General features: G+C 34.0%; 10 protein-coding genes, 1 long non-coding RNA gene and 1 pseudogene across 13 annotated transcripts in view; 5 read left to right on the forward strand and 7 right to left on the reverse strand.

Annotated features, from left to right (window-relative positions):
- The window catches only part of LOC125809132 (E3 ubiquitin-protein ligase BRE1-like 1), a 139,115-nt gene extending 128,615 nt beyond the window's left edge, over window positions 1–10,500 (reverse strand). Inside the window, exon 1 of the mRNA XM_049488773.1 lies at window positions 10,494–10,500. The gene's annotated coding sequence lies outside the window, so the exon portion shown is untranslated. The remainder of the gene's footprint in view (window positions 1–10,493) is intronic.
- LOC125809189 (dephospho-CoA kinase-like) lies at window positions 74–7,065 on the forward strand. 2 transcript variants are annotated; one of them, XM_049488847.1, is made up of 5 exons: window positions 74–195; window positions 1,012–1,227; window positions 1,412–1,557; window positions 6,356–6,793; window positions 6,958–7,065. In XM_049488847.1, the coding sequence occupies exons 2-4, from the start codon at window positions 1,120–1,122 to the stop codon at window positions 6,789–6,791; spliced, it is 690 nt and encodes a 229-aa protein (XP_049344804.1). In that variant the 5' UTR covers window positions 74–195; window positions 1,012–1,119; the 3' UTR covers window positions 6,792–6,793; window positions 6,958–7,065. The 2 variants fall into 2 exon arrangements, with proteins under 2 accessions (XP_049344804.1, XP_049344803.1); XM_049488846.1 differs by lacking the exon at window positions 74–195 and having other exon boundaries at window positions 878–1,227.
- Window positions 10,501–11,102: 602 nt separating the features above from the next.
- Window positions 11,103–12,934, reverse strand: LOC125809149 (disease resistance protein RPV1-like). The gene is made up of 3 exons (XM_049488802.1): window positions 12,794–12,934; window positions 11,804–12,709; window positions 11,103–11,714 (listed from the first exon to the last, which is right to left on the reverse strand). The coding sequence occupies exons 1-3, from the start codon at window positions 12,923–12,925 to the stop codon at window positions 11,274–11,276; spliced, it is 1,479 nt and encodes a 492-aa protein (XP_049344759.1). The 5' UTR covers window positions 12,926–12,934; the 3' UTR covers window positions 11,103–11,273.
- A 583-nt stretch (window positions 12,935–13,517) lies between these two features.
- Window positions 13,518–18,186, reverse strand: LOC125809445 (uncharacterized). The gene is given in 4 exon segments (XM_049489081.1): window positions 13,518–13,562; window positions 13,745–15,363; window positions 15,810–16,960; window positions 17,681–18,186. Coding segments are annotated over 4 exon segments (3,285 nt in total). The 5' UTR covers window positions 18,151–18,186.
- A 5,011-nt stretch (window positions 18,187–23,197) lies between these two features.
- LOC125809446 (uncharacterized) lies at window positions 23,198–29,141 on the forward strand. The gene is made up of 4 exons (XM_049489082.1): window positions 23,198–24,076; window positions 25,201–25,419; window positions 26,510–26,645; window positions 27,949–29,141. Exons 1-4 carry the CDS (start codon window positions 23,198–23,200, stop codon window positions 29,139–29,141), a joined length of 2,427 nt encoding a protein of 808 aa, XP_049345039.1.
- Window positions 29,142–43,346: 14,205 nt separating this feature from the next.
- LOC125809447 (dephospho-CoA kinase-like) lies at window positions 43,347–46,520 on the forward strand (annotated as a pseudogene).
- Window positions 46,521–51,111: 4,591 nt separating this feature from the next.
- Window positions 51,112–56,678, forward strand: LOC125809190 (dephospho-CoA kinase-like). The gene is made up of 3 exons (XM_049488848.1): window positions 51,112–51,349; window positions 51,527–51,672; window positions 56,139–56,678. The coding sequence occupies exons 1-3, from the start codon at window positions 51,242–51,244 to the stop codon at window positions 56,572–56,574; spliced, it is 690 nt and encodes a 229-aa protein (XP_049344805.1). The 5' UTR covers window positions 51,112–51,241; the 3' UTR covers window positions 56,575–56,678.
- A 5,465-nt stretch (window positions 56,679–62,143) lies between these two features.
- On the reverse strand, window positions 62,144–63,384 carry LOC125809214 (uncharacterized). The gene is made up of 2 exons (XR_007441782.1): window positions 63,315–63,384; window positions 62,144–62,404 (listed from the first exon to the last, which is right to left on the reverse strand). It is a non-coding gene; the product is annotated as an uncharacterized LOC125809214 (long non-coding RNA).
- Window positions 63,385–63,388: 4 nt separating this feature from the next.
- Window positions 63,389–83,659, reverse strand: LOC125809449 (auxin response factor 17). Its single transcript, XM_049489083.1, is given in 2 exon segments — window positions 63,389–64,072; window positions 82,625–83,659. Coding segments are annotated over 2 exon segments (1,704 nt in total). The 5' UTR covers window positions 83,645–83,659.
- A 25,881-nt stretch (window positions 83,660–109,540) lies between these two features.
- Window positions 109,541–116,714, forward strand: LOC125809162 (beta-1,3-galactosyltransferase 7). Of its 2 annotated transcripts, none has more exons than XM_049488818.1 (11): window positions 109,541–109,954; window positions 110,053–110,152; window positions 111,019–111,077; window positions 111,189–111,397; window positions 111,513–111,576; window positions 114,745–114,817; window positions 114,905–115,025; window positions 115,115–115,202; window positions 115,315–115,440; window positions 115,746–115,855; window positions 116,253–116,714. In XM_049488818.1, exons 1-11 carry the CDS (start codon window positions 109,863–109,865, stop codon window positions 116,399–116,401), a joined length of 1,191 nt encoding a protein of 396 aa, XP_049344775.1. In that variant the 5' UTR covers window positions 109,541–109,862; the 3' UTR covers window positions 116,402–116,714. The 2 variants fall into 2 exon arrangements, with proteins under 2 accessions (XP_049344775.1, XP_049344776.1); XM_049488819.1 differs by having other exon boundaries at window positions 109,840–109,954; window positions 111,179–111,397.
- Window positions 116,715–131,719: 15,005 nt separating this feature from the next.
- Window positions 131,720–132,360, reverse strand: LOC125809197 (uncharacterized). The gene has a single exon (XM_049488855.1). It carries the CDS (start codon window positions 132,299–132,301, stop codon window positions 131,720–131,722), a length of 582 nt encoding a protein of 193 aa, XP_049344812.1. The 5' UTR covers window positions 132,302–132,360.
- A 5,277-nt stretch (window positions 132,361–137,637) lies between these two features.
- The window catches only part of LOC125809153 (histone acetyltransferase of the MYST family 1-like), a 10,142-nt gene continuing 3,600 nt past the window's right edge, over window positions 137,638–144,179 (reverse strand). Inside the window, exons 4-9 of the mRNA XM_049488806.1 lie at window positions 142,325–142,534; window positions 141,050–141,118; window positions 140,774–140,935; window positions 139,155–139,248; window positions 138,247–138,389; window positions 137,638–138,066 (exon numbers count right to left, since the gene is read on the reverse strand). Of these exons, the coding sequence (XP_049344763.1) occupies window positions 137,863–138,066; window positions 138,247–138,389; window positions 139,155–139,248; window positions 140,774–140,935; window positions 141,050–141,118; window positions 142,325–142,534 (882 nt within the window). The 3' untranslated portion in view covers window positions 137,638–137,862. The remainder of the gene's footprint in view (window positions 138,067–138,246; window positions 138,390–139,154; window positions 139,249–140,773; window positions 140,936–141,049; window positions 141,119–142,324; window positions 142,535–144,179) is intronic.

Here is a 144,179-nt window from a genome sequence, read left to right on the forward strand (position 1 = left end):
AAATTGTACTATTAAAAGTGGACGGAGGTAGTAATATTTTGATTTCTAAAAAAAAAACATGGTTGCATTTGCATTGTCCCAAAATTCTGTATTTCCTAATCTCCACTCTGCCGGCGACTGAGTACCGACTGAGCCTCCGGCTATTCCGACCTCGAATCCGACCAGCGTCAAGGTACTATTCTCTCTTGCCATTTGGTTAGCTACTTCTAGTTTACTACTTGAATGTTGATTTTCTTTTACAGTTGAAGGTTGAATTCATAAAAATGGAGTAGTTGTTATTGTTCGAGAGGGTCTTACCTGTTCTTCACTTTCCCATTTAATTTCCTGGCTTTGATAGAGGCGAATAGGTGTAACAGAGTTGAACCAAAAAAAAAAGAAATCGGTTCAGAAATACCTAATTGAACCAAACCGAATTTGAAAAAAATGAACAAATTTTCTATACCTTTGGTGGTACACCCATTCAATACTCCGATAATGCATTCTGTTATGTAATATTTATTTGTGATCTGCTCAAGTAAACTTGTTCATCATAATTTATGATGGTGGTTGTGGAACCTCTATTGAGATATTTGAGGTACAAAATTTATGTGTCGGCTTCATATTCTCCAGTAAACTGCAATGGTAGAAATGTTTTGGTTGAATATGTTTTCTTGAGCAATGAGAACCATGTAAAGATTTTATCACCACTTCTATACTGAGCATGTATGTGTGGTGGATTGATAACTGTGTGAATTGAAATTAATCTTCTTAGATGATTGAGTTCTCTCTCTGTGCTTTGATGTGTGTGTGTGTGTGTATTTTTTAATGATAATGTGTCTATCCTTTGATGCTTTCCACCAACTTAAATCACAGGTCCATATTTAATGCTTTTATGCGTAAAATGTTTCTACCTTCACTAAAGAAGTTTGTAGTTTATGGTGCAATAGAAGTTCTGTATTCAATTCTTTTTGGTAATGAACCTCCAGCTACTTGTTCAATTCCAAATTGATTTGAAGATTTCCTCAAATCCAGAAGCTAGTTGGTTGATGGAATTGTGAGAGAAGCAGAGGAAGAAACTGAGTTTGAGCAGCTGGAGTACTGGAGTTGTTCCTCATCACTTGTTTTGTTCCCAAAATAAGAATGAGGATAGTCGGACTGACCGGAGGGATTGCTTCAGGGAAGAGCACTGTCTCCAACCTTTTCAAGGCTCATGGTATTCCCGTTGTCGATGCTGACATCGTAGCTCGGGTAACTACGTTTTCCTTTTCCTTTTGCTATTCCGTTACCAGGCTTATTTAGTGCATCAAATATAAAGAGTCTTAATATATTATGCTTGATTAACTGTCAATTTGGGCATATTATCTCCATCCGCTAAAATTTGTGCAAGTTTTTGGCAAGCTCTATATACTGACAAAAAAATATAATTATGTAGAACGTTTTGAAGAAAGGAACAGGTGGTTGGAAAAAGGTTGTTGCCGCATTTGGTGAGGATATCTTACTGGAAAATGGAGAAGTTGATCGTGCAAAGCTAGGTCAAATAGTATTCTCTGATCCGGGAAGACGTCAGCTTCTTAATAGGTAAAGTTTGGTATGAAAATATGAACTAGTTGCTGAGTGAAGTTCTACTTTTTTAGTCTTCCTGGTTTATTGTTATATAATTTACACGTTCAACTTGTCTGATATAATGTTATGATAAAGGAAAAAATGGATCAGCAGATAATTAGTCCTGTAATCAGTCTTTCAATTAGATCAGCAGATAATTAATCCTGTATTCAGTCTTTCTGGGTCGAGCTCGTCGCACCGGGCTTGCATAGTGTGGGTTACCTCTCCTATGTGGTTTGCGAGCTATTGCATAGGAGCTGGGGCTTTACCCTGTGCGCACCCAAGGATAGCGGCTGCAGGTTTCCTTGTCATTAAAAACAAAAAATTGGATACTTTTTGTCTAATCCAAAGAAACAAAACTAGTACTTCCTCTTATTTTCTTATGTTCGCCGAGTAACACTAATAAAAAAGGTTCAGGATAGTTCCTGTTAAAGAATGACAAAAGTCCCACATCGGTGGTTAATGAGATGGGTGGACTCCTTATAAGGCTTGGGCAATCCTCCTCCCTTTGAGCTAGCTTTTGGGGTGTGAATTAGGCCTAAGACCTAATTTAACATGGTATCAGAGCAGGGCCCGTCTCACCCGATGTTGGGACCCCCAAAATAAAAATTGCCCACGCACCAGATGCTAAGCACTGGGCGTGAGGTGGGGTGTTAAAGAATGACAAAAGTCCCACATCGGTGGTTAATGAGATGGGTGGACTCCTTATAAGGCTTGGACAATCCTCCTCCCTTTGAGCTAGCTTTTGGGGTGTGAGTTAGGCTTAAGACCTAATTTAACATGTTAAAGAATGACAAAAGTCCCACATCGGTGGTTAATGAGATGGGTGGACTCCTTATAAGGCTTGGGCAATCCTCCTCCCTTTGAGCTAGCTTTTGGGGTGTGAGTTAGGCCTAAGACCTAATGTAACATGGTATCAGAGCAGGGCCCGTCTCACCCGATGTTGGGGCCCCCAAAAATCAAAAATTGCCCACGCACCAGATGCTAAGCACTGGGCGTGAGGTGGGGTGTTAAAGAATGACAAAAGTCTCACATCGGTGGTTAATGAGATGGGTGGACTCCTTATAAGGCATGGGCAATCCTCCTCCCTTTGAGCTAGCTTTTGGGGTGTGAGTTAGGCCTAAGACCTAATTTAACATTAAATTAGGTCTTAGGCCTAACTCACACCCCAAAAGCTAGCTCAAAGGGAGGAGGATTGCCCATGCCTTATAAGGAGTCCACCCATCTCATTAACCACCGATGTGAGACTTTTGTCATTCTTTAACACCCCACCTCACGCCCAGTGCATCTTAGCATCTGGTGCGTGGGCAATTTTTGATTTTTGGGGGCCCCAACATCGGGTGAGACGGGCCCTGCTCTGATACCATGTTAAATTAGGCCTAAGACCTAATTTAACATTCTACAATCAAAATATATGAAGAAAAACTTTATATCTGGAAAACTTCATCCTATAGCTGATTCTGGTTTGATTTGGTGTGGTGATTTTGGAGCTTCCTTGAGAACTTAGTTTCTCTTTCCACACAAATGAGACAACTTGTTTCCATGCCTGGAACTTGAACTCGGAGAAGTAAACATGAGGGGTGAACGCAGAGAAATAAAAACCATAAGTAAACTGCTATCAAACTGTTATATTTCAGAATATTAATACTAAATGCTTAAAACATCTCTTATCTTTTTTTTTTTTTTATGTAGGTTTAAAACATCTCTTATCAATGACATTTATTTTACTTTGGTCAGTAAAGAGTATAATCTCTTTGGGATTGGCAGTTTAGTAGCTCTTTGAAAATTGAAGGATTAAGGCATAGTTGTTTTTGTTACATTTACTTTAATCTTGTGTTTACTACAGTCTTTTCTTTTTAGTTAGAGATTTGTGTGTTAGTTTAGAGAGACATGTGAAATGTAGAAACCTCCAGTTTTATAGATGATATCATTTTTAGGATAAAGGCATGGTTGTTTTTATTACATTTATGCCAAGTCTTGTGTTTATCATAGTCTTTTCCATGTAGTTAGAGATTTTGATGTCGGTTTAGAGAGACATGTGAGATTCAGTCATTTAGAGAAGCTCCAGTTTTATAGAACTCTTATTAGGCTTAAGAAAGTCAAGCTATTGAGTGATGAAATGAAGTAGCCTGAATAGAGTGGGAACCGATACAGAGCATATAGCCAACCTCAAATTATTATGGGCTTGAGGCTTTGATTGATTAATTGAGAGTACAATTCGACAACAAATATAGAAATTAGTCAACTTTGTGGGATGTTATGCTTGAAGTTTAACAGCAAATATAGAAATAAGTCAACTTTGTTGGATGTTATACTTGAAGTTTAACAGCGAATATAGAAATAAGTCAATTTTGTTGGATGTTATGCTTCAAGGCACATGACCATGTTAATTGGACCTTCCTTCTTAAATTTCTAAAAGGCATGGCCTTTGGTGTGAAGTGGATTAATTGGATCTCTTCGACATAAAGATTGTGAAATTTTCTATCTTGGTGAATGGGTGCACAGAAGGACCTTTCCCTTCCGTGAGAGGTTTGAGGCAAGGTGATCCTCTATCACCATTCCTGTTTCTTATTGCAGTGGAAGGACTGAACCAGTTGTTTAAGGTGGTGAAGGACAATGGTCTTTTCTGAAGGGGTTTAAAGCTGCAATCAGGGAGGACAATAGTGCTGCGATTACAACAGATGACTCTTCAATCTTCTGTGATGCTGATATTGACCAAGTAAAACATCTGAGAGTTATTCTGGTGATCTTTGAAGTAGTATTAGGGCTACATGTTAATTGGAGTAAGAGCATGCTATTCCCAGTTAAGGAAGTTGCCAACATCCAGGTGCTAGCAGCTATCTTCAGATGTGAGCGGGGTCATTACCAACTATTCATCTAGGGCTCTTCCCAGGGGAAACAAGTAAAGCTTGAGAACTCTGGATTGGGGTATTGAAAGGTGTGAGAAGAGGCTAGCAATCTAAAAGTGTCAATATCTCTCTTTGGGAGAATATAGTTCTGGTAAACTGTGTTCTGGAATCTGGATGCACTATCTACATATGTCATATCTCTGGTTCCTTTTTTTTTTAAACATTAAAAGTTGTCTCTGGTTCCTTCACCTTGTAAGGTAAGGAACAAAATTGACACATTAAGGAGGAATTTCATATGTCAAGGCAACAAAGACAAGAAAGTACATTTGGTTAATTGGAAAAGTCTCATTACTAACAAAAGGAAAAGAGGCTTAGGCACAAGGAATCTAAATGCTCATAATCAAAGCTTGCTTGTGAAGTAGTTTTGAAGGTATTACTTGGAGACTAATGCTCTATGGAGAAGGGTTATTCATGACAAGTATGGCCAAGATGGACAGTGGTGTACAAGAATTGTCAACAACCTCTATGGGGTGAGCCATTAGATCTTCCTGGAACTTTATGATTGATAACACCGGTATAAGAGTGGGTAAAGGAAGAAGAACTCTATACTGGAATGATGACTGGCTTGGACATGGCTCTGTGAAAGAACTGTTCCCTGGTTTCTATAGCATTGCAACACTACCTGAAGCAAATCTAGAAACAGTGAAGGGAGTGCAGAGGTGGAACATTACTTTCAAAAGACTACTACATGACTTGGTACTGGAAAGAGTTGTTGAATTGTTCAAGATATTAAATTCCTTCCATGGTCTCAAAGATTCTGACGACACTTGATCTGGAAGCCTGGCAAAGAAGGGGTCTTCACTGTCAAATCTTCCTATACCTTATTGTCTAGGTCAAACCACCAAATTGATCACTGGCCATGTAAGTTTATATGGAAAGTAAGGGATTCTTTTAAGTTTCTATGTTTTCCTGTCTAGTAGCAAGAGAAACCTACCTTACTCAGGAAAATCTAAGAAAAAGGGGATTCCAGCTATGCTCTAGGTACCATATGTGTGGTGCTACTTGGGAAACTAGCAGTCATTAATTTTTACATTGTTCCATTGCTGGGCAACTGTGGCAACTATTTCTCAACATGGTAGGTCTCAGGTGGTCTATGCCAGCAACAATTTGTGAGTTATTGATGTGTTGGAACTACGATGGTGGAGCAGTGAGGCAGAAGAGGTGGTGGAAACTTGTCCCAGCATGCATGGACAATCTGGAAGGAAAGGAACTCTAGATTTTTTGAAGACAAATACAATTTTGTGCAGAAAGTCAAGATGAATTGTATTCTTTTGTTTCATTTTTGGTGTAAAGAAAACTATGTAGAGGAGGATGGATCACTAGTTGATATGATAGGATCCTTGTGAAGCAGTACTCCTAAGCATGGTTGGGTTTTTGTAATGATTGTTTCCACTATTTACTGCTGTTTTGACTCATATGTTCATATGTACATGTTACCATTTTTAAATGTGGCCATATTGTTGTCTTATGACAACAATGATCAAAAACATTGGCCACTTGAAAGTGTACCTTTAACATTGGCAAACTGCTGCTGCTTCTGGAGATGGGTATTCCGTTTTCGGTATTTTATTGAGTATATTAGTAGCCTTTGAAGTTAATCCAATGGAAATATAGCATTAGCTTTCTATTCTGCTGAAGTTGACACTCAAAAGGATCTTGGCTTCTTGAGAAACAAGATAAGGAGCAGCAAAAATATCTTGAATAACAAAATGTGGGAGGCTACTAATTTATTTCTTGCTTTACTCCAAATAATATTATATTTTGGCCTAGTTTTATCAGATTGTCTAAGATTTGAATTGCTGCAGGATCACATAATGGTTTTTGTTGCAATGTAAGGTTTTGAACATGGGATTGTGTCTATGTAGGTTGCTAGCACCATTTATCTCACGTGGTATTTTAATGGAAGTTTTGAAGCTGTGGATAAAGGGTTGCTCCATAATTGTTCTTGATGTTCCTCTTTTGTTTGAGGCCAGGATGGATAAGTGGACTAAACCCATTGTTGTCGTTTGGGTTGATCCTAAGACACAGCTGCAGCGGCTCATGATTAGAGATGGATCAATGGAGGAGGATGCCAAAAGCAGAATAAATGCACAGATGTCCCTGGATCTTAAGAGGTCACAGGCAGATATTGTGATTGATAACACCGGTTCACTGGAGGCTTTGCATGAACAGTTCCAGAAAGTGTTAACTCAGATTACAAGGCCCTTGACGTGGACTGAGTTTATGCTCTCAAGAAAGGGAACTTTTCTGGCGTTGTTCTCCATTTTTGTCGGTGTTGCTATTTGCAAGAGAAGTCCATGAAGGTAATAACTCACCTAATTTGATTTAGCACGATGTATGCATTTCTGTATGGGAGAAGAGTTACTCCTTAATCGAGCTCTACTGTGTATGTACTAATTATTATTATTATTATCATTTTAAATAAACTGTGTGTGTACTTCCAACATGAACTTTTATGCTTCATTAGATACTTGTTTGAGACGTTAAAGTTGAAGTACGATAATTTGATTGTAAATTTGGACTGATTCAATGAACGGAGGGATTCTGCTGCTTTTTGGAATTTCTTTGGAGCATCTGGAACTAACTTGATCTAAGATTTCTTTTTTTTTTCTGTTGAAAATGAGTTCTCCTTCCACCACCACCCCTGATAAAATGATTTCCCTAATAGGATATTGTCATGTGCTGTACAAAATAAATAAGGCCCCCAGTTGATGGTTGGTTTACAATGGCATCACAATGTGCTATTCCAGTGTTGTCTTGCTTCCTGTTTCCTAGTGACTCTTTAAATTTTGTTAGAGGCATGTAATGTTTCCAAGGTTGGAAAGAAAAATGTGTGCTGTGTGGTTAAAGAAATCTTGCTTAAATTATTGCTGGTTGCTAAACCTGTTGTTTATACTCTTTATTGTTTCAAAATACCTGATTCTTTTTATAAGGAGATCTGTAGTTTGCAAAATTTTTGTAGGAAGAAAATAAGGTGTAGTGTCCATAGTTTTATATCTAGGTATTGTACTAGTGATCTAGTATAATGGATTTTGGTCTTAAATCTGATTGTTCTTGTGGTAGTAGTAGAGCCAGAGTTTGCCCTGCTAAAGATAAAAACTGGAACTTAGCAGAATTCCTTGTGTTATCTAACCTTTTAAGTTAACGACTATTTTGGGAAGCTAGGAGCAAATGTTTCTGTGCTAATGGTAGGTTGATTGATCTGAGAATTAATGCAGCAAAAACCCAGTCAGAATGGAATGAGGTTTATATTGTCAATTCTGTTCTATTCCTATCATTGTCATTGGTCCTGCCTCCTTTGATGATATAAAATTTTCCATTTGATGGCATCACTACCTGTACTTATTCTGGCTTTAATGATACCTATTCTAGATTATATTTTTCCACAATGGGTTGCTCGTTTCATGGCTGAACTATTGGTTGGATTAGCTCACTTTTCTGTAGGTTATATATTCACTTATGCAGCTTTCTTGATTGCCTCTACGTCAGGCAAATATGGTCAATCTTTTAATGTCTGTATCCACGACAAGTTGTGACAGGTCATCTCTTACTGCTAAAGCTGTTGCCATTTGTGATGGATGCTGTATTAAGGGCTGAACGTGATGTTTAACGAGTTTATCAATATGCCGACTCTCAAGCTGGACATGTAATGATTGGTTTCAGCAATTCTGGACGGTATTACAGTCCTTGTTCAGTCGATAAGCTTACTTTTTTTCTTTACTGGAAAGGATAGAACCAAGTCAGTATTTAGCTGAACTTCCTACACATGCATAGTTTCAAAGGACATGTTATTTTATGTGGTTTCAATGGAGTATTTCAGATGGGGTGTCAGTTAGGTAAGATGATATGATTTAGTTCATTCAGGAACCAAATTATTCTTATAGTGGTACTCTATAATCGATCATAATCAATAAACATACAATATTCAGTGATGACAAGTGCATGCTTTTGCACAAGAATTTGATATTAAGTTTATTCCTTTTTAACTCGATGTGCACTAGAAAGTGGACACCTGAGCTACCACCGAAATCATCAATGTCTTGATCAAGAAGGTCTGGAGGAAAATCCCAAGAAGTTGTCATTTACCTTGATCACATCATCTGGGCATATATACTAGAAGTCCTGGTGCATGTTAACTGGATTGACCCTGTTTCAACTAAGCTTTTGACAAAGATGCAATCTTCCATGATGAAGTCACAGTCAAGACTCTAAGATGGAGGGAGGGAGCATCCCATCCATTACATGAGTAAATAAGGAGAAACACAGTTTAGGTTGAGGTTAATGACTAGTTATGTATATAGATCTTGGTTGACAAACATGGTTATAGGAGATTCTGATTGAATTATAGAGCATAATTATGATTATGATACCTGTAACTTATCTTTATTTTACGTCAGACTACAGGAGGGACTTTGTTTATATCTTGGCAACTTTTAATAATTAACTGAAGTGTATCACATGGATCATACGACTATATTACAGATGCATTCAAAAAGCAAATGGAAAAGGAACACAAGCCCGTATTTCATGGAATAAAAGTTGCCCAAAGCGTACGCCGATCTGTAAGTGCATTTTGAAAGTAAAAGAGGCATGTATCACTAGTGAGATTGGAAGTTGTACGATGTATTTAAACTAGGAATTTTTTTTTACCAAAACAAGAAAGATTACTTGACATTTAATGTCTTAAACTAAAGCTTAGATTTAGTTCTGAATACCAAAGAGAAAGCAAACATCCACAATGGAACCACAAGTTACTGCAAGCAGAGCATGCAATATGAAGAATCAGCAACATCCATCTCCATAATCATTATTGAACAGTAATTGAAAGCTATAACGAAGCGTTAGGAAGACAAAAGATATGTCCCAAAAAGTTCCAAAACATCCAACTGAGTGTTTTTCATTAGTCGAGTAACAATTAAAACAAACGCAAGTGCGAGATGACACTTTTAGATGGAAACATGATGAGGATGGCAAGTTCTCTGTAGGCAGAATTTATAGAAAAGAGGTATCCTGGATGCCTGAGAACAAAATAGGTCCTTGGAAGAATGTATGGGAAAGTATGGCTCCTACTAAAGTCAAGTGCTTTGCTTGGTTAGTAATCACGAAAGCTTGCCTCACTCATGAGATCCTGCAGAAAAAGGGATTGCCAATTGTGTCCAGATGCATGTTATGTATTGAGGCTAGAGAGACAAATAATCATCTGTTTCTCCATTGTAAAGTCACATCTCTTCTTTGGACTATGTTCCTCAGTTTAACAGAGACAAAATGGTCAATGCCAGAGCACGCAAACTTGTTAAGTTGCTGGATTAGGAGAGGGGGAAGCAAGACACAGAAGACGTGGTGGAGAATAATCCCACACTGCATCTGGTGGACTATCCGGAGGGAGAAGAATGGAAGAAACTTTGAAGATAGATTCAACAACATTCAGAAAATCAAAGGGAGCTGCATTGCAACTTTCTACTTTTGGTGTAAAGAACATTGTATAGAAAATGCTGAACAATTAGTAGATCTTTTAGGATTACCGTAATTAGTCTCTTGTTTTAGCTTGTTACTACCTTTTGGAGGTCTCCAGCATACCTTAATGCTGAGGAATACAACTATACCAGTTTCAAAAATAAAAATAAAAAACACACTAGGTCAACACACAACACAGATCAAATATAACCTTTTGTTGTAATAGAACACAAACCAAGGAACCACACAGAGCATTTCAAACTCCACTATCTCAATTTCATGAAGTTACTTGCAATCCTTTGAACAGTAACCAGAATATCCCAAACTGCTGATCATGCCGACTCTTCAAGATTGAAAATTGCAAGTTTTCTTTAATTCTAGTTATCAACACAAGAATGATAGTAAGTGTAGCAACCAGTAATCCACTTCCACCAGCCTAGCATGTCATCTCAGTTTTAAAAAATTTAACTCTCTAAGATTAGTACTTAAAAATCTCACTTCTTCAGACTTAAAACAAAATGAACTGGAAATAACATGCATTAAATTTATAACAGAAAACGGTCTCAATTTCATGGGTTTCTACTGTCCTCTTAGCAATAAGCAGAATGTCCCAATCATCGGATCATGCTTACTTACACACTCCAGAGGTGAAAAATGGGAGTTCTCTTTAGTTCTTATTATACAAGAATAATAGTGTTTGTAGAAGCCGCTGTTCCATTTATTACGGCCTAGCAAGCAGTCTAAATTAGAAAACAAGTTTTGAGGGACAACTCCTAATATGTGTACTTGATCAAATTTTTGGATAAAAATAAAATGAACCAGAAAAACCATTTGATATATAGCATAAAGAGTGAAGGTATAAATCTGCAGGTTCTAATAGCTACATTTGTTCTGACAAAGCATAGTCCAGATAAGTAGTGATTTACCTGTACAACTTTGGCTTAAAGAACATTATAAGCTCAGAAGTAACATAACACCTTATAGTTTTAAGTATTTTACTTGCAAAACGTGAATAATTTAGGAGAACTTTTAGGTATTAACTCTTTTTGTATTGCATAGATTATATTTCTTAGAAAACCAGATCATTTTGAACATCTAATTCTAAAAGTACATAACATTCAACTGCTACCACAATATCAACCATAAAATTTTTTTAGAAACTACCATATATAGTCAGAATGAAAGTAGGAAGGTCTTACAAAATGCATACACACAATACTTGTTCTCAGGTTGGATGTTTATCAAAACCCCAGCAGCCCAAGAAAAGTTGGAAAAATATTAAACTTGAATCAAAAGCAAGACCTCAAAAGTCCATCATCTCTGTCTCAATCAGCTCGAAAGGAATGACTTTCCTTTTGGGCTGGTTGCAAACAAAAGATGAACCCCAAACTTCTTTCCTAAACCTTCCTTTGATGAATGATGCTCTTTGATAGAAACCATCATTTTCTCACCGCCTTTAATTGGGCGTTTGAAATGTCGTCTTGGCATATAGCTCACCCATGCATAACTCTCATACCGTACTGGAATGTCTGCACCAAAAAGCGGATACTCAATCCTATTTTTCTGGTCAGTGATGATGGCAATGGGGGTTCCAACACAATGTTCTCCTTGAGGTCCACAAATAGCCCAAACAATCATGCCAAGGAATTCTTGTTCCATGTATTGTGGAACAATCAAAGATATTGAAGATCCCACAACCCGATAGCTTAACCAGCTAGGAATCTCATCACAGTGAAGAAAAACATTTACGCCATTGAGTGCAGAATTTGCCTAAACATGAATCAGAGAAAAGGTATTACATAGAGAAATGTATAAGGGAACAACAATGTTTGAATTATACAAGTGACAGAGCAACCAACCTTGAAGAAGCCTTCAGCTAGGGGATTTTTTCTGAGCATACAACCTATTGCATTCATATACTTCAAGTATTTAAGGCTCTCAACGCCCCGAATCTCAACCAATTTACTGCAATCACAGAAATCCAACAGTTGCAATCTGTTTGCACTTGACAAATCTGGAAGCATTTCTAGTGACCTGCAATTCCTTGTGCATAGTTCTTCTAGGTTACAAGGAAGATTTGGGAGCATAAGGAGATTCGGGCATCCATAGAGGCTAAGGGTTTTTAGCCTGGATAGGTGACTAAGAGTGAGGGGTGGGCTGTGAAAGTTATTTCCACTTAAATCTAAGACTTCCAGCGAGAATAATCGGCCAAGACAATTGGGAATATCTCTTTGGCACAGATTGAAGAAAGGAACTTTTAGAACTTCCAAGGACGGTAAATTTATAATAGAAGATGGAAGAATATCATGATCTTTTGATGCTAAAAAGGATGAAATGAAGGAAAGATGAGATTTAGGTTGTAAAATTTTGCAGCCATTTCCCACTTCCAAGAGTTGAAGATTCTTCAAAAGTCTACAAGACACTGGTAGTTGTTTAATAGATGTTCCCATTGCATAAAGTGCCGTCAAACGCCTAAGATTCCCCATGTCAGCAGGCAATTGTTGTAGATTTGTACAATCATTCAGATATAGCTTCTTGAGCGATTTCAGCTTACAGATGCTTTCAGGTAGTCCCTTAAGTTTCTTACACCCAGTGAAATCTAAATACACAAGAACCTCCAAATATTCAATTGATGAATGCACCTCAGTCAAACTAGAACAACCTCTGAAAAGTAGTTTCTCAAGCATTGGTGAACCAGTGAAGTCTGAAGTTCTCACTAGGCTCTCACAATAGCTCAGATCCAAAATCTTCAAACACCTTAAGTGCTGGACAAATGAAGCAATGTATTAACTCTAGAATAGCAGATTTAATTGTTCAAATTCAAGGAGTAAAGTTGTAGAACATCAGACCTTTGTACTAGGGGACTCTTTGAAGCTGCTGTGTTTCACATCCAAAATAACAAGTTTGTCCAGATGCAAATCCGATGGGAAGTGTTCCAAATGGCGATGATGCCATTTTAACACTCTAAGCTCTGTAAACATGTCCTTGAAGCTTCCTTCAAGAGGAAGATGATCAATTTGGAGTAGTCTTAGGTTCTTCATTTTTGAAAATCCTTTTGTACTCACACGCATGTCCTTAAATACTGGTTCTTCTAGCTTCAATGCCTCAACTTTTTCCCCTCCCTGGATTCATGATGAGAAATGATCAGTTCCATCAAGACATACAGGATGTGTTCGAAATTTATTGATCAAGATTTAGAATAGAGAGCTCAGGTGAATAAAGTCAGTAGTGTAGGGGGGTCAAACTATTAATTCTTTTACATAATCAAAGAAAAGTGAAGCACCTCATTAGCTAATGGCTCAATTCAATGCTTAATATTGCATTGGGTATGGTTGTGTGTTTCTCATGCCAACAACAACAACATACCCAGTGAAATCCCACTAAGTGGGGTCTGGGGAGGGTAGAGTGTACGCAGACCTTACCACTACCTCGTGGAGGTAGAGAGGCTATTTCCGGAGGACCCTCAACTCAAGTACAACAACACCAAGTAAAAGAAGAGGAAACATTATATAGGACATAGCATCCAATAAGGAAAAAAAAAAAAGGGCATAATCAACAAAGGAGACAATAACATCAAGAAAATACTGTGAGAGGTGAAACGCAGTAAACGACATATGGCTATAGGATCACAGACAAGAACTACAAGAGCAAGGCTAGGACTACTACAAACGCTACCCACCCATACCCTCGCAAGGAAAGACAACACGCTAGCCCTACTAACCTTCAACCTTAATACGCGACCTCCACTCCTTCCTATCTATCCTATCTAGAGTCATGTCCTCGGTAATGCGAAGCTGAGCCAAGTCATGTCTAATCACCTCTCCCCAATACTTCTTAGGCCTACCTCTACCCCTCCGCGTACCCTCTACAACCAGCCCCTCGCACCTCCTCACTGGGGCGTCTATGCACCGTCTCTTCACATGCCCAAACCATCTCAGTCTCGCTTCCCTCAGCTTGTCCACCACAGAGGCCACTCCCACCTTCTCTCGGATAGCCTCATTCCTAATCTTATCGCTCCTAGTGTGCCTACACATCCATCTCAACATCCTCATCTCCGCAACATGCAGTTTTTGAACATGTGAGTTCTTGGCTGGCCAACACTCCGCTCCATACAACAAGGCCGGTCTAACTACCACTCTGTAGAACTTACCTTTAAGTTTCGGTGGAACTTTCTTATCACACAAGACTCCAGAGGCAAGCCTCCATTTCATCCAAGCCGCCCCAATGCGATGTGTGACATCATCATCTATGTCACCACTTCCTTGGATTACAGCCCCAAGATACTTAAAACTTTCTTTCTTAGGAATAATCTGTGTGTCAAGTCTCACTTCCCCATCTGCCTCATCCACCGCATCACTGAATTTGCATCCCAAATATTCAGTTTTGGTCCTACTCAACCTGAACCCTTTGGACTCCAGCGTTTGTCTCCACACCTCCAGCCTCGCATTAACTCTGTCCCGCATCTCATCAATCAGTACTATGTCATCCGCAAATAACATACACCATGGGACCTTCTCCTGAATAGACCGCGTCAACTCATCCATCACCACAACAAATAGAAAAGGGCTAAGGACTGATCCCTGATGCAGCCCCATCTCAACTGGGAAATGTTCCGAGTCTCCTCCAACCGTTCTAACCCGAGTCTTGGCTCCACCGTACATGTCCTTTATCGCCCTAATATAAATCATTGGGACACCTTTAGCCTCCAAGCACCTCCAGAGGACATTCCTCGGTACTTTGTCATAGGCCTTTTCAAGGTCAATGAATACCATATGTAGGTCTCTCTTCCTTTCTCTATATTTTTCTACCAGTCTTCACATAAGATGAATGGCTTCGGTAGTCGATCGTCCCGGCATGAATCCAAACTGATTCTCAGAGATGGACACCCCTCTTCTCACCCTCATCTCCACCACTCTTTCCCAAATCTTCATAGTATGGCTTAGCAGTTTGATACCCCTGTAGTTGTTATAGTTTTGGATATCACCCTTGTTTTTATACAACGGAACCATTGTACTCCACCTCCATTCATCAGGCATCTTTGCCGTCTTAAAAATAACATTAAACAGCCCAGTTAACCACTCTATACCTGCCTTGTCCGTGCTCTTCCAAAATTCCACCGGAATCTCATCGGGTCCGGTCGCTCTTCCCCTGCTCATCCTACTAATAGCACTTATAACCTCCTCGATCCTAAAACACCTACAGTACCCAAAGTTCCGAAGTCTTTCAGAGTGCGCCAACTCACCCAACACAAAATCTCCATCCCCTCCTTCAGTCAAAAGTTTGTGAAAGTATCTTTGCCATCTTTGCTTGATGGAGGTCTCTTCCACCAATACTTTGCCTTCCTCATCCTTGATATAATTCCTTGAGGAAGAGACTAAAAAAGAAGCAAAAATTACTCTATATGGATTGGGACCCGCATCTGGTATAAGGTCAATAATGAAATTACCAACACATGCAGAGCTTCTAAAATTACTATGTTTGTGAATTTAATGTTATACGCATATGACAAGTATTTTTCTATATAAATGATGAACCAAAAGGTAGCTCATGCTGCTCTTACAATAGATACTTCCTTGTGTTAAATGCAGAGAGGGGATATCTTATAGTGATTAGGTTAAAATTTTCAATATTGTAGGACAACGGGAGTATCATAAAACACTTCTCTCTGGCTTTCAACTGTTTTTCAGATACTTGTAATCCATAGAAGAAGAAATTTTAGTATAAATATAAGGACTTTAGAAGATGCATGAGAGTAAGTTATGTATGACATATTGACTAGCTTAAAAGTAAAGCAAGTTTCCATTGGTAAACAGCTTAGTAAGGTAGTGCTTAAGAATTTTTTTCTAAAACAAATTTTGAGGAGACCTTGTTTTCTAATCTTGGGAAAATATAGGTCAGGCTTCAAAGTAGAATGAACCATTACCTTATGTCCAGTAAGCAAATCACGAATATCATCAGGATCCCACAATCTGCTACGTTCACCTGGATATTTGGATTCTCTACGAACAATTTCTCTTCCCATATCTCTAATCAGATTATGCAAACTCAGTTGATTGGATTCATTTATTGTTACTAAACTCTTCTCGATCAAGACATTAATTCCAATTTCAGGGAAGAAACCGCAACTGCTGAGGATTTTAGAAACATCTTCCTTGTCGCATCCTTCAAAGAAACATGCGATATCAAGGAATATTTCCTTAGTTGTATGATCAGGGAGACCATCATAGCTTATTCTCTCTACAATTGAATTGTGAGGGATTTGCTTTAATCTCTCAATGGAACTTTTCCACTCTACCATGCTCCTTGTATATAAAGAGGATCCCAAAACTTCAAGTGCTAATGGAAGCCCTTGTGCATATGTTACCAGACTTTCAGAGATCTCCACAAAGTCTTCTGGAGGGAGGGGATTCTTGAAAGCATGCCAACAGAAAAGCTGTAGACTTTCACTTTCGGTCATACACTTGACCTCATATTTTACATCACATGTGGAACATTTCAGCAAGTGTTGGTCCCTCGTGGTAATGATAATTCTACTGCCAGGACCAAACCAATGCTTCCCTCCCACTAATGAGTATATTTCTTCAACATCAGCAACGTCATCAAGGATGATGAGAACTCTTTTTGATTGAAGCCTTTGTTTAATCAATTCAATTCCATGGTCGACACAACTGACTTCAATTCTTTTCCTGAGAGTATCCTTGAGAAGCTTTTCTTGCAAAGCAACCAAACCGCTACCCCCCCTTGAAACTTGCGATCCAACATGAAGAAAGGAGCTACCATCAAAATTTGGAGAAATTTGGTTGAAGATGGCTTTTGCTAAGGTAGTTTTACCAACCCCTCCCATGCCCCAGATTCCAACATACATGACATCACTTGACACCGTCCATGACAACTTATTTATTAGTTCACTAACACGAGAATTAATTCCTACTGGATGCCTTGCAATGTCCATATATTTTTTGTTTAATTTACCCTCTACCTCCTGGATAATCATCTCAATGAACTTGACTTCACTACTGCACAAAAGGAAAAATGGTAGTAGTAAATAAATAGTAGTAGTATTTTGTAAGGGAGAAAAGGTATTCTAATTACAAGATCAAGTCATAAAGTAATAGAATTTTGAAAGGAAAATAATTTTATTCTCTTGCTTTTCAAAAAGGACATCAAAATTAGTAACTAAAAGATGGATGGGAATAATCCAGAAAAACGTCACGAAGTACTAAACCAATACACAGATGGCCCCTCCATACAACTTCACCTCAGTTAATACCTACCTCACCAGCACATGTATTAATTATTTATGCCTATTAGGCATGTGAGAAGAAATCATATTTGGGGTCTGTAATGCATTTCCTGCATCTTGATCAACAGATTTACTGCTATCACTTACCCAACACTGCTGAGCAACCATCTATATATCGATAAATAATGGTAATAAAACATTGACTAGAGGTTGAATAGTACTGTCATGTAAAAATAATGAAAAAATAAAATAAAATTGATTGCAGAAACGAGCTAATTATTTGCAGCAATTAATTAATGAGATCTATAGCAGAAAAGATGGAATTAATTAGCAGAACTGTATCTTTGCATTCCCATGTTCTAAACACTGCCGGGCTAGCAAATGTGTATTCAGAAGAGAAAACAGAAAATGAAAAGGAAATATCAAACTCTCATGAAAATTGGGAACATATATTTTTCTTACAAAAATAAATACAGATGGCAAGAACTATTACCCGTTAAAATGATTTTGAAGATGGAATCCGCCTAAACTTGCAACTGCAGTAAGAGCAGCTCTCCACTTCCTCAACTGTTCTGGACTTGAATTGGATTCATGTTTGGCAAGGGAATCTCCAATTAAACCAGTTTGACGGCGTACTTCAGAAGGATCAACATCATAAAAAATAGGAATAATGAGCTGTCCAAGTTTTTCTTTACATTCAAGAATTTTGACCAGCTCATTAAGACACCATTTAGATGATGCATAATTTTTGGAGAAAACAACAAGAGAAATATTTGACTCTTCAATTGCTTCAAGTAAACTCCCTGAAATGTCCTCGCCTCTTGGAAGTTCATCATCATCTCTAAACACATTAATTCCAACATCACATAATGCTTTATAGAGATGATCTAAAAAAGTTCTGCGTACATCTTTTCCCCTAAAATTCAAGAAAACATCATAACATGGTGAATACAAATTTGCCATGGGTGAAGGGTCTCATATACAGGGGAAGTATTTTCAGGTTACTCTTTATAAATCCTTAAGGTTAGAAACCATAAAGATCAAATGACTGCTTATATAGGATAGATAAATATGCTTTCTTTCTTCCTTGGAAAATATGGTACACATTTGTATTATAAGAATTTGCAAAATATTAATTAAAAAGGAAGAAGAACTTGCAAGGCAATTAATCAGGGCGGCTCTTCCCTATAAAATTTTTATAAATAAAAAATTATGTTTCTCAACCCCATTCAAATAGAAGAAATTAAGGACACATTGTTTTGAATTCTTATATTTTCTTCGTTAACACTCACATTATTTATCCTTTGTAACTCTTTTTGCACTCTATTTCTTCAAATCTTTGATAGTTAGAGTAATACACTCTCAAAAATATGAATCAATAGTCGAAAAGTGTTGAACAAAGTGTATTATAAATTCTTTTTTTTAAATTTATTTGTTAATTTTCATATTAAAGTAGGTATACCAAGTTATCAACTTTTTGAATCAAATTCTATGATTCTAACTCTTATCTTTAAAGTTTATCAACTTTTTTTTCTATTTTGGTAGGGATTTTTCATTTTTCTTTGGGTTTTTCATCTGGTGTAAGGAGCCTTCATTGGAGCTCCAGCTAAATTCAGATCGTGCACTACAGTGCCCATTTTGGGATAGTGCTCCCAATGGAATTTTCTCCATACTCGGGGCTCAAATCTGAGACGTTTGATTAAGGCCGATAATAAGCACCCAATTTTCTTGCCAACAACTCATTATAACCCATGAACCAAACCTGAACCGAACCTCTCTAAACCACAGCACAACCATCGAGATGAATCCTTTTCCCAAATAATTACGAGAAAATCTGAACTAATACTTGCTAAATCAGGAGTGAAGCCAGAACCAACCACCGAACACTCATAATGCACAAAAACCTCACTGATCTTAGTAAAATTTTGTCCTCTTAACATAATCCTCCATGAGCTTTAAGTCACAAAAACTGATCTTTAGACAACACATACTCATCAAGGGAGGTCCCAACTAATCTTATCCAAAGAAGGAGATGACCAAGTAGCCACCCAAATCTGAATCGATAACGATAAAAAAATTTACAAAATTATTAAAAATCTGTTAACCCAATAACCTAATAGCAATAAATCAATATCAATTTTTTTCGGTTCAATTTTTGCATACCCTTATTTATATAAGATAAATATGTTTTGTTTCTTTAGAAAATATAACAACTTGTAAGAGAACTATCAACTATACTCCTTCATCTTAAATTAAGAGGTTCGAGTTTGAATTCCTTGGCTAGAAATCGCATTTGATAATTCAATATGAACTTTACGAAGTGAATTCAAATGAGTATGGGAACCAGATGAGAAAAAAAAACCTGTAAGAGAACTAGCAAAAGGTAAAATAAAAGTAAAAAACGAACTTGCAAGGCAATTTCCGGTTTCACTTTAAGCTTTCATTGAGTGAAATGTCAACTCATTAATTTACTCTTTCTACTTTTTTGTTTACTTTCAGTCGCATTCCATAATTAACGTGAAAACCCTTTTATCAGTCCTCTGCCAAAGCAAACTCTCCGTTGAATATATAAGTACTTTTTTATTATTTATTTATTTAAAAAAATGAATGATATATAAGCACTTCATTTTAAATTAAAATATTAAAAAATAAGAATAATTTAAGAGACTTTCCTTTAGGTTTAGTTCATTCACACTAATCTTTCTTCTAATTTACGAAATTATGCTTACCTCCCTTAATTTAATTTTATTGTAACAAATTTTCATATCTATTTATTACTTACTAATATAAAAAACTATGATGTGACAAATTTACCCCTACTAGTGCTAAACTCTATGATTAGTCAAATAGTGCTGATCTTTTAATTACTTTAAAGTTAATTGTATGAATGTTTTTATTTAAGAAATTTCTTAAAGAATAAAATAAAAACATAAATCTAGGCGAGCTATTTTTCTAATTCCAAGTTCTTTCAATAAGAGATCATTTCTATAATAAAATAAGATATGATGCCTCTATATGCTTTGTTTAAGGTTTTAATGGAAGTGTTATAATAGATTAAGTGATTGAGATATCGGCAATTACCGACAAATTATTACATTAGACAATGTTGAGATTAGGAAATTTCAAGAAGATATTTTTAACAATATTTGATAAAATCATCATGGGGATCACCGATAGTAATTAGGGCTGTTTCGGTCAGTTAGGTCCAATTTTAAAGTTTATTAGTTATTGACTTGTGGACATGCTAAATCGTCATAGAACACTTAACTTATCGATTATCAATTTATCTGTTATTGATCGTTATCGGTTTGGTTATTGATTTAATTGTTAAGATTCGACACAAAAATAAATTATTGAAAATCACTTAGAAACAAGGTGACAAATCAAATCAACCTTGCACATGAATTGATACATTGTATCTTATAATCGAAAGTTTGAGACTGTTAGAAATAAAAATAGGAAACTAAATTCTAAGTCAAAGACTTTATATACCAAATGATATAAATATAGTTTATCAATTTACTATTGGATTATCGATTAACCTGTTAAGAAAAAACTTTAAACTGTTATGAATTGATAGCCCGATAATAAAGAAAATCAAAATTGTTATCAAAATCGTTAAACTAATAACCTATTATCGATAACTAATAACTTTTTTTCGATTCAAATTATCAATTTCGATTCGATTTTGAACAATCCTAGCTATATAATTAAATGAGTATGAGAAGGGAATTTTGTTTATAATAGATTTTGGGATTGTTGGCGGTGGTGAAAAAAGGCCTCCAGTGGAGAGAAATCAACAAATGTGTCCAATGTCAGATTCAGAATTAAAGTCGATGTTTCTCTTAAGTACCAGTCACAAAATAGAATAAACAAAGTTATGACTCATAAAAAAAGAACAAGCATATCTAAACACAATATCGAAAAAATTAATATGAAGAACTATAATAAAATTATTTTGGATAAAAAAAACGTTTTCGATTTTAATAAAAGCTTATCTAGAAAAAATCACCAAAAGAGCAGCTTGGAATGTTTTGTTGCCAACCTTTAGCACCCATGTATGACGACCGGTGCCAATTCACATTTTCTTATACGGATGCTCATTTTTTAATTTAATGCCATTACTTGAAATTTCTATATAAATATAGTCTATTCGAACGAAATTCATGGATGCTCAAACATTCAAAAAGCTCAACGTATATCCGTTCCTGATGAAAGAGGAGAAGATGGTAGAGAGATTTTGGCATGTTGGATTGGTTTGTGACTCCACCTCTATTTTATGGTTGTACCGATTTTTTTATTAGTAAGGCTAAATTGTCATATTTGTTGTAAAACAAGAGGAAAATACAAAAATACTTAAACAATATAGGGAGACAAATTGTGATGGAAAGTATAAAGTTGAGACTCTTATTTAATCTCTTCAAGTGTGTCATTCTTAAGGGTAAAGAATACCTTTTTATAGGATGTAGAATTCACCCGTTTACAATCTTAAACCAAATACGTTAGTACATCTTTAAGGCTTACATTAAATTAATACATTACGTTAGGTTATTGATGAAAATAAATATCCACAATTAAATGAATTTGTAACGCTCCCTCTTGGATGTTTATAGATAATGTGCCTCGTTAAAACCTTATTAGGAAAATCCCAGCGGGAAAAAGCCTAGTGAAGGAAAAAGAGTACACACATCTTGTAATACGCCTTGAGTGCTGCCTCATTAAAAACCTTACTAGGAAAACCCAATGGGACAAAACCTTGGTTAAGGGAAAAAGAGTACATCGTGTATTTTACTCCCCCTGATGAAAACTTTACTTGATATCTCGGAGACAACGCATTCCAATCTTATATCTTAGCTTCTCAAATGTTGATGTTGGCAATGCCTTAGTGAATAAATCTGGAAGATTAAATATCACTCGAACGAATCTGTTGAACATTTATCTCACCATTTTGTTGAAGATCATGTGTGAAAAAAAATGCTTTGTTCGGTCTCCTTTGATATATCCTCCCTTTAATTGAGCTATGCAAGAAACATTATCTTCATACAATATTGTTGGAGTCTTTGTTTGCACAAAAAGACCGCATAATTGCAAAATATGTTGAGTCATTGATCTCAACCATATACACTCTCGACTGGCTTCATGAATGACCAGAGGCGTATGTACATGAAGGGGAGGGGGTTCACATGCACCCATCCTCCCCTTCCTAACCCCTATATAATACTATTATTTTTCTAATTATCTTTTTAAATTTGTATTGGTGAACCCAAGGTTAAAAAGAATACTCTAGTATATTGATAAGTAAGTACAAATAGGGGGTGCATAACTTATAGATTTGTGGTTCAAATTTTTCTATCCACATTAACATTTTTAATTTTTAATTAATATAACAAAATGTGCCACTTTTCATAGATCTTTTTAATAATTTATAAATAAAAAGAGGTTCAATTACCTATATTTTTAGGTTGCATTAGCTATGTTTAGACCTTAAGCTAGAAGTGCCAATAAAGTCAAATTATATTTTTTACTTTCTTTTTCTCCTTTCCTTCTTTATTTAGACATTTTTCTTATTTATTTTTTAAAACTTTTTCTTTTGACTTTTCAAAGCCCTAAACTAAAGGGTAAAAAGGAGTAAAGACATCATATTGTTATTCTTTTGGCTTCATTCCACATTTCCACTTTGTTATTCATGGTGAAGTAGAAGTGAGATTTGAGAACAAGTAACAAGGTATGTTATCTAAAAAAAAAATATTTATTAATGTACTTCATTTGTTTTATATGTTTTTCTTGATTTATGAAGTGGTTCCATTATTTGATTGCTTGAATATTTAAATTTATAAGAATTTCTTGATTTCTAAATAGTTATCTAATAATTGTGATTCTTTTATTAGTAAACTTGTTATTTGTGCTAATATTTTTTAAAAATTATTTTGTTTTTATAAGATTGAATAGAAGTGTGAATATTTAATTTTGTAGGTAAAATAATTCTTACAATCAATTCATCAAATCACAAATGGATAAGTTTCTCATCAAGTTACCAAAGCCAAAAGATGGCCAACCAAGTTCTAGCTCTAATCAACCATTTGTGAGTTCACAAGTTGCTCCGGAAGTTCAAAGACATACAAATTCTTTTCCACTTTCAAATATGGATAATATGCTTGATTTTAAATCTCTTGAAGCAGATCCCAAAGATCGAATGCCTATTTCATCTTATGGTCCTAATATTCGAGATGCGGTAAGGAGGTATTACATTCAAAAAAAGTCATGTCAGCCTGTTGATCATATCTTCCCCAAAATTAAGTTTGGAGAAAAAATGTGTCAATTTCGACCAACTTGGTTTAAGAGAAGATCTCAATGGTTGGAATATAGCATTAAAGCAGACGCGGCATTTTGTTTGTGTTGTTATTTGTTCAAGAATAAACTTGAAAGTCGTGGAAATGCTGGAGATTCATTTACAAGAGATGGTTTTAGGTGTTGGAACAAAGCTTTAGAAAGATTCAAAAAACATGTTGGTAAGGTAAATAGTATCCATCATAAATGTTTCAATAGGATGCAAGATTTGAAAAACCAACGACAATCGATCCAATCCTCTTTTGACAAGCAAAGTGAAAAGGCGAGAAGTGATTATCGGATACGTTTAAATGCCTCAATTGATGTAGCAAGATTTCTCTTGACATCGGAATTTCCATTTCGTGGACATGATGAAAGTGAAGGTTCCGAATATAAGGGTGCTTTTCTTGAACTTTTGAAATGGTATGGGGATAGAAGTTTTGATGTGGGAAGAGTAATATTAGGTAATGCTCCACAAAATGATATGATGATTTGTCCGACAATTCAAAAAGATATTGTGGAGGCTTGTACTAAAGAAACAACTAAGGCTATCTGTTGTGTCGTAATTTTACTATCTCTAGAAAAATCACTTTTTTTGAAATATTCTAAGTATAAAACAATTTGAGAAAAATACTTAGAAAAAGAGTCGCCACTTAATTTTTTAAAGAAATTAAGAAAAAACTTATAATTTTCAAAGATTTAAACAGAAAAAATCATTTGAAAATACCAAAGAGGGTTCGTGGTTCAATTTACACTTCGAGAAGGGTTTAAGCATTCGAAGTGCCCGCTAACATGCGGTTGACCTGCGACTTGACTAAAATATATTTGACTATTTTTAGGAAAATAATGATTTAACATAAAAATAAGAAATTTACAATATTTGATTAACTTTGAGAAAATAATTAAATAAATGACGCATTTTTTAATTTTTAAGAAAATTGGAACTTAATTGTGACAACTTGGTCAATTAAGATTTTAACAAAATTAGAGTAATTAAGATTTAATTGAATCATTTTAGAAAATAATAATTTGCACTTAAACCATTTAAATCGGTTGGAGAGTAAATTGAGTTAAATTATTATTATTATTATTATTTCGACAAAATGACTAAGGAAAGGAAAACACTTTAATTATTTTTAAGTTTATTCAAGAAAATTGTCTATCTTAAATAATTTTTAAAAATGCATAAAATATGTTTTAAGTGAGAAGCACCGAAGAACATTTTTCCTTTTTTGAACAAAAGATTCAACTTACTTAAAGTGATAAAATTTGACCGACTACTTGCTTAATTAATAAATCGCCACAAAAGAAAGAAATTTATTGAAAATGGATCAACACAAAGAAAATAACTCCTCTTTTGGGGAATCTAATTAAGTTAATTAAAATAAATTAAGGTTAGAGATAAATGAAGTTAGTCAAAATAATTAGGAGAGTAAAAGAGAATGAAATTGGGCCCCTTTTGGGCCAATTTTGCTACAAGTTTTTGGGTTTTAACCCAATCCCGTTTTTGTATATACCGACTGTATATCAGTGTATATGAGCGCATATATTAGCTCTTTTCAGGTATTTCTTGCTTCCAAACACTTGTATTTCACTCCAGCCCTGTTTTTTATTGCGTTTTTGACCTGTATATAAGTATATACAGCTGCATATAGCGTATATTGAATGTATACAACGTGTATACAGCCTGCTTTTGGACTTCCGGGGCCTGTTTCAGCTCTCAATCTTGATCCATTTAGAAACAGACTTAAGGAGATAATTAGGCCACCATGGCCCCACAATCAGAAATGCAGTGGGATGAGAGTCCAATGGACTCGGGATGACATTCGCAACAAAACACAAAAAAGAAGACAAATTAGCAAAGAGAAAAGCACATTCAACTTTAAGCTTCTGTACCTAATTAATGTATGTGAAAACAATAAACTTAAATATACATACAATATTAGTAAGTGAAGGCAGTAACCAGACGTGTTTTGAAGTGCTTAACACACCATCTAAGACAATTCAAGCATAAATAAGGAAGAGTTCCAATCACCCATGTTAAAATTAAACTTATACAAACCAAAGGAGGGAATTAATCACAAATCAGTTAATTTGAACTTAGTTAAATCATATTTCCAACCAACTAACTATAGAATTTAGACATACACATAAGCATAGTTAGATGTTTGCACGAGGATCTCATCGAGGAAACAAACACATGAGGATGAGGAATTTAAGCACTAGCATTTGGTGACTTTATTAATGCACAACTTAGTTCCATATTACCGTAATATAAAAATCGGACAGTGACCAATTCTAACCATCAATTTTGCCGATTTTGAACAACAATGCACAGTATAACAAGTTTTGGGAAGAATAACAGAGGTTTAACAAACCTTAGAGCATGATTAAGCTATATCAAACCTAATGAATTAGCGACTAACATCTAAACCAAAGCACGACTCAAACATGACATGGTAAACAATAAGACGAAACACGAAATAAAAAAAAATGGATAAAACGAGATACTACATCAACAAACAGTAAATAATACCAATAACTATTTCATTAGCAAGAAGAGTAACACTTAGTCATATTCAAATGTTAAAACCATAACTTTATATCTTTGTTAAGGAAATCCGAAAATAAACAGCAGCAACATGAACACAAAAATTGGAAATTTCGACACAACAATAACACGAGATGAAAAAGAACTTAGCAAAGGGAAAGGGATATTACCTTCGTCGGGGCAACGAGACTAGGACAACGAGCTTGATCGTGAAGCAATACACCACCACAAATAAATCTCCGATGAGTTTCGAAAAATTCCAGTTAGGGGCAACGAGAGGGAAAATATAAACCTATTCTTGAATATCTAATGAGAAATTATTGTGCTTCCCTCTTCTCTCACCAGTGATCAAAAGAGAGCAATATATAGCTGGAAAATCAGGGGAAATCGGGTGAAATTTCGAATTTGAAATCCAAACTTGTATGCATTTTTTCGAGGCAACAGTGGGAGGGATGGGGAGTTCTGAAAAAGGAAAAAAAAATGGCCATGGTGATGGTAATTGCTGACGCCTGCTGCTTTCCGGATTTGCTGGGATTTGGACGTTGCTTGCTAGTCGTTTTGGAAGGAAGAAGACGCAGGGGTTAGGTCTATGTCGGCTACTGTTTGTTGTATTAGTACTGATGTATGTATTGAAATTAAAAGGGAAAAGGGGTTGGGTCGGGTCAGGAAGTTAATGGGCTGGGATGGTGGGCTGTGTCTTGCATCTAAGGGCTGCTGGTTGATGTTTGGATCACTGGGAATTGGGCTGAAAAAATGGGATTGGAAATTTTGAGAAAGGGAAAGAGTTGGGCCTTTAGGAAGTGGCCCAAAATTATTTTTAAAGATGGGATAAATTGTTATTAAATAATGGATTTCCATTATAGCCTAATAGAATTTAATTGTGAATTCGGCTAAAATTTAAACAAGAGGAGTTAATATAAATTAATTAATGAGCTTCTTAATCTTAACGAAATAAAATAAAAAAAATAATAATAAACTTAATTATATACTAACTAATTCAATTACAAAGCTAATTAACTCGAAATTATAACTATAACTTAAAGTAAATTAATAAAGTATTTAACTAAAATGTAAAATCTTTTGTGATGATATTTTCAAATATTTATAAAATAACGTGATTGCAAAAATATACATGTTTATTATTAAGAAAAGGTAAAATTACTTTAAAAACTGACTTGAAAGCATCTTGAATTTCATAAAACTCGTTAATTCAAAATTATAACCATCCCTAACATTTAAAATATAAAATCTTTTTTGAGACGATTTTCAAATAATCATAAAATATACTAATTATATACATAATTATGTAAAACATATATATTATCTAAAAATTATGAAAAGTGACAAAACTATTTAAAAATCTTGCAAACTATATTATTATTACTATTTATTTATTTTTTACTATTATTAATATTTTATTTTATTTTTAGAAATTTTATAAAACTAATAATTTTAAATCGTTTGAAATTGGAGAAGCTCGAAATGATTAATTTATATTGTGGAGGGTCAAAATTGGGTGTCAACACTATCATTGAAGACTTGGACGGTGATTATTTTGGAATATTAGCTGATGAATCAAAGGATGTTTCTCATAAGGAGCAAATGGCTCTAATTTTGAGATATGTCAACAAAAGGGAATGGTGATAGAGCGATTCTTGGGTATTGTCCACGTAAATGATACATCTTCTCAATCATTAAAAAAACAATTTATTCTTTGCTTTTGGATCACTCATTATGTACATCCAAAATACGTGGTCAAGGTTATGATGAGGCTAGTAATATGCAAGGGGAAATAAATGGTCTCAAGTCTTTGATTTTACAAGATATGTCATATGCATATTATATTCACTGTTTTGCTCACCAATTGCAATTGGCACTTGTAGGTCTTTCCAAAAAGAATTCGGATGTGGATAATTTTTTTTATGTTCTCACTAATATTTTGAATACTATTGGAGCTTCATTTAAACGCAGAGATTCACTTCGACAACATCAAGAAGATAAGTTGGAAGAGTTGCTTAAATTTGGAGAAGTTCATACAGGGCAAGGTTTGAATCAAGAACATGGCCTCCAACGACCGGGTGATACTCGTTGGGGGTCTCATTTTAAAACCTTGGACAATTTCCTGATTCTTTTTTCTTCAATTGTTAATGTGCTTAAGGATATGAAACATGATTGTCCATATCATCTTGATAGATTTGCAGCGAAAAATCTTTTGAGCAAGATTCATGAATTTGAATTTGTCTTTATGTTGCACTTGATGTTTAAGGTGTTGCTATTGACGAATGAGTTGAATAAAGTTTTACAAAAGAAAGATCAAGATATCGTTAATGCTATGGGATTGCTTGACCTTTCAAAGAAACAATTGCAAATGATGAGAGAGGATGAATGGGACTCTATGATGGATGAGGTTAGCTTATTTTATGGTAAACATGGAATTTCAATTCCCAAAATGAATGAAAACTACTCTAATGGGAAGTCGAAGCGTAAGAGGTCCAATATTTCATATTTGCATCACTTTCGTGTGGAAGTATTTTATGCCGTCATTGATTTGGCACTTCAAGAACTCAATAATCGTTTTGATGTGGTGACTAGTGACTTGCTCCTCGGTATGGCTAGTTTGAGTCCGGTTGATTCATTTGCTAATTTTTACAAGGATAGGATAATGAAACTAGCCGAGTACTACCCAAGTGAGTTTGGTGATAAAGAGCTTCGGAAACTCAATTTTCAACTTGATGATTTTATTGTCTATGCTCAAAAGTGTGATAGCAAGTTTCTCAACTTGAAGGGAATCAAGGATCTTGCAAAAGTGATGATAGAGACAAAACTACATCAAACTTGGTCACTTGTGTATCTACTTGTGAAGTTAACTTTGATTATTCCTGTTGCTACCGCAAGCGTGGAAAAAGCATTCTCATCAATGAAGTACATAAAGAATGATTTGCGTAATAGGATGGATAAAGATCTTTTGAATGGTTGTTTAGTTTGCTATATAGAGCGTAGTATATTTAAAAATGTAAGTAATGATGCTATTATTGACCATTTTCAAAATATGAAAACTCGTCGAGGACAATTGTAAGTGAATGATGTTTTTTGCTAATATATTACTATATAAAGATTGCTACTACCTACTTGCTCGTCAACTTGTTCTCACCGTAAAATTTATATAATTGAATTAATTGTCTATTTTGAAGATAATGGTTCCCCCATGTTCTTGAGATCCTGGATACGCCTCTGTGAATGACTATTATCTCTGCATGATATGAAGAAGTAGCAACTATTATTTGCTTCATTGAACGTCATGATATAACTTTGCCTCCGTATGTGAATAAATAGTCTATCTGAGATCGGATTTTATGTGGGTAAGACAAATAGCAGATTTTATGTGGGTCAGAGAAATAGCAGTTTGATTAGTTAGGAAAGAATTAGTAATGCAAAGGTTATTTCTTATCAGTTGTTTGATTCATTGCCTCCCACTTAATCTTCTGTTTGGTTTAAGATTCTCCTAAAAACTTTCTTCCAATTATACTCTTGAATTATAATGAGATTTTCTATTTCATGTAATTCTCGGACAATATTATTTTTTTTAGCTTTCTAACTAGCTAGGAGAAGAACATTTTTTTCATGTTTATTATTTTCTCACTTGAACTATTTGAGGGTAAACAATTGTCAACTTAATAAATTGATCACTCACAAAACGTTAATTTTATAAAGAGTAGATTTTAGGTTTAGCAAACATAAAAATCATATTGGTATGCTATAGCTATAGTTTGCATAATTGTGCTCCATAGCAAATTTTATGTTTGCTATGGAGCATCAGATTTGTCTAAATCAGTTTGCATATATGTATCAATAATTGTGTTTGTATATTTGCATAAAATTTGAATTTGTATACAGTTGAAACGAAATAAAACATTTGTATATCAAATCTCTCTCTCTCTCTCTCTTTATACAACACAAATTACAATGTGTAATTTGTATAAGTAGTGTTTGTATAAAGCAAGATAGAGAGAAAGGCAAAAGAGAACTGGTAGGTGAAGATCTATATTTATATAATTATAAGTGTATAGGACGAAAACAGATGTATTTGTAGTTGTATATACAGTTTTCTCTCACTTTATACAAACACAAACACAATTTATACATTTGTGTTTGTAGAAAGTGAGAGATGTGTTACTCCCCAGTATACACGCAAGCGTACGTGGTCGCATAAGTAGTACAAATTATTTAAGAAACGAGTTATCGTTCCCAAGGGACTTATGATCAACTTATATTCACTAAACTCTACAACTAAAAGTAACCAAATAACCTTTTCAAGATTTGATGATTTAGTTAAGTATCTACTAATAAATATGCACTAAATCAAAGTAACTGATAGTGAACGACTTTGTTAATATGTTTCAAGCAAGTTTAAAAATAATTCCAAGGCTGCAACATACATTGAATATCATGCATCATATTATTGGCTTAGAATTCACTTCATTTGTCAAATTACATGTTTATAGGGTTGATAGTATGGTTCGGGTGGTTCACCTCTCATTGCCTACCCCAGTTAGCCATCTAACTACATCGTTGAGCGGGGATAGATAAACTAACTGGCGAGCATTTATATTTCATCTTATTTCGTAACCAAGCAAGGTGTTCGTCTAGGTGTCACTCCTGAACACTAATCACCTAAATATAATGGGTGGACCGAGCTCTCTATATTCTCTGGTCTATCTAATCCCTCCTCGTTTGATTTTAAGATTAGACACTAGATTTATTTTATGTTGCGCAAGCATAAAATAGTAAAACAAGAATATAGAAGTAATTTGGATTGACAACCGGAAATCAATTCATAAAGCCTCAAACATTCAACACATAATTCATAGCTACAGCCCCATAACTAGGGCGGTTAGCTACTTATGCTATTAGAAATCAATAGTAGATAAACGTTCATACAAAATTCGGAAAAATAGAAAAGTTAAAGGATTACAAACTTGAATTCTTGCCCTTGCACACTAAACAAAAACGTTCCCCTAATTATGGAGCCCTAATGATCTATTTATAATAGTAGAAAAAGTTGGGAACAAATCCTACTCAAATTAGGACTCATATTTAATGTTTAAAACTTGGAAAAGTCGGCATCAGGGTGAGGCGTCGTGCCTAGCATTGCGCCTGAAGAGGCACTCTGAACTTCTCACCTTGACGTGCCGCGCCTAGCAGAGCACCAGGCAAGCACTTCAGATCTTCACAGGTTGGCGCGTCGCGCCTGTCAGCGCGCCTGAGAGGCGCCTCTGAATGTTGGCCCTTGGCGCCTCGCACCTAGCAGTGCGCCTAGCCCTGGGGCCTTCATCCTTGGCCGTTTTTCATGCTCTTTTTCATCTCTTTTCTTCAAGTTGAATCCACTTCCCTTGAGAGTTCCTGAAACAACTAATCATGTATTTAAGTGCACAATCATCCCAAGTTAAACAAAAAATTAAGCTAATGACTAGAGATCATTCTTCAATCTAATAGATTCATGGGCAAATATTGACAACTTAGGCATATATATATGCCTAAGATCACCACGCCACACTTTATAATTTTGTTTGTCCTCAAACAATCTCTAGACTATCAACTCTTTTTTCACAACCCTTGGACTTATTAACCCACCTTAAAATTAACCAAACATTTTTAATCATGATCTTGTAGTTCACATTGGATGCAACAATTCACACATTTATACCAAGTACCACACATGCTCAACGAATGACTCTTTTGTTATTTTTCCGGGCTAATGCAAACTCATACCACACATCAATTAGATAATCTTACACATGCCATGAATGCCCTCACTTGTTCTTGTTTAGTAAAGCCTTTTACTCAAGCAATTTGCAATATCAACAAGGCCTATTTTTCAAACAATCAACTCACCCTCACAAAAGAAGTTCTTACTTTTCTCAACATACCATAAGCTTGCCAATAGTGTATTATTACTTTCGCATAATATTTCTCAAAGAATCAAGAGGACTTTCATTTGGTTGTAATGTTGGCTTAAGGTAAGGGAGGGAACATTTGGGAACCATTTTAGTGATTACACCTCCCTAATGCACATGTTATTACTTAGCCAACAATCTCCATCATAACTTTTCTTTCCTCCTTGTACACACTTCATGAATATATACCCCCTTTGTTGCTCCATATTTGCCCTTTATTTCTTTTTCATCATATTTTTTTTTCATGCCTTTGCACTAGCCATCCAAACTTTAAATGTTAACATCCGAGTAAGGTACACATTATCCTTTGATAGAATCAGGGCCAATGTTTCAAGCATAATTCTAAATTATCCACCCTTAATTTTAGTTGAGGTGCACATTGTCACTAAGGACCAGGGCCAAAATAAAATTTTATTTTCCACACAATGTAGCATTTCATCCGTAGCTATATCAACCAACAATTTTCAACCCTTATTCTTTAACATAGTGCACTAAGGATTTTCATAGGATAAAAAAGGCTTGGTATCAACAAACGGGTTTCGGCTTATTATGTGGTTTATCAATAAACAAGGCTAAAGGCTCAATGGGGCTTCACTAGGGATGATTTCAATGGTAGGCATACAAGTAGAGTTAAGAATTGGCTATTTCAAAGAAACGCCTCAATCACATTCCCTAAGTCATACAAGCTACTAATTCAACAAACACAAGGCAAGTTCTAGATATCAAGTTAAGCAAGAACCAATCAACACTCACCACACATGGCATCATGACACATATAAAGATATATCAACTAACATGCTTATTCAACTTGCATTACGGTATCACTACACAATTAAGCCCATTTTCATCTTATTTTGAGTCTACACTTAAGAGCACACACTAGTCACAAGGTCAACAATCTATTGCATTTTTTTAAATATGACTACCCATGACGTTTGGCTAACTTATTCGGACATAGCTTCAAAAGACCAAGGTTGGTTTCTCAATCTTACACTTCTATGTGACTAATTTTCCCTTAAGACGGTCGTCATCCCTCCATCATCGGGAACTGTCACTCTTATGACGACTCTAAGACTCAATAAAACAATAAACTAGTCCTAGTCGGTTCAAAGGGACAATCCTCAGTAAAAGTACCGAAAACAAACGCTGAGGAATCCAAAAAAAAATTTACAAATTTACTAAAAACTAACATTAGACTCGATAAAGCAGTAAACAACTATATACAACAGAGACATATTACCCCACCCCACACTTTAAAAATAAGCATTGTCCTCGGTGCACAATTAAAGCAAAGTATAGAGTTAGGAATACTCCCTCAGGCCTCTAGGCCTCGTCGTCACCGCCATAAAAAACCATTAAGGCATTCGTCTCCTCAGCCACAACAGCATCCTCATCATCATTCATAGCCTCATCAGCAGTAGCCTCATCATCATCCAAAGGCTCTAAGAATACAGGACCAGTCCTGCATAAGAATGTTGCACTCTCGGTCAATGGGTAGTGTTCCGCTATGGTCGCCATCTCTGCATCTGTAACTGGACGGCCACCTATTCGCAGCTGCAATTCCGCCATCCCAAACATTCTCGCCATGACAGTATCATCACGAGATTGCCTCTCTTGGGCAGACAAGACATGTCCATGGGACGTGTCTAGTGCCTTAGTGTGGGTCACATCAACCACTTTACTCGTCAGATCCGGGTGAAAAGCAATAGTCAAGTCACATGCCTCCTCCTCTATACCCTGGGTCCTCAAGAAACAGGTTATCAACCCCCCATAACAAAACCGCCAACGCAAATTGTTCCTAAACTTCATCATATTTTGCCTCAGGATAGCCCCAACATTAATTGGCATTCCCTTCATCAGCATATAGACCAACACCACTCTATCCCGCGTCACCTCAGTTAAATGTTTCGCGGGAAGCAAGACACTACACACTATTTTCAGCCACACCCTAGCAATTAGATTGAAATTAGCAAAGTGGATGGTGGAATGCCTCCAAGTATCCTTACTACGCTTCCATCTAGCTGTCGACTCTACCCCACACAATGTGTATCGAATATCTCTATACGGGGGTTTCTCTTTCAACCTATTAAAGTCATCGGCATCACAGTTAGGGGTGCCCAGCAGCTCATTCAATATCCTAGCCAAAAACTTCACATCCCTGCCTCTTATAGGCACATTTTTGTACTTAGTTTCCGTGAGCCAATTTTCATAAAACTCACGAACTAACGACAAATTACCGTCACCCGAATGGTAAAAAATAAATCGTAGTCCCAACTCAACCACAGTCCTATATATATCTTGAAATTGAGACTGCAACCCTACCGAATCGACGTATTCGTCCCCCATATATTTTTCTTCCCACTGGCAGTCAAACCAAGTCAACCTATACCGTTGCACCGCCTTTTTACTGAATTTGCGGCCAGGTTCTCTATTTTCGGACCCAGATGCTTCACCCTTTCTACTCCGCTTAGACCCCGCCACATTCTTCGCCTTAGGTGCCATTGAACCCTGTTAAGAAGAGAAAACTAGAAAGAAAGGAAAAAGTTAGAGAAATTGGAGGGGGGTCGGGTTTGTTAGAGGGGGGGAAGTGAGAAAAAATAATATGGAGAATGGGTGAAGTTGAAGTGAAGAGAGATGACTATTTATGAGAGATATGGAAGAGTAGGAGTTGTTTTGGGGAAGTGAAAGACTTCCCAAAGAATGAGAAATCGTCCATGAACACTTCTACAAAGTCTTCCACCATATCATGAAAAATGAAAAATGGCCATCATTCACCTTTAAAAAGTTGCCGGTGCATTGCAAAGTCCAAATGGCATGCGTTTGAAAGCATATGTACCATACGGACAAATGAATGTGGTTTTTTCTTGATCCTCGAGTGCAATGAAGATCTGGTTGTAACCTGAATAGCCATCTAGGAAACAATAGTACTCCTGCCCTGCTAACTTGTCAAGCATTTGGTCAATAAAGGGAACAGGGTAGTGATCTTTCCGGGTAGCATCATTAAGTTTCCGGTAATCCATACAAATTCGCCACCCAGTCACTGTTCTAGTAGGAATTAACTCATTCTTTTCGTTCCTTACCACAGTCATACCCCCCTTCTTGGGAACACATTGCACCGAACTTACGCACTTACTATCAAAGATTGGGTAAACAATCCCAGCATCTAACCACTTTATCACTTTCTTTCTTACCACTTCTTTCATCAAAGGATTTAGACGACGTTGATGTTGTGCACTTGGTTTGTGATCATTTTCCATGTAAATTCTATGCATACTTAACGCCGGACTAATCCCATGAATATCAGTCATCTGCCATCCAATTGCTTTCTTCCTCCGCTTTAAGATTCTCAGTGCCGCATCAACCTTTAAATCAGACAATTCTGCAGAAAGTATAACATGCAAGGTTTCATTAGTACCCAAATAAGCATACCTTAGGTGATCCGGCAAGGCTTTTAGCTCCAACTTAGGAGCCTCTTCAATTGATGGTTTTGGCGGAGGACCTAACTCGCGATCTAAGGACTCCACTTGAGTCCTACGAGTTTCTACTACTGCTAGATTTAAGCATGATTCAGTCTGTTAAGCTTCAGTATCTCCCTTTAACTCTTGACCCACTAACACTCTTTCTAACGGGTCTTCAGATACAATTCCTATGTAATCAACCACAGTAATAGCAGACAATTCTTCATAAATAGAAGACAATTTTAAAGCACGGTAAACATCAAATACCTCAACCTTATCATGTGCCCTCATAGTTAGTTGACCAGTTGCTACATCAATCAATGCCCTACCCGTAGCCAAGAAAGGTCGTCCCAAGATGAATGGAACTTCAGAATTGGGTTCAAAGTCTAATACCACAAAATATACCAGAAAAATTAATGAACCTACTTGTACTAACACATCTTCTACCACCCCCTCTGTCCTAGCAATAGATCTATCAGCGAGTTGGAGAATAACTGTGGTTCTTTTTGGACTACCCCACCCAAGTTTTAGATACAATGACAAAGGCATCAGATTTATACTTGCCCCTAAATCACACAATCCGTGGGCATGGACACTTTGCCCAATTGTAATTTGCACAGTGAAACTCTCCGGATCTTTCAACTTCTTGGGCAGTTTGTTTTGAATCTTGGAGTTGCACTCCTCAGTAAGTGCTACAGTTTCATACTCTGTGAGCCGCTTTTTGTTTGCCACAATATCCTTCACATACTTAGCATACTTTGGGATTCCCTGCAAAATGCCAACCAGAGGTAGATTAATGTGAACCTATTTCAGGAGAGAAAAAAACTTACCGAATCATTCATCTTCATTCTGCTTTTTAAACCTTTGTGGAAACGGAGGTGGTAACTTCTTTTGAGGAACATGTGCCTCAACATTGGAGCTTTTTACTACCTCTTCCCTTTTCTTATCTTTGGTGCTAACCTTAGTGTCTCTCTTATTTGAAGCTAGTTCCTCTAAATGCATCCCGCTTCTAGTACTTACCGCATGTAGTTGCTTTGGGTTGGGCTCAGTATCACCGGGCATCCCACCTTGGGGGCGCAAGTTCAAAGAATTAGCTACTTGCGCAACTTGTTTCTCCAAACTCATTTGGGACATTTGGATGTTTCTGATGTTCTCATCCTGCTTGTCTATTTTAGCATTTAATTTGGTCCCTAATTTAGTCATGAGCTTTTGTAGTAGCTCTTCATTGGTCATCCCCCCTTTTGGTGCACTAGGATCTAAGACTTGGTTAGGATTGTAGTATTGTTGCCCAGCCCCTTGAGAACGGTATTGGTTTGCCCTCTGCGCCTGATTTTGGTTTTGGTTACCACCCCATGAGAAGTTAAGATGGTTCTTCCAACTAGGGTTGTAAGTATTATCATAATTTTGTTGCACTCCACCCCTTTGCACATTACCTATATAGTTTACGGAATCAGGGTTTGCCTCACATTGCGCGGTTTCATAAGTTCCACTACCACATACCTCACACCAATTTGCTGCCTGTTGTACCACATTTACCGGTGCCTGATTTAGAGCCATTTGTTTAAAATATAAGGTCATGCTATGTTGCATTGCATCTAATTTGGCATTTATGGTAGTAGCTTGGTCTATATCTAAGATCCCTACAGCCTTTTGGGTTGGGGGTCTAGACATTTCCCTCTCATACCCTTGATTCCCTTCAGAAAGTTTATCGAGTACAGCGAAGAACTCTTCACTCGTTATGGATAGGGCTTGTCCACCTGTTGCACTGTTAAGAAGAGAACGAGCATTATAGTCTAAACATTCAAAGAAAGTGTGAGCAAGTACCTTATTGGTTTGTGTGTGGTGTGAAACGTGCCCATGCTTGGTTTATGTCCTCCCCTTGATTTTGAACAAAGTTTATTATCTCACCCCTCAGCTTCGCGGTTTTCTTGGATGGGAAAAATTGACTCAGGAACTTCTTAGCTAAATCATCCCAAGTAGTGATGGAGTTTGGTGGCTCAGAGTCTAACCAACGTCTTCCAGCTCCTAACAATGAGTATGGGAACAAAGTCAACCTTACATAGTCTGATGAGACTCCAATTGGGATGTATGTATTAGTAACTTCTATGAAAGTCCTAAGATGGATTTGAGGATCCTCATGTGGGAGACCAGTGAATTGCCCATTAGTATGGAGGATCTGTACCATGCTCTGTTTTAGTTCAAATCTACCCCCGGTGGAGGTTTCCTAATACTAGATGCTAAATTGGTTGTGAGTGGGACTGCCACATCACGTACATGTCTTGCAGTATAATAGGTGGAACCCCTTGGTTAATCAGAATTCCTTGGTTATTCGGGTTTTCCAGGTTATTCACATTTTCAGGGTTATTCAAGTTGTCTTGATTATCATCATCAATGTTTCCCGGAAGACCTAACCCCAATTCTCCTCGTCTTCCTTGATTCACCATTTTCCTACGTTGGCGTAAAGCTATTTCGGGTTCGACAAGATATCATTTCCGAGCCAGACCTAAATCAAGTGCCTACAATAAACAAGCTAAGATCAAGTAATTAATATCTAAATAATCTAATTGTAGACTTAAAAAGATTGAATATAAATTAATTTCTAAGTCCCCGGCAACGGTGCCAAAAACTTGTTGCTCCCCAGTATACACGCAAGTGTACGTGGTCGCACAAGTATTACAAATTATTTAAGAAACGAGTTATCGTTCCCAAGGGACTTATGATCAACTTATATTCACCAAACTCTACAACTAAAAGTAACCAAATAACCTTTTTAAGATTTGATGATTTAGTTAAGTAACTACTAATAAATATGCACTAAATCAAAGTAATCGATAGTGAACGACTTTGTTAATATGTTTCAAGCAAGTTTAAAAACAATTCCAGGGCTGCAACATACATTGAATATCATGCATCATATTATTGGCTTAGAATTCACTTCAGTTGTCAAATTATTGGTTTATAGGGTTGATAGTATGGTCCGGGTGGTTCGCCTCTCGTCGCCTACCCCAGTTAGCCATCTAACTACATCGTTGAGCGGGGATAAATAAACTAACTGGCGAGCATTTATATTTCATCCTATTTCGTAACCAAGCAAGGTGTTCGTCTGGGTGTCACTCCTGAACACTAATCACTTCAATCTAATGGGTGGACTGAGCTCTCTATACTCTCTGGTCTATCTAATCCCTCCTCGTTCGATTTTAAGATTAGACACTAGATTTATTTTATGGTGCGCAAGCATAAAATAGTAAAACAAGAATATATAAGTAATTTGGATTGACAACCGAAAATCAATTCATAAAGCCTCAAACATTCAACACATAATTCATAGCTACAGCCCCAGAACTAAGGCGGTTAGCTACTCATGCTATTAGAAATCAATAATAGATAAACGTTCAACCAAAATTCAAAAAAATAGAAGAGTTAAAGGATTACAAACTTGAATTCTTGCCCTTGCACACTAAACAAAAACGTTCCCCTAATTATGGAGCCCTAAGGATCTATTTATAATAGTAGAAAAAGTTGGGAACAAATCCTACTCAAATTAGGACTCATATTTAATGTTTAAAACTTGGAAAAGTCGGCATCAGGGTGAGGTGTCGCGCCTGGAGAGGCGCTCTGAACTTCTCACCTTGGCGCGCCGCGCCTAGCAGAGCGCCAGGCAAGCACTTCAGATCTTCACAGGTTGGCGCGTCGCGCCTCGCAGCGCGCCTGAGAGGCGCCTCTAAATGTTGGCCCTTGGCACCTCGCGCCTAACAGTGCGCCTGGCCCTGGGGCCTTCATCCTTGACCGTTTTTCATGCTCTTTTTCATCTCTTTTCTTCAAGTTGAATCCACTTCCCTTGAGAGTTCCTGAAACAACTAATTATGTGTTTAAGTGCACAATCATCCCAAGTTAAACCAAAAATTAAGCTAATGACTAGAGATCATTCTTCAATCTAATAGATTCATGGGCAAATATTGACAACTTAGGCATATAAATATGCCTAAGATCAAGAGATGAGGGAGAGTGGCGAGCGAGATTCTCTAGGTAGAGAGACGAATGTCAAGTGTTTGCTACGGATTCCAACTAAATGAAATTGTGGTTATAACATTTAATTTGAATTAATAGTTTGCGATTTTATAGAATATTTCCTTTTATAAACAATACTAAAATCGAATAAACCGTCTACATTTGGACATAAAAATTGCATGGTGTAATTTTAGTATATATGCAATTTTATAAATTATTCAAAGCACAAATAATTAGAAAACCACACACACATCATGTGATCAATTAGTAAATGTTAAACAACTCACATTTCAAATATTGTATTGGATTTATTTAGCAACAAACAACTCTCTCTAAATAATAAAATTTGTAAGCTAATTAATTTAAATAAATCTACCAGTACAAATATAAAACATAAAATCAAAAAATAAACAAAATGGTAAAATGATTTGAGGATATTTATGTCTTTAAATATATTAATCACATGGTGTTAAATTATATGTGTAACTAATACCACTAAATGGAGGATATTTATACCCATTATTTCTATTAAATATAGTACTAAATAATTCTCCCTCTATTCAACAATAGTTGTCCACTATACTATTTTAGGAGTCCAACAATACTTGTTCACTTTATGAAATCAATGAATAATTTTACACTTAGTTCCTAATTTACCCTTATTAATTATAGTTATATCTTTATTATATTTTTCAAGACATTGTATTTATTATATTCAAAGGGTGATATAGTAAAATTACCCTTCTATTTATAGTTTCTGAAGTGGAGTATCAAGTCAATAGTGGACAATTATTGTTGGACATAGGGAGTATCATACTCTCTCCATTCCATATTAATTGAATTTTTGAGGTGTTTCACACCCTTTAAGAAAAGTAGATTAAGACATAAATTAAACATAGTTTTGCATTTTTACCCTTATTAATTATTGTCAAATTTATGATTAAAATAACTAAATTAATTAATCACTAATTCCAATACTAACTAATGAAGGGTAAAATTGGAATAACACTCTAAAAGTAGTCTTAAAAACTGAACAATTAAGTTAATTTGAAAAATGAAAAATGCCTCAAAAATTAAATTAATATGGAATGAAGGAAATATATATTAGATGAACTATTTATCCTAATACACCCTACCAAACGACCAGTATTGGGCTTGGACATATATTTTTAAGAAATTAGTTCATGTGAAATAAGTAGATTTATATCAAACTAGTGATTAAAAGGTATAAAAAAATTATAATTATTTATGAAAAAGTAATAGTATATGTAGATATATAAAAAAAAAATTGTATATATAATTTATCAGTTTAATCAGGTATTTTTTTTTAAAAAAAAAATAGTATAAAAGCAAATCAACTATTGTAGATTTTAAAATTTTAAAATCAAATCAAATTAGAGTTCAATTTTTAAAATTAGTTGGTTCAATTTTTCAGCCAAAGGTAAACACCCCCCCCCCCCCCCCCGCCCCCTCTCCCTGCTTCTATTATATTAATAATAATTACTCCCAACAACTCATTTACGCCATTTAAGAATCCATAGCTTACAAATACCATACTTGATTCCCTTCTCTTAACAGGTTCGCTCACTTACACGATCACACAACTTCACCACTAGTGGAGGTTTTCAGTGGCGCTCAGGTAAGGTCTCTTCTCCTCTACATTTTTCTCTCCTTACTTTCTTTCTATTACATAATTTTTCTTTTTTTCTTTTCTGTCCATGTGAATCTTTTGTTGTGCAGTTAGAGAGCACAAATTGTTCAATTCTATTGTGATGTATTTGTTCTGCATTGAACTATAGTTTCCAGTAAATGAGAGGGTAAGTCAATCACCAACCTAGTACAAAACAGTTTGGTTAACGTTCTGCCTGCAATGTGTTCAACAAATTGTCTGAGAGACTATTTCATTTGCCGGTGAAGTCTGAGTAACCGAACCACATTTGGAGAGGTGTATAAGTGCGCCTGGGGTAGTTTTAAAGTGTTTTGTTCAGATTTGACCAATTTGTTTGGAAGTGGAGATTGGGGAGAGGGAAACTGTTACATGGAGCAGTATGCTAATCTATAGCCATGAATTTTGAACTGTTGAAATGGGTTCTTTTATTAGTTTGCTTGACTTGAGTTTTTGGTTAAACCTGATCTCCATTTTATTATATGCTCAATTTATACCCGATCGCTTTTAGGAGTTGGTTTTGAGTGAAATTTGGGGTAGATAGGTAGGTTGACTGCTTGGTCGAATCGCTTAGTTGAAAATTGTCCACGCCTAAATGATCCTTCGAAGTGCAATCTGTGACATTCTCTGTTCCTGTGCGTTTAGAGTCAAGGATTTTCTTTTTAGGCTGAATTTTTCTGTTACAAGCTGTTGGTTTACACTGCTAAATGGAGGAATTGTTGCTTGCTTATTGTGATGTTAAAACCCTGTCTTATGAACTTATGCAACCAATTCTCGTTCATGAGCAGACTAAAGGAAGCTCTCTCAGACTTTTCCTTAATGCAGACATCTTGTGAAAGTAACAATGAATTTCTTCAGCTGAACTACACTATTAATCTAATCAAATTAGTTGTCCATCCATTATATATACCTAAAGAGCTGCACTTGAGCTGAGAGTCTTTCGGAAACAACCTCTCTACCAGTCTACCTCCACCAGATGGTAAGGTCTGCGTACACTGTATCCTCACCAGACCTTACTTGTGGTATATCACTGGGTATGTTGTTGTATAACCACACTTGAGTGTAGGATGAAGATCTTACCTTTTGGTATCCAAATCTTGAATTTTGGATTTTAGGGTTTCTTGGTCAAGATGAAGACTTAAGCAAGAATCTATCAATTCCCATGGTTTAATCTTGTTAATAAGAGTACAAGGGACTAATGATCAACTCAAAAACACAATTAAAACTCACTTTGGAGTGTGTTCTTGAAGCCTTGGTAGAGCTCCCTCTCTCTAGAACAATTTCCAGACTTGGAGGAAATGAAGAAATGAATCCCGTCCAGCCTTTGTAAGGAAAATTCTCAGTTTCGTGGACCATTTCGTCTAGGCGTTTCAGTTTCGTGGACCTAGACAGAACCTTAGAAAAAAATCAGGTTCATCTCTCCTCAAAAACATCTCCACGAAAGTGAAACGTGGGCACGATTTTGACTCCTTAGCCTTTTCTAAAACGTGCATAACTTTTTGCTCCTAACTCGAATTGACGAACAGTGTGATTTTCTGGAAACTAGACCCAAGGAGCTTTAATTTGGTAGGTAGCACATCCTCTAATTCTTCTTAATTTGGGAGATACACTCGTGAACTCAACATACAGTTCGTACCTTCCACCTACGACCAAGGTACGGCTCATACTCTCCATGTACGGTATGTACATGGCTCCTCCCTTGCTAAATCATAGCTTCACCACAATGCAAGGTACAGCCTGTACATGCAATGTACGATTGTACTTCACACCATACATAGCTCAACACCTTCAAACTTGATCTTTTCAATCTTTAATTGACTCTGAACTTACATAACACTTCACCAATCATAAATAAGTCCTATAAACACCAAAGAACCACCAAAATTTTCCGGGTCAGGTCAAATCATATACGTCGAATGATTCAAACCTTAGCACAACAGTGCGGGACGTTGCATTTTGTTTGGTGCTCTCCACCAATTTAAATTTCATTTTCAATATTTGTCTCTTTTATCTTGAAATGTTTCTACCTCACTAGGGATCTGTAATTTTATACTACTTGATAAATTTAGGGTGCCAACAGAAGTTATGTGTTTAATTTTTTTGTTGGTAATGGACCTGCAACTTATTGTTCAGTTTGAAATTGATATTGAAGATATCCCCGAATCAAGAAGGTCGTTTACCAATGGAAAAGTAAGGCAGAGGAAGCAACTGACTTTGAGCAGCCTTAGTTGTTCCTCATTACTTGATTTGTTCCCGAAATTAGAATGAGGATAGTTGGACTGACCGGAGGAATTGCTTCGGGGAAGAGCACTGTCTCCAACCTTTTCAAGGCTCATGGTATTCCCGTTGTTGATGCTGACATTGTAGCTCATGTAACTACTTTTCCTCTTGCTTTTCTCATTCTATTACTAGGTCTATTTAGTTTATTAGTAAATCTAAAGAGTCTTAAAATGTTGTACTTGAGTTGTTGTATCTCCATCTGTTAAATTTTGTAAATCCTCGGTAAAGCTCTCTACTGACAAAAATATGAAATTATGTAGAACGTTTTGAAGAAAGGAACTGGTGGTTGGAAAAAGGTTGTGGCCGCATTTGGTGAGGACATCTTATTGGATATGGAGAAGTTGATCGTGCAAAGCTAGGTCAAATAGTATTCTCTGATCTTGAAAAACGTCAGCTTCTTAATAGGTAAAATAGTTATGAAACTACGACATAGTTACTGAGTGAAATTCTACTGCTCAAGTACTCCTGGTTTATTGCTATTTAATTTTTCATGCTCAACTGTTACTCTGATATAAAGTGATGTCAAAAGGTTAAAAAAAGGCATAGATTGGCAGCTCATTAATCCTGTATTTTTTATTTCAATTGGATACTTCTTGTCAAATCAAGAGAAGCAGAAATATTGTACTTCCTCTTAGTTTTTCTCATTTTCGCCAGAATAACGTCAATAAGAAAGAGACATCTGGCAAATAACTCTGTATCTGGAAACTTCATCCTATAGCTGATTCTGGTTTGCTTTCATCGTGAAGATTTTGGAGCTTCCTTTTGAACTTGGTTTTTCTTCCCAAAAAAAAAAAAAGAGACATCTTGTTTAATCCTCATCAACCAACTTTTGTAGTGATTTTAGGGATGAACTCAGAGAAATACAAACTACAAGTAAACTCTAGATATATCAAACTCTTACAAGTTGATATTTGGTATATCTCTTATATATGGCCAAGTTGGCCTTGTTATTATCAATGAAAACCTTACTTGATCAAAACAAAATCAAACCTTTACATATAAAAAATATTGGAATTAAATGATTAAAGAAGCTTTTATAAATGGCATTTGTTTGACTTTGGTCAATAAAAAGTAATCATCTCTTAGGTATTGGTATTGGCTGATTAGTAACTCTGAGAGAAATAAAGGCGCCTACAAACGACTTGTAGTTGAAGCTATTTCCACTCATTAAGGCATGTGAAGATAATTGCAGGATTGCTGTTTATTGCCGAACTATATTTTGTTTAAGTTAAAGTGCTCTAGTAATTGCCTTAAAAGGAATGTGCGAAAAGAACTACATCTGCATAAGAAAGGATAGTTCTATTATCTGCATTGAATCTTTTGCAGAAAGCACACTGGATAAAATGTCATTAAAAACCAAATGTCACCTCCAAATATTAGGGATTACCTCTAATGAGAAACTGAGAAGGAGCAAAGGCTTAGAAAAGAATATTTTTCTTATGGAAATGATTTTCAAATTCTTCTTGTCCATAATGAACCATCAAATTATTTTGAAGCTATATATTCTTCTGATGTTGAATATTGGAACGAGACAATAAAATAGAAATTGGTTTTATCAAGAGAAGTAAAACATGGGTTTTGACTGATCTACCTCCTGGTACAAAACATATTAGTTGCAAATGAATTTCCATTGAGTATGTGAAGTCAGAAGTGAATATGGCCAATCCCTAACTAAACCTGTGGGAAGAAAATTAACTCTTCAAACATCAAAAGAGATTGGGGTAAGGCTGATATGATTCTCAATAAATATGATAACCCAACCTATGTGTTTGGAGATCCCATGAAGTAGGTTCATATAGGCAATAACAAATCAATATTGACATTGCACACTAAAAGTGAGTTTTTGAACTGCTACTAATTGTGAGGATGAGTTATTAACTCTTAGGGGTCGTTTGGTACAGTGTATAAGAGTAATGCTAAATAGAGTGTATTAGTAATGATTTCATTAGTAATGCGTGTATTAGTTATGCTTGCATTAATTATACATAGATTATTATCATGCATTATTTGGTTTGGTGCATTAAAAATAGCATGCATTGCATAAAAAAATTTATTTACAAAGATACCCCTACAATTATGGTAGAAAAGATGGAAAAAAAGGTTTTGAGGGGCAATTGGATCTTCAACCATGCTAATTCATGCATTAAAATCATTGCATTACTAATACCTAGAAATTCATGATATTAGTAATGCACACCTTAATACACAATAGAGTATATAACTAATGCAAGTGTTAGTTATACATAGGTTGGAAAAGAGTACCAAACAAGGTACTAGTAATTCACAATGTTAATGCATACATGATTTTACCTAACACACTCTACCAAACGACCCCTTAATGATTTTATAGTCCTTAGGGATGGTGTATTTAAAGTAGTATACACTTGATGGAATTCACCTATATGAGAAGTGGAGTGGGCCGCTCCTATAAGATTTTGGCAAAGTTTCTTCATGAATAACCAAGCCTGCGTGTGGTCTATTGGCGCAAAATTGCGTTGAACAACTAAATATGAAGGTCAAATGTGATTGGTAAAATCTGTCTTACTATAAGATTTATTGGTTCATAGAAATTTTATATTTCTTGCTTTACTCTAAATAATATTTTGTCCTAGTTTTATTAGATTGCCTAAGAGTTGAATTGGTGCAGTCTATGTAGGTTGCTAGCACCATTTATTTCACATGGTATGTATGGAAGTTTTGAAGCTGTGGATAAAGGGTTGCTCCATAATTGTTCTTGATGTTCCTCTTTTGTTTGAGGCCAAGATAGATAAATGGACTAAACCCATTGTTGTCATTTGGGTTGACCCTGAGACAGAGCTGCAGCGGCTCATGACTAGAGATGGATCTATGGAGGAGGAGGCCAAAAGCAGGATAAATGCGCAGATGTCCTTGGATCTCAAGAGGTCAAAGGCAGATATTGTGATTGATAACACCAGCTCATTGGAAGCTCTGCATGGGCAATTTCAGTAAGTGTTAACTCAGATACCAAGCCCTTGACCTGGACTGAGTTTATGCTCTCAAGAAATGGAGCTTTTCTAGCATTGTTTTCCACTTTTGTCAGTGTTGCTATTTTCGAGAAAAGTTCATGAAGGTATTAACTCATATATTTTGATCTAACACAATTCTGCATGGCAGAAGACACCCTAATCGAGCACTACTTGTGTGTACTGTTTATTAGAAAAAGAGCTGTGTATGTAATAACACAGCTATAACAGAGGGTTAGGAAGACAAAAGACATGTCCCAAGTTCCAAAAGTTATATCATTAGTCAAGAAGCAATTAAAACAAACTGAAGTACGAGCCTAACACAAAATCACAATTAATTAAAAAACACACTAGGTCATGACACACAACACAAATCAAATATAACCTTTTGTATGTAATAGAACACAAACCAAGGAACCACACAGAGCCTTTCAAACTCCACTATTTCAATTTTATTTATGAAGTTACTTGCAATCCTTTGAACAGTAACCAGATTATCCCAAATTGCTGATCATGTAGACTCTTCAAGATTGAATATTAGAAGTTTTCTTTAATTCTAATTACTAACACAAAAATGATAGCAAGTGTAGCAATCAGTGATCCACTTCCACCAGCCTTGCATTTCATCTCAATTTAAAAAATTTAACTCTCTAAGATTAGTACATGAAAATCTCACTGCTTCAGACTTAAAAATAAAATGAACTAGACATAACATGCATTAAATGTCCCAATCATCAGATCATGCTTACTCTTCAGAAGTGAAAAATGGGAGTTCTCTTTAGTTCTTATTATAAAAGAATAATAGTATTTGTAGCAGCCACTGTTTCATTTCCACCAGCCTAGCAAGCAGTCCAAACTATAAAACAAATTTTGAGGGACAACTCCTAATATCTGTACTTGAAAATCTCATATAAATAAAATGAACCACAAAAAAACATTTGATATATAGCATAAAAAGTGAAGATATACATCTGCAGTAGGTTCTACTAGGCTCCATCTGAATAGTCAAGACATAGTCCAGATAATAAGTGTTTTACCTGTACAGCTTTGCAATTGATTGCAATTACGGATTATAGCTATCTCATGATGAACATGCTTCAACAACTGAGGCTCATTCATGTTGGACATCAGGATTGTCAAAAGGTTTATTTGGTGAGATGTTTGAGTTGGATGGATCATCTATCTCTTTAAACACTTCAATGTTATCACTTTCAGAGAAACCAAAACCACCTAAACTTTCCTCAACACGTTCAACATGGATGACCTTACCAAATAACTGGAAAGTACTGAAACGATCATTTGTCAAAGAGCTGGAACCCGATTTTGTAATCAGCTCATTGTCCCCAAAATGCACAGTACTGCTCTGACTATCCAGTGATAAATTGTCTGAATATGAACTGCCAATATTCAGTTTGGTGGATACACTGTCAAGCTTTGCCTTGATTTTTTCATCTAAGCTATTGTTAGTGCACAACCCAAGGTTGTTGCTTTTAACATTGGATAAACTTGATACACAAACTTAATCATGCTCGGCTCCCTGCAATTTTTTTTTACTTTTTTACTGTCTTTGTATCTGTGATACAATGTACTCACGTGTCTAATACACTATATTACACGTCACTTTTTTTTTTTTTAAAAAAAATAGTACTACAATTTATAAATATGAAAAATATCGCTATATATATGATAAATAAAAATTTCATGAATAATTTTCTTCTCTTAGTCGTTTTGTGCAAGTTTTCTTCTCATTTTTGTGGCTTTAATTTACATCATATGTTAAAACTAGTATACATGCCTATGCTAGGCGATGCATGATTAACATTTAAATATTATTTTCAACCATTTCAAATTATGATATCTTGTTCGAACATGTTAAATTTATATTATGTTCCCTCTCCTCCACAATTAATTCTATATGAATAAAAGAAATGATATTACCAAATAACTTTTATATTTTATATTTTCTTTACTGTATTATTCATTATTAGATTATTAACATTAATTTTTATTAGTTAATCACTCGTCTTAATATAATTATCAAATACTCTTCTTATTAATATAAAATAAATATATTATTTTGTTTACTTGTGAATTTATAATTCTTTTATCTAATTATTCACATTTCTTCAATTTAAAATTTATAGATAATCATATGTATATTTATTATCTAATCTCAAAATTTAGATCATATTATTTTTTTAAACACAAGCGGCTTGACAAGCACCTCTCGGGTGTCTTGCCAGCTTGCCGACCAACGGGCATTTTGGTCATTTCACGTTAACAATTGCTATTAGAGGTGTTCATGAGTTGGTTTGGGTCGGTTATTGGTAAAAATCAAAACCAAACCAACTTAATCGATTTTAAAATTATCAAAACCAAACCAAACCAAATATAATATATATTTATCGGTTTGGTTGTTTTCGGTTTCGATTTGATTTGGTTCAGTTATTCGGTTATTAACCATACATAAAAATAAAAGAAACAATTCATTCAAAACGTGAAAAAAGTGACAACAATCCATTCAAACGAAAAAATAGTTAGAATGATTGGCATTACAGAACTTTGGATCATTGAATTTACTGGATGAAACTTCAAAATTCACTATTTTGGCATAGAAGGAAGAGACAATGACATTTTCAGTCCCACAATGAATTTCCATAGACGCTTATATACATGAAACCAATAAGAAAATTGTTCTCACCTTGGACATTTTTTCTTTCATAAGTAAATTATAAATAAATTTTGATGAAACATATATAAAATCTTTAAAATTGTTTATGAATATAATATGTTATGTATGTATAATGATAAAATTTATGTATATAACTTGTTGGTTCGGTTCGGTTCGGTTATTTCTTCGATTTTTTTCGAACAAAACCATAACCAAACCAAATACTATCGGTTCTTAATAATCTAAAACCAAACCAAACCAAAACCCAAATTAAATCGGTTCATTTAATCAGTTTGGTTTGGTTTTTCGGTTTGAATCGGTTTTTATCCAAACCATGAACACCCCTAATTGCTATACAATAGCTGTTGCTCCTCTAACTCTGAACACAGAGAGTTTTAGGATGAGAACAGAAAATTCCAATTTCAATCTATTCCGTTGTTCTCAAAATTTAGATCATATGTTAATATAATATAATTTGGATCTATCCTTGCCATATTTTTAGGCTTTTATTTTTTTTAGATAAAAAATAAAATATACAATAATATTTTTTTTAAAAAAAATTGCATTTCCATTGTCCCAAAATTCTTCACTTCAAGCGAGTAACCTAACCTCTGTCTCTGAACTTGACTGAGAGTGTGATCGATCGCGACTTCAACCAGATTCCGGCCGGCGACTTCGACTGTGATTCCGACCAGCGTCAAGGTACTATTTCTCTCTCGGCCTCAATTTTGATGCCTTTAATTAATTATTTAGCTTTTTTCTAATCTTCTCTCTCTTCATAATAATTGCTCGTTGTAAATACTCAGAGTTAGAGTAACTTTACCTGTTCATCCTCGTTTTTCTTCATCATGCATCTACTCCAGTTGAAGAAAAAATCACAGCTTGCGATCTGTAGCTACTTCTAATTTACTATACCTGAATGTTGGATTTCTTTTTACAGTTGAAGGTTGAATTCATAAAAATAGAGTAGTTCTTATTGTTCGATAGGCCTTGCCTATTCTTCACTTTTGCCATATAGTTTCCTGGCTTTGATAGAGGGGAGTAAGTGTAACTCAGTTGAACCAAAATATATCATTTTAGAAAATCGAATTTGAGTAAAACAAACTAAGTGCTTGCTTTCACACTGCGAATTAGTTCAAAACTTAGTCAAACAGAACTGTTGATTGACTGCCGTATGAATCTATGGGTTTATTACATTAGGGTTCTTAATTGAAAAAAAATGAACAAATTTTCTATACCTTTGATGGTACACTCATTCAATCTCTGCCAAAAAAGAAATATCTCTATACTGTACTCTGTTAAGTAATATATTATTTGTCATCTGCTCAAGTAAAATTGTTCGTCCATAGTTTATGATGTTGGTTGTAGAACCTCTATTGAGATATATTTGAGGTACAAAATTTATGTCTTTTCAATTTCTCAGCTTCATTTTCTCCAGTACTGCAATGATATAAATGTTCTGGTTAAATATGTTTTCTTGAGAACCATGTAAAGATTTTATCACCACTTCTGTACAGAGCATTTATGTGTGATACGACCAAGGTATGGCCCGTACATTCCATGTACGGTATGTACATGGCTCCTCCCTTGCTAAATTGTTGCTTCTCCACACCATGGGCAAACCACGATGCAAGGTACGGCCTGTACACGATCGTACTTCACACCCTACATAGTTTAACACCTTCAAACCTGATCTTTTCAATCTTTAATCAACTCTGGACTTACATAGCACTTCACCAATCAGAAATAGGTCCTATAAACACCTAAGAATCATTAAAAATTTCCGGGTCGGGTAAAATCACATATGTCGAATGGTTCAAACCTTAGCACGAAAGTGCAGCCGTTACATTATGTTTGGTGCTCTCCACCAATTTAAATTTCATGTTCATAATTGTCTCTTTTATCTTGAATATGTTTCTACCTCACTATAGGATCTGTAATTTATAGTACTTGATAAATTTAAGGTGCCAACAGAAGTTGTGTGTTCAATTTTTTGTTGGAATGAACCTGCAACTTATTGTTCAGTTCATAATTGATATTGGAGATATCCTTGAATCAAGAAGCTAGTTTGCCAATAGAATAGTAAGGCAGAGGAAGCAACTGATTTGAGCAGCCTTAGTTGTTCCTCATTACTCGATTTGTGCTCGATATAGGAATGAGGATAGTTGGACTGACGGGAGGAATTGCTTCAGGGAAGAGCACTGTCTCCAATCTTTTCAAGGCTCATGGTATTCCAGTTGTTGATGCTGACATTGTAGCTCGTGTAACTACTTCTTCTTCTTGCTTTTCTCATTCTATTACTAGGTCTATTTCGTTTATTCTCAAATGTGAAGAGTCTTAAAATGCTGTACTTGAGTTATTGGATCCTCCATCTGCTTAATTTTGTAAATCCTCAGATAAAGCTCAAGCTCTTTACTGACAAAAATATGAAATTCTGTAGAACGTTTTGAAGAAAGGAACTGGTGGTTGGAAAAAGGTTGTGGCCACATTTGGTGAGGACATCTTACTGGATAATGGAGAAGTTGATCGTGCAAAGCTAGGTCAAATAGTATTCTCTGATCCTGAAAAACGTCAGCTTCTTAATAGGTAAAATAATTATGAAACTATGACATAGTTGCTGAGTAAAATTCTACTGCTTAAGTATTCCTGGTTTATTGCTATTTAATTTTGCATACTTAACTGTTACTCTGATATAAAGTGATGTCAAAAGGTTAAAACAGCAAGGAATAGATCGGCAGCTGATTATTCCTGTATTTTCTATTTCAATTGGATACTTGTTATACCATATCAAGAGAAGCAGAAATATAGTACTTCCTCTTACTTTTTCTCATTTTCGCCAAGCAACATCAACAAGGAAGAGACATCTGGGAAAAAACTGTGTATCTGGAGAATTTCATCCTAGAGTTTATTCTGGTTTGCTTTCATCGTGGTGATTTTGGAGATTCCTAGTGAACTTAGTTTTTTCTCCCAAAAAAACGAGACATCTTGCTTCCATGCCTTGAACTTGAGAATCCCCATCAACCAACTTTTGGCGTGATATTAGGGATGAACTTAGAGAAATAGAAACTACAAGTAAACACTACAGATATCAAACTTTTACAAGTTGATACTTGGTATATCTCTTGTGTACGGCCAAGTTGGCCTTGTTATTATCAATGAAAACCATACTTGATTTTAAAAAAATTGAACTTTTACATATCAAACATATTGTAACTAAATGATTAAAAAGACTTTTATTAATGTCATTGTTTGAGTTTGGTCAATAAAAAGTAATCATCGCTTTGGTATTGGCGGATTAGTATCTCTTTGAGAAATGAAGGTCTACAGACGCCTTGTGGTCAAAGCTATTCCATTCATTAAGGCATGTGAAGATAATTGCAGGATTGCTGTTTCTTGCTGGACTATATTCTGTGTAAGTTAAAGTGCTTTAGTAATTGCCTTAAAAGTAATGTGCTAAAAGAACTACATATGCATAAGAAAGGATAGTTCTATTATCTGCATTGAATCTTTTGGAGAATGCATTCTGGATAAAATGTTATTATAAACCAAAATGTCACCTCCAAAACCAAGGGATTACCAGCCGGGTCAGTCTTAATGGTTCTTGCTTAACACAGGATAATCTTATGATAGTTGTGATAGCTTTTTTTTTGGCCTTCCTGGGAGCTGATAATCTCTTTGTAATGCTTGCATCTTCTTGATGCCTTTTGCTAATGATATCCTTCTTATTTCATCAAAAAAACAAAAAACCCTCTCCCCTGCATTGTCATGGAGTTTAGAAGCACATTAGAGCTCTACGGAACAAGTTGCACCCTCTCAGTAGCTTTCAAGTCGGGGATGGAATAAAAGCTTCTCGGAAGATTCATGGTTAGGTTATTCTCTCCAAGAAAGCAAATACTTAACTCTTAAATATCTCCTCCAAAATCACTAGCTATAGCTGGTTCATGCCTGAGCAAACAGCAGACCTTCTTAGCTGCTGGATTAGAAGAGGGGTAAGTAAGAGCCAAAAAAGATGGTGGACATGGATTCCCTCATGTATATGGTGGTCAGTAATCAGTATGGAGGGAGAGAAATGCCAGATTTTTTGAAGATAGGTCCAATTCCATTCATTAAGTCAAATGGAATTGCATTGTATCGTTACTTTTTTTTGTGTAAACGGCTATGTATAGAAGATACTGAACAAATTATAAATCTGATAGGGGTTTGTAATGTAACTTCTTGGTGGTGACCAGCGTATCCTTAATGCTGAAGAATACAAACTTACCAGTTCAAAAGAGATAAAATATTCCTCCAATGCCAAGGCAGTAATTGAAGACATTAGATCTGACTATGGCTGGGACATAACCATTAGGAAAAGTTGTAGTGATTGGGAACTTTGATGGGGTGATCTATCTTTTCGTTTTGAAATGGTAAAAATGATGGGGTGATTCTTCACTGTAAAACAGCTGCAAATCTGTGGAACATGTTCTTGTGTATACTTGGAGTAAGTTGGGGTTGTTCCAAAGACCACTAAAGGAATGTTAAAATGCTGGAAAGGTATTGGAAGAAGAGAAACAGGGGAAGACTGGTGGGAACTGATTCCTGCAAGCATCTAGTGGTCACTGTGGAAGGAAAGTAATGCAAGATGCTTTGAAAATAAAAGCAACAAAATTCAGAAAATCAGAATGAATTGCTTTAGTCTGCTATATTTTTGGTGTAAACAGGATATGGTTTTCTTGCTTTTTGCCCTATGGGATGGAAGTGTTCACTTTGGATGATGAGAGTTTTTGTGAATATATAGTTACCCTTTCCTCGAAAAAACAGATTACTGCTGTGGAGAATATTTGTTAATTTTAGAGGAATTGCTTGGGTAATGCCAAGCAAGATTACTCATTTTCTTTATAGCTGGGAGGATGCTGGAATAGGAGTTGTTGGCAGCGATGGATGGAGGATTGTCCCAGCCTGCATCTGGTGGACAATATGGAAAGAAAGAAACTCTAGGTGTTTTGAAGACAAAGCAATGAAACTCATAAGATTATACTGATTTGTGTGAGACTCTTCTGCTTCTGGTGCACACAGATATACTAAGAAGACACTCTATCATAGAAATCCTAGGCTCTTGTTAGGATTTTGAAGACAACAGCAATGAAACACATAAGAGTAAACTGAATTGTGTGAGACTTCTGCTTCTGGTGCGCACAGATATATTTAGAAGACACTGATTCTATCATAGATATCCTAGGCTCTTGTTAGGATTTTGGATTTAGTTTTCTTGTTTTTTGCTATGATTGTAAATATGATTTTCGGTACAACCTATGTACTGTTTTAGTCAATACATACAGATGTTATCTTCTCAAAAAAAAAAGAAAAAAAAGGAGCAAGAAGAAGCTCTGTGTGCACGGAGCTTTGGCTAATGTCAGAAATAGAGAAGAAAAAGGAAGCAGAAGAAACCCTAAAACAGAGAACGAAGAAAGAAGAAATAAGAACTAAAGGAGAAGAAAGACTGCCGAAACAGAGAAGAAAGAAGAAGACAAAGAAAGGAAAACATAGAAGACATACCTTTTTGGATTTTGCAGCTGAAGAAAACAGAGGTGAAAAAGGCGACATGCTCAGTCGACTATTGAGGTAAGCATAAGTCGATAGAAAGTTAGAAACCCAAAAAATTTCTTGTTTTAATCTAAAAACAGCCGCCAGTTTTTTTCATTCAAAAGGCAACGCCTTAGTCGCCTCTCGGTGCCTCACACCTTTTATCTCCTTTTTAGAGTTGTCTGGCCTCGCCAACCAGAGGCAACCCTGCCTTGCCTCACGCCTAAGGCGATGAGATGCTCTCCTTTAATAACACTGTGTAGACTCTATCACTTTTTAGGATTAACGCATAGTTTTTGCTACATGTATATCAGGTCTTGTGTTTTCCATAGTCTTTTTGTCTAGTTAGAGATTTGATGTCAGTTAAGTGACACATCTGAGATTTAGAGAAACTCCAGTTTGTAGAAAGGTAGTAGTCTTAAAAGACGACTTATTGGGTGGTGGAATAAAATATGCCTGAACAGAGACAGGATCCATATAGCCAAGCTCAAATTACAATGGGAATGAGGCTTATTTGATTGATCAAAATTACAATTCCGACAACAAACATATGAGTTAGTCAACTTTGTGGGATATTATGTTTCAAGATTAAATATGGTCTATATCATAGTTTTATGGCAATAATGATCTAAAAGTTGTCCTGTTGAAGTTATTTGCTTTATCATTGGCATACTGCCTCTGGAGAAGATAAGGAGCAGCAAACTGTACTTAAATAACAAAATATGAGGCTACTATTTTTGTTTTTTTGTTGAGAAAAGGTAACTATTCATAAAGATAGCACCAAGAAGGTTCTGTCAAAAGTATTTACAAACTGCTAAAAATGCATTTCTTTCTATTCTTAAAGAGACTAAGTTTTTTCACTGCTTCAGCATCATTAATGTAAGAGAGAAGTATTGAAAACACTCCTGAACTTGGCGCAAATTATTAGTTTCCTCCCCGAACTATTGGCAGCCTTAAAAACATCCCTCTACTTGTCTAACTAAACTTAGATACACCCCTGATCTGCTATATGACATAGTAAGTGGTCTCAAACTCTTGTAGGAGCATGTGGTTCTTAATAAAAAGCCGAGAGAAGTGTTGAAAACACCCCTAAACTTGGCGAGAATTTAGGGGTGTATTTCACTCATATTGCAAGATCAGGCTGTCAATTGTCGGGGATGAAACTAATAATTTGTGCCGAGTTTAGGGGTGTTCTCAATACTTCTCTCTTAATATAACTCTGTTTATACAAAAAATAAAACAATAGTAAACAGTTCATTTTGATCTTCTCAATGGGCTCTCCTTTGTCTTCAAAGCATCTAGCATTTCTCTAGTTTCCACCATATGCATGCCGGAATAGATGCTCCTGTTAATTTCTTGCTTTACTCTAAATAATATTTTTTCCTAATTTTATCAGATAGCCTAAGATTTGAATTGGTGCAGGATCACATAATGGTTTTTGTTGCAAATTTGCAATGTAAGGTTTTGAACATGGGATTGTGTCTATGTAGGTTGCTAGCACCATTTATCTCACGTGGTATTCTAATGGAAGTTTTGAAGCTGTGGATAAAGGGTTGCTCCATAATTGTTCTTGATGTTCCTCTTTTGTTTGAGGCCAAGATGGATAAGTGGACTAAACCCATTGTTGTCGTTTGGGTTGATCCTAAGACACAGCTGCAGCGGCTCATGATTAGAGATGAATCAATGGAGGAGGAGGCTAAAAACAGGATAAATGCGCAGATGTCCCTAGATCTCAAGAGGTCAAAGGCAGATATTGTGATTGATAACACCAGCTCATTGGAAGCTTTGCATGAGCAATTCCAGAAAGTGTTAACTCAGATTACCAAACCCTTGACCTGGACCGAGTTTATGCTCGCAAGAAATGGCGCTTTACTGGCATTGTTTTCCACTTTTGTCAGTGTTGCTATTTTCAAGAAAAGTGCATGAAGGTAATAACTCATACATTTTGATCTAACACAATGTATGCATTTCTGCATGGCAGAAGACACCCTAATCAAACACTACTTGGGTGTACTGTTTATTAAAAAAAGAGTTGTGAATTCAATTCCAACATGAGCTTTTAAACTTTATTAGATACTCTTTTGATATGTTAAAGTTGAAGTAGGATAATTTCGATCATACACTTGTTTGAAACTGGTAACTTTGTCTATATATGTTAGAATCTGAATGTTACAAGAGTTGTAGTAACCCCATATTTATAAAGTACTACCTACATCTATGATTCGACGATCCTACGTCTAATGAGTCTAAAACATCAATAATAGAGACAGGATCATCTAAAAGTAACTGATTACACCAAAAACACAGTAGCAAGATGTAATCGAGCTTAATCTGTTGCATATTGTTCTCTATGCTCTAAAAACACCTAGAATCCCTCTCCTTCCATATTGTCCACCAAATGCTTGCTGGGACTATCTTCCACCTGTTTCTTGGCCAACAACCCAGCTTGTTCCCAGCTTGTTAAGGCCTCTGTAATTTTCCCAAGAATGCTCCATGTTATTCCTCTGTGGTTCAAAAACAATCTCCATAGTTGTCGTGTGATTCTACAATGTAGGAATAGATGATTCACAGTCTCTGCCTGCTCCCTACACAAGAAGCACCTGAGGCATAAAATTATCCCTCTTTTCATTAGGTTCTCTTGGGTAAGCATTGCCTCCTTTGCTAGAAGCCACACAAAGCATGCCACTTTATGTGGCATTTTGGTTTTCCAAATGTTCTTCCATGGCCAATTGCTTGGCTGCAGGTTGTGGTTCATTTTCATGTACGCTTTGCTCACTTTGTAGGTGTTTTTCTCATCTCCCTTCCACTGTAGTTCATCTTCATCTGCTCCCAATTCACCAAATTGCTCAATCTTGTTGATGAAATCTGCCATTCTTGGTATTTCCCAATCATAGAATTGCCTTCTGAAATTGTATCTCCAGCCCTCTTTTGTCCATAATTCTGCTATAGAACTCTGCTGGTGTAATACTAATGAGTAGATATCTGGAAATAGCCTTTCTAAATTGCCTTCTTCATTTCATTCATCTTTCCAGAACCTGATTTTAGCCCCACTGCTCACCTTGATCTTGAAGAAGCACTTCGGCTCATTCCAGAGATCTCTCTGATGGATCTCCATAAGTTAACTCTATAAGGAGTTGTAATTTCCTTAGTCATCCATTTGTTTTCCTCCTCATAATTAGCTTCTATGCCTCTCCCCCACAGTGTCTCTTTGTCATTGGCATACTTCCATAGTCATTTCATTTTGAGTGCATTACTTTGAGTATCCACGAACCAGATTCTTTATCCCCTAACCCCCAAACTTCTTGTCAATTATCAGAGACTCCCATTTGACCAAGTGGTAGCTTTTCGTCTCTTTATTTCCTTGCCACAAAAACTTCTTCCTGATTCTGTCCGGCCTACTAATGATTGTTGCTGGTATAGGGAACAAAGACATCATATAAGTTGGCAAGGAATTTAACACAGAATTGATGAGGGTTAATCTACCCCTTAGTGCTAAGTACTGCCTTTTTCACCTTGCCAATTTCTTCTCACATTTTTCAACCACATTGTTCCAAATTTCATTAGACTTTGATTTTCCTCCTAAAGGCATACCCAAGTACACTGTTGGCAGACTACCAATCTCTTCTCCTAAAATTGCATTTAGGGATTGCATGGTTGTGCCTCATTTTTTTTTTGAGAAGGTAGCAACTTGTATTCTATTTCCACAAAAACAGAAACCTGCCACAACAAGTTACAGGTTTCCTAATTACAATTGAGGAGGAGTATCTAGAAGATCTTCAACCCTTTTAGCAAAAATTTACAATGATCCTAAGACATCCATACTTGATTCTAGATCTTCCCTATACTCCTATTTACACCAAAAATGAAACAAAACTAAGCACTTCATCTTCATCTTTTGGATATTGTTGCTCTTGTTTTGATGGCACCTGATGGTTGTGCCTCATTAATCGGATAAAGAAAGCCCTTTCTCCGGTTGATGTGCAATCCAGACAAGAGAACCAATATCACCCTCAAAATTTTGATTTGTTCTTCATCTGCATCACAAAAAATGAGGGTATCATCTGCATATTGCAAATGGGTCACCTCTAGATTATCACTTCGTTCTCTAGCCATATTGAAACCTCTTAACCACCCATGCATATTTGCTGTTTTGACCATGCTGTTAAGACCTGCCATTGCTAATAAGAATAAGAATGATGACAAAGGGTCACCTTGTCTTAGACCTTTTTGTGTCCTGAAGAACCCTGTTGGTGAGCCATTGATAATAACTGAAAAACTCACCGTGGAAATGCAAAATTTTACCCACTTTATCCACTTTTGTCCAAACCCCATCCTATTCAGCTCTCCCAATAGATAGGCCCAATTGACATGGTCATAAGCTTTCTCTATGTCAAGTTTGCAAAGAATCCCTTGTTTTCCTTGCTTCTGTCTGGATCCCACTGCTTCATTAGCTACCAAAACTGCATCTATGATTTTCCTTCCTTTAATAAAGGCCATTTGTTGTGAGTCCACCAGTTTTGCCATCACTCCTTTTAGCCTCTCTGTGAGTACTTTAGAGAAGATTTTGTATGTACTACCTGTCAAACTGGTTGGCCTGAAACTGACTCATTAAAGTAAAGGATCATGGTGCTTTTTGGTGTTTCTTTGGAGCATCTGGATTGAAGCCTTTTGAAATAAACCCACAAATTGTTCTTCTTCAAATAAGATGTTGCATTTTGAAGATTCAAAATACTGATCCGGCAACATAGCACTAGCTTCATCAAATTTCTTCTCTGTTGAAAATCAATTTTTCCATCACGACCCCTTAAAATGTCTTTTCCTAATAGGATATCATCATGCGCTGTACAAAATAAAGAAGGCCCCAGTTGTGAAGGGTGGTCTACAATGGCGTCACTTTTTGCTGTTCCACTGTTGCCTTGCGTCCTGTTTCCTAATATGACTTCTTTAATTTTTGGTAGAGGAATGTAATGTCTCTCAGGTTTTACATACATATGTCATTTTGGTTAATTGGTTAATCCAAAGAAGCTTCATGTGTTTTTCAGTAATGACACCTTGGAGAACTAAAGATACCTGTAAGTGCTCAATTGGGGAATTTCTTGATTGCTCTGAAGCTAATTTGGAAATCTCTATTATGGTTTGTAGTCCAAGAAGGGTGTATCTATACTTAATGACTGAGGTTTGTCAAACTAAAACGGCCTGAGAGAATAATGTTAGGTAGCAGTAAGGAAATCTTTCTTTAGCTAAAAGAGGTCGGGTTTCAGAAGTCCTGATTCTTTGTATTAGAAGATTTGTGGTTTGCAAATTCAGGTAGGAAGTAGATGAGGTGACATATTGTCTGTGGTTAAATCTAGGTATATCCCTGATCGATCCATTATGCAAGATTACATCTATGTTGAATAACTCTTGAATTTGAGTACAATGTGGGTGAGGGACCTGTCAGCTAGAGGACTAAGATGTGAACTGGATGATGATGTTAGTGTGAGTTTGGATGGGTGGGGCAGTTCCAGTTTTAAGCTCATTCTGTTCTCATAAGTCATACCTCACCTCAGTGTGTATCTTTAACTGCTGCTGAAGCCTTGATGTTTGTTTGAGTTTGAATTCTGAATTACGCAGTATGTTCTGTCCAAGATTGATGGATCAAACTCTTCACTTTCCTATTTCTTTACTGGTAGAAAGGATGGACAGATTTGGCACTATGCTAGTTCAAGTAGTTACACTATGTCATTGCAAGAAAGTTGTTTGCTCTAGAAGCTGCTGGTTGAAGATTCCACAGCAAGTTCTAGGGGAAGTTCTTCCAGTCACAGGTTTCCCGGGATATAAGCTACTTGAAACTGACATGATTTATGATGTGAGATCAAGAAAATGAAATCATTGAGCATATGTTCTTAAAATGTCCTTTTTTCGCGTACAACTTATGAGACATTCTTACTAAACAGTAGGCCTAAGCTCCATCATGTACTGTTATATTCTTGACTGGTGATTAGATATTACTATGTAATATAGTTTTATCTCTGATTAATACACTAGTGGCCGTCACAGTCCTGCTAAAGCTTAAAACGGTGCTTAACACGAGTTGTCTGCATTTATTTATTAGTACTATATATAAGGCAAATCTGGAAGGCGAGTAACATTTTTTTGGGCACTAATTGTATTTGATTTTGGGATTCACAAAAATATTGCACCAAATGAACAGTCTAAATGGAATGGGTTGGTAGGTATTGCTAAGGATGTTGCCATTTGAACATTTGTTCTTTTTTATAGTAAAGGGGAAAATATTCCTTCAACTTTGCAATTAGAGTGGATATATGACTCTTGTTAAAGAATTGATACATGTATATCTCATCGTCTAACAAATGGTGGATATTTATCATTATTCATTAATATACCATATTAGAAAATTCTTTAAATTGATTTTTTTTAATTCCAAAAATGTTACGTGACAAGAAAATATTACCCCGTTCATTTTTTTAACCTTTCTAGATCCGACCCAGCTAAAAAAAAGAAGAGCCCAACCCCTCTTTTATTCAGACTTGTCCCAAACTCATTTTATCATTGAGTAGAAGAGGAGTTATGTGTTTTCATTTTTAAGAATGATCATAACTATGGGTGGGTAGTTAATTCTTCGGTTTAATTTTATCAAATTTTGTTCAGTTTTTTGGTTTCGAAAAAATGTGCACCACCGAACTAATGGGTATTTGGTGTTTTTAAAACGATTTTTCGGTGTGAATGATGTGTCTCACCATGGAACAATTTTGTGCTTAAAAGATCATATTTGTCTTTGTTAAGAACATCGTGCCTTCAACTACTACTCAAGAAAACAAGGACAAAGACGAATCCCTCTATTTGACGTACATCGCCCAAAAATACGTTTGGGTTCCTAATCATAACAATATTTAGTGGTCACCAAGACACCACGAAATCATCAATGTCCGTCTTATCCTAGGGGGAACCCAACAAGTTGACATTTACCCCCAACTTCATATGGCCATAAATATGCTACAAGTTTAGGTGCTTATTGGTAGGTGTAACTACACATTTTCACAAAAAATATATGAACATTTTTCACTCCAAAAATGCAGTTTAGTTTTCTACTAATAATTATGATTATTAATAATACCTGTAACATATACTCCTATATATATTAAGTCAGACTACAAGAGTACTTTTGTGATAATACCATCCTTCACCTCGATGCATAATGTACAACTTCAAATAAAGCAATGAGGAAAAGGAAGCTGAGGAGATAAAAATATATGCAAATCGATGAACACAATTTCATGGGATAAATAAAAGTCACCCAATGCATATGTTGATCTAACTCCATCCCTCCCCAGTTTAAAAGTTTCAAATGGGATGGATTTGTAAGTGTGCATTTTGAAAGTAAAAGAGGCATGTATGTGTGACTAGTGAAGTTGGAAACTGTAAGATGTACTTAAAACCTGGTAAAAGTTGCCAAAACAGAGAGAAATAGGATACCATGAGAAATTTGTAACCCAATCAAGAAACATCTACCATCCATAGCAAATTCTAACTTGCATCTAAAAGGCTAACTCCACATTAGATTCTTTTTCAAAGACACAGTACTAACAGGAACATATAGAGTACAATCTCATGCACTGACATCATTATCAAGAAAACACAGATTTACTTGACATCTAAACGTCTTAAACTAAAGCCTACATTAGTTCTGAATACCAAAGAGAAAGCAAACAACCACAATGGAACCACTGCTGGAATCAACTCCTCCCTTGGATACCTGAAAAGAATTAAAAGAGTAAAAACAGGTTACTACAAGCAGAGCACGCTATATGAAGAATCCATCTCCATAATCATCATTCAACTGTAATCGAAAGCTATAACAGAGGGTTAGGATGACAAAAGACATGTCCCAAGTTCCAAAAGTTATATCATTAGTCAAGAAGCAATTAAAACAAACTAAAGTACGAGCCTAACACAAAATCACAATTAATTCAAAAACACACTAGGTCATGACACACAACACAGATCAAATATAACCTTTTGTATGTAATAGAACACAAACCAAGGAACCACACAGAGCTTTTCAAACTCCACTATCTCAATTTTATTTATGAAGTTACTTGCAATCCTTTGAACAGTAACCAGATTATCCCAAACTGCTGATCATGTAGACTCTTCAAGATTGAATATTAAAAGTTTTCTTTAATTCTAATTACTAACACAAAAATGATAGCAAGTGTAGCAATCAGTGATCCACTTCCACCAGCCTCGCATTTCATCTCAGTTTAAAAAATTTAACTCTCAAAGATTAGTACTTGAAAATCTCACTTCTTCAGAATTAAAATAAAATGAACTGGAAATAACATGCATTAAATGTCCCAATCATCGGATCATGCTTACTCTTCAGAAGTGAAAAATGGGAGTTCTCTTTAGTTCTTATTATAAAAGAATAATGATAGTATTTGTAGTAGCCACTGTTTCATTTCCACCAGCCTAACAAGCAGTCCAAACTAGAAAACAAATTTTGAGGGACAACTCCTAATATATGTACTTGAAAATCTCACATAAATAAAATGAACCAGAAAAAACATTTGATATATAACATAAAAAGTGAATATATATATCTGCAAGTTCTAATAGGCTTCATTTGTTCCGTCAAGGCATAGTCCAGATAATTAGTGTTTTACCTGTACAACTTTGCAATTGATGGAAATTACGGACTATAGCTATCTCATAATGAACATGCTTCAACAGCTGAGGCTCATTCATGTTGGACATCAGGATTGTCAAAAGGTTTATTTGGTGAGACGTTTGAGTTGGATGGATCATCTATCTCTTTAAACACTTCAACATTATCACTTTCAGAGAAACCAAAACCATCTAAAAATGCCTCAATACGTTCAACATGGATGACCTTACCAAATAACTGGAAAGTACTAAAACGATTATTTGTCAAAGAGCTGGAACCCGATTTTGTAATCAGCTCATTGTCCCCAAAATGCACACTGCTCTGACTATCCGGTGATAAATTGTCTGAATATGAACTGCCAATATTCAGTTTGGTGGATACACTGTCAAGCTTTGCCTTAATTTCTTCATCTAAGCTATTGTTTGTGCACAACCCAAGGTTATTGCTTTTAACATTTGATAAACTTGATACACAAACTTGATCATGCCTGGCTCCCTGCATGCCCACAGAAAAAGATGTACAATTGCCCAATGATGGGCTACCGAGTCCAACTGTAGGATTACCCAATCCTGACATAGGGAAGCTACCCAACCCTGTCATAGGGAAGGGACTTCTCTCTCCATCAGTTAGCATCCCATTAGGCAGTTTTATTTTCTTCGATGGAGGAAGAAACTGTGAGATTGGCAGAATACACTCAACTTGCCAAGGATTCACCCTGTTAGCATGCTGCAGAACTTCTGGTTCATCCCAAGTGATATGCAATAGAAAATCACAAGAATCTCAGATTGGCGGAAAACCATAGCCAACCAAAAAGTAATAGCTATATTACTTATTTAAAAAGAGAGGCCAAAGGGTAATGCTTCTGGACTTGGCAACTTATAATAGTTGAGTGGTCCCAATTTACAATGACAGTGAGGGTTGCTCCGATGGCAAGAACACTTCAAATCTAAAGGTTGGGAGTTCCAAGTCACACAAGGGAGTAAAATGGGAAATGGACACTGTTGATTTATTTTTATTGATAAGGTAAAAAATTGATTCAAATTATGGCCACTGTAGATTTCTAGGCAGAATGTTGGGGGAGGTGGGGTAAGATTCACCATATCAAAATCCAAAAGGACACACTGTAAATTTATTGGCGAAAGATATTATTAAACCAAACCACAAAACCAGGTAAGAAACCATAACACTCACTCATCCATACCTGGGTGGCTCCATACATAATTTATTGGAGAACAACTCTCAAACATGAAAATCGGAACGGTTATTAGATGTGAAACTTGATCTATCATAATAAGTAATTCAATTATAGAGAGCCAATACAATAGAGAGACAATAACGGAAACTAGAGATGCTATCATCAATTATTACTTGGTACTGCACTTCTAAATATGTGATTCAAAGACTTTGGGCTGTTGTAAAGCAAAATGAATCACAGTAAATGTAGTTATAAAAGGAAAAGATTAGTTTGAATGATATTGTGATGCTTTATTAATTCAAAGACTTTGGGCTGTTGTACATGCACTACTTACCCTTGACACAATTTAGAACTTGCTAAAAACAATTGTGACACACTACTATGCAGAGGTGTAAGCACCACCTGATGTGAGAGTAGAACGCGCGCGCAAGGGAAAGGGGTGGGGTTGGTATGAGGAAAATGTTCTCAAACATAAGTGGCTTTCTTATGTTCTAGCATTTTGTAAGCAAGCAGAAAATATTATCCCAAAAGCATATTAGTATATAATCTCGACAAACATTATATGACGTGGATGGAGGTGGGTAGTTGGGGTGTGGGGATGGTGGAGATGTGGAGGGGGAGTAAACAATCAACGTGGAATACCACTTATGGAACTTGTGTTCACTACTTCCACCAAAGAAGTGATTTTTCTCATTTTTAAGCAACTTGTTTTCCTAGAGAAAATGTTGTCCAAAAAAATTGACCAATCAAGAGAAAAATGGAAAACTCCATACCAAACACACCTACTGTCTACCACCAACTTTTACTTCAAATGCTCACAGAAAGAGTCTCTTTATTTTTTTCTTTCCGTTCTTTCTCATCTTTCTGTTCTTGATATTACCCAGGCTCCCAGCTTTATCTTTATTTTCTTCTTCTCCTCCCTATCCTTTGGCATCCTAATTCCCCCAAATCACCAGTAAGCTGCCAGAAATACTTTATCGTATTCTTAAATATTGAACCAAACATTGTACTAACTTCTCTGTTTCTATAGATTGCAAGGACACTTATATCAGTTTTGAGGATTAGTAATGTTGTATTCTTCAACATTGGGAATGCTGGCCACCATCAGCAACAAGTTACAAAGCAAGTAGACTCTAGCTTTACAAAGCTCCTAGAAATTCTACTAACTCCTCTATTTCCTCTATACAATTCTGTTTACACCAAAAAATAAAGTCTCCAGGCAGTTCCATTTCACATTATGGACTGATATGATTTTGTCTTCAAAACACCTTCCATTTCTCTCTCTCCAAACTGACCACCATATGCAAGAGGGTATTATCCTCCACCATTTTTTCTGACTTTTACTTCCCCCTCTTTTCATCCAACAACTCATTAGATCAGCTGTATGTTCCGGCATTGTCCACAGAGGCGTATGTACATGAAGGGGAGTGGGTTCACATGCACCCATCCTCCCCTTCCTAACCCCTATATAATACTATTATTTTTCTAATTATCTTTTTAAATTTGTATTGGTGAACCCAAGGTTAAAAAGAGTAATCTAGTATATTGATAAGTATGTACAAATAGGGGGTGCATAACTTATAGATTTGTGGTTTAAATTTTTCTATCCACATTAATATTTTTAATTTTTAATTAATATAACAAAATGTGCCACTTTTCATAGATCTTTTTAATAATTTATAAATAAAAAGAGGTTCAAATACCCATATTTTTAGGTTGTATTAGCTATGTCTAGACCTTAAGCTAGAAGTGTCAATAAAGTCAAATTATATTTTTTACTTTCTTTTTCTCCTTTCCTTCTTTAGACATTTTTCTTATTTATTTTTTTTAACTTTTTCTTTTGACTTTTCAAAGCCCTAAACTAAAAGGTAAAAAAGAGTAAAGACATCATATTGTTCTTCTTTTGGCATCATTCCACTTTGTTGTTCATGGTGAAGTAGAAGTGAGATTTGAGAACAAGTAACAAGGTATGTTATCTAAAAATAAATAAATTATTTATTAATGTACTTCATTTGTTTTATATGTTTTTCTTGATTTATGAAGTGGTGCCATTATTTGATTGCTTGAATAATTAAATTTATAAGAATTTCTTGATTTCTAAATAGTTATCTAATAATTGTGATTCTTTTACTAGTAAACTTGTTATTTGTGCTAACATTTTTTAAAAATTATTTTGTTTTGATAAGATTGAATAGAAGTGTGAATATTTAATTTTGTAGGTAAAATAATTCTTACATTCAAATCATCAAATCACAAATGGATAAGATTCTCATCAAGTTACCAAAGCCAAAAGATGGCCAACCAAGTTCTAGCTCTAATCAACCATTTGTGAGTTCACAAGTTGCTCCGGAAGTTCAAAGACATATAAATTCTTTTCCACTTTCAAATACGGATAATATGCTTGATTTTAAATCTCTTGAAGCGGATCCCAAAGATCGAATGCCTATTTCATCTTATGGTCCTAATATTCGAGATATGGTAAGGAGGTATTACATTAAAAAAAAGCCATGTCAACCTGTTGATCATATCTTCCCTAAAACTAAGTTTGGAGATAAAATGCGTCAATTTCGACCAACTTGGTTTAAGAGAAGATCTCAATGGTTGGAATATAGCATTAAAGCAGACGCAGCATTTTGTTTGTGTTGTTATTTGTTCAAGAATGAACTTGAAAGTCGTGGAAATATCGGAGATTCATTTACAAGAGCTGGTATTAGGTGTTGGAACAAAGCTTTAGAAAGATTCAAAAAACATGTTGGTAAGGTAAATAGTATCCATCATAAATGTTTCAATAGGATGCAAGATTTGATAAACCAATGACAATCGATCCAATCTTCTTTTGACAAGCAAAGTGAAAAGGCAAGAAGTGATTATCAGATGCGTTTAAATGCCTCAATTGATGTAGAAAGATTTTTCTTGACATCGTGATTTCCATTTCGTGGACATGATGAAAGTGAAGGTTCCGAATATAATGGTGCTTTTCTTGAACTTTTGAAATGGTATGGGGATAGAAGTTTTGATGTGGGAAGAGTAATATTAGGTAATGCTCCACAAAATGATATGATGATTTGTCCGACAATTCAAAAAGATATTGTGGAGGCTTGTGCTAAAGAAACAACTAAGGCTTTCATTGAAGACTTGGACGGTGATTAGTTTGGAATATTAGTTGATGAATCAAAGGATGTTTCTCATAAGGAGCAAATGGCTCTAATTTTGAGATATGTCAACAAAAGTGGAATGGTGATAGAGCGATTCTTGGGTATTGTCCACGTAAATGATACATCTTCTCAATCATTAAAAAAGGCAATTTATTCTTTGCTTTTGGTTCACTCATTATGTACATCCAAAATACGTGGTCAAGGATATGATGGGGCTAGTAATATGCAAGGGGAAATAAATGGTTTCAAGTCTTTGATTTTACAAGATACGTCATCTGCATATTCTATTCACTGTTTTGCTCACCAATTGCAATTGGCACTTGTAGGTCTTTCCAAAAAGAATTCGACTAATATTTTGAATACTATTGGAGCTTCATTTAAATGCAGAAATTCACTTAGACAATATCAAGAAGATAAGTTGGAAGAGTTGCTTAAATTTGGAGAAGTTCATACAGGGCAAGGTTTGAATCAAGAACGTGGCCTCCAACGATCGGGTGATACTCGTTGGGGGTCTCATATTAAAACCTTGGACAATTTCCTGATTCTTTTTTCTTCAATTGTTAATGTGCTTAAGGATATGAAATGTGATTGTCCATATCATCTTGATAGATTTGCGGCGGAAAATCTTTTGAGCAAGATTCATGAATTTGAATTTGTCTTTATGTTGCACTTGATGTTTAAGGTGTTGCTATTGATGAATGAGTTGAATAAAGTTTTACAAAAGAAAGATCAAAATATCGTTAATGCTATGGGATTGCTTGACCTTTCAAAGAAATGATTGCAAATGATGAGAGAGGATGAATGAGACTCTATGATGGATGAGGTTAGCTTATTTTGTGGTAAACATGGTATTTCAATTCCCAAAATGAATGAAGGCTACTCTAATGGGAAGTCAAAGCGTAAGAAGGTCCAATATTTCATATTTGCATCACTTTCGTGTGGGAGTATTTTATGCCGTCATTGATTTGGCACTTCAAGAACTCAATAATCGTTTTGATGTGGTGACTAGTGACTTGCTCCTTGGTATGACTAGTTTGAGTCCGGTTGATTCATTTGCTAATTTTCACAAGGATAAGATAATGAAACTGGCCGAGTACTATTCAAGTGAGTTTGGTGATAAAGGGCTTCGGGAACTCAATTTTCAACTCGATGATTTTATTGTCTATGCTCAAAAGTGTGATAGCAAGTTTCTCAACTTGAAGGAATCAAGGATCTTGCAAGAGTGATGATAGAGACAAAATTAGATCAAACTTGGTCACTTGTGAATCTAACTTTGATTATTCCTGTTGCTACCACAAGCGTGGAAAGAGCATTATCATCAATGAAGTACATAAAGAATGATTTGCGTAATAGGATGGATGAAGATCTTTTGAATGGTTGTTTAGTTTGCTATATAGAGCGTAGTATATTTAAAAATGTAAGTAATTATGCCATTATTGATCGTTTTCAAAATATGAAAAATCATCGAGGACAGTTGTAAGTGAATGATGTTATTTGCTAATATATTACTATATAAAGATTTCTACTATCTACTTGCTTGTCAACTTGTTCTCACCGTAAAATTTGTATAATTGAATTAATTGTCTATTTTGAAGATAATGGTGCCCCCATGTTCTTGAGATCCTGGATACGCCTCTGAATTTGTCCACACTGTCTTTGTGAGACTGAAAAACATGTTCCATAATTGGGCAATGAATTTACAGTGTAGGAACAAATGATTGTTTGTCTCCCTGGTCTCATTGCACAAAAACATCTAGTCACCACAACTCTCCCCTTCTTTTGTAAGACTTCATGTGTAAGACATGCCTTTATTACCATTAGCCATGTGAAACATTTCACTTTTGTAGGGGCTATGTTCTTCCAGACATTTCTTCATATCTTTAGCTCTTCCTCCTGCATAATGCTATTCTCCCTTTTGTATAACTTATTTACAGTGAAACTTCCTTCTGAACTGTGTCTCCATCTAAGTCTATCAAGCTCCATTATTGTCCCACAAAAAGTATCCACTTCTTTTAGCAGGTCAACTACTCTTTCTACCTCCCAATCATTTAAGTGCCTTCTGAAGTTTAGATTCCAACCCTGGGGGGACCAACAATTTCAGGGTTGCTAGATAGTAACATGAGATTTGGAAATTATCCTACAGTGGTACTTCTCCTATCTAATTATCCTTCCAAAACCTAATATTGTTACCATTGCCCACTCTGAATTTAGATTTCTCCTGGAGCTTTGACCATAGACCTCTGATAGCCCTCCATACACCCGTCCCATAAGTGCAATTCATTTCATTTGAGCACCAAGGACTGTTCTATCCAAACTTTTGAACAATTACTTCCTTCCAGAGGGAAGTTTCTTCATCACAGAATCTCCAAAGCCATTTCATCAGAAGGCACCTGTTTTGAATTTCCAGATTCTTTATTCCTAATCCTCTTTGTTCTTTTCTTAATTGAGTGACCTCCCATTCAACTAGATTATATCTCCCCCTCTCTTTGTTGCCTTTCCACAAAAAATTTCTTCTTAGTCTATCTAGCTTGTTCACTACACTGGCAGGAATAGGAAACAAAGACATCACATATGTAGGTATAGAGTCCAACATTGAGTTTATTAGTGTGACTCTTCCCTCAAACGACAAATATTGTGCTTTCCACCGTGCTAGTTTCTTTTCATACCTTTCTATAATGTTGTCCCATATCTCTACTTCTTTGTATTTCCGTCCTAGTGGCATACCCAAATACACAGTAGGCAACATGCCCACTTCACACCCCAACACACTAGCCATGGACTGAACATTCGTTACCTCTTTGATAGGGAAGATATTACTTTTCCTCCAGTTCACCTTTAGGCCAGAAACAACTTCAAATACCACCAATATGACTCTAACATAGGTAACTTGTTCCACGGTAGCTTCACAAAAAATAATGGTATCATCTGCATATAGCAGATGGCATATCTCCAAACTACCCTCCCCTATTCTAAAACCCTTAAGCCAATTGTTGTGAATTGCTATTCTCATCATGCTACTGAACCCTAGGACACTTATATCAGTTTAGCAGGATTCATTATAATTTTTAAGTTTCAAAGGGTAGGAAATGAAGAAACCAATCCTGAATATCAGTTTACCATTGGCTCAGCAATCAAGTAAGCAAAGAAAAGGCAAATAACTGTAGAAGAACAATCATAGTGCTAAAAAAGACGCATGGCAAGCTTGTAGTGTCATAAGAAGTTACTGCTCAATAGTTATTGTGAGAAATATAGGAGAATAATATTATTGAATTTGTGTCTCTACATTATTACATAGAGACGACACTACATTAGACTCCTTTTCCATCTAGGACACTACATTATAATCCTTTTTCAAGTAGAATTCAATATATTATTCCTATTTCCATTCTTGTTCTAAGTAGGATTATATATACTTTTCTGGTTCCTATTCATATTCTAACCGTTATATCCCTCATCACTGTTCTCTATGGGAACACAAACACAAATGAAGATGCAAAGAGCTTCTTAAGCAAATGCTTGATTGGATGCTTCAACGACCCCTTCCACTCCAGCCAAACCCAGAAATCATTCAAAAATGGTTTCTTTCTCGTTGGACAGTCACAGCGGGGCTTCGAATCATGTTCATGGCCTCATAACAAGTCCCTTTTCGAACTACCATCAAGACATGAAGCAGTCAAAGTCCTAGCAGGGGACTGGTTTGGCAAGTCACAGAGACGGGTCTGCAAACCAACTGAACCCTTCAACAACAGAAGTAGAGGCCACAAAGGAATCACGATCGGACCCCTTGACTAATGATTTTTCACTCAATTATCCATCAGATGCAGACGAGCTATGTTTTCTCAGACTCTTCAAAAATGTCGACGGATGCGTGTCGGATCCTCTGAAATAGTGTATTTTTGAAGGATTTGACACGGGTGTGGCAACATTTTTGGAGTCCGAGCAACTTAAGACGGCAAGGGAGAAAACTCCAAATCAGCAATACCCAGGCAGCTGAAACTGAATCAGTTCAAAGCAGTAAGTAGACTGAATTAGATTCTCGTCTTGCGACAATATTACACTTCCATGGCATGATTCTCCAAGCATGCTGCCAATTAACTCCCTATAGTTGTTGAAACTTCAAGATGGATTAAGTAAATTATGTTCAAAGCATGCAAGGCTTTTGGAATTATGTTGTGGGATTTGAACATGAGATACTGATGGTGGTCTTACTAATGGAGCAAAAGAGAAGCAGCAAAAGCAACATCAATCATCAACTATCATAGGCAATACAAAAGGGAAGAAAATGCAATCACAATAATTGGAGAGATTGAAGTGGAATGAACTCAAATGGTAATAAAACAGAAGGAGGTACTGCTATGTTACACGGACTCTCTGTTTTTGCTGCCGTACCTAGGGGTGGGAATGGTATGGTACAATACGGTATTTCAAAGTTTTGATACCGTATTTCGGTATTCGGTTTTTAAAACATTATACCATTACCATACCAGTTCAATTCGGCATGGTTCGGTATTCTGAAGTTCGATTTCGATATTCTACGGTATGATAAATCGGTAAAGATAATTTGTTCAACTTCAACTAATATATACTCGTATAATAGAATATTATGACTTTGACAATTAAAAAAAGATCTCACATGTAGAAATGTATATCCAAAATAAAATACAAACAATTTTGGGTTGAGTTGAGATCAAACCCGAATACCAAAAAAAAATTGGTATATACCATACCATGCCCACCCTTAGCCATACTCGTCTCGACGCGACACTGGTGCGGGTGCGGATGCAAGGTGTAGGGTGCATGTCAGATTCGGTCAATCCCATCCGGATACTTTGACCAGAATCAAGAACAAATTTGGGGGGAAAAAATTCGACTAGCGACTTATATCCACACCCGTCTCGGATACCCGCACATGAGTCCAAGCAACATAGAGGGTAGGTACTACAAGGCTTTTTCTAGATGAAGATTGAAATATTGAGTTGGAATGTGCATGGGATCAATGAAGCATATAAGAGGTGTACAATCAAATCAATGATTCACAAATGGAGGGCAGATATTGTGTGTTTATAAGAAACCAAAATTGAAGAATGATCACCTCAGAAGATTAGGCAAATTTAGGGAAATAGATGGGCAACTCAGAACTCAATTGGGAGTAGTGAGGGTATCATTGTGTTGCGGGACAAAAGGCAATGGCCAAACAGGGCAATCAACAAGGCTCTTACACCATTTCATGCGTGTTGAAAAGTACACAAGGGGATTTTACGAGGTGTTTCATAAGGGTTTATAAACCTCACACAAATCCAGAACGGGAGGATTTCTGGCATGAGTTTGCAGCAATTAGAGGCTTATGGAATAAACAATGGTTGATAGGTGGAGACTTCATCTTTCTCAAAAAAAAAATAGGAGGAGACTTCAATGTCAGTAGATATGAAAGTGAGGTTACAGTGCATCAGAAGATCCAATGCAATGAAATATTCTCATATATCATCTAGGATTTGGAGTTCATTACACCTAATTAAGGAAGGGTGGGGGTGAGGGTGGGGTTAGACTCCATGCCAGCATCAAGAATAGACAGATTTTTTATTTCCTCTCAATGGAATGAAAATTTCAATATTATAAAACAGGTAGCTCTCCCAAGGGTTATATTAGATCACAAGGCCTCTACTACTTGAATGTGGAGACTAGGAAGCCAAACCTCCTATTTTAAATTTAAGACAGTTACAAATTATAATATCGAGGAAAGTCCAAATTTTATTCTAATTCAAAAGCCGAAGAAACTAAAGAAAGACATCATTGATTGGAATAAGACTACATTTGGAAAGTTGAAAGCACAAAAGTCAAAAAATTTAAGAGGACCTCAGAGAAAATGAGAACGGGAGACCCAAAGTATCCTTTGATGCTTAGCTAACATATCTCTGACAGAGAAAGCTTGGTTAGAAAGGTCATTGGTACTAGATGCTTTGAACTCTTGTGCTCCCGACAAAAGCCCTGGCCTGATGGATTCACAATGGCATTTTACCAAAGAGCATGGGAGATGATCAACCCCGAAAAAAATAAGGGCTATATCTCACTTTTATCAACAATGTCACATGGTAAAGTCTTGTAATGCCTCTTTTATTGCACTTATTCCCGAAAAGGAAGGGGTGCAATAGAACTCAAAGACTTCAGACCCATCAGCAACATTGGTAGTGTTTACAAGATTATTGCTTAAGTCCTAGCAGAGAGGCTGAAGGAAGTTAGTATTAGGAGAGCAGAGTGTTTTTTTAAAAGGCAGACAGATTACTGATGTAGCTTTGGTTGCAAATGAATTTCTAGATGGAAGATTAAAAACTAGGGTTTTGGTATCCTATGCAAACTGCATGTAGAGAAATCTTTCGACAAGCTTAATTGGTCTTACATTTTCACAAAGCTGAGTAGTATAGGGTGAATTAAATTCAGCATCACTACTGTGAAATATTCAGTTTTAGTGAATAGATACCCAGTTGGTTTTTTCTCCCCTAAAAAAGGAATTAGACCGGGGGACTCTCTCTCTCCTCATTTTTTTTATCCTTGCCAGGTAGGGTCTTAGCAAGACACTAGACAAGTCAAGGCAGATGCAGTAGATTGAAGGGTTCAGGGTGGGCAACAATGTTCATAACTATACCTCTGTGTCTCATCTGCTCTATGTAGATGATACTCTAATCTTTTGCACGACAGAGAAGTCTTAGGTGCAGTATCTCAACCTGACATTGCTACTTTTTGAAGCAATTTGTGGGTTATTTATTAAAATGGTGAAGAGTAAGATCTACCCAATAAATGAGGTCCCTAAAGTGGAAGAATTGGCTACCATTATGGGCAGTGACATTGGTTCTTTACCAACAAAATATCTAGGTCTCCCTCTAGGTGCAAAGTTCAAAGAAGTACGAATCTGGAGCGAAGTTATTGAAAGAATGGAGAAAGGCTGGCAACTTGGAAAATGCAGTATCTATCTATGGGTGGCAGATTGACTCTTATCAGGAGTATGCTTGTTAGCATCCCCCTACACACAATGTCCCTGTTCCAAATGCCTTCCAAGATACAAAATCAAATTGAAAAATTAGAAGATCCTTTTTTTTTTTACAAAGGTAACACGAAAATTAGAAGATCCTTTTTGTGGAAGTGGAACTATGAAGACCATAAGTTCCATCTTGTGAATTGGGAAAATGTAATTATGCTAAAGCAACAGGTGGACAAGGAATCAAAGATTCAAGGAAGCAAAATGAGAGTCTGTTAATGAAATATTATTGGAGGTATGCTCAAGAACCAACAAGTATTTGGAAGGTAGTGTATGCCAAGTATGGGAGGCAAGAAAAAATGGAGTACAAACTAGAACAATGTCCCTTATGGAGTTAGACTTGAAAATATATCAACTTGGAAGATGATTTCTTCCAAGAGGTGTCCTTCAGAATTGGAAATGGCAACTCAGTTAAATTAAGGAAGGATATGTGGCTTAACAAACAACCTCTCAGCATCTCCCATCCTACTATCTTCAGGGTAGCCTCTGATCCAAACTCTTTAGTGGCCCAAAACAGAGAAGATGGAATAAGGGCACCCCACTTCAGGAGGAACATGCAGGACCGGGAGCTTGATAAGCTCATTGACTTACTCAAAGTTCTAGAAAGAGCTTCAATATCCCCTCATCTGCCAGATAACATAAATGGGAAAATGAGGCAACTCTAAAAATGAATATATACAGTGATGGACAAATACAGTAAATTGTGCTTATCAAATGATATGATAGACCTCTGGCCTTGGAAACTGAGTTGGAGGACTAAGCTACCACTAAAGTGTTTCATCTAGACATCCCTCAAAAATGCTATCCGTACCTTCGACAACCTATATAGGAGGAAGTTTCAGCAAGTGACCAGATGCTTCATGTGCCACAAAGCTTGGAGTCAGTGAATTATTTGTTTCGCTTTGTCCAGCGGCAAAAGATCTTTGGAATATGTTCATCTCACTAATAGGCATAAACTGGACTCTTCTCCAGGATGTCCAAGAAGCAGTGGAAAGCTGGAAACTAAAAGAGCTTGACAATTTCATCAAGAAGACCTGGCAGATGATTCCCCCATGTATTTGTTGGTGTATTTTGAAGGAAAGGAATGTCAGATGTTTTGATGGCATCTCAACTCCTAGCAGTAGTTTAAAATCTTTGTCTTTTTACCTATTTAGTTGGAGCAATCTATCCCCCGTAAATGATATAATTCCCATTTTAGATTTCATCAGCTCCCTCACTATGGTTTAGAGACCATTTTTTTGCTTTCTGGTTAACTCTCTTGACTTAGAAAAGAAGTTTTTGTTCTCAAGAGTTCATCATGACTCTCTTATGTAACTACTCTGCATCCACTTGATTCCCTGCTAATATAACATCTTACTTAATCAAAAAAATAATTGTTCTATTAATGACAAATCAAATTATCAATGTATTATTTTTTTGAAATGGAAAAAAAGTAACACATTGATAACTGCTTTGTCATTAATAGAACAATGATGAGGAATTATCAATGCATTACCATTCATTCCTTTATTTTTCTATCAAGAGATTAACTATCACTCTTTTGCCTTTCCTTAACAGATATGGACCTTCCATAAATACTCCGAGCTCAAAGTCCTCTGCAATAGCATGTAAGAAATCTACATGGTAAAAGCAAAGTAACTAGTCAAGATTTTCTCTCCAGCTACCACTATATTTGCAATTAGCTGAAATTCTCTTATTTAATATCATCACATATGTCCCACATGCATGAAAATAAATCATTTCCCTTAGATTTACAGTTCTTCATCATCACATAAATAAGTGAATCTACAGAGTTAAAAGATTTATTTTTGTAAGCTTCTTCCCACGCCCACAGTTTCCTCCACAATCATTTTAAGTTGTGAGATCCAGTAGAAACACTATTAGGAGTTAGGACCTCCAAGTTTAATGGTATTGCCCTAATACATCTGTTAGTAGTAAAATTAATTGAGGAAGATAGAGCTTCTGCAAGATGAAGTGCTAGTGAGGAATGGGTAGCGAGAAGGAAACATGAAAAATTGCGGCAGCTATAACATTTCAAAAAGCATCACATCATGGTGGCAAGAAGCAGGAAAAAGGAGAAGCAAATTAGAGAAGCTCGGGTGAGAATATAAGCAAGCAAGGAGGGAGAAAAGAACAAAAGAAGAATATTTTATCATTTGATAGAAAAACAACAAAAGAATATTCTATCAATAGATGAAAACCAAATGGATGGGGGGCTTGGAGGAGTAAAAACCTCAGGAAGTAGTTTGATCAACAGATTAAGGGCGAATAGTGCACTTTATCCCAAATAAAGTTTGATAACATAGAGAGTGCATTGGAGCAATGTTGCCAAACAACAAGCTGGGGAACAAATACAGATATTATTAACAGAAACAGGACAAAGTCCATGGGATTAACCAACACCAATCTATAAGTATCATTTTACTTAATATTTTGGTGTTTTAATATAAGAGTTTAGAGCAATAATTAACGATTTTGTCTGCATTTTCAGATTTTACATAATTTGGGGAATGTTTGGAGAACAATAAGAGAAAATAAATGAAAATTAAGCCAAAAGAAGAAACTGGAAGAATCTGACATATGTCAGACACAGCATAGAGGGAATGGTCAAAATTGGAAAATGCAGCATTGCAGATCACATGCCTCTAACTACAATCAAAGTACCAGAGACCTGACCTAAATCAGGAATACGTTATTGTTGCTAACTTATTATCACAGCCTATGGCCCGACATCTTAGCACTAAAGGATATATCAGGATTGAAGGGGTATTTTTGGTAGAATTTTGTAGGTCATTCCCAATCATATAAATATTCATCTTGGATGTTCGGGAAGCTATCTATGGTTGGAAATCAGAGCTTGGAGGTAAGATTTCAATTACCCGCACATTGGATTGAAGAAGACACAATGCTCAAGAGTTTTTCAAAAAAAAAATCTCTATCATTAATCCCATCCTTGTTATTATCATATTAGTATTTAGATGATTAGTATGGATTGGAAGATGGTTGTCTTATAAGCTCAACAACTAGGGTTGTGAACAAACTCTTCTTTGTTTATTAAAATTTTTAATTTATTTCTTGTGCGATAGGCTTGGTGGTAATTTTATTTTTTTATGACCGTGGTGTCCGGGGCTCCGGGCCAACATTCGCGCACCTCAACTAATTCCACGGGATACCTGCCACCTCCCCAACAACACGTACCAGATAACTATCCACCAAGCCAAGGCTAGGACAGATGGGAAAAATCACCTACTATTTTTTGTTTCATACCAGTCGTAATAGCCTGTTCTCGTAGTTTCTTGTCCTTCGATTTTTGTTACAACCTGTTGTTCCTTTTTTTGAACATCGCATCATTCTATTATTGTTGCTATTCCATTTTTTTTAATGTTATGTAATGCTTTCCCTACTATTTGCTATGTCTTCTTTGTTTTCTATTTTCCTTTTCAAAATACCTTGGTATGCATTACTTGGGTCGAGAGTCTTCCGGAAAAAACCATTCTACCTACACGAGATAGGGGTAAGGTCTACCTACACTCTACCCTCTCCTATACTTGCAATTTATTTCTTACCAATTATGTTTGCTTTAATTGTTATTTGATTAATTATGTATTGTATTGATTCTTTGATTCCAATCAACTCTTGAAAAAACTCATTTACTTTGGTTTGAACTCGGAAGAAGAAATTTAATATTGGGTCAAGATTAATCAACAAGACAACAAGGAATTGGATTAATTAAATTAATATAGCCTAAACTACCATGATTAAGACTACGTATAGGGCCTTCACTTAATTAGATAAAATTAATGTGTTTTGGTTGAACTCGAGGGAGTTAACAAGGATAGCATCCCGTTTTATCGGGATATTAATGGGTAATTAAGATCTAGTTAATTAGTAAAACTAAAGGGGAAATTAAGAATCCATAAGTAATGCCATTGTCTTAAAAACAATAGGTGAGAGATTAGGCAATGCATTGAATTAGACTTAAAGTAAGGTTGCAATCCTACATATCCATTACTTTCTCAAATCGTGACCTTCATTGATATTTTAGTTTGGCTTTCCTAGATAGTTTATGCTTTCCTTCGGTAACAATAGCAATATCATTTTACAAGTGTCTTGCTTTACACAAAGATAAAGCTACTAACGACATCGTCTTCATAATATTACTCCACGTAAGCTTCACCTCCAACTCACGCCTGGTAAGGGGTGACAATTGGGCGGGTTGGTCAAATTTGGATGGGTCATAATGGGTCAAGACCAAACCCAATCCAAATTTGCTTGGGTGAAAACGGGTTGGGTAATGAGTCATAGAACAGATCAAGACCCTAATTGTTTTGTTTGTTTTTTTAAAATATTTTAGTACCTAACAAAAAATAAATTCTTTATTATGGCCATATATAACATATCAAATGATTTAAAAAGCTTGTACAAACATTTTGACGAGATTTCTCTTTATTCAATTTGGGTCCATATCAACCTAATTTTTAATGGGTTGAAATGGGTTCAGCTAATAAATGGGTGGGTTACTTAAACGGGTTGGGTTTGATTTTTCCACTCCTACGTTTGGTATTACACTTATGATGACTGCTTATTCTATATCGAGCTGGATAATGTCAACAAAACTAGGGTTCTGGAATGGTTGGAAAGAGCATAAGGCTAAGTATGTGTCTTAATGCTCAACGGCGATAAAGACCTGACCAAACCAATGTCAATAATCATATTAGAAGCTCAAGAACAAAATATTTGTACTCTTAAGTTCATTTCTATCCTGCCAAAACAATGTACATTACATGCCACAAAAATAGGTTACAAGCCACTAGAGGACTGAGAGCTTTCTCAGTTCTTTTCATTTTTTTGGAGTGTTTGGCAAAATTCAGAGTAGCTTTTAAGTTAAGGGCTCTTCAGCCAAAAGCAATAACTTGGGATTGTCCAACTTATTGTTTTTTACTTATTTTAGCTTAACAATTCTTTTACTTTGATTAATTTGTTAACTTTACATCATAAATAAAATAATTATTTTTAAACACCAATATAATTATGCTCCAACACTTAAAATGTGTTTTCAGTAGTTGAAGCTTAAAAGCTAATTAAATTCAGCCAATCCGAATGGGCTCTAATTGTATTCGCAATGGCATCAAAGGAACTTTGATGAGACAACCCAAGTAAAATTATTCTTTTGGTCTTCTTTCTTTTCTTTTCTTTTCTTTTCTTTTTGGTGTAACCATCTCATCCTTGGCTCAACCAATCTAGATTTGCCGAATAAAATTATTGAACAACCCTAGTTATATATGAATATTTCTTATTGGCTTTCGTATTCTAACCCAAGGATGTTAAGGAGTCGTTTGATTGAAGGTTAGGATAATAATGCAGGGATGAAAAGTGAGATTATTTTATCGCATGTTTGGTTGAAATTTTTGATCCTGACATATGTAATCTCGATTAGTTATACCGTAGTAGTCGTATTTTTTTTATACTGCATTCGGTGTGGGATAACAATTGTCAAATTAGCAAATCCCGCAGTAATATAACCAAATGGCAAAATGCCCTTCTTGAAAGTTCTTCTCCTAATGTCATTTTTTTATGATTGTGGTTTCCGTGCCAACTTTCATGCACCTTGACTAATTCCTATCACCTTCCATCAGCAACACGTACCAGATAACTCTGTCCACCAAGGCTAGGACAGAGGAGAAGAATCACCTAGTGTTTTTGTCTCCGTTGGAATTTAAACCCGAGACCTCATGGCTCTCAACTACTTCATTGACCACTAGGCCACACCCTTGGGTGCTCTCCTAATGTCATTTTAAAGAAGGTTATACCAAAGTCATTTAAGAACGCCAAGATTAAAATTGAACATAAAATTTATCCAAATTTATCTAATGTAAAAAAAAACAAATTGTTTTGTATTATATCTCATATATCCCATTTCTAATTTAATGAACCAAACATCTACATGAAAAAGTATAGCCATTAAATAATCTCTTTATTACATAATCCCGGTACTATAGCCTTCACATTATAATCTTAGTATAACTTTTCACTAACCAAATGACTGCTTAGGGTTTTGAAACCATTAAAAGAAGACTCGATGCCTGCATGTATATGCTAGAATATATGGAAGGAAAGAAACGTGAGATGCTTTAAAGGGAAGAAAGTTAGTGCACAACAACTTAAATACCAATGCTTATGGCTTTTGGATTTTTGGTGTAATCTATAGGATGTAAAGGATGAAGATAGTATGTTAGATTTCAGACAATCTTTACAAGAATAGGACCTTTATTGCAAAAATCCTTTTTCTTTGTGTTTTGGTACAGAAAGATGATTGACTCTTGTACTGCCTTAACACCAACTTAGTGCTAAGTTGCTACATTTTTAATACATAGTCTACTTTCTAAAAAGGAAAGATCAAACCCTCGAGACTTCCCTTTGGTTTAACCCCATTAGCAGACACTTCATTGAAAAGAACCCCATGAAAAGACACTACAAGGTGGATTAGAGCACATTTTCCCCCTCTCACATTCATCCTGCTATTAGCAGCCTTAAGTTAGCATGAAAGCAATTTTCTCAAAAAAGCACTCACTTATTTGGGATCAAAGCTAATTGGATCATGGAAACATGTGGGTTATTATTTGGGCGAGCTTCTCAAGTAGTTTTGAGTTCTAGATGAATTCATGAAACCTTTGTGCAGAACCAAAAGTGCATCAGTTTTACATACTTGGAGGACTACTAGACTGCCACATAAGACAATAGGGACAATTGAGTAAAGACCCAAACTTAAGCGATGGGTTCTCCAAATGACAACTGAATTTGAAGATTTAATAATTGTAGCAAACTACATGTTAACATGCTACAGACAAATCTTTCTACTTCCTGAATTAACAAAGGTAGACAAACAATGCACTTAACATAAAAGAAGATACTAGCTTTTGCAGATTAATGAGAATAGTACCAATAAGTCAAAGCATTATTACAGTCATGTTTTATTTATTGCTATGAACTGCAATCCGCAGAAAATAGATTTATTAACTATCACAACATATTGAAGAGGACTAAATGTGAAAATGATGGCGTCCCTTGAGATCAGAAACAGATAGTAGTTTTAGTTAGAGAAAAAAAATATACTACCAGTGACAATTACATCTTAAAGGGCAGAATGAAGAAATCCATGCTCAAATGACAACAACTATAACTAGTCTACAATTAAAGTTGTTCGAGAGCAGTCCTCTGTCCCACAACTAACTCTGTTGCAACCCGCACTTGTCGGTCCTTCAACACATTTCCAAAGTTACCACCACCATATCACGAATCAGAACGATTAGTATTTAAACTCACTATCTTGTAACATGCCACAGACAAGTTTTCTACTTCCTGAACTATATAAGGTAAAATAGAAAATGCACGTAACATAACGGCTTATCATCTGTAGATTTTTTAGAAAGGTCTCAAAGCATTAGTAGGAGCATAGATATATTACTATCAACTGATACCAACATAACATAGTTGCGACCCGCACTTGTCGGTCCTTCAACACATTTCCAAAGTTACCACCACCATATCACGAATCAGAAAGATTAGTATTTAAACTCACTATCCTGTAACATGCCACAAACAAGTTTTCTACTTCCTGAACTATATAAAGTAAAATAGAAAATGCTCGTAACATATCGGCTTATCATCTGTAGATTTTTGAGAAAGGTCTGAAAGCATTAGTAGGAGCAACATATTTGCAACAACTATGTCTGACAATTCTAACAATGTTCCATGAAATCAGATAGGACAACAACTTTAATCAGGAAAAAGGAAAAACCCAATGCAGTACCATAAACAGTCCCATGCTCAAATGACAACAATTTTAAGTAGTCTACTGTTCAAATGACTCTAATTAATAGACATAGAAATATAAATACATCAACAGAAAGCTACATAATCATAATCACCTGAAGCATTCGCCATGGAGATCCACGCCAAGGGTCACTTTCAGTCAAAATGACAGATGAAACAGTCCCTTGAAAGCAAGCCGTTCTAGATGAATCCTCCGTTTCCACAACCATCTTAACCCTCGTACCAACTGTCCAAGGTATATTCAATGCCATCTCTACCGCTTGTGCCTTCACCACAAAATCTGCCCAGTCATCCCGTGGATAACACGATACTTCAAATGACACTCCCCGTGCCGCCATTTCCGCTACCGCCGCAACAGCTTCCATTGTCATCCGCCCCTTTCTAATCCCCCAAGACACATCCGGGCTACCACCACTATTTATATGTTCATGCATCAAAAAAGAGGAAGTCCACTTCTGGGAATTGTCATTTCGTTTAATAGCTCGTCGGACACCCACATAGAGTTGATCATTTGTAGTTCTCCGCATGAACACGGCGGAATCACCAGTGACAAGCTGTTTACTGTTAACAAACTTGCTCCAACCAGTAGTAAGCAAATGCCGTCGAGGTGTTCCAAGATAAATGTGTCGAAACTCCCAAACACCACCTCTAATATCCCTAATAGACAAATTTTGAACCGGCGGTTCTGCCTCAAAATTAAGTCGAGGAAATATAGAATCAGCACAGAATCGCGGCATAGAGAAACCTCATCCATTGTTCGCATCTGACGGAGTTAAAATCTTCACAAACGAAACGATTTTATCCTCAACCTCCTCCTCCTCACTCACAGTAACTTCATCAACCTCACTCAGACTAATCGGATGCAGAAAAATCTTAGCGAATGCCTCGTCCGTATCGGATTCAGCGAGAAAACGAACAAATAGTACACGGCATAGAATAAACGCAGGTATACCAGGGGACAGTACACTAGGTGAAGTAAAAGTTGCATGTTCAGCGTGTCCTTGAGGGAAGTAGTAAACCCTGGAACCGACGAGAGGTATTTGGACAGATTTTCCGGCGATTGCTCGCCAGACTATAGGGTCCACTTCACGATCGGCGGCGGTTGGAGCCTGCATTGGGAAACGAGTGTGTGTAGATTGAAGAGAGAAAAATTACAGAAAGAGGAAACTGAAAGATTATGTATATGTTGTAATGTATAGGTAAGAGAGTGGTCGGGGTGCCGTTGAGGGGTCGGAGAGAGAAGAGTGTATTTATAAATTTACCTTTGTTTTTCGTAATAATTACAAAAATGGACACGACAATTTGAATGCATCTTTTGTACTTGTATTTCGGTAACTGTGTTCACGTGAGATAGAGTCGCGTGGAGTTCACTGCTTATGCAAAATTATCGGAATAAAATAACTATTTTACAGTTATTCTTACTTGTTTTTTTTTCCTTCAAATGTCTACATCTTTTACTATTAAGGTAAACTAGTTAAAGCTCATAATTATAACATAAAAAGTAAGTGTAAGAATATTAAATAGGTGTTATTATGGAGTAGTATTTTGTAATTTTTAAACGTTATAAAGAGAATAAAGTCATTTTTAAGATAGATGACATTATATTGTAGATGAAGAGAATAAAGTAACTAATGAGTAATAATAACATTTATAAATTTAATAGTAAATTAGTAAATTGTAAATAATGTAGGAGGATTTTTAGGTATTACTTTTTTTTAAATGACTCCTTTTTTTTTTAATCATTGTCTTGCACAATACTATTGCTATTGGAAGTCAAATAATGTTTTTCTTGCTGTAATTTTTTTAGTAACTTTTAATTGCAATTATCAGCATTACAATTTTATTTCGTAAAAAGAGATGGCAAGGCAAAATAGTTTTTTAAATCCATGATTTTATAACTACATTTCATCTAATATTATAAGGTATTTTTTAGATTATAAAATCTTAATTTTATCTTTCTAGATATGTAATTTACTACAGTAATAATAAAAGGTACAAGAAAATATAACCTAAAAGTCATGCTTTCATTTCTAACATGATATTCTTTTTATAGAGAGAATTGTTTATCATGTGTTTATTTTATAACTTTTAATTATTTTTTAATTAATAATGAAACATGATTTTAGTTAATGTAGTTGCGTTTATAAAGGAATTATTTATGAAGATTCTTTTATTTAGATAAAAGTTAAAAGTGCACTTAAAATAGAGTAAAGAGTTAATCTTGTGTGCTTCAATTTTTTCTATTAATTTAGTATTGCTCAATCAATTAATCAGTTTTTAACTTATTCTACTTTTTATAAGTTGAGGCCTAAGCTTGAAATAGCAAAAGAAATTATAATTTCTCTAGGTATGTCCAAAAATAAACATATCATTCTAGTATAATCTAGAAAGAGGTGACATGTTTAGGTTAATGACTCCACGCTTAACAGAAAGAGGTGACATTTTTAGGTTAATGACTCCACGCTTAACAAAATGAGAAAGAGAAGCTTAAGAAGAGTTTTAGAGAGACTAATAGGACTCGATAATAATAAGTAATAAAAAAACATCATTATATATATTCTATTTTGTATAGATTATGAACTGAAACGTTCCCATGAGAGATAAGAGATATGAATTTAGCTTGACGGTGATAAGGAGATGCCCAATATTTGTTTTTAATCATAAATTTAGTAAATGATAGTGAATTTAAAATTAAGGAGGGTGATTCTTTGATTATTTCTTTAAGACATCAACTGATTATAGAGATAAAATAAAAGGGAAAAGGGACAAATATGTCCCCCAACTATCATAAATGGTACGCGTATACCAATCGTTATACTATTAGGACATCAGTGTCCCTGCCGTCCAAATTGTGGAGCGTTTATACCCTTTATACTAACAGACATATGGTTCTCAGATCGGATTTCTCAAATGGTTTACCACGGTAACACAAGTTCTCATATGGTTCACCAGAGAGAACAAAAGTTCTCAGATGGTTTAAACCAAAGAGAAAAAAATTGATAGATCTTAAATGGGTTATCAGAGAGAACACAAATTAAACCATCCAAATAAGAGATTCGTAAAGAACAACTGAAAAAGCAGCGAAGACTGAAAATAAATCTACGGAACACAAAAACAAACACCTATTACAACCACCAAGATTGTCGTGTTCTTTATCGGCGACGGTGGGTATGTCCATGGCTACCATGACCAGAAATTAGTGAATGTAATTGCTTATAATGTGCTAACAAGGTGCAAGTTGGAGCAGATTAGGACCAGCTAAGCTCCTACCGGAGAACTATTGCTGGACGGAAAAAAATTAATTTATGGAAGAATTGAGGGTTTAAGTTATGTGGGTCGTGGGTGGGTTAGATTATGGGTAAATGGGTGGGTTTTATTAATTTGTGGGTAAAAATTAAATTGATTTTGGATAGACCGTTTAGATAATGACACGTGGCCTTCCGTTTGTTATAAGGGTAAATACAACCCAAAAAATTGACGGAAGGGGTATGAATAATCTTAAAGTATAACGAAGGGTATTGACATATCATTTATGATAATTCGGGGATATATTTTTCCTTTTTCCCAAAATAAAATTTAGTAAATTATAGTGTAATGAAAGTGATTCTTTGATTATTTCTTTACGACAACAACTGATTATAGAGACAAAATCATGCTAATAATGCTTGAAATATATATCAAGAAAAAGCGTAGGACTTATTGTTATGTTTTTCATATTTTCTTATTTAACTTTATTACTAATAATCAAAACTTTAGAAACATTGTAATATAAAAATATAATTAATAAAAACATAGATATATTATGTCTTACTTTTCCTTTTTAGTCCATTTTTAAAAGACTAGTTCTTTCTTCTCACTTTTTTTACAATTCCAAACTTTTACTTCCATATGACATGTTTAAGACCACAAGATAAAAAATATGATATATTTTGTGAATCTTTAGTTAAAATCACAAAATATTCTGTATTTTTTAAAAAACTTTCTAACAAAGTCAAAATCAGCCAAATAATTGACACAAACATATTTTATTATAAATTTCTAAAAATATTATTTATTTATGTAATAAATAAATTCTAAATTATTTCATCAATGACAATTAAAATTCATTTATCTATATATATAACCAATAGAAGTGAAACTTAAAAATATACCCAAAAAGCACTTATGTACATACATAAATATTTGATACATATATAATATTAAAATAACAATCATGAAACAATTACATTAACAAATATTCATAAAATAAATAAATTGTACTGCTTGTAATGTTAACTAATAAACTTTAAACTACAAATCAAACACTAAAAAATTGAAGGGTGAAATTAATTATTTTAGACAAAAAAAAACTTTTAAAAATGAAATTAGAGAGCGTGAGATTCAAACGCGTGATAATGGTATGTCCGTTCAAAGCTGAATTTGTAACAGAACGGTGTTTGTTTGTTGGTGGTGAGTCCAAAAATAAATGTAAATAAATAACAGAACGGTGATAGTTGTTTAGTTTGTAGGAATATAAAACAACAGAATTAAGGAAATGACTATAGTACCCTCCAGCTATATTTTTTGACACTCGACCGGCGAAGAGAAACTAAAAAATGTAGAACTCTTCATAGAAGTGACACGTACAAAATATCCACTTTTTAATGCATTGTATATTTTTATTTTTATTTTAGTTCACTTGGACATTTTGGTAGAAGGTTGTCTTAATTAAAGGCATACGATTAGAGGCGTATTCAGGATTTTGAGATGATTAGTGCATTATTATGAAAATATAAATTATTGGTTTGACATTTAAATGTATCATTGAAAATTATAGGTCCAAAATTGAAATGCTTAATTGATTAAAACGTTAAAAAATGTTATCAATAACCACTTAGAGAGGTGTTACCCAATTTTAGGAAAAAATAAATAATACAAAATAGATATAAAATTCAAATTCTAATCTCACTGAGAGATGCACCCAATCATCATCTACTTCGATTGTGGATTCACATGTCTATATAGTATAACACTACTATATATGATTTTAGAAGGGGAGCATGGGTTCACGTGAACCCAGTGATCCCCTCATGCATATGCCTCTACAGTCAGTGAAGTTAATTTTAATCAATGTATATATATTACTATTGATAGTTTTAAAAATGTCCTTTTACTTGACTAATTGAATTAAAATACGCTTTCGATTTTGCAACATGACTGAAACACACCACTGAATTTTTGTCACGTTTAGAGATATTTTCAACACTTCTCTCGATTTTTTATTAAGAGTTTCAATATGTTTCTACAACATAAGAGTTTGACACCACTTGTTATAATATGTGGCAAATCGAAGGCATGTCTAAATTTAGTTAGTCAAGTAGAAGAAAGATTTTTAAGGTCATTAATTTCAGAATAAAACTAATAATTTACTTTAATTTAGAAGTGTTTTCAATACCTCTTTCGTTTTATTATTTCTCAAAATCAAAAAGTCTTGTAATAAAAATGTAGTTACCATAAATAAGGTTACATTACACATGAAATTTAAGTCTTTGATTATTAAGACATTACTATTACCTATGTTGGTACTTCTCTGATTTCACGACATAGTGAATTGATTTGGTAGGTTATTTATAACTTTTCTATTTTAGTTTTGTTATAGGAAAAATCTTTTTGGCCAGAAAATTTGGTTAGAATTTGGCCAGAATGATATTTTATCTATGTTATTTTACTTTTTAAAATATTTTTATCCTTTTAACTTTAATATCTTTTAACTAATAAATAGAAAAAAAATCAGTTTGTTTTAAAATAAAAAAAATATTATAGTTTTTAAATTTTCTGGCCAAATTTTCTGGTTATTTAGCACTTCCCTTGGTTATATTGGTCGTAGTTGATTAAATTTTTTAAAAGTGTACTTTTATCAAAAATATTTTTAGAAAACTAGTTTAGGAGAATTTTGTCTGTGTCTAATTCACATTTTTTGTTCTCTATAGATGATTGGCTTAGGTGAATTGTGATCTTATACGATCTTGTTGTCTGAGCAACCGTTGCTTATGTTACTCCCCAAAAACAGATTGATGTCGTTTGGTAGAGTGTATTAGCAAAAATAATGTATGCATTAACTTTGTGTATTTGTAGTACTTTGTTTGGTATACTTTTTCATGTTATGTATAACAAATGAAAGCATTAATTATGCACTCTATTGTGTATTGAGAATCTATTGCTAATACCATAAATTTATAGGTATTAATAGTGTAAAAGGATTTAATGCATATATTAGCATGGTTAAAGACCAACTTACCCCTCAAAACCCCCTTTACATCTTTTTCACCATAATTGTGAAGGATATTTTGTAAATAAATATTATATAAAATGCATGTTATTTTTAATACATCGAGTCAAACAATGCATAAGAAATAACTAATGTAAGCATACCTAATACAAGCATTGCTAATATACTCTATTTAGCGTTATTTTTATACATTCTATCAAATGACCTTTTATTATTTTCTCTCAAAAACTTGTCTGAACACCACACTTTTTAAAAATAAGCATTTTTGACCCGTCAAAACTTTAGTCAACAGGCTAGTAGGAGTAATATTTTTTGCAAAGTTACTTCTTTTAATCTATTTCCATTATCCCATATTAGTTGTTATTTTTCTCTTTTGCACATTCATTTAGAAATCATAAATAAAAAATATTCTATTACTTTACCCTTGTCTCTCTCCAATAAATAGTACTTTAGTTAAGAACGAGACTAACAACATATAAGGTCAAACTTTTAAAATCAATTTGTTTATAAAAATATTTTTCAAAAAAAAATACACTTTGTGAGAAAAGGTTTGCGTTTGGCCAACAAATTTAAAAAGCACTGTTGAGCAACATTAGTGTTTGACTAAGCTTTTCAAAAGTGTTTCTAAGTGCATTTTTCTCAAAGGTGCTTTAGGAAAAATCTATATTTTTTAACCTCTGATAAACAACTTATGTCACTCCATCTCAAAAGTTTGACCAAACACCTCACTTTTTGTTAAGAAAAATATATAAAAAAAAATTAAAATATTGACCTCTCAAAAGCTTGACCAAACAAGTTATTATCTTATTTTAAAAGCATTTAATACTAACTGTAAAATGAGACAAAGAGACATGCACAAAGAAGTCAAGACTCAAGTGATGATAATGATAGAAGACTCGGAGCATTTTGTGGTTGAGATAGTATTGCACTAGGGATCAACTCTTAACCTATTTTTTTTTGCCTCCGTGGTAGATGTAATAACGTGATATATCCAATGTTAGGTGTCATGATGTATGTTATTTGCAAATGACATATATTGATTAGCGAGATATGTGATCGAGTTATCGATGGATTAGAGGTTTGGACAGACCATAAAGTCTAAAGGGTTCAAGTTAGGCAATGCTAAGATAAAATACTTTGAGTGCAAATTCAGTGTTGTTACCCATGTAATAAATGGGCAAATGGGAATCTCTTCAAGAGAATTTCAAGTATCTTAGTTTATATGGGGAGATTGACGATGATGTTATACATCATATTGGAATGGGTGGATGAAATGGAGATTCCCATCCAGTGTCTTATCAAATAAGAATGTGTCACTAAACTTAAAAATTAGTTTTATAAAAAGGTTTTCAGATTAGTTATGTTATATGAAGCGGAGTGATGACAGGTCATGAACTCACACTTCGAGAAGATGCAAATAGCGAAAATGAGAATATTAAAATGGATATGTGGTCATACTAGGAAGGTAGGATTAGAAATAAATATATTTGAAACAAGATGAAAATGACATATGGGATAAGTGTAACACTCCTTAAATTTGGATTAGTTTTGACCTTGTTAAATGCATATGTGATTCGAACGTGATAAACTTTGCATGTACTAATGTTAAAGATGATATGTGAGAGTTATACTAAGTATATGAAGATTGGTGTTGAAATGAATTAAAGAGAATTAAAAGTTTTGACTTAAAGTGTAAACAACAATTAACGAAATGAATGGATAGCTCTTTGAATTTGAATTTGAAACTGAAAATTAGTAATCCAAGATTTATTGACCGAAAGAAATTCACCTACACAAAAATGTTAAGAAGTCCAACATCGGTAGAGGGATGGAAAATTGGTCTCTTTGTATGGACTTGGACAAACCTCTCCTCAAGAGTTAGCTTTTGGGGTTGAGTTAGGCCCAAGTGTCATATTTTTACATGGTATCAGAGTCAGACCCATCTCAATTTGTTGTTCACCGATGTTGGACCCCCATTACAAGTGTTCAGGCTCCACTTGAGTCTGGTCATGCGAGGGAGTGCTAAGAAATCCCACATTGGTAGAGGAATGGGAAATTAGTCTCCTTATATGGACTTTAACATACCTCCCCTCATGAGCTAGTTTTTGGGGTTGAGTTAGGTTCAGGTGTCATATCCTTACAAAAAAAAATACTATATCGATGCAACTCACCTCACATATATGAAAGAATTGTTATAAAATAATTAAATTAGATAGGTGTTCGTAATTTTTAAGAAGTTACACTACTATCTTCTCCATGATAATATAGTATATATCCTCTACTACTCCTTACCAGTATGAATTTGACTCTCACACTCTTTAACCTCTTCCATAATCTTCATGATTAGTATTATGTTATGACAATCTTTTATATACTTTTATGAATACTAGATTGAATCTATCAATGATTACTTAAAATTGACACTGGATTTTGTTAATTTGAAACACCTTAGGTAAGGATTTGTTGTGTCATTTAACTCTTTTTTTTCAATAAATAAAAATAAATTGTACGTGTATTACACTCATGAATGACACATGTAAAGTATCAAACTAAATGAGGACATTTGTCATTTATGTCCAAAATAATCTTTAACAAGGAACTTCGAGTTTTAAAAAATAAAAACTATTTTAACAAAATCTGGGATTTTTTTGCAAGAAGCTTCAAATGACCTTTAAGGGGGTTTTCAATTTTCATCTCGATTTCTTCAAACCGAAGTAATAGAACAGTGTTTGGATCAAGAATTTCAGCACAAATCTACGATTATCATTCAGTTTAATCAAAATTTAGCCAACAAATTTGAATTTCGAATTTGGACTTTCATCCAACAAATTTTAATAAGAATAATGATGTATCATATATAATACATAGCTTTTGTGTGATTATTTACATAATTGTTCCTATTAACAAGAATTTCAGCACAAATGGATGCTTATTAACAGTCTTGTTATTCAAATATCTTTTTACTCCTTTTACTGTTATAGCAAATTTCCTTATTTTGATAACTCAGGTAGATCGTTAAAATGTAGAATGTTAAATATAGAGAAAATGGTCTAAAGCCCCCCAGCCTATACCTGAAATCTTAACTACACACTCTAACTTCACGGGTGTCCTATTACCCCCTGAACTTCATATTTCTATATTTTCTACACACTACTTGAACGCTGACATGTCATAGGAGGTGAGAACACCTCCTCTAGGCGCGTTAGAAGGTGAGAACACCTTAAATTTTGACGAAAGTTTTCTCTTTCTTCAACGGTCATCTTCCCCACCATTAAATAAACCATTGTTTCTTCTTCCCCACCATTAACCCTTGTTCCTTTTATAAAAAAATTCACGATTTTCTCTCAAAAATAAGTAGGGTTTAGTTGTTTATGTTCATTTCTACTTCAAATTTTGAATTTAAGGTTTGTAATTTGCTCTAATTTCTTATTTAGGTCTCTAATTTAAATTTTGAATTTTCTCGAAATTCATCAAAAATGGCAAAATGAAAACTTGAATAAGCTTTGTACGGATGAATCAGACCCAATGCTCAACGATGTAGTCAGATGCAAACATGGAATTTTGCTGAATTTGCAAACTTCTTGGTCGAAATTAAATCCGGGAAGAAGATTTTGGTCTTGTCCATGCTATGGTGTATGTGTTTTTCCTTGTATTTTTGCTACACTTTATATTGAATGATGCTAATGTACTATTTTTTTGGATCCTTTTCAATCTAAAAATTGCAAATTTTTTCGATGGAGGGACAAAGAAGAAGTGGATCCAAGATCAAGTTTTATCCTTCCAAGATTGGTGAACAAAATCAATGAGTTGGAGCAAGAATTATGGATTAGACAGGTTCATATTGACAACTTGAGGAACTCTAATTTGTTATTGGAGAGGAGACTCAATAGAAGGTGAAAATGGTGTAGGTTCAATAGGAAGATACTTTGTGTATTTTGATTTGTGTTGTTGCTATGTTCATCAGCAACCAACCTATTCAAGGGTAGTATTTGATTTGGATTTCTCTTTGATTTGTATTGTTGTTATGTTTAATTAGAATTGTCAATGTATGTGACAATTTTTGTATCTATGAAGCTTGTATATTAATATGCAGCAGTTCTCCTAGCAATTGAACAACCAACAACCTAGTCATCCATTCATACTTCAACATAGACAACACAACACCATTTGTAAAACACATAACCAACACAATATTATTGAACCAACACAATACCATATGTAAACACACCTGAATAGCCAATACAATTCGATAGACAACACAACAACATTTCATAATACAACATCACCATTCATTCATAAGGCCTCACATAAGGCAGAATTTACCAAAATAAAGTCATTCATAAGGCCTCACATAAGGCAGATTTTACCAAAATAATGTCATATTCAAAACCCTCACATAAGGTAAAATATACCAACAAACAAAACCCAAAATAGTAGGCCCTTAATGCAGCATGTCTCGACTAACTTAAAAGTGCTTAAATACATCAACATTACTACAATTTCCATGGCATCTTTGACTGTGAAAAAGTGTCATTTTGACTTGAATTATTTGAACTACTTCCCATTGTCTTTTTTCTTTGCTTCTCTCCATGCTCATGAAGTTTGCTTGTTGAGATTGCTGCTTTACCATTCCATTTCAGCTTACTTGTATTACTTGGTGTATAACCAATGTCACCAGTTACATCAGATGATCTTGTCACTTTTGCTTGTCTAGTAGAGTAGATCTTACTATTTCACATGCCAGGCTACAATAAAATTAAGATTATAATTCAATATTTAAGTTGTTTAATTAAACAAAATAGTTTAAGATATAGCAAAGACTCACATTCATGACTTTGAAGCCATTTGCAGCTTGGAACACACCCACTCCCATGACTCTTGGTCTTTTCTCTGGAGATGTGTTTCCCCTGCCCCTACCCCTACCCCTTTCTCTTTTAGTAGTACCAGTTATTGAAGATGATGCATGATAAGTAGGAGGAGCAGAAGAGGATGCAGGAAAATCAGTAGGTGCAGTAGGTATGGAAGGTGCACTAGGTGCTACTGATGATGTTTTTTTGGTCTTCCTCTTCCTCTTTTTAGTGGAGGCTCACCTTCTGATGGAGTTTTCTATACATATAAGAGAAAAAGTAAGTCATAAATTAAGAAAAAGTAAAACAAGTTCAAATATTACCTTTGGTTTACCTCTTCCCTTGCCTGAACCTGTTGGTTCTACCCTTACTGATGCAGTAGGTGATGGTGCACTATGTCTTGTTGATGACTCAACACCTTCTCTTTGAGGACACTCTCTCTTGTTATGGCCTCTGACATGGCATATATTGCAGGTCATTGCAAGTCCAGTCCTAGGAAACTTCCCAGACTTCTTAGTTTCTCCAGCTTCTTTCTTTCTGGACTTAGGTGGCCTACCAGGCTTGTTTGTGATTTCTGGTGGCTCAAAGGTGGGTCTATAGAAACTGGCCACATTTCCATGTTTGTGAGTGGTTCAATAACATTGGCATAAGTCCTCAAGTAATTTTCCTTACTGTAGCAGTTATTTATATAGTCATAAAGAGAAAACTTTTTAAAGTATAATGCAGCCACAACATATGGACATGGTATGCCTATTAACTGTCATACCCTACAACTACAAGTTTTCCTAGCAATATCCACTTTGTGTTGACAAAGCCCTTCTTTCACTTCAAATCCAACAACTCCATTAAACTCAATGGTACAGTCCATAGACCTACTAATGTTCGCCTCTAAAACCTTCAGAGTCATTGGAGAGAAATTACACTTCCAAGTACTTGGGAACTCCCTTAAATTGGCTATTTTTGTCATCATCTTCACTCTTATTTTTTCAAGCACAGTAATGATGGTCTTGTGTCTAGCTGCCAAGATCCATACATTAAAACACTCAGACATGTTGTTGTCTATAGAGTCACACTTCATTCCAGTATCGAAGTAAACTTTGCATCAATAATTAATTTTGTAGTACATTAATTCATCCATCATTTTTTTGTACCTAACAACTTCATCTTCTCTATATTTCTCCTTAATTGAGACTCAAATGTACTCTTAGCTATCTTCCAAAATTGTTGTCTTCTTTGAAGACCTCGCCAATCCTTAGCCCAGATAGTTATTATGTGCCTAACACACATTCTATGTTCACACTTAGGTAATACATCTGTAATTGCTTCATACATTCCCTGCAATAGATGAAAATTAGGTCACAATTACATAGATAAATTGAAAATTACAAAATAAGTTCACATTATACCTTCTGCATATCTGTAATCAAGGTGAGATCTTTACTATCTCCAAGTTCCAAATCATTCCTTATGCACTCGACAAACATGGTCCATGAGGTTTTTTTCTCCTTTTCAACTATTGCCCAAGCAAGTGGCAGCATCTGATTGTTACCATCCTTGGCCACAACAACTAACAGTTGGCCTTTACAAACACCTTCAAGGAAACAACCATCTAAGCCTAAGCACTTCCTACAATGTATCTATGTCTTCCTTAAGGCATCAAAACAGATGTAAAAACTCTGAAATATTGATTTGCCTTCTGCATCAGCTTCACCAACTTTTACAACACAACTGGTCACTGGATTGGTCCTCAACACTTCATCCTTGTAGTCAAGTATTCTTCAAAATTCCACAACATGATCACCCCGTATATCTTTCAACATGTTAGCTCTTGCTTTTCTCACAATAGTCTTGCCAACATAAAGTTTATACTTTTTCCTAATCATCTCCTGCAACTTGAAGACTCTTATGTTTGGTTGCTCAATTATTCTTTCTCCAAGGCTTCAGATAAAAACTTTGCATTGCACCAGTAATTTCTAGTTGTATTATTGCAAGTATGCTTTGGATTATAAGTTTTTATCATGATATTATATGTTGTCTTGTCAAGACATCCATACAAAAGCCATGGACAACCATTTTTGCATCTAACTCTAACTTTATTTGGCTTGTTCACCCATTTCTCCACCTGAACCCTTCTTCTAACTGCATATTTAGTTACTGCTTGTCTAAATTCTTTCACATCTTTAAACACCATTCCCAAACTTTATTTGCAGTAGGATCATGAATGATTTTTTGAGTTTTTGAACTCCTCTTTATTGACAACTTTACCCTTCTTGCTCTACCAAATTCATATGCATCATTCTCACAACACTCATCTTCATCTAACTCAAAACTATCCTCATCAGAACTTGCAAAGTAAGGCTTATCACCTCCTAGCCTTCCTTCATGACTTACTTTACATGTTTCAGTTTCATCAAAATCTAGATCTGGTTCAGCTTCACCTATTGGTACCTCTTCATTGTCAGCCAGTACTATTTTCCTTCTTTTCCTCCTTTTAAAAGTTCTCTTTTTAGCCCTCAACTCCCTAACCTCCTCATGTACATCACTACCATACTCTTCTTCATCATTATCTCCAACATAACTAATTCAGCTTCAGACTCAATACTATCCTCAGTTGAATAATCAGAACCCACTACTTCTCTTTTTGAGAAATCAGGTCCAGCAGGACCAACATCTATATCATATCTCATATAACATCTGCAGTAGCACCATCTGCAGTAGCACCATTTGCAGTAGCAATATTGAAAGAATGTGTGGTAGTGAAATGATGTGAGGTTGAAAAAGTAGCAACAGGGTCCTCACTGTTTAAATAGTTTTCACTTACCCCAAAGTTAAAGTTTTCACTCTCACTAGGCCTTGTATTAAAAGTTGAACCAGATTCTCCCATACATGACTACCATTTTCTATTAACATGGGCCCCACAATTGCGCGCCTCATCAACCAAATGCCTAACAAATACCTCCACTACATCCCCATCTTCCAAGAAACACATCGTGTCTAAAATATCCTTATCATTATCAACATCTACCAACATGCCATTGTTAGGTGCTTTAATACTAAAGGTGCAAGTTGTACTATATCCCAATTCTCTAATATAGTCTATCAACTCAAATTATGACATTTTATCTACATCAACATCCAAAAATTCTGTAACTTTTCCACTATTATAAATTGGTTCCCCACTACTTAAATCTAACACCCCACCATGGTACCACCTTAGAGTAATCAAAGTAAGCCCATACATCTCTTACCTGAAGGCAATAAAAAAATAGAATAGTAATTATAAACATACTCTAACCTGAGGGCAATCCAAAAAATAGAATAGTACTTAAAAACATAGTATCATTTGTAGCAATATGAACATAATACTAAGACGAACATAAATACAATATAGTAGCATTAGCTTCTCTATGAACATAATACCAAGACAAACATGCATACAACATAGTAACAGCTTCTCTATGAACATAATACTAAGAAGAACATAAATACAACACTCCATGAACATAATACTAAGACGAACATAAATACAAAATTACGCGACTTAGACGAGAAAGGGGAAAACCTAATTTCATGAAAAATGTGGTATAATATAGTGTAAATGAACACCTAACACTATAATCGTAATCCACACATAAGATTTCACACAATGTTGTTCTTAATTTCACGAATCAACAGAAACCTAAGTTCAAAGCACAAACTCGAAATAAGGGATAAAGAACTAACCTTTTACTAAATCAGTTGATAAACTACGAAATCAAGTTGAAAATACACAGTAAAATCCTTCGATCATCACCAGAAATGCATATGCAAATGGAGAAGGAGATGAAAAGGAGAAAGGATGATTTTTGAGTCTTTTACGTTTTAGGAGGGAAATGGGGAAAAATAGGAATTGGGAGTTGAAGAGGTGGGGGACCCGGCCCGTGCAATCACGTTGGACTATGTATTTGGTTCATGTGTTGAGGTCAGTGTTTAAGTGTGTAGAAAATAGAGAAATATGAAGTTCAGGGGGTAATAGGACACCCGTAAAGTTAGAGTGTGTAGTGGAATTTCGGGTATAGCTTGGGGGGGGGGGGGGGGTTAGACCATTTTCTCTGAATGTGTCAAAGAACAATTACGTATCCTAACACATAGATTTTATCCAAGAAGAATTTTGAAATGTTGAATATTCAAAATTCGAGTTCCCTCAAAAATTATTTTAGAACTTAAATTTAATTTATTGTGGGTAAATGAAAAGAAGGGGTAAATGAAGAAAAAGGGTGAATATGATAGTGGTGGAGCAGGTGGATGGCGTAAGGGAGAAAGAGGAAAGAAAAAGAAGGAAAAAAATTATTTCACAAAAAAAAACTCTTCACGCGCTCTGATTTAGTGCAGCACACACCATGTATCAAGTCAGCAAAAAGTGTCAAAATGACGTATAGCAGGACATGACATAAGATGTCTAAAATGAAAAAGCCTAGTTAGAATGTCTAAGTAAAAATTGATACTAACTTTAGGTATTCACCGATGGATTCCACCTAAACACAATTAATGAAGGCATAAAAACTCATAATGTACACCCTCAAACACTTGAAACATATGGAAGAAAACTCCATGTTGCTTTCTACATTTTTTGTCTCTCTTTATAATTTTTTCTTTTTTTAATATTTGATATATTGTACTTACCTTTTAGGTTACATTGGTTTTTTTTACATATCTTTAGAAGCTCACACTTTTTTGTTCTCTTAATGACTCAAATCTGTAATCATAGGGTTAGGGACAGAGGGTGTTTACCACAAAATAATACTCTTCCCACAATCCAAATATTTTTCTCTAAAAATAATAAAGTGATCTACAATTATCTTAAAATATATGATTTGGCACACAAATGGCTTTCTTCCACATTGGGAAAAGTTTTTTGTTACCTTTTACTCCCCTCTCATACCATTCAACAATAAACTCTTCTTACAACACATTAATGTCATAAAGTGCTTTCAAAATCAATGTAATCTCCAAATTTGAACGATTTAAAAATGAGTCATTATACTTATATATTTAACATCTCTCTTTTAATTTGTCGATGTGGGACTCTTTCCCTAAGCTAGGGTGTCACGTATACCCCTTTTATGGACTCAAACATTCTGCTGAAATTTGTCCCAATAAATGTCACGCCCCAATTCCGGATGTGATGGCACGTGTCCATTTCCCACCAGACACGTCAGCCTAACCCAACCACAATGATAGAGAAGTAGAAATACGAGAATAAAAGATAATAAATAAGCGGAAGACTTTAATTAAGACTCAACACTACCCAGAATTTGGTTGTCACCTGTACAAACCTCTAAATACAGAATTCGAATAAAAATATACAAGTCTCAGAGTATAGTTCTCGAATAGAACAAAACTGAAAGTAAAGATAACTCAAGGGCACGTCTGGAATGAACCGCTACCTCTCGAGTATGTCCCGAAGCTCAATCTACTAAAGAAACTACTAAGCCGAATCTGAGAGAGTTGTCAACCTACACAATTGTGTAGAGGCAAGGGTGAGTACCGAAAACCACAGGTACCGCAAGTAACTCTAAACTAAGCAAAACTAGCAGCTACAAACAACTCCTTTCAATCCCAACCGAACCACCGAAACTTCAATCTAGCAGCAAACCAACCAACCTATACTAAACAGATCATATTCAACAGCCAGAACCAACAGTATATCCTCATCAACCTTAGATCAACAAATAAGAGCAAGTAGATCAAATTCCACATAAGAAGGGTAAACCGATACAATCCACACATCACAGACAAAGATAAGGCAAATGCGATGCAAAATGCAATAATGATGTCATGTAGTCGTGATGCATGTTTGTCCTACGATACACATTTGTTGACGTAATCAGTCCGCGCTGAATACTCAAATCAGAACCCATGGGGGCCACACATGGACCATGTATCACCGCCGGAACCAGATCCTATCGGCATCCAAATCGCTAGCCGGAGCTAGTCTCAACTGTGTCTCATATCCATCCATCCTCATATCAGTGTCTCAGAACTCATGCAACAGATAGTTCACACATGGGATGAATAATTAATATGAATATGTCATCAATCACAATCATATCACGATCACATCATAGTATTACACATCATATGTCTCAATCACAACCATATCACGACCACATCATAGTATTACACATCACCTGTCTCAATCACAACCACATCATAGTATTACACATCACATGTCTCAATCACAACCATATCACGACCACATCATAGTATTACACATCATTTGTCTCAACATCAATGTCAGTATCAATCATAGCCTACTCATGCTCTTCTATCCCCTCAATATCAGTTATCACAGGACTAATTCAACAAATTTAAGTCACATATAACACATTTAGCTCGTTTTATTCCCCATCTTTCATTTACAATAATTTCAATCAACAAATAAAACCCATCCTCAATCCCCATTACTCCCCAACACAATTAGGAAAGTAGTCATGCGTAGTCTAAGAGTTTTACAAAGTTTGGAAGCCACTTGCTTAAAACGAACTCCAAAAGTTACTTGGCTTGAGCCTTTCATTTCCGAGTATAATTCGGATCACGATAATCTATTCAAACAATTATTCACAATCACAATTCGAGTCCAATGACACCAAAATCAAGAAATTTAGGGAAAAAGGGCAAAACGGTCCAAAAGTCTCATATCGGAAAATGATACCTAAATCTGGAAATTTTTGATGTAAAATGATCCTTAAAGTATTTGGAAGCTAATGGTGAAAACCAATTTGAAAAAGGAGTTGAAATCAATTCACAAACTCAATTTGAAGGAAAATCCACGTTCTTGAAGAAGCCTAAAATATTCGGATCCGAAACCCCGACTCGAAAATGAAATATCTCTTGAAAAACATCTTACTCATGCTTAGATAAGTTCAAATATGGAATTTCATCAAAAACGGAGTTAAGATCGACCTTGAAATTCTCAATTTATCAAACTTTAACCTTACCGGGAAAGTCTAAATTGTACGCGGTTAATATGATGAAAATAATCGATGAATCAATAATTTTATGTTAAAATCAGTTTACCCATAACATAAGAATCGTAAATATACCTTTTTCATCAAAAAGGGAGTCCAAATCGATAAAACCCCAATTTTTCCCAAGAGGTTTACGGATAGGGAAAAAAAATAGATAAAGAAATTATGAGAAAATGTCGAATTGAAGATTGAATACTAACCCTCATATTAATTCAAGAAGAAACCCGTAAGAATCACTCCATTCCGATCTCTAGAACTCCCGATATGCTCAAAATACCAAATGAACACAGTCTAAGATTTTTATAACAGTACATGGCTGTTATGCACCAGAAAAACAGCAGTTAATCTTTCACCAAAAAGGCCGTAATTTCCTCATACGATAGTGAAATGACCAGATTCTTTTTTGTAAATGTCTTAAATAATGATACGGACCTGCTCGTTCAATCGGAGCTCAATTTCATGCTCGTTTGCCCAGTCAAATATCATTTCTACTCGGTAAACAATTATTTCTTATTTGCGATAAAAGTCCAATCTCGGGTTAGCGAAAATGCACCAAAATTTGCAGATAAGTCCTATAATTCATGCTCAAAATTTTAGAACCTTCAGAATAATTTTTCGACCTTTAAAACTAATAATGAACCCTTTAGTTGCCACAATTTGCTGAAATAGTGTCAAAGCATCCAAGAAGCTTAAAAGCTCACCCAAAACTCATTTGGCACTTCCCGAACACAAACCAAATATGCTACTAGCTTGAAAATGACATTTCGGAGTCAATGAAATTGTCGAAATTTGAATTCGAGGTCTCCTTGACCCGGTATCCGATAAGGCGTTAAGAAACTAACTTTAGGCTCAAAAACTCGAAACGCACTCGGGGCCTCTAAAAATTCAACCAAGACTCATTCTAGAGTTAGAAACACCCCCTGAATCCAACGGTGCCCTCGGAATTCCATTTCGAGCACCGGAACCTCATTTGTTGACCAAAGTCAACTCTTGATCAAAATTTTACAATTTTTGCAACTTAGGACCTCAAATCTTCGTTTTAACTCCAAATTCGACTCCGTAATTTCTCATAGACCCATTTCGACATTCTAAAACTGCTGGAATCGACGGAAATCCAATTTGAGTCTCGAAACTCCAAATGACTCGAAATAGCACTTTTAACCAAACTTTAACTCTTAAAAACTCAACTTTTCATCAATTTTCCTTCAAACCAACTTCGAAAATACAACAATTAGGACTTGGGGCAACTATCGGGAGGGATAAAACGGTCATTTTATGAAAATTTCCAAAAATGACCTTTAGGGTCATTACAATAAACTTAGCACTAAGATTTGTACCACCTTCTTAAAATTTGCCTAAACTCAATTGAACTCTGACCTATCATCGACAAGAATAACACATAAGTTACTCAAATACTATTTGTTACAATTCATTTTCACTAGTGATATAATTCACTTTGGGCCTAGATCCATACGACTTTAAAATGTGTTACTAAGATTTGAGACTTACTTGTTTATTATTGAGTATTTGTCCTAAATTTCTTACGCAACTTATCTTAAGTTAGGGTATTACAACAAAAAGCACTAAAATCAAGAAAGTTACTCTAGGTAGGGACTTACTGGTTAAGCTAAACCTTGGGCACCTTTGATTCATGCACTTCTATTTAATCATGCTTTATTACCTATTGAATTGTTCATATGATTAATTGACCAAAAAAAAAAAATTAAAAAAATTATAGTTCAAAATAGGAAAAACAAACTCTAAAACAAAAAAGTTCTTTTCTCAAAACAAGTGACACATTTCGAGTAGGGGTGAAACTAATAGAAAAAAGATTACACTTGATTAATAAGCACATACATAAAATAAAGTTGTGCATATATACCTTGAATGAAGAAGAGGGAGAAACAAAAAGGGAAAAGGATACAAGGAAAAACCAAAATCCTATGCATTAAGGATTTGGCATATACATTGAGTTTATTTTTTCTCAACTCTTCTTTCCTTTCAAACTTTTGAATTTCAAATTTGTTCCTTTCATAATTTCAAATAACTTCCAAATTTTTTTAAATTATTTTTTTAATCCTTCTTTGAACTATCGTCTATTTGCTCTCTTGGTGACTCGAACCCACAATCTTAAATGTGAATGATATTTACCATTTGAGCAAGGCAATCTTGTCACTTTTAGGTTTGCTAGTGAAATTATCGAAGTTAGTTTTTACTCTCACGAATAATATTCACTTTGCCTTCAAAATACTAAACTAGTATTTGAATTCACCCATTCGATTTTCATGACTTATATATTATGTATTTATTTTGGAAATTTTAATTTTTAGGTATGTGTTTATCTTAATGACTATATATTTTTTAAATCAAATAAATGTTATATTAAAATTTGTGTTTGAATTATAAAATTAAAGTTAAGAAGTTCATTAAAGTTAACACTCTGGGTAAACAAACTTAGAATCGAGGTTTGGAAGAATCTATAGGTATGCATAGTATTTTGGGACTTAGATAATTTTGCCAGCTCCCGGAGTATTTGAGAGTGATTCAGACACTCAAGTTGAAAACAAGTGATGTCAAAAAATAAAAGTTGATCATGATCGAATAGTTGACTAGACGAGCTCAAATTCATGATTGTCAGAATTTCTCTTTTTCGCCAAAGTTATTTCTTTTGATCTCCTTTAACTTATTCTCTCCTTATACAATTGTATATTATTGTATTTCATATGCAGGTCAATATACATACATATAAATGACATTTAGGTCCGTTTGGCCATGCGATATGGTATCATGATATGGTGTCATGAGACGAAATTGAAGGTTTGTTTGGACATGTGATATGTAATTTTTGTGTTGAATATTTTCTCATAAACATAAAAATCTCATAAGTTGTAAAACTATTAAAATAGCCCCAATTGTTTATTCAATCTTATCAAATAAACAAAAAATTATAAAATCGCATAATAAATTATTACAAAGTTATTTGTTCTCCACTTAAATAATTGTTTCATCTAACTTTAATTTAATAAAAAAAATTGAACATAAATTGTAGTGTACTAGTCTTTAATATAATCCTCCCACATAGTACAGACAATTTCCTCACGTTGAACTTGCATTTCTCGATCATGTGACCAAGAAGACGAACCAACATTGTTACTTTGAGCCATTTGTTGGTCAATATCCTCCGCAACTATATCTTCATGTTCATAAATATTTCATCACTACTTTGGTATTCTCGCAAATAATTATGTAACACTGCACAAGCTATGACAATTTTCACTTGTGTATCAATATCATAATGGTTCATGCCTTGTTTCAGTATTCTAAATCTATTTTTCCAAGCTCCAAAAGGTCGTTCAATCACATTGCGCAGAGATGAATACCTATAATTAAATAGTTCTTTGGCATTTTGAGGCTCTCTTTCACTTCCTCGGTAATCTTGCAAATGATTGAGTAGTCCTTTGTATGGAGCTAAAAATCTTTTTGTGTTTCAAAAACCAGCATCAATAACATAATATTTATCAACCAAAAACATTTTATAAAGAATTACTAAAAGCATATGTGACGTAAATGAGACAACTTTGAGTAAATAAATAATATTTATTCTAAGGATGTAATTTAAAGTTACCATGTAGCGGAAATGGAAATTGTGACGTTGGTTCAACAAGTGCATTCTCAAGTACTTTACTATCATGTGCAGTGCCTTCCCAACCAACAACAACAAAGGTAAATCGCATATCAAAATCACAAGCACATAAGACATTTTGTGATGTTCTTCCTTTGCGATTACGATATGCTTGTTGCACCGCTTTAGGAACCTCCCCTTCTATATATGTTCCATCAATCGCACCAACACAATCCTACCAAATAAAAAATACATCAATATTAGTTTAGTGAACATAAAATAAATTGGAAGCATTATAGAATGCACTTCATAAAAATAATGTTTGTAAGAGTAATAAAAACAGTGCTTCCAAGACAATGCAAAGTCATAAAATAAATATTATCTCTTTAAACAAAGTTGATAGGAAATATGTAACTAAATACTAATAGCTTACACATAAAATATAAATGTTCACTCATTCAGGCCATAAAATAAATTTATTAATGTGATTGAAACTCTACCTTAAACCAAGGCCAAAATCGAGTATTATGTCGAATTTTGGAATGTACACCAGTCATATTTTTTGATTGTATAAATGTTGGTGCCATCTTGCTAATTGTCTCGGCAACTATTTTAACATGCCGATTAAGTGTTTCAAGTGAATGTTGAAAAGTTTCACAATCGTGAGGTGTGAGTTAAAGTGACTATATGTTGGTGAGAATAATAAATTTTAAAAAGTAATGATGTGATTATAAATTTTATTTACATATGAAACAAATGGTTAGTAGATATAAATGTGGGTTGTTTTAACAAAATATAAACTCATGGATCAATTATTGTATTAAAATATCTCAAATCATGATATGGAATCACCATATAATTCCATATCATGGTTTTTGGAGAATATGGTATCACCTCTCATGATATGGAATTATGAGATGAAATCAGCATAAAATCGCATGTCCAAACGCTGATTTCATCTCACGATACCATATCGTGATATGGTATCACATGGTCAAACGCCTACTTAGTGATATATATTGACACATACAAAATCTCTCTCTCTATATATATGGCGTACACAAACATATAGTGATATATATATGATCATTTCATGGCGTGTGTATGTCAAAGAATGTAAAGTAATATATAGGTCATCAATATACACTGGACTTATACAAAACATACACTCGATATATAATACATACATCCATTTCCACTTTCAAACCACCATCACCATAGTTACCATCACAAAATCATCACAAGCATTACTTATTTCACTCTAAAAATGCAAAAGAAAAAAAAAATCACCAAAAAAGAAAAACAATTTTTTTATCGAAATTAGATCTATTTAAATCTATTTCATCAAATAATATCAATGAACATGGAAGTGAGAAGAGACAATGAAGGGAAGTGTATAGAAGTATTTCACATTTACTTCTAGTGATCGTCATTTTTTATGTCCACTAATTTAGCTCAAACTGAATTTTGATAAGAAATATTTGACTAGTGATGATAATGAGAGGAAGAAAAGAGAAAATAATTTAAGGTAATTATGTTGGAAATTACAATGTCTTTAAAATAGGTAATTAAGGGTCCTTTTTCATTATATAGTTTAAAACTCTCTTAAAAAAATTGGTACAATGATATCAAAATAAGAAGGTTGTCATAGTATCTTAATCACAAGAAAGATTAGTTTTACGAAATTAAATATGAGGAAAGCATTCTAAAATTGTTTTAAACATGCATGTCTCCTATCTCAAATATTTTAGTAAATTTGGAACCGGCATTAATTGAATTGTTGAAAATGTCGTAATTTTTTTTATTGATATTGACCAAATTGTATTTTTAATGTAACATTTTATAAAGATCATAAGTAAAATATCGTAAATCATTTATCGATATTAATTTAAATATTAAAAAAAATAAGTGGCATTTTCTATATGTAGTAAATAAATGTCATTTGTTTTATATCAACATTTTTCTATATGTAAAAAAATTTAAGTGATATTTCTATATATGTCGTAAATAAATGTCATTTATTTTTTATCGACATTTATCTATATGTCAAAAAATTTAAGTGACATTTTTATATATGTCATAAATAAATGTCGCTTACCAATATTTACTTAAATGTTGAAAATTCTCGACACTAAAATTTATGATATTTGACCTAAATGTAAATTCAATGTTGATAATCTCTTTTGTAATATTTAAGCAACTTATCACGATCTTGCTTGTGGGATTTCATTGGATGTGTTATTGTTGTAATGGATTAAAAAGTAAAATTATTGATCAAAACAAAATGACTTTTAACATAAAAAAAAATAATATAAAATAAGTTACTATGTTGAGACTTTTGATTTTATAAAATGACTTTATGAGTATCCTTTCTAATAACCTTTCCCTCCTTTTAAAAACATTCGAATTGAAGTCATTTTGAGTATGTAAAAGTCAAAATTATATGTTTAGATACATTCACGATCGGTAAGTATTTATATATTTTTTTATCTACAAATATGTATATATATTTAGTCATTTTGAATATGTTTATAATTACATACTCAATTTTAAGAATGTTTATAATTACTTAGTTTATAAACCTCCTTCAACTTGAGTATGTAACTCAAGTCTTTTTATAAGAAAGTTTAACGCTTGTCAAAATATAACTCATATAAAATTAGCAAAATTTCTAAAAATAGTATATTTTATACAAATGCCTACTGTCACATTTGTATTAGAACTTTCTCTATTCTTTTGAGGTCTTTTAAAAAAAAAAAAAGTTGAGGTCATGTGAGTTTGATTTTACAGGATTTTGGTTATTTATTAGTAATGGAATTGTGTTCATATAAAAACGTTATTTTAATTCAATTGGCTGGAATTACAGTAATATTTTATTTGCTTTCTTGTTTTTGTGCTACTTAATAGTCTCAACTTGTAGTTGTTTCAATGGACGGACTATTCAAGATATTTTATTATGCTTTTTTTTTTTGGATTTTAATTTTAGTTGATTTTTTATGATATCTTTTTCTTACATATGTGTAATTTTTAGTTGATCAACAATTGCTGGTTTGCCAGACAATTTAGCTTCAATTTGATCATAGATTTCAATGTTTAAATAGCAGTGTTATAGTAGGAAAATTTCAATTTAGCTTCAATTTGATCATAGATTTCAATGTTTAAACAATAGCGGTTTTATAGTAGTTAAATTTTCGTTATAGCAGTCTCACATCAGCTCAAATCAAATCTAAATCCTAAATTTTTTTGTCGTGTCATTCCAATTTAATTTAACAGCGTATTTTATTTTTATATATATAATTTCATATTAGATGCCCTTTAAATGACGACTGAATAAATCGCTACATAAATAGTTTTAAAAATAATTCTTTTCTCTAAGAATTTAGTCCGAAGACAAATAGGATCTCTTCATTCCCATGATTCTTGAAATAGTAAAAGGATCCCAAAAAGGAAATGCTATTGATAATTTGCTTTGGTTCAAGTTTGTTTTTATGTCTATCTCCTTAAAATTAAAACTATTTGAAATTTAAACTTTTAGGCCGGTTAGGAATTCATTTTGGTAATTGAATTTGATGTAATTGAGTGTAATTACATTGTTTGACATATTTGATTGGTTATGTAATTACTTGGTCAACAAGTAATTGAGTGTAATTGGCGGGAGTAATTATACTCTCCAATTCACAGGGAAAGAGAAACGGTGAATTGTTGGTAATTACATGGTGTAATTACAAGCTGGATGTTTATTAAAAAAATTATTTTTATTTTTTTCATTTTAATTTATTTTATTATTATTATTCTAATATATATATTTTTTATTTTATTTTTTATTATTTGTATTTCATTTCCTTCTCATTATCAACCTTCACTTCATGTGATTCCATGCAATTTTTTTGCATTATCTATTTTTTTTTTTCATTAGTATAATTTTGTTAGTATTCTAATTTTAAAATTAAAGTAGAATTAATTGTTGAATAAGGTTATGGACCTACATTTTCCTTCTTCTTCTTTTTTTTAAATAATTATTATTATTTATGTATGTTATGTTGAAATTTGACATAAGAGTGTCAAGTTAAATTTTTTGTTTTGAATTTAGAACTAATGTTATATTTTCATTTTCATTTGGTTTAGAATATTGACGGGATATTTTACATTGTAAGCTACTTTTTTAGTTAGACTTGATAGATTATCTTTTGATCAAATGTTTTGATAATTTTATGATATTATATTTATAATATTAATCTTTTGTCAAACATGCATTTCATGATGTTTATAGAAAATTTGTACTTTTAGTGTTTTATGATTAATTTGATTAAAATATACTAAATTGAAAAATATATATCAATTATTTTTATAATATTAGTTAAGAACATATGTTTATTAATTAATATATTTTCAAAAGACAATATATCTTAAATATACAATTAATATCATTTATAAATGCCCTTATTTTATCTAATATATTTTTTAATTTTTAGATAATTAATTTTTATTTTTAAAATTCAATGTAACCTTATGATTACACTTGTGTAACCAAACAGTACACTTGTAATTACACTGTAATTATACTGTAACAAACAAACATGTCAATACAATTACTAGATTGTGTAATTATTAGATTGATAAGTACTACCCTAGTAATTTCTTTGCTAGTGACTTGTGAGTATTCACAATTTTCAAACACATTGTTTGGATGATCATTATTATCGTCCTTTTAGTTTATATTATATTTGGTTTCATTATTACTTTAATTTTATTATATTGTATTATTTAAATTCATCGTTAGATAAAAAAGTATCTTTTTGTATAACAATCGATTTTGATGTGATCACGTTGCCTTAATAATTTCTTCTCATTTTGTCCTTACTTATTATTCAATAATCCTTTTTATTTTTTACCCTACCTTTTGACGGTAACTCTACTCCGTACTCTATCTTACCGTCTTATTATTTAAATTGTCAATGTGCAACATTATATAACAACAGAGAACAATACAATTTATCCAAACATTGTATTTATTAAACAATACACTAATATAATACGATACGTTGTGAAACAACACGTAATAACCATCTAAATTGTGTGTTTAATATAATTAGTTAAATCATGTGTTTTATGTTACCCCAAAACAAGTTGTTTCCACATCTATATACCAAAACTAGACTTTTCATCATATTACAAATTGTTATCAAAGCATATCCTTTGAAGTTAACGTTACGCCTTTGGAAACTTAGTACAAAAGGACCCATACAAAGCTTAACTTTTGACAAACCATTGTCTTCCTCCTTTCCTCTCTACTATATACTATACTATTCTCTCTTGTTGTGAAGTGTGCCTAACATTCTTGAAAAAAAAAGTATAACAACATTCTCAAAATCTCAACAATTGTTTAATCTTTTTGGTAAAAAAAGGGAGAAGACAGAGAAATTAACAGCCCCTTTTTCATGTTGGCACTACTCTCCAACTTTGTCTCCACCCCTTTTGATATCTCTGTATAATATGAAAAAAAAACCATAGATACAGTGACCCTTCAATTTCCAACCCCTTGATCTTGATTCTTGATTCTTGAATCTTGATTAGGAATTAGGAGCAATGAAGAATAGACATACTATTAAAGTTTCTGTAAAATGGATACCTATTTTCTCAATTGCTTTCTTCTTTATTGGGATGTTGTTCTCTAACAGGTGAAGATGATGAAAAGGGTAGCTTTAGAATTTTGGGTTATGTTTGGAATTTTGTTAAAGTTTTGATTTTTATTTATGGATCTGTTTGTTTGATGAAGATGGTGGTCACCAACTGAATCTGGGAGTCAGCTTATAGCTCAGCATAGAAGGGACCAAGAACTTCAAGTTGTTTCTGAGGATTGTAATTCGAAAAAGAAGGTTTTTTGAGTTCTTGATTTCTGTGTATTCAAGTTGATTGCAGATTTAGATACTGTGTTGTCTGTTTTGTTTTTTCGCAAATTTTGAAGTTGATTAAAGAGTTCTGCTTCTGTTGAGTTCAATCTGTGGTTTTGTGGAGTTTTTCTGTTATGGATATTCAATCTGATTGTGGACTTTAGCTTCTATCAAGTTCAATCTCTGTCTGTTTCCGCTTAACGTATTGATTATTTTTTTTGGGGATTTTGAAGCTAATTCTGGAGTTCACCATTTGTTGTATGTTTATGCAAAATTTTAAGTTCTTGATTTCTGGATTTTGAAGCATATTGTGGAGTTTAGATTCTGTTGAGTTGAATCAGTCTATTTTTGAGTTTTTGGTTTCTGGGTATTGAAGCAAATTGCTGCTATAAGCTTTTCAATCTGTCTGTTTTCTGAACCTCTTTTTCTTGACGTCTGGGTGTCGAAGCTACTTGTTGATATTAGCTTCTGCAAGTTCAATAACTTCCTGAGTATTGAAGTTAATTGTAGATTTTAGATTCTGCTAAGTGCAATGTTCTGTTGTAACTTCTTTTTGTTCTTGATTTCTGAGTATTAAAGCTAATTGTGTTTTATTTGAGTTCAATCTGTCTACCTTGTGTTTTTTCAAATGAATTCTTTGTTATGATGATTGAAGCTTATTGTAGTATTAATGAGTTCTGTCTTTATGTGTATTGAAGTTGGTCGATGGAGGTTTAGCTTTGTTAAGTTCAATTTGTCTGCTTGTTATTTTTCACGAGTTCTTGCTTTCTGGGAGTCCAAGATTATTTTGGCTTGTAGCTTGTGTTCTTACCTGACTATTCGTGACCTTGTATAATTTGTTGGTATACTAGAAACAAGGACAAGATAAGGATGTAATGCAAGAGGTGTACAAAACCCATGAAGCAATTCAGTGAGTTCTCTAAGCATCATACTTTTGTTGTTTTCTATTTTTAAGTCGTGTGGGATAACTTTCTATTTTTGGTACTAATGGTTGTGAGCTGTTTTTGGGAGGTCTGCTTAGATCATTGGACAAGTCAATTGCTACGCTTCAGATGGAATTGGCAGCCACTAGGAGCACACAGGAAATGAAGGTGGCTGATCAGTCTTCCAATTCTTCTCATCCCCAAAATGGCCCTCCAAGGAAGAAAGTTTTTGTGGTAATTGGAATTAATACTGCTTTTAGCAGTAGGAAGAGGCGAGACTCAGTTAGAGAAACTTGGATGCCTCAAGGTAAACCTCCAAGTGCAGTTGTGTCCCTGTTTCCTACAATCTCTACTGAAAAATCTTATTTTTTTATTTTGAAAGAAACATGCCTGAGGCTTGATTATATATATGTATATATTAGGGGACAAGCTTCTCAGATTGGAGAAAGAGAAGGGTATTGTAGTCCGCTTCATGATTGGTCACAGGTATGATACTTCTTTTCCTTGAGGACAAATGGGTTCCAAATCCTACATTCTGGTGCTCCTTCGTTTCAATTTGTTTGTTTGGTTTTGACTTGGCACGGAGTTAATGAAAATAAAGAAACTCTTTTGAATCTTGTGGTCTCAAAACCAGGGATATGTAGTATGTACCAAAATGCACTTTAATGTGGTCTCAAAACCAGAGATATGTAGAATGTACCAAAATGCACTTTAATCTTGTGGTCTTAAACATTCCACATTCCACGTGGAAAGTTGGAATTAAAGAGTAACTAAAAAAGGAAAGAGACATTCTTTTTGAAACTGACTAAAAAGGAAAGTAAGACGGACAAATTGAAACGGAGGGAGTATTAATTCACCTAGATGCAGAATCAGAGAAAGAAGTTTTATCTGTTTTCCTTTCAAGTCACCATTAAAGTTATAAAAGATCTGATTGTAGAGAGTTTGCAGGATTAGATTGTTACAGTTCTATAGAAATTTGGAGTGACTCATACTTCTGACATGTTTCCAAGGTCAAATGCCCCCATTTCGTGTGCTGGGCAAAAGAAGGAAGTCCAAAAATGAAACCCTTTGACTTTATTTTGATCAGGAGAATATTCTTCTAAAGGGCCAATATGTGCACTATCTGTTTCTTGCTGGATCGAAATCATCAGATATCCACACATCTTTAGGAGTCCTACTTCCTAAAGATGCCAAAAAGAGAGGAGAAACGTAGATAGATAAAAAGTGGATAGTAAGTTAAAGAAAAGGAATTGTATTCTCAACTCAAGCTCGACTACACTTTTAGCTTGTAGGAAAGAGACACCAAAACAATGCTCCTAACATAGACTTCCATCTTACTCAGTTAGCTAGAAGAAGACTATGGTGGCGTTTGGTTCGAAGACGAGTGTTATACGAGGATTATAATGCAGAGATTAGTTATACAAGGATTAGTAATACAAAGATTATTTCTTGTTGGATGTTTGGTTAATAGCACTAAAATTGGATATACAAGATATTATTTAAAATAATTATTTACTTTTTAAACTAAAAAGTAATAAGTTAACAGTTATACCTTTGAATGATTGACCTTCATTGGTTTCTAGGAAAAAGATAAAGGTAGTTTTGTCGTTTGCTACTTTACCAATGTATAAGTCATACATGGATTAGTTATTCCATGTTGTTGTTGGTATAAAATAATACACTAATTGGTCTATTAGTTTATACATGATTCAAACTACAACCAAACATTGGATAAAGTTATACCATGAATATTTTCCTTATACATCACACCAAATGACTCCTAAGAATTTGTTAGAAGAAGACTAAGAAGGCCTTCCCCTGCATCATAATGCAGCAGAACCAATCTTTATACCTCTCGTTGCTTGCTTCCAGAACTACTGTTTGTAGTTTCTATCATGGGTGATACCATGCATCAGCAGAACCAATCTTTATACCTCTCGTTGCTTGCTTCCAGAACTACTGTTTGTAGTTTCTATCATGGGTGATACCATGCATGCCTTAATGCCCCGCTGCCTACATTGAAGTGTCGTTTAAAGCCTTAAACGACGCAAAAACCACACCTATTTTGCACCTAACTTTATGGCTCAAGTGCGAATGAAGCAGTGAGCCTTTTTGACATCATTGAATGAAAATTAAGTAAATACTTTCCATGACAAAAATGAAAAGAAGACAACCTCTTCCTGAATTGTGGTCAGCTGTTGCTACCTCTTCTTTTGATAATTAAGTAATGCATTAAAACCTTGTGATGTTCATCCTTGCAAATCGTCCTATGCAATTTGTTTTTAATGTTCTAGTTGGATCCGCACACAGTGGTGGACCAGAACTATCTACTCTTTTTGGGACCCTGCCATATTCTCTCCAAAAGAATATATATGCTTTTTTCCGTCCATCTTCTACTAAGCATCTTTACGTATCATCTGAAAATTGGATTTCAAGCTGTTTTCCACTCATAGTTGAATGCACTTACTCCTTCCTCAGCTGTTTCCTAGTTTTCGTACCCAGGTTGAACCATTGAAGTTACCTGTGAAATATTTTTGAAAACTTGCTGTGGGAAATATTGGCTATCCAAAATGAATCTCAAGCTGCTTTCTGTACAAAGGTAGCCATCTAGTTTGAGGAACTAATCTACTGATTTGAACACTAGTAATAAACTCAAACAGGGTCTGTCTCCTGCTTATGACATTTATGAGGTTTAAAATAGTTTAAGAAATTAGAAATTCATTTCCTTGTAAGAAATAAAATAAAGGAACTAGAAATTGATGCATAATATGCAATTTTTGGTGTGAGTTTAATTTAAACCAAGTGCTTTAGAGAGAGTATCTTATGCTGCCACATGTTGGGAGGTAAAAATGTCTTTTGGAATGCGTTGCATTTTGAGAAATAAATGCTTTTAGCTTGAAAGGGTACTTCTTCAAGTTGTCTTAGCAAATGTTTTAAGAGTCCTTTCAGTTTGTAGATACTTGAACAGGAAAACACTTTCTGCGAAAGCTCAATTTTGGAGTTACTGAAACTACTTGTGGGCCTAAAATGAACTATCTCGATAGTTCAACAGTTAAAAGAACCAAGATTAATTTTGTAAATTTGACAGTAAGTATTTCATTAAATCACCTAACAAAGCCCTTAGTGTTGTGTCTATAAAATTTTCAGAAGTACTAAACACTACAGGAGAACACTTTACCAAAAGCTAACACACCACTGAAAAGGGCTGAAGAGGTTTGTTGCAGACACATTTTAACTAATGAACGCATGATTACATGCTGTTTGAGTTCGGATGGATTATATGAACTGTTCATTTTTATGTTAACTAAAATACTTGCAATTACATGTCACCACTAACAAGATACTGGCTAGTTTTAGGATTGATCAGAATCTAGATGTTCCATTTTGGATAGTTTGGCTTAGCATGATCTTTCTCATCTGTACGATGCTTATCCACTCCAACTAAATTTTCCATCACCTGTAGGATCTTTGTCAATTCTACATCTTTGCGCTTTCTTTGCTCTCTCTCTTTTCCAGCATTTTCTTTCCTTTTTCTGTATTATTATTGGTAGTATATGTTACTAGTATGTATGAGTCATCACTCATTAGTGTTACTGAGCAAGGATGAAAAGGAAATTAATATTACTGAACTGACAAATGTCTGTGTTGGTACAGTGCAACATCTAACAGCATACTGGATCGTGCTATTGATTCTGAAGAAGCCCAACATGAAGACTTCCTCAGGCTGGTACGATACTTTAAGAACAGTTTTGCTTTTTGTATTAAGTTTGGTAATCTTACAGATTTTGGGGTCCGAATCTGCATGATGTTGTAGGAGCATGTTGAAGGATATCACGAGCTCTCTGCTAAAACTAAGATTTTCTTTTCTACTGCTGTTGCAAAATGGGATGCCGACTTCTACGTCAAGGTTGATGATGACGTCCACGTCAATTTGGGTATGCACTGGATATGTTTTCTATGTAGTTTTATAGTTCAACGACTAATACTCTTGGTTCAGCTGTATTTAATGACTAATGATTTTCAGGCATGCTAGCTGCAACTCTAGCTCGTCATCGATCGAAGCCCAGAATTTACATTGGGTGTATGAAATCTGGACCTGTTCTTGCTCAAAAGTAATTGTGAAGCTTTACTAGCTTATGACAATTGATGCTTTCAGCTTGCATTTTGGTTTCAACTGTAGTAACATTTTATTTGCGTGAATTGAACTTCAATATTGTTTTGTAGGACTGTAAAGTACCACGAGCCAGAATACTGGAAATTTGGAGAAGAAGGAAACAAATACTTCCGACATGCAACTGGTCAGATCTATGCTATCTCCAAGGACTTGGCCACGTACATATCAATCAATCAGTAAGTTAAAATAGTTGATAAAGCTTGAATTTGTTATCATCTACCAAGTCGTTGAAGTTCTTCTGAATGGTAAAAAGACTTGTTTTTTCTTTAAGTATCCGTGTATATTAGCATGTGTACTGTGGATTATCAATACTAAAATTTGTCGGTCTCCATTATACTAGGTATTTGTATGTTTGATCTTAAGTATCACAATCATAAAGTGGACACCCAAACATGCTCGGGATTGAAGCATAGCTGTTGTATCGCTATCATATATTGTTAAATGCTCTAGTAATTATAAAGGATTTGAACTTTTAATTTAGGCCTATATTGCACAAGTATGCCAATGAAGACGTGTCATTAGGGGCTTGGTTTATCGGTCTTGAAGTTGAGCACATTGATGAACGCACCATGTGCTGTGGAACTCCACCAGGTATTTTCTCTCTAGTAATGTATCTCTATCAGCTGCATTCAAAACTTTTTGGGTTGCATTTTTGACGATCTAATATTTTGTTTTGGTGCAATCAGATTTTTTTTGGTCAGTTCTCAGTAAGAGTTTCCTAATTGAAAGACATGCCGGATAATGATCTTTTTTATCAGTGTCCCTTCCTTCATTCCATGCCTAAAATCTTGAATTCATATAGGAGTAACATGTTTAATAAAATGTAATTCTTAGTTTTGTTGTCCGTAAACAGACATTCTAGTTGAGGGCGTAATACAAAATAGAACAGAGTCAATTTAAACTGTTTAGCTCGGGTCTAAGCAGTATATAAACACTCTTTTTTTGTAAATCTTATTAATGCATCTACTACCATGGTACCCCCTTGCAGATTGTGACTGGAAAGCTGAGGCAGGGAATGTATGTGTCGCCTCGTTTGACTGGAGCTGCAGTGGAATTTGTAAATCAGTAGAGAAGCTAAAATATGTCCACGAGAAGTGTGGTGAAGGGGAAGAAGCTCTTTGGAATGCTCTCTTCTGATTTGCTTGAGAAATAAGAGAGTTGAGGATTCCTGGTGAGACATGGCTGTCGGACGATTTCCATCTGGCTGGCTGTTTTCGATTGCCAAAATTTTCCAATCAGAACTTTTAGTCCAGCAGTTTGCTGTAAAGAGCATGTTTGTTGTAGATTATGTCTCTGTCTAGATATACTGATATAGATATATGGATTTTGAAAGACAGTGGCTATAATTTTGCTAATTCTTTTCAGCATATCAGGAGAAGAGGACCTTTTAGATGTGTACTCACATTCTTTGTGGTGGAGATAATGTAATTTTGGTGGTGGTGAGGTTTAACTGTTATTTCTTTATTTGGTGCTTATTCTAGTTTGAGTACAAGGCCTACATTTTTGACAATCTAGTATGTTCTTTTGTTTAAATTTATTGGTACTATTTTTAGTTGCAATTAAGTGTGAAGAAAGGAAATAAATTTATTCATACATTAGTTCTCTCTGAGTCTCTGTTCATTCCCATCTTCAAACTCCTTGATTTTCCTTTTATGATTTGAACTTCCAACATAATTAATCAAAGCCTGTCAATTGATCAATATTCCCAATTTCTATGGTTTCTATTCAAATTTTGGATCTTTGGCCATGAATTTTTTTCATTTTTTTCCAGAGTTTGACGTAAACACGTTTGACCATAAAATTTTGGAAATCAACTTGAGTTGAATATCAAAATTTTCAAGAGTTTGAGAAACAACAAAGAAGTTTTTTCACTTCAAATTACTCACAAAAAGAAAAAAAAAACTTTAATTTGTGTTCATGGCCAAACACAACTTGCCAATTTTCAATTATCACTTTCACTTTGATAGTGAGGTAGATGTGTGGGCATACAAGGAGTGATAAGATTAGGAAGGAAGATATTCAGGATAAGCGAGAATGGCCTCTATGGTGGACAAGATAAGGGAAGTGAGATTGAGATGGTTTGGACATGTGAGGAGGAGATGCACAGACAATTTAGTGTGGAGGTGCGAGAGGTTGGCATAGTAGGTACGAGGAAAGGTAGAGGTAGACTGAAGAACTATAAGGGAGAGGTGATTAGATAGGACACGACTTCAGGTTATCGAGGACATGCATACCCTTAGATATAAGGGCGTGGTGGACGCGTACTAGGGTACAATGTTAGTAGGTAATAGTGTGTTTTCTTGCTTTTCGATGGTTTAAGCTTGTTGGTGTTTGTCATTGTACGAACTGTATTATTGTAGTTCCTACTTTTGATATCTATCATTGTCTGTTGTTTATTGTGTTTCAATTATCATATTATTTTGTGTTCTTATTCCTTTCTTGTAGGATTTGCACTACTTCCCTCGTTAGTTGCTATGTTTTCTTATTCTTTGTACTTGAATTTGCACACTTGAGCCGAGGGTCTTCCGAAACAATCTCTTTACCTCTACAAAGTAGTTATAGGGTCTGCATATACTCTACCCTCTCCAAACCCCACTTATGGACGAATTCCCATACGTGGGTATGTTGTTGTTGCAGTTGTACCTTGAAAACATTTTCTTCTTCTTCAAAGTTCACAATGAAACAATATGTCTAAATGCTCATTAATTTTATCTTTGCTTCTTTGCTCAATTGATTGACATCATCTAGCAAACATAATATATAAGGGTATAGTTGAATATAATATTAATTATATATTATCTTGAATTTTTAAAGCGATGATTATCTTGTTACTAAAATAACACTTATTTTAAGACAGAAAATAATATAATAGTAATTGAACCTAGCTAAAGAGAATTGTGGTTGAAGCAAAGTACAAAAAGCCATGCATGTCAGCCATAAATTATTAAAATGCCAAATGAGTAGTTGAAAATATATATTGGTGGAAGGAAAAGAAATAAATAACCCTATCTGTTTGTCAACTTGTCTAGTTTTATAAAGCTGACATCAAGGTTTTGTTTTGTTGTCTTTGCAGCTAGTTGTTCATACCATGGTGTATTGTCTCCACACAGATCCCAATGTACACCTCAATACAAGAGGACAACAATTGAAGACCAAATACACAGTGTACAACAAGATGTGGATCATCATAATTCTTATGTAGTCTGTATGAACTAGATTTATCTATTCTCTGTCCTTAACTCAGAATGTGTCTAGTTGTGAGTTGTATGAATCTCGCTTTCTGTAATTTATTTGTCGTGATTGATGTCTAGTTGTGAGTCGTATCAATCTCACTTTATGTATCTTATTTGTCGTGATTGATGTCACTTTCATCTTGCCTCGTATAATCAAATCTCTCCAGATATGCCTACACATTTATCTAACTATCTGAACATCCTCATATATCTTTTCTATCTTCATCTTCTGACTGTAGGCTATCTTGACTGGCTAACACTCTGCCCCATACAATAATTATATTACTCAAACTATCACTTTGTGGAACTTGCCTTTTACGTCAAGATGACATATTCTCATCCCACAACACCCCGTAGGCGAGCCTCCATTTCACTCACCTTGTTTTAATATACCGTGCCAAATTATTGTCAATCTTCCCATTTTTTTAAATTACGAATCCAAGATACTTGAAAGTTTTGCTTCCTCTCTTGAGTGTGACTTCTTCCTCGATCTTTATTTCTACCCTCGTCTCATATATTATATTATAAAACCTTTACACTTTAGATACTTTGTTTTAGTCCTGCTTAACCTAAAATTAACTTTAATAAATAGAGTTTGATAAATATGTTATTGACATTAAAAGTGTTAACAAACTTAATGGACCAAAATTATTCAATATTTAAGAGAGTATTTTGAAACTACCCCAAAACTTAAAAAGGACTTTTTTTAATCAGTGAATATATTGTTGATTGTTAACGGGTGTCATTTTGATTTTTAATGTAGTAATTAAGCATGTTTTATTGCAATTCAATGTGAATATCCTTTAAAAAGTATAGGATAGCAAAACAACCTCTTTGTCATAAAATAGGAATAAGGTTACACTATGCCATTACTTTCTTAAAGATTTTACGTGTTAAATTCTACTGAATATATCATTATTATTATAAAATTTTATGTGTGAAATTCTACTTATATACGTGACAAACATATGAACACATACGTAGCACATAGGTTAAGCAAAACATATCCATGAAGATTCATTAATTGCTAGAGTGTTCAGTTTAAAGATATGTTTGATGATCGTCACAATTATTTTTTTGGGGGAACTCATGATTGGAAGTGAGTGAGGGACTCGTGTTGTGATGATAGAACAAAAAAAATAAAAAATACATCAGATATATTCGTACAAGACTCTATCATTAACAGAGAAATATTAGCTGGCATATATATAGATAACGATATTCACACGTGAAATACTGATATTAACCATAGTACTACTTTAGGCGTCGAATGAAGTTTTTTATTTATTAATGCGTTACCTTTATTGCCTATAAATATAAAACGGAAAAGGGTCAAAATTACCCTCAAACTATTCGAAATAGAGCAAATATACCCTCCATTTCATTTTTGGCTCAAAAATACCCTTGCCGTTAACATAAGAGACCACAAATACCCTCCAACTTAACAGCCCCGTTAACCTCATGACATAGCATCTGATGTGGAAAAAATAAGCCACATGGTTCAACACGTAAGCGTCCTACATGGAATAAAGATCCATATGATTGCCACCTAAGCTATTGTCCATTAACCCTTTACCCACCCTACTAAATGGACCGACCCGTTCACATTCATAGTCTTCATCATCTCCAAAACTAAACGCATATGCATCTGCTGCAACGACTTTAATATCACTTGACCCGAGATTGGGAATAGTAGCTCTCTCAACTGTTTCACTCTTGATCTCGCTTGCGCCATTTTTGGGGTCGCTGTTTCTAAGAGAAAGTTGTTCAGCATTATGAGTTAGATTGGCAATCTGCTCTTTTTGTCAGCCATAATCAACACCTGCAGCAACCAGAATCTCTATTCTTTACCCTTTAATTGGGAACGGGTCGGTCTATTTAGTGGGGTGGGTAAAAGGTTAATGGGCATGGGTAGCTTAGGTGGCAGTCGTGTGGATCTTTAGGTGTTGAGCCATGTGGCTTATTTTTTTCACATCAGATGCCACGTCATGAGGTTAACGGGGCTGTTAAGTTGGAGGGTATTTGTGGTCTCTTATGTTAACATCAAGGACATTTTTGAGCCAAAAATGAAATGAAGGGTATATTTGCTCTATTTCGAATAGTTTGAGGGTAGTTTTGACCCTTTTCCGAATATAAAATAATCTGAATACACTTGTAAAAGGTTGCATTCTGAACAATATAAAAACAATATTAATTTGTGTTTCAAGCTTTTGATATTTACTAAATCTTTGTTCTTAAGCATTGCATACTTACTAAATCATTGCTTCTTATTTTTATTTAAACCATTTACGTACGAACATGTATATTCAACCACTAATTTATAGATCTAACGAGTTAAATTAAAACGTATGTTCTTGATCTCATAATCATTTTCTCGATAAATATAAGTGTGCCAATCAATGTATATGAATAGTATTAAACATTGTTAAATGATATTTTCTTTGTTTCATTTTATGTGACAATATTTGACTTGACAGAGTGTTTAAGAAAAACAAAAAGGAAGATTTTTAAAATTTATGGTCTAAAACAATTTTAGATATCTATATCGTTTCATTATAAAAATAAAATTTTAAAATTATATTATTTCTAATTATAGTAAGGTGACATTTTAAAAAACAGACTAAAAAGATAACACATACTCCTTCTGTCCCAATTTATATGACACATTTCAGATTTTGAAATTCAAACAAGTCTATTTTTTACCATAAATTTTTCATATATCTTTTGAATAGTTTGAATTGTCAATTATTGTGACTTATAATACTTTTTACGTAGTTTACAAATATATAAATTTCATTTTAATTTTTTTAAAGATTCCATGAGCAAATTCTTGATCAAACTTAAATTATTTAATTCTCGAAAAACAAAATGTATCACATAAATTGAGATAGAGGAAATAAAACGGAGGAAGTATATCCTTTTCTTAGAGTATACTGATATAGCTTCAAGATATGTAATTTTACCTCGAAATAATCCATCAGCTGATGCTCGAGATCAACCAAGAATTATTGAGCAATTTCATTGATCTTTTTCACAATAATTAATTAAATTTTAATAGTCGTTTTGGGGTCAATATTTTCATCACAATCCGTCATAAAATTTCAGGCATTTTCTATTTCAGGTTGATGTATATATATATAATAAAAAGAGATGATATATTTTATGTGATTAACTTAACTATTTAATAGATTAATAGAAATATGCAAAAAAAATTAAATGAGATTGAATCGAAAGTGACTAATTGAAACACTTTATTAAAAATTGAAGTGTTTAATTGAAAAAACGTATGTATTAAGTAAAAATAAGCTTGTACACCCGACTGAATGAAGAGTAAACACGTAGCATTGACAAAGGATGCTCGTGGAGCAAAATTTGGTGGAGTCCTTGGACTCCAAAGACACCTTCGGTGAACCTCAACCCCGACTTGTTATCGAGGTCGCAAAATAATCATCATCGGGGAAAATGTAAAAACTTGTGGCTCAAATATATAGAGAAGGATTTGTGTCTAAATAACGTGACAAAATTAAAAGAACAAAAGAATAAATATGTCAAATATATTGATACGGTATCCTGCAAATAATATAGGATATTAGGTGGCACAACTAACGATATTTTCACATGGAATACACCAATTGGACATAGTATACTTTAGGGCTCAAGTGAAAATTTTCTATTATTAATGTATTACTTATGCCACCTTAAATATTGATCTTAAACACCATTGTAAGAGATCTTTTGGATTCTCAAAAATACAACAATAATCCACTGATATCCTTGTGCTTCAAACTTATCATATTTTTACTAAATCTAGCTCTTTAGTATTCCTATAAACAAACAACACCAGATCTGATATCATGAACACTTAAAACGTTATCGAATTCAATGTAAATACTCATTATTGGAGCTCCATATTCTTACAACTTTATTCACTTAATTTTTCTTTAACAAACATATTTAACAATTGCTAATTAAATCTAACAGGTTAAATTGAAAAGTGTGTCTTTAACCTCATTACAAATTGAATTGTACTATTTTTCTCTATAAATAACTTAGTTCGAGTGTCAGAAATGAAATATCCTCATAAACTATAGAGCTTGATCATATCTTAAGCTATAAAACATGAAAATGTGAGATTATCGTAAAATTAATTTTAATCAATTATAATTATAAGAGAAAATGGTCAAATGCCCTACCAATCTATTGTCGGATTCTCAACTACACACTTAAACTTCACGGGAATCCTATCACCCCTCCTGAACTGTTTAAAACTGAAATTATCATCTCCCTAAATGCTTATGTGGCGAAGTGAGTGTATTTCACTTTCCTTGAGAGAGTGAGCACTGAAAATAAATATTAAAACTTTATTTTTAGTATATATATATCTTTTGTTTTTTTTCCTTATTCTTTTCTTTCTTCTTCGTAGAAATCTCTTCCTTCTTTGTGACCAGATCTATCCATCTCCCGTCATTTCTACGTCGTTGCCGCCACTACTATCTTCACCGGATGTACCATAGAATTTTTGTATTCCTCTTGATTCTAATTTGTGTCTGGAATTATGAATTTTTGAAAATCAACTCTTTATCGATATTATTGGAGTTGTTAATCATCCTTGTACATGGTCAACCCACTAAGTTGATTCGGTTGACAAATTCTTATTTTGATTCTTCGGAGCTCCAAATTTGTAATTTTAATCAAAACCAATGAAGAATTTTGAATTTTCGATGAAACCCAAATTTGATTTTTAGAATAAAATTGTTTTTGGCTATGGTGATTGAAACAACAATGGAGTGCTTGTTTGTACCATCAAGCGGCATAAGATCTGCATCTCTATATGTTCACATGGTCGAGAAGTTTTTTCGGGCCGGCTTGCCAGATTCAACTTTCCTCCATTGTTATGTATTCATTAACTCCAATTTGAGAAATTTGACTTATGCATTCATGGAAATAATCTTAATACCAATCAAGTAGTGGAAGAAATGACAAATGGGAATCAAAATCTTTGCCGACCTTCTCCTTTTTAAGATTGTAGTGATTGGTAGACTTTTGGTGTTTATAGTAATAAAGAAAATGGTGAAAAACTAGAAGAAAAGAGTAAAGAATAATGAAAAAATTGAAGAAAAACGTTTTTAATGAATTTTTCACGTGTCAAACGCGTGAGTTTCACCCATCAACATAAATGTGGTTGTGGCTTTTTAGAGGTACAATAATTTCGATTTTAAACAGTTCAGGGGTGATAGGATTCCCATGAAATTTAAGTGTGTAGTTGGAAATCCGATAATAAATTAGGGGGTCATTTGACCATTTTCTCTAATTATAATAATAATGTTGTATAGTTGAAGCAGGTCCACAATGAACTTTCACGTGCCCACCACATGTCAACAAATAATAATAAAGTTATTTTGTCCCTCCAAAGGTGAGCACTTCCAACTATCTTACACGTGCTTTGCTTCCTAGTCTTTTTAATTAAACTATCTTCTTAATTAATCTTATCTTTGTTTCTAAAGCACATTACATAATCCAAATAATAATGTCTCTAATATTATTTAATACCTTTAATTAGTTAAAAGTTAGTGGGACTAGTTTTATATATATATATATATATATATATACTAGAATCTTTGTTGTATTGGGCTTGATTCGAAATTTCGCTTTTTAGAATTAATTGGTCGAATAATACCTAGCAAAAGCAGAAAAAATAATTTGTTGAAAAATCGACTATATGAATGTTTTGTTAATTGTATCACTCTATTTAATCTGGCGACCACCACAACAATAATAGTAAGAACAATTATAAATTTTTAACTCTATCTTCTTCTCTTTTATTTGGAAAAATATTTTTTAATAATATAAAGTAGATGGAATAGTTATCAAGGTTTATAAGCTATTCAACAATATAATATCAATAACATAGATTCTTATAACTGCAATTTGAGGAGGGTGAGATGTACACAGACTTTACTTTTGTCTTATGAAATAGAAGATTTTATTTTTATAGAAAAAATAAAAAACTAAAATGAAGATATTAAAGAAAGAAAAGAACTATGAAATACAACTGTATATTAAGGATAATCAAAGTGAAAGAAATAACAATACTAACAAAATTGAAACATAAGATAATACTAGCATAATATTACTTAATTGGGTAAAGGAACTTGCAGATCGATGTTCTAGACTGGAACGCTACGCTACTGTTGTTCAAAGAAAATACTTTACTACCTACTAACCGTTAACCTAATTCTTGATCTCCATATTTTTCTATTTAGGGTCATGTTCATAGTGATGAGTTGCAGATGTGTTATATTGTCATGTTTGATCACCCCTCTCAATTCTTCCTCAGTCTATCTCTACATTTTCTCAAATATATCATCGTCAATCTCCCACACCTACTCACTAAGGCATTTGTGCTCCTCTTGTTCACATATCTGAACCATCTCTATCTCATTTTTCGCATATTGTCCACCACGACAACTATTCTCCCTTTGCTCCACAGGTCTTCATTTCTTATGTAATTATCTCTTTTAGTATGTCCGCACATCTATATAAGCAACCTCATTTTGGTTACCTTTCATTTTCTAGACGTACAAATTCGTGATTGGAGAACACGTCACCTCATATAGCATAGTCGTTCTAACAACTATGCTATAGAACTTAATTATCTTCAAGTCTCAATGACACGTTCTTATCACATAGAACAACACATGCGAGCCTCTATTTCATCCACCTCGCTCCAATACAATGTGTGGCATTCTCATCGACCTCTCAATTTTTTTGGATTATTGATCCAAGATACTTGAAATTTTCTCTCTTGGGGATGATATCAATCCTCACTTCCCCATTCAACTCTTGCATTGTGATATTGAACTTGCACTCTATGTACTTCATATCTCCGGTCTATCATTAACTCGGCCACTTGTCTCGACAACCAATATTATATATGCATGGTCTGCAAATAATATGCACCATGATACATTTTCTTAAATATGTTGTGTCAATCCATCCATCACTAAGACACATAAATATTTTAACAAAATAAAAGGAGATAATTATTTCGACGTTGTTTTTAGCTTCTCCTTCAATTGTACTTTTACCCCAAGCTTGTTAGCAACTTAATTAATTAAAGCTTCTCTCAGAATTATTTTTTTTACAGTACATACCCCATTCTTTAAGGCTGATAATTTTTGCTTAACTGATACTAAATCAGCATCATAGGCTGATAATTTCGTTTAACTGATACTAAATCAATATATATATATATATATATATATATATATATATATATATATATATTATTAAGGTTTCTTGTTCAGAAATTACTTATTAGTCAATGATACTATAAGAGTATATGTATATTGTTGTGATATTACTCCTTAGTCAATGATACTATAAAAGTTTATGTATATTGTCGTGGTATCATTAAGGTTTTTTGTTCAGAAATTACTCATTAGTCAATGATATTATGAAAGTATATATATATATATATATATATATATATATATATATATATATATATATATATATATATATATTGATTTAGTATCAATCAAGCGAAATTATCAGTCTTAATAATATCAATAAGTATATAGTGTAATTATTTAGTGGGGTATGACTATAAAGGGATATATGTTTGTAAGTATTGTACTTTTATGTGGTATTTGCTTAGTTTCCCCAAAAAATTTAAAAGTGGATCAAAAACGAGTCATCCGATGCTATCTTTTCGGTGTTTTTTTTTAACAAAGAGTAGTTATTTTTCAGGATTATGATAATTTTGAAATTATAATAGCCATCAAATTAGAATAGATAATTTTATGATTTTGATATAAGATTAATTTTTATTTAATTAATATCCACAACAAATAATGAACAAATATAATTCCAAATTTTAGTTTAAAAAATTCCTAATCCTCGTAATTCGTAACCAAACCACTTGAATACAAACCTCGTCATTCCATGCGGTTGATTGGGTCCTTTTAGCCAAAGGCGAATCTAAAGCCAGAAGAGGTTCATTCGAATTTTTTTCATATAAAAATTATTTTAAATATATAAGAAATTTACGTAAATACAATAAGTGTCAAAATTTTTTAACTTCTTCATATATTTATTTATTTTATATTAAAAATTCTGCCACTTTTCTTAACTCTTGCTTAAAAAAGTTTTGCTCCTGGTTGATTGAGAATTGTTATAGGTGTTGTGTCTACCAATTAAGGGAAATGGTCACTGTTGAATCTTTGAATTTTGTGCATTGATGTAGCTTTCAATGGCCAATCAATGAAGTTGAAAAGGGGCTTTTCCCAACTTTAAACAATCTACATCAATGTCCTTAAGGGATTGAATTTATGGCTAAAAGTTTGGTAAAATCTTGTAAAAAAATTATAACTAAACACTTCAATTCGGCTTCATTTTGTCTCGTTGCCACCTGATGATCGATTATGATATGGCATATAAATTTTAGAATTTTCTACTACGTAGATGATCATTTTGTAAATTATAGTATTCAACTGACACAATAAAGACGAAGTAAGGTGTATAGATGCATAGTCTCAAAATTGAAGTGTCTATATATTAGATGTGGCTAAATTTGAATGTATATTTGATGTGGCTAAAATGATAAAGTAAATAAAAGGGTTACATTCACTCACATTTTTTTCAGCGTTTAGTTTGTCCTTCCAATTTTTTTCCTGGTTTCTATGCAACTACAAATTTTCTAATGTTTTTGTGGCTACCAAATATCCTATTGTTCCTTTAAAATTGATTTTAAAAAGTTTATGTTTTACCTATTTTCTTTTCTGACTAGCTTTATGTATGTTAAAAATAAAGGGATAATTTTAAATATATATGATAAAGTAATTAGTTTACAATAAATATAATTATGTTTTTATTTACATAAAAAAATAGTCAAAACTTATAGAAAATATGTATTGACTATGCAGTATATTTGTATATACATGAGCTATACACTGACTATACATTATGATACACTCAAAAAATGAATATACTTTAACTATATATGAAATATACACTGACTATTCAATCTCGACCAACTCGAAATCACCTCTAAACAGTCCAAAATTTTAGATATGAAGTCCTCTCGATGTTTCAAGCTAAGTCTTTTGATAAATAATTCTCTCGAAACAAAGAAGACACAAAAAATAAATAAGGAAAAGGATGAGGAAATTGTGCTAAAAATATAGTAAAGCTTATAGTTGACATTTTACATAATTTATCAAAAATTAAAAGTATGAAAATATAGATGGAACGAGACGGTAAGTCCAAGGCCTCTTTGAATCTTTGGTACCAATAGGATAGATAGAATTCACAAATAATCGTTAATTCAAAAATAATCATGGAATTTTGAATTATATAATTAAAATTCTTTGTTATTTTTTAAAGACAAAATCAAAAAGTAATCGTTGAACGCTATTTTTACAATAATAATTAATTGTACAAGATGGAGAATCCAATCTAAAATAATTGCAATTTGCACAAACAAACTAACTTTGTCACAAAGTTTGGAGTTGGTATAGCATAATTTCAATCTTTTGGTAGGAGAAGTCATTTTTTCATACTTTCTTTGTATTATTTTTTTTCTTTTGGAAAACAATAATTAATTGTGATGAATTCAATAATGGAGGAAGGAAAGTGAAGTGGGTTTCATGTGAAAGATAAACTTGTATAGTTGAAAAGCTTTACAAAGAGCTAACAAGTGGTTTCCAAGCATGTACATGAGATTCTAAAGTAGTCATCTTTAATGGAACACTTCTATTCTATGTATAACAAAACACACAAGTTCAACTCCCTTAAACTATTACTTAAAAATAAAGATAAAGTGCCTTCTTTTTTCTTCTATAATTGAAAAACTTCTTTAATATGGAAAAGGCCAACATAAGAATCTTAGAGGGATATGCAAAAATATTTCATAATAAAAGCTATTTACAATGTTTATTTGGTTGAGTGTAGGGGTGTTAAATGAGCGGATGGATTAAATTTAGATGAGTTAAAAGAAAATACACCATGTTGAGTAAACAACATAAAATAACATAATCTTTGCGTGAAGTGTACAAATATCTACTTCCAAAATCGTCATTCAACTAGTATCATATTTTCTTTTGCATGTTTACCTGTTTTGGGCAAAAGATCGAATAGTCATGTCTAAAGCTTGATAATTTCAGACATTCGTGTATGAAAGTATGTCTTTGTGAAGGTCATACATCAAGTTTTCTTCTAATGTTTAGTATGACTTGCAAAAGTAAAATAAAGTTCACACATTTTTTATTAAGATGCATGTAAAAATTGGTATAAGCATTCAGTCATGTATGCATGCACCTCAGACATACCTGACTGAAATACATGTAACGACGGATTGAAATTTCAGACATATGTATTTGAATAAAAAAAATTATCCTTCAAATTTTAACAATTCAATATTCAAATATACTCTAAGCAAGCTCAGATTTGAAATATAAATTTCATATATCATAAAGAACAAAACACTTGAGTAATATTGAGTTTTTTTGTTGAAAATATTTTAAGGAATTTGAACATAAATTTCGAAGATGATTTAATTCAGGTTTGAGATTATTTTCAGTATATCTCTTGTATATCACATATATTTATGTATATCCATGAGCATTTGTGTGAAATACACTAATATATACTTGATATCGTGATGAGTTTTTCTAGCATTATTAGTTTTTTCCACAAACTCCTACCACACTCACTCAAAAATGTGTTATTTCCTTTTTCAGACTGCTTTGAATTGTTTTTTCTTCAAGCTGAAGATCCATCGATTGAAAACACAACTTCTTCGCCTTGAATATTTCTGTACAGATACCCTCTCAACATCACTTTGACATTTTAGTGATAACACTAGATATGTTGTTATTGTTGTATTTTCCTTGGTACCAATCAGTCTAAAAATAAAATATTGCACTATTATAAAACATATCTTTTGCTTTGCTTTTTCTTCTTTCTTTGTTTTGTTTTTGTTTTGATGCATGAGTTTTATATGGCAGCACTTAAGCGGGTCATTAGATAGAAGTGTATTAGCAAAAATAATGCCCACACTTTATTGTGTATTAAAGTATGTATTGTTACTATAATGAATTTTGATGTATTAGTAATGCAAGGGATTTTTACTGTGTGCAGTGTTAGCATGGTTAAAGATCTCATTCTCCTTCAAACTCTTTTTTACATCTTTTCCATCATAATTGTGAAGAGGATCTTTATAAATAAATATTTTTATGAAATGCATGTTATTTTTAATACACCAAATATATCATGCATAAGAAATGATCTATCTAAAATTAATGTAAATATCACTAATACACTTCATTTATTATTATTTTTATACAATTTATCGAATAATCCGCTACGAAATAAAATAGCTAGGATATGCATATTACTAGTGAGCAAATTTTAACACAAGTAAAATGTGATCCATTAGAGTGATAAAAGTACTTATCTTTCCCTTTTGTTTCATATAATAAAGTAATTTTTCAAAGTTGTTAACAGAGTGGGAAGCATGCAAAATGATGTGCAGTTAAAGAGATGTTACTTTCACCATTTTGGAGAATTGGTGTCAGAACAGCCCACACATTACTCATATTATATACTTTTTTCCAAAGTCCATTTAATTTAAAGTTAAATTACATTATATTGATTTGATATTTTAAATAAAAAAATTAGCTATTTAAAAATTATATGAAAAGTATTATAAATTGTAATTTTATACATACTAATATGAGATAAAATATATTGTAAAATATTAATCAAATTCTTTATCATAACAATTAAAAGTGGACAAAATAATACTATATTAGAATACAGAGTATATCACTTTGACCAAACTTCAGTTACCATAACAGAGTTTAAATTAGTCAACACTAATATTACACAGTCACTATTTGAAAGGCATTTGCAAAAACAAACAATGATTAATAAGATAGAAAAAATAAATATCTGTTATAACAAATTAAAAAAATGTTTTACCAAACTTATTCACCATCATTACCGCATGTTAAAAAAAAATTGACTCTATCTGTTATTTGACTACATGTTAACTTTGGTTTAGTGGGGTCATTAACATTAATATCACCAAACTATGCTTGTACTTATCCATTAAATATATGTTTTTATTATTTAAGTTTAACCATAACAACAATATATTTTGTGCTAATTTTTTGGACTTTGTTTTTACTCAAAAGTTATTTATAATACTTATGACTAAAAAATTATTATTGCAATTAAAGTTATGTACATTTTTAGTAAAGAAAATTTCAAAAAAATATGTTATATTGTAGGTAAATTTTTACATCTATCAATTTATTTTCTCGAGTTACATATCATCGTATATTGTTGTGATCGTTGTAAGTAATATGATAAACTCAAATGGCTGTTTATCATAGCTAAAATGTAATTCAATAATGAAAATTCTAGTTTTATTCGGTGCATATGTCATTGCGTTGAGGCTTATATAAATAGTTCGTTATGCCTGAACTAAATTGTGTACATTTAAATAAATTCCATGAAATAATTATTATCTTTCATCAAACACAAATATCGAATAATTTTATTCATCAAAACTTCAATAGTTTTTTAAAAAAATAACAATATTTTTATTTGTCGGAAATTAAACATGAAACTTTAGGTTCATAACACATTTCATTTTTAAATTCAAGAATATTTAGTAGTATTTTTTTTTTGTTTAAATACTCCAGTAATATCAAATAACTTTTTGCCAATATGTTTTGTAAAATAATAAGTGAACTTTTATTTATTTTTCAGTATATAGCAAGTAAGTATAAAAAAAATATTATATAAAACATATTTATATATAATCAAACAAAAATAAAATTAAAATAAACTATGAGAGTGGAAGTTAAGAGGTGTCGGATAACGGAATGGTCATGAGATGAAAGTTGGACATGTTATTGCGGGAATAAACAATGAACTTGAAATATCATCTGTGAAACTTATTTGTCTTATTTGCATTCGAAATATCATATTTTAACTAATTAATCTCATTCTAAATTATCTGTGTTATACCAAACACGTTCTTCTCTACCCTATCATATTTCATAATTAAAGATAAATTATTTAAAACACAAAAAAAATTGCTAATTCTTTGTTATTCATTACACTAAAATAAAATGTAAAAAAATAAAAATAAAAAAATTAATCATTTACAAAAAAAAATCTACAGTAAATTTTTGTAAACAGTAACTCACTAGACAGTGGTCGGTTGCAGTAAAGTATTGTGATTTGGTAACTGAATCTGTTCGATCTGCAGACTTTTCAATGCACTACCACCAGATCTTCTCTTCCATAAACCGCCGTCCGCCGCCGGTACCGGATTCACCTTCTTCACTACCGGCAACGGCGGATCTAATTCACTAACATTCACTTCAACAACAGCAACTTCATTAATTTTACTTCTATCAGATTTCCGATCTCCGCCATTACCGGCGGGAGTAAAATTCTTACCGGAGAACAATTTCTTCAGCTTCATGTACTTCACTTTAGAATTTACCGGTCTAGTTATAGCGGTGGAAGTAGGTCTGTACGGCGTCGGAAATCCAGTTACTCTGTTGTTTCGTTTGACTTGGCCCATACAACTTACTTTTGGGGAAGTAGGTTCGGTGTGAGTAGTATTAGTGGAAGGATTTGCGGAAGAAGGAGGTTTGGAGTTTTGTAATTTTACATCTTTGATTGAAAGTTTGCAAAGCATTGGTAAGAAGAAGCTTGAGCTTCCATGGCGAATATGGTGATAAAGCTGTTGTTGATGATGTTGATTGTATCCATTTCCCATATTGTTGAGTTTTCTTCTCAATTTGTTTTTGAATTTCTGGTAATGGGAGAAAATTTGGGTGAAGGCCTGAAGGGATGCTAATGGAGATGTGGAGAAGGAGAAGAAATGGCTCAATTAATACTATCATTTAATTAAATTAAATTATTTGTTTGTTTCATTTATGAGTCAAACCTCTGGACAGACGCAGGTCTCGAAGTAATTTTTATTATTTTATTTTTTTTACTTTCTTGGAGTAAAATAATTATGTCAATTGTATTATTTTATTAAGGGCAATACCAAATTCAAATATAATAGGTAAAAGTAAACAAAGGGAGTGATTTATTTTTCTGGTGAGAATTTATGAAAATATTACTACTTAAATACATAACTTATTTTAATATATTCTCTAAAATTTTCTATCACTTGAAAAAATTATAAAAATTTCTATTTTACGCAATGTATCAATTGGATACATCATTTTACGCTATGTATTACTTGGATACATCACTTTACATGATTTATCAGTCAGATCGTTGAGTGATGTATTTGAAACTGAGATACGATGTATCGGGACGTTGAGGGATGTATCCGAAATCCACCAAATTTCAAAAAAAATTGTAATTTAGAAAAGAGTAGGAATCAGATGTAATTAGCTCTTAACACTATGAGATTTATGTAAAATCTATTGTAATTCTAACTTCTTCTTTTTTCATTTTACTTTTATTTGGGTTTTTAAATAAGCGTTTGGCTATGTTTATTGAGAAAATAGAAAGAAAATAACATTAACTTTAGAAATTATATTTAAAAATTAAAATTATATCTGATCATAAAATAAATTAGAATTGTTTTGAATTTTTATAAATAATTTAGTTTAAAGTGAATATTTTTTTGTTATTTTTCTAAAAAAAAATGTAAATAGTAAAATCATGAATGTCAATTCGGACGGTTCCCTTTTATTGGAGTGGGTGGAAAATTTATGCAGCTTAAACGTGTTTTTCCTTTTAAAAAAAATTCACAAAATTGAACGTGTCAATTCAATATAAATCTATAAACATTTTAGATCGACATTTGAAGTTTTCTTTCGCCCTAATAATTTGATTTGACTTACATTTATTGATAATTTAATTAAATATTTACATTATCAGTATAATTTATTTTCTTATAAAAAAAAACACCCCCCTTAAATTTGAGGTACTTGTGTTAGAAAAATAATAGAAAACATAATGAAAGAAGATGATTGTTTTAAGGCGTGAATAATCACTTTCTTTAAAAGTGATATTGAATTTTTCTTTCGGATATAACAAAATTTTGGTATGTACCTGCAAATTTTTCTTAGGCTGCTTCTAGAGAGCCTTCAGAGATAACTTTTCATAATAGTATGTTCTTTCATGAGGAGATGATTTTTCATAATAGTCATATTCTTTCACAAACAAATGTGTCTATTCAATTTAAGACATCTATATATTACAAAATATCCAATAACTTGTTCTACCGAATACTTAATGGTATTTGTTTTTTAAATGATTTGATAGCATAAACTACTTGTAACCGTAAGTTATTGATATCAACAACTTTGGTATAATGTCACAAATGAAATTTCAGAAGAGTGGAAAAATATTGATGTCAAACGTCTAATTTTATTATTGGCGAAATTTGTTACCAAGAATTTCAAGATTTTAATAAATAATTGTTAAACTTGAAGAGTTCTTTTTTGACATTATCTTGAAGACTATGAAAATGAGCATGTTTTCAAGACTTTGTGAAAACAGATTTTTAGAAGTCATATATTGTTGCTAATATAATGTCTCTATTATATTGTAAGTCAAAAGAAGTATTTTCCACTCTTATTTCACTTGGATTCTTCTGCATGTCCATTTCATACAAATTAACAAAATACTCCTCCGTTTTCTTTACGTGTTTATTATTTCCAAAATATATTTTAATTTTGCATAACAAAAGAAAAACATAATATTTTACATTAATTACTTATTCTTTAAATTATGTTTTAAGAACTAAAAGTACAATAACAACATCAACTTATCCAGTGAAATTTCACAAGTGGGGTTCTGGAGAGGGTAGAGTGTATACATGTGTTACTATTACGTCATGAAGATAGAGAGGTAGTTTCTAAAAGACACTCTACTCAATTGCAGCAATGTCATATCTATAAAAATAAGAAAACAGTGAAGAAATCATAACAACTAATAAGAGAGGCAGTGGAACATGAACAACAAAATAGTGCAGCAACCTAAACACAATAAACAGATGATGACAAATACAAAAAATTAGAACTACAAGAATATAGTCCGTACAACGATAGACACCAACAAGCCTGAATCCTTGAAAGTAAGACAACATTCAACTATCTACTAAATAAATATAAATATTATGATCAAATACTCATATTAATTATTATTTCACGCAAAATTCATACTAATAAATAATAGTGAATGGAGGAAGTAAAACAAACAAAGAATACAGGATATAGAATTTATTTTTTAAAAATAAAATTATGTCTGCTTTATTAAACTGTTCCATTGGAAATTGAGTGAATTAAAGTAGGACCATGTTTGCATGCATAGAAGCTACTTATGTTTTTTTAAGCAGAAGCCATTTAACAGACCTTTTATGAGTAAAAGAGAAAAAGTGACCTTTTTTTATGTGGATAAAGTTTACAAGTAAAAATGATTTTGTCTCCATGAATTTAAAGTACCATTTTTATTAAATTTTTTATACTACAAGTACACTTATTGAGTGAGGGACTGAGCTAGGTGTTGGCAAAGCAGTACAAATTAAATTTCTTTAGTAAAAAAATTACATTATATAAATAAATATAATTAAAAAAATTATATATATTATATATAAATTGTAGAATCTATTGACATAAAAGAGTGTAATAGTGTAGTTACAAAGGAGGAGTTTAAATGCTATGTGTGATACTAATTTGCAGTAAAAAAAGAAGAAGAGAGGTTTTGTCTAGACAAGCTATAGTACAAACAAAATATTTTTACTTGTGACCAACATGGATTGTGGTGCATTGGAAGTGCTTCATCCTTAACCAGAGGTCTCGGGTTCGAGCCCTGGGTATGGAGAAAATCCAGTTGGGAGCGTCACCCCCAAATGGGCCCTGCGTGCGCGATCCGGATTTAGTCGGAGCTCTAATGTGGGTTTCGTACACCGAGTGGGAAACCAAAAAAAATAAATATTTTTACTTGTTAATATGAGGAAACTTATAATTTTTGCAATAGTACATATCTTTTTATTTCTTTAAATGTAATAAGTAAAATACAAAGCAAGGAAATTAGATTGTATAAATTACTTAAAAAATAATTAGGAAAAACACAAAAGAACTTTAGGGAAAATTGTATTTCAATAATCAATACTCTCTCCGTTTTATATTAACTTATCTTCTTACTAAAAATAGTTGTCTCATATTAGTTATCCACTTTACTAAATCGAGAAAATATTAACTAATTTTTTCTTATATTATCCTTGCAATTAATTCTTTTTAAAAGTATTTACATTTATTTCTAAAGTTCCCAAGAAATTTTCTAAAGGATGAATTAATATAATTAATTTTTCATTTATAATTTATTGATGATCAATTAATATGAAACGGAGCTAAGCAAAGTAGAAATAATCAATGTACTGTTCAGCATGTCAGTATTCCACCAAATTAAAGTCATTTGTTGTAGTGTTAATTTGCTTGGAAATATAGGGACAAAATGTAAATCTCTACAAGTCTAGAACTGCTTGTAAGATGGTAAAGAAAGACTTATTTTGAAAGTAAAGAAATAAGTGAAGGAAATCATGTCAAATAATTTTTACTAGGCAGGCGTTACCATTTATTGGGCCATTCTTGTTATTTATGAGAAATATAAAATGTTAAATATGATGTGGTAAAAACGTATTACTCTTGTGTCTCAATTTATGTGGCATTTTTTTGTTTTTCGAAAGTCAAACAATTCAAATTTAATCAGAAATTTGCGCATGAAATCAATTTTTTTAAAATGAAATTTATATATTTGTTAACTACGTAAAAAGTACTATAAGTCACAATAATTGATAATTTAAAATGTTTAAAAGATCTATAAAAAACTTACGATAAAAAATAGACTCGTATGAATCTCAAAATTCAAAAAATGTCACATAAAATGGGACTGAGTATATGATTTTTCTTTGATTGTGACACTCATGTCATAACCTTCAAGGTGTTTATAAGTGTTTGTTTGAGACTTAAAACATTGTATTTAGATATGCATTTCACATATTCTGCAAGTGGAAAGATTTTTTCACTTGAAAGACTCATCTTAAAGAATAATATAAACAAGGAATAAAAATTATGACAAGCACGGTCTTAGGTTAGATCTTCTCTGTTCAAAGAAAGTACTCTAATAATCAGTTTTAAGATTTACAAATAGTGGACCACATCCTGGGTCCAACAGCCGAACCGATTACAAGTCATCTCCTAACCTTCTTTTCTTGTTTTGTTTGGACTCTTTCACTCCGAAATTCCATGCCCTAAAGTAAAGGGTGATAGAGAGGGCAAAAGAAAGAAAGTTGTTTGCCCGAAGGGGAAGGAAGAGGGACTTTTCTTTGCTGACCTCTTCATCGAGAGATGCAGCCGTTGTTGTCTCTGTGCCTTTTTGCCTATCTTACTCTTTCTCAAGGGAAAGATGTTGACAATGCTATCCTTAACATCTGGAGAATTAAGAGATGAGCTGAAATAAAGATGGGCAGAAAATGAATGCAAGAAGTTGCTGCAGAACCATTTAACAGCAATAGTGGACACCCCAGTTGACTGAACTTTTCATAGCTGTTAGAAAAGAAGCTCACTGCCACAGGAGCAACGTTAAAGGGCAGCACACCAAAATGACCCAACTGCCATTCAGTTGACGGAAAAAAATAAATCCACCTGCCAATTATTGATATTCCAATTTAACATTACCTAATCATCGCTAAGGAATAGCTTGAACTAAGAGGAAGTGAAGTAATGCTTGGCCAATTTCCTGGTATTCATTGAAGACTTTGCACGTACTGTCTATGGCTTAAGCAATAAACCCAAATTCAGAGACATTCAGTAACTTGACGGATTGAAACCGCTTATTACCCCCTAAAGACTTTTCACACAAGTAGGCGGGCTACCTCATCATTAGCAAATACAATATCACCACGAATGATCGTGGAGTCTCTAAAGATCATAATTTTACTCTGCGTACCACAGGACAACACAAATAAATGGCAAGTGAGCATAAATAATCTGTATTATTAGTGGCAAGTAAAGCATAAATAAAGGCCCCAAAGCACCTGCCCAATGAAAATAAAAAGCAACAAGCAGAACTGAAAGAGAGTGCCTCTATAAGAACAAGTCATTGCACGCTAACCCTTTTAAGGGGTTTCAAGATTCATAATCAGTATTCTGATTTAAACAGAACTACTATGGTCATAGTTGTACATGCCTTTATAAGATCAAATTTTCTAAATCTAACATCTTGGACCTACATCTACTGCTGAAGATCAGTGTGCATCCCAAGCAGCTAAATTTCTATATATACAAAGAACGTCAAATAATACATACATACTCAGTTTTGCTCCTTGTACGGAGTCCATATCAATTTGCTGACATCAACTTCCAGGCCACCCCGCCCAGCAGCTTTGAGATGACGATCTAAGACTTTCGGGTCTGCACAGATGACATGTTGCCCCTTTCGATATTGGATCAACTCTAAACCCTGAAGGGTGGACAAAATATCTTCTGCCTTGATGGCTGTCATGTCACTTAGTTCCTACCAGAAGCAAAACAGAAAAGACAAATCCATTATAGATTATATCCATCATTAGGTGACAGACCAAGGCAGGTTTAAATGGAACCAACCTTCTAGTCCTAATTAAATCATAAATGGAAGTCCAAAAAGAGAAGAATAAATGAATAACAGAAGACAAAGAATAAAATTTTATACACAAACCTTGATGGATATATTTCCCTTGTGCTTTTTCAATATATCCAGAAGCACACGCGTCCAGTAACCCCTATAGCTCAACATTCCCAAGTCGGAAAGCGGCCTTTCTGGTGTGCCCACTTTACCTTCTTTCTTTGAAAGTTCATATGCTGCAACAGGTTTATATTAAATAGCTCATTTATTTGGAGTACAGGCACAAGGGTAAAAGTAATGATACGTCACTTCATCTTGTATCACAACAATCCAGATAAAAAGAAGTTTCTTAAGATGATAATTGCAAGTTCAGTTAATAATTTGTGCATCACATATAGTCCCTGGCTCTCATAACACACAATAAATCCATATCCATATTTAATAGATAAGTCAACAGGAGAAAATTATGATATATCTCCTCTAATCAGAAGCATGAAGAAATTAACAATTGAAATAGACAGTCCAGAAAATCATCACCTTCTGTACAACACTCTTGTGCTTGAAAGAGCAAAACAAGAAATAACAGTCAATTACAAAATTTTGTTTTTAAGCTTTGAGATACTCCAAGAGAAAGGGTAGTGCAGAGGGTATAATTATTCGTGTGGTCATTGTTTGACGCAAGTCCACATACACACCCCACATACAATATGTGTATATAACTTTCAAAAAGAACAAATTAATAATGTGTGCACAGACACAAATACACATTACAATAAAGGTAAAAGTTTATGCCTCTTTTTAATCTGATTGATAAATCCGTAATGGAAGGGGTCCCCTAAAAGGATGCAACTCATACAAGTGAATGTTTCTCTAACCTCATTTTGAAAATTATTAACATAACTTGCACTTGCTGAAACAGGTGAAAACGTGTTATGAAGTTCATGAGCTTTTGATAAAGTCATTATTATTATTTTGATAAAGTGTGAAGTTCATGCGCTTACAGAATGCAATCAGGAATTTCCCATATCCTTTCCTCTGATAAGGTGGAAGCGTCAAAATGCAGGCTAAGTTATAGGACTCTTCTGAATGCTTTTCCTGCACAGAATAAAGAAAGTAATCATTAACATAGCTCTGTGGGGAAACCAATACCATAGGAAGTTCCTGGGTTAAATATCAAACTCATTTCTGCTCCACACAGCAAAGTTTTCTCCCTTGAAAATAAGGATAAAATAACGACAAAAAACTGACTAAGCATACAAAAACACTGCCATAGGATGTCTAAATTTTGGCTAGAAGAAGGGTCTTTCAGCAAATGTATATCTCACTTACTAACGCTTAGTGTGTTAAGTAGTTTTTGGAAAAGCAAATTTAAAATAATAAAAATTGACAGATAATATTTTGTGTTCAGGGAGTTGTTTCCAACAGGCACTGAAGAACCTCCATTTGGTAAAGGATATGGAAGGAAACTTCGATCAGAACATGAAAAGTCACATTTGGACTGGATTTTAGGTAGCCAAACATTCGAGGAATGAGATAGTAAGCTTCAAAACCCATCCAGACATGAAACCAAACGCCTCACAAAGTTGGCGTACACCAATAAACATTCCAAATTCAAAACTTGTACTATGCTTTTGTTTGATTCAACCTCTATTCTTAAATGTCCTAGAGTTCTTGAATATTTATCCATCTATGAATTCTCTCTTTTCAATCCGACAACACTATTTCGCACAGCAGCTTCTTCTTTTTTTGATAAGTGTGGGGTACAGATCAGCTTGCACGCACCTCGGGTAATTCCATGGGATACCTGCTCCCAACAACAGTAGGTACCAAATAACTCTCCCAACAACAACAACAGGTAGCAGGTAACTCTATCCAACAATGCTAGGACAGATAGGAAGAAACTTTTGCACTGAAACTTAAAAGCAATACCTTTTTCAGGACAAAAGCAATACAAGCTAACTACTATTTGTTCTCTCCTTTTTAACTATTTGGGATGGTCCTAGAAATTAAGAAATAGATAAAATCTCAAGAAATATGATGATGTCCTTTTTAAGTAACAAAAGTATACTGTTTCATGGGCCATTTACAGCTAATCTAAAGTAAAAGTTGGAAATGAGTTCAGATTGAACACACTACAATAGTATATTTTGCTTCACCTATACATCAAAATGCAACTTTTCTGAACGTTCAAATATAAAATTGGCTGCATAGGTAACATTGGTCATTAAATGCTCTGGCAAGAAGCTCACAGGCGCTTCTCAAATGCTGTCAGATCACAAGTTAGAAACTTGCCCTTGCTACTATCCTAGTAAGAAACTTAGCCTCTGTATGAAATGGCAACAAGTGCTGACAAGTCAAAGTAACTTTTTTTTTGGTTTTTTTAATGAAGAAGTCAAAGTAGTTTTCCATAGTTGCACAGTGATGTGAAAAGTCTACAGTTCAACAACAGCAGATTAATCTCCCTAAGTTGAAAAGAACTGAAGGTAAAACTACTCTCACTGCTACATACATGATGACTATGCAGTTCATCATCCCTGACTATGCAACATAGTAGAAAACGAAAGGAGCCTGCAAACCTCTTAACTAAAATACCTTATATAATCTTGCAGCTGAAATTTACCTTTGAAAAGTAACCAACCATATGACAACCTCGGTCGTCACATTCACAAAGCACGTAAAAGAGGAACAGGTCAACATCATAATAAAGAGTCTTGTGATCAAGAAACAATTTGGCCAAGTAGCATAGATTTTGCCCATAAACCTTGTTCTTTTTTCCATCAACCTGAAGCAAATGTCCACGATAACATTATAAAACACCTATAAAAACATATTCATGAAGTTCTCCTATAAATGTGTGAAGGACAAAGAAAGCTAGTACTAGAATCAACGAACTCACCTCAAACATTGACAATGTACCACTTCTATAGATCTCATCACCTGGAGGATGCTTAAGATCGCATTTTCTCTACATAAAAGAAAAATAAGTCAGAAAAGAAAAAAGAAGATGAATGTATCAGAAGGTGAAAGACGTGGATATTTGATATCTATTCCCTTTGTGAAGCAATTTCATTGTCCTACTTCTTTTTGACTTGATCCCAAAACTGAGTCTACTTCTCTTAAAGGGAAACCGTTTCCCTATGTTCTTCAATATTCTTCCAACAACTTCATTCTCAAAAGGTACGTATCTTCTTTTACTCTACGAAACGTTTAAAGAATTTCAAAAAACTAGCTTTGACTTCACGTTTGACCCATACCGCTCAAAAAGAATAAAAATCAATTATTTCTTCTTTTTTCTAGATAGGTAAGAGACTGAGAGTAAAACCCAAATCTTACTGTTAACTTAATAATCATTGTCAAACTACTAAATGGGACAGGTTAACTACGATAGAGAGAGAAAGATAGAGAATAGCACTTCCAGGAAAGACTTTTGTGTGCTTAATAAGAAGGTGTAAGGCCCCCCAACATACAGAAGGATACTGTACAAAACGACAACAGCATGCTTCAGGTGAAAGGGATAAAACATACCAAAAGGAAAAACAGAAGTTCCCACCCTTACTACATGGAACATCGTGTAGCATAATAGGGTGGCAGAAGTAGATTCCTTTGATCGGGAATTTTACAAAACAAAGGTTAACAAGTGGGGGAAATTGTTTAAAAAACTGGCCTCCTCAACCATTGCAGTGTTCAACTCTGATGGAGATAAGATACAACCAATCATGAAAATGTTAATGCACAGCTGATGCAATGGACTATTTACCAGGGAAAGTGATGAGATGGGGATATGATGGTTACAACCTTGAATGTCTACAGAACCAAGAAAACACTACCAAGGGACACTATAGTAATTCTCTTGATCCAGTTGTATAACGGTAGGTTGGCAACCCAAGATGAGAATCAAACAAATACGAGGAATCTCCCCAAAGAAAGTAAGGATATGTGCCACTAACTTGAGGAAATTAAATGAGATGACATTCTAGATCATCCAAAAGATCTTAGCATCTAAAGCAGTAAGCACACAAGTTACTATATTGCTCCCATACTGAAACCCCCCAATTCAAAATATAGTGTGGTATACAGACCAGCTTTACAATTTGTGATCTTAATGTGCACCTAAGTTCTCCTTCTTTCTACAACAAGAAGAAAGGCAAGAAAAATCAGGGAAATAGCTCACCATGTGCCTCTGAAGCTGTTCTTTGCGCTTCATAAAATTGAGACAAAACTCACAAAAGAACAGTTTCGAACAGTCATTGTATTCTGGAGGAAATGGTGAGAAGTACCACGTTTCAATCTCATATCTTCCAAGTTCTATTGTAGCAATGTTCTTAACTTTTGTGAACTCTTCATGCTCTCGCAAACTAGCCGCATCAAGCTCCTCATGGCCCTGCAAACGAAACAAAGCATATTTTGCAAATAAATCACCCCAAACAAAGAGAAAAATATTTTGAAGTCCAATAATAAAGAATAAATCGCAATGCAAGATAATATAACTACAAACAATAATTATTAAGACGAAAGAATATATAGTTCAAAAACAATTCCAAATTTCTGGTTTGGATTAAAAGATGAAACTTAAATATTTTTTTGAAAATGAGGGGGAAAATTCCAAAATATTTCTTTGGAAATGGAAGCTACTTTTCTTGTGAAGTTTTTGTTATTCCTAATCACTAGAAATTTTTGTGACAAATTTTCTTAGCAGTTAATGTATCTTTATCAACTATATTTGCTATTTAATTGCTCTTAATGACAGGCGATGGGTGAAGATGTTACAGTTCTTTGTCAAGGATTATGGAACGCTGCAAGATGAAATCATATGTTTTCTTCCTATGACCTATGGTGTTGGTTCATTAAGAAAAAATGAGCAATCTCTAGAGTTAAAGTACTCAAAAGCTAGAGCAATTTTCTGCTTAGATTTCATGGGATAAACTTAAGAGTTTAAATACAATACTTGTAAGATAACTACCCCTAGAAACTAGGACATGAATACCTAACATTATTGGAATGAGAAATTGCAAAGTACTACATAGAAATAACTACTAATAGAATGAAAAACTGCAAATACTCCCTCTGTCCCTAATTACTTGTCCACTTTTGAATTGACACACTTATTAAGAAAACAATGATTGACATAATGAGTTTACCATTTTACCCCTATTAATTATAAAGTGGATGAATTAAAAACTTAAGATTTTTCAAAAATACTGCCTTTTTCAAAGCAATTAATTGAGGGCATAATAGGTAAAAAAAATTATCCTTTCTTGAATTGTCAAAATGGACAAGTAATTAGGGACAACTAAAAAAGGAAAAGTGGACAAGTAATTAGGAACAGAGGGAGTAACTACTACAAAGAAATAACTACTACGGTAAACTATTGGGAGACCAAGGGGTGATAACATTAGTCCCCTCCTTCAAATCACGCTTGTCCTCAAGCACTAAGTGTGGAAAGTAATAATATTTCCTTCTTTCTAAGCAAATTCTTCCTCGTCGTCTATAGAGTCAATCTAGAATATTTTATTGCATTGATGACCTCGGGTAAATGGTTCAACACAATTGAAACAAATTCCCTTAAATCGCCTTTCCTCCATTTCAGATCTAGTGAGTTTCTTCATGAATCAGTCATGTTGTTGAGGTGAGAAATAAGTTGTCTTTGGCCTGCAAGCATCTAACAATTGCGAACAAATGGGTTGTTCCTTGCGTTCATAAAGTCGGGATAAACTCATCGGTGAAGCCAAATCTGGATAATTATGCACTCAACCTCAATTGCTATATAATCAGTAAGACAACTAATATAAAGTTCAATTATTTGCGATAGTGTGTGTACCAACCCGTAAAATCAATTGCTCAAACTTCTCCAAGTTATCTTCCAGGACCCAATCTGGCATAACTAAGTCAATTCTCCCAATTTTTGACTTTTGATCGGTGGCCCAAAACAAAGGTTACAATTACGTTTGAATTCATCCCAAGACGGTTAAGGTATATCTAACTCTAGTTGAAGAAACCAAAGTTGTGCATTGCCCTCCAAGTGAAAA

Source organism: Solanum verrucosum, unplaced genomic scaffold (assembly GCF_900185275.1).
Source record: "Solanum verrucosum unplaced genomic scaffold, falcon-dt-bn FXZP01000062.1, whole genome shotgun sequence".
Lineage (NCBI taxonomy): Eukaryota > Viridiplantae > Streptophyta > Magnoliopsida > Solanales > Solanaceae > Solanum > Solanum verrucosum.

Coding starts and splice junctions, on each gene's coding strand:
- LOC125809189 (XM_049488847.1), top strand. CDS start 1,120: ATGAGGATAGTCGGACTGACCGGAGGGATTGCTTCAGGGAAGAGCACT. Junction 1,228..1,411: donor ATGCTGACATCGTAGCTCGG/GTAACTACGTTT, acceptor ATAATTATGTAG/AACGTTTTGAAGAAAGGAAC. Junction 1,558..6,355: donor AGACGTCAGCTTCTTAATAG/GTAAAGTTTGGT, acceptor GTGTCTATGTAG/GTTGCTAGCACCATTTATCT.
- LOC125809149 (XM_049488802.1), bottom strand. CDS start 12,925: ATGTTTACAGAGCTTAGAGTGTTAAAATGGCATCATCGCCATTTGGAA. Junction 12,710..12,793: donor AAGAGTCCCCTAGTACAAAG/GTCTGATGTTCT, acceptor TCATTTGTCCAG/CACTTAAGGTGTTTGAAGAT. Junction 11,715..11,803: donor TAGCTGAAGGCTTCTTCAAG/GTTGGTTGCTCT, acceptor ATTCATGTTTAG/GCAAATTCTGCACTCAATGG.
- LOC125809446 (XM_049489082.1), top strand. CDS start 23,198: ATGGATAAGTTTCTCATCAAGTTACCAAAGCCAAAAGATGGCCAACCA. Junction 24,077..25,200: donor CTAAGGCTATCTGTTGTGTC/GTAATTTTACTA, acceptor ACGTGTATACAG/CCTGCTTTTGGACTTCCGGG. Junction 25,420..26,509: donor AGCTTCTGTACCTAATTAAT/GTATGTGAAAAC, acceptor TCGAGGCAACAG/TGGGAGGGATGGGGAGTTCT.
- LOC125809190 (XM_049488848.1), top strand. CDS start 51,242: ATGAGGATAGTTGGACTGACGGGAGGAATTGCTTCAGGGAAGAGCACT. Junction 51,350..51,526: donor ATGCTGACATTGTAGCTCGT/GTAACTACTTCT, acceptor GAAATTCTGTAG/AACGTTTTGAAGAAAGGAAC. Junction 51,673..56,138: donor AAACGTCAGCTTCTTAATAG/GTAAAATAATTA, acceptor GTGTCTATGTAG/GTTGCTAGCACCATTTATCT.
- LOC125809162 (XM_049488818.1), top strand. CDS start 109,863: ATGAAGAATAGACATACTATTAAAGTTTCTGTAAAATGGATACCTATT. Junction 111,078..111,188: donor AAAACCCATGAAGCAATTCA/GTGAGTTCTCTA, acceptor AGGTCTGCTTAG/ATCATTGGACAAGTCAATTG. Junction 111,398..111,512: donor AGAAACTTGGATGCCTCAAG/GTAAACCTCCAA, acceptor TGTATATATTAG/GGGACAAGCTTCTCAGATTG.
- LOC125809197 (XM_049488855.1), bottom strand. CDS start 132,301: ATGGGAAATGGATACAATCAACATCATCAACAACAGCTTTATCACCAT.